The 127,359-nt window shown below is 50.4% G+C and overlaps 1 pseudogene; it reads right to left on the reverse strand.

Annotated features, from left to right (window-relative positions):
• Positions 1-2,507: 2,507 nt before the first annotated feature.
• Positions 2,508-62,737, reverse strand: LOC148165092 (serine/threonine-protein kinase MARK2-like; annotated as a pseudogene).
• Positions 62,738-127,359: the final 64,622 nt, after the last annotated feature.

A 127,359-nucleotide genomic window follows, 5' to 3' on the forward strand; every position in this document is an offset into this window, starting at 1 on the left:
GACAAGGGGAGAAACAGAAGGGGCCTGATTCTCTCTGCTAGGAAACATCCCAGAAGCACAAATCACTTCCCGTCCCATCCTGGAGAGACAGCCTGGTACCACAACCAGCCTAGCTGCAGAGGAGGCTGGGAACTCCGTAGTCTTTGGCCACTACATGCTCAGTTCAAAGTCGGGTGTCTCGTTGCCTGGAGTAGAGGACAGTGTCACTGGGAGCCCCATGACTTGTCTGCCACCTCCCTTTCAACGTTCTCTCCCACCCCTGACCACTCCCTATCCTGAGTTCATGCTTTATGAGAGATCATCCATCAGACAAACTGCATTAAGTAGTTCGTAATTCAGGAACAAGCTGAAAACCCACCAGTGGGTATCAAATTGCTGGTGGGACCCCACTGCTGTCTCTGAGGCTCCCCACCCAGAGCCCACTGTGCATATGCAGCCAGGGATATCTTGCTCAGTGAAAGACGGGTCACGTGGTTCCCTGCTCGTGGGTCACCCACTCTTTAGACCATGAAGGCCCTCCCTGAGGAACCTATTGGACTAATGAGACCAGAGGCAGCCAGCAGCCCAGCAGCCCAGGCCCTGAGCTCACAGGAGGAGAGTCTCACTGGCGGAATGTTCTGTCCTCAGAGTGGACTGCTTTCCAAGCCTTGAGCTGGGAGACATTTAAGTTTGGGGATGCAGAGCAAAATGCACCAGTGGGGGTGGTCCTGGAAATAAGGGGTGCTGGTCCAAACCGCCACCCCCAGCCTGCCTCCCCCCAACCTCTGTCCTGTATGTGCATAGCCTCCTTCCGTCTGGAAGGCCTCCTCCCATTTCCTGTGGGTGGAGTCCCTCCCGGATGGGGAAAGTGGAAAAGCCAGACTCCTGCATTCCAGGACACTCAGCTGCCAGGTTCAGTGACCCTGAAGCCACTTTGGGGGCCCAGCCCCACGCCACTTCTGACTCCGCATACAGGCTGGTTCACAGGATGTTGTTACCCTGTTATAAATTCTTGGTCATAATTAACACAGAACCAAATGTTCCCCTTAGTCCCCCGGAAAATGTTGCGTAATGTAAGAAGGTAATACACAATCTCTGCATTTCCGCCCTGCAATACTCCTGTGATAATTCTCTTGTCATTTTTCTACTGAGTTGTTCTAATTAACTCCCAAGTACTATCTCACTGCACGCATCTCAAACTGGAGCTTGCGCAGTCCCAATTCTGTGCGGGGAGGATGTAAAACAGGGTACCTGTGATACATCTTTCTGGAGCATCAAGTTTATGACATGATTTGGAAGAACTATCCCCGCTCTTCCCCAAACACAGAAGGTAAGAGGAGAGGAGAGGAGAAATGCCTCAGGAAAAACAGTCCCATCTCTGAAGCTTCACCCAGGTGCGGACGGAGGGACGCATCCACAGCGAGGGTGGCCTCTCCTCTTGTCGGCTGGAGACGTGGGATACCCTCTTGATTTGAATGCCGTGCAGAGAACTCGGCGGCACTGTGCATGCTTCCCCTGCCCCAGGACCACGTGCCCTTGCCCGAGCGTCTCTGCACACCCAGCCTGCACTTCTTGCATTGCTCCCATCGGTGGCTGTTTGGGCTCAGCCCCTGGCCGATCCCCTGTACCGCGATGCCAGGCTTCCTGTAGCTCGGCCTCTTGCCCTCCATTTAAAAGGCTGGGATCGTGGCTCAACTGCTCCACAGTCTTCCATTTGGTCCCTGTCCGGCCATGGGAGAGAAAAGTGGCTTGACTTTTATTTCTGTGATATGGATTCTTAGGTCTAAAGCAAGATGCCTTAGAATCAAGTCGAAGAACCTTCCCACTGCCCCCTGCCGGCCCTGGCTGTGGCCAGATGGAGGCGCTGGGGCCATTTCATCAGGCTTCCCGGTGACCTTGGCGTTGGTGGAGTCTCCTTCCGAGGATATTCCCTGGGTCCAGTTAGTTCCCTCCTGGGCTTCACTACTGCTGCTGGCGCTGGGGGTGGAGGAGAACCCCGGGCTCCACTGGGGGGCTGGGCTGGGGCGGTGGTCCTGGATTCTAGGCTGGGTAGGACACTGTCAGGCACTTTGCCCTTCTGCTTTGTCTCCTGGTCCCCTTCAGGCCACTGTGTTTCTTCACTGAAGAACCAGACAGGTACACAGGGCTCGCTGGCAGTATTTTTTACTGCCTCTGAGACCTGCCGAACCTCTTGGGTTGGGGAAGGACTGTGGCTGTTGGGGTCAGCAGAAGCGGAGGGCCTTACCATGAGGGTGCAGCCCTCCGCCTTACATTTCTCAGAGCTCACAGTCAGGGGAGTGGCCATCCTGTGGTCATACCTCCAGCCTGGTAAGGACTGGATCTGGTCCCACCCATGGCCCACATTTGTCGTCACCCGAGTCACCCCGGGGTCTCTGTCATCCCACAGTGGCTCCCTGTAAGGCGGGAGTTGCTCTCCCTGCCCCATATTTACTCATAGGTCCTTCGTAATGTCTTTTAACCTTCCTCTCTTGCTGGGGTCGATGGTCATCAATTTTCTCAAGCGGTTTTCACATCTGAGGGACATAAATACCAGAATGTAGCCTTCCCTGCTTAGTTATTTGTTGTTGTGGCTCCCAGAAGTCTTCCCCCACAAAAGGCTGGCATCCAGTGACCAAACAATAGAAAACCAGCCCCACGCTCCACACATCCACAGGAGGGCCATCATGTTTTCGGTGCAGGATGCATCTTGGGGCAGCAAAAGGGGGGCTACCCCAGAAAATGCTGAGTTTGTAGCCAGCGAACTCGATGCTGAGGCCAAATTTGGTGAGTTTTATATTCAGCTCACCGACAAAAAGCATATTCTCTGGCTTCAGATCTCTGGCGACAATACCTTATTGGTGTCTGTACCAACCACCGGACGACAGCCGGCACAGTTTGCCTGGAGGCCCCTTCTCGGTCACTCGGCCATGGTGCACTAAAGACTCACATGGGTCTCCCCTGCTTACATATTCTCAAACGAGGAATAAGGTTTTGTCAGTGTGGATCACCTCACGTGACTTTACAATATTTGGGAAGTTCAAGGCCTTCATATTTTGGGCTTCACAAAAAAGTCCCTGGAGGCCGGTAGCGTTCAGCTGGGTGATCTCGATGACCTTCACAGTCACCTTTGCCCCGGTCAGGATGTGCTGGGCCAACTTCATGGTGGTGAAGCTGCCCTCACTGATGGTCTTGAGGAGCTCATATGTAAGACAGGTCTCCTCCTCAGCAGAAATGGCCCCAAGGCCCTGAAGCAGGGTGACGGGGTAACTACACTGACAATACTAAATAGCAACGCTAACTATGCTTACTAACTATGATAACTAACAACACTAAGTACGCTAACTAACAATACGGACTGTACAAAATGTGCTAATACGAATAATGCCAACTATGCTCACTATGCCAATAATACTAACTATACTATGCTTACTATCTACACCAACAATATGAACTATACTAACTGTATTAATACCCCCACTAAATAAAGACAAAAAAGGGGAACCCCCCCCAAAAAGTGAGAAGTGAGAAAAGAATGAAGAAAAATTGAGAGGAAAAAAAATAAGAAAAAGGAAAATAAAGAAAATTGAGAAGAGTAGAGAAAAAAGAAAATGGAAAAAAGTGGGAAACAAGCTCTTAGGGTCAAAGTCGGTCAGGTTCACCAAAGCTTCCTGGGCTATAAAGACCACAAACCCAGGCCAAGTCAGGCACCAATCACGGCTAGAGAGAAAACCATAGTGGTTTCCTTACTTTTTGTTCCCAAGACCCCTTTATTCAAAAAAATAATTAATTAATTAATTTAAAAAGGACCCCAAAGAGATTTGTGTTGGGTTTTTCAAGATTGATATTTACTTTATTAGAAATCAAAATCTATAGGCTACTTCCATGGCCTTTTCATTTCTAGTTTGGAAAAAAAAAAACCCATAATTTTGGCTTTTAAAGACCTCATCATGTCTACACTTAAAATACTCAATTCCTTTGGCTTAAACTCTGGTCTCAAAATGATGCTACAACTTAATAGACATCACAATACTATAGGAAAATGTTCGGTTGCATAAAACGCAGTAAGGGTCATTATTAACATCTATGAGGCTCGGAGGAAGATTGCTTTCATCATATTTTCACCAATAAGGGCATGAGCAAATTTCTCATCAGAAACCTTGGACGTCAGAAGGCTTGGGTTGAAGTGTTCAAAGTGTTGAAGGGAAAAAGCTGTCAACCAAGAATCCTACATTTGGCAAAACTGTCCTTCAAAAATGGGGAAGAAATTAAGACTTTCCCAGATAAACTGAAGCAAAGAGACTTGCCCTGACTACTGGACCAGGCCTGCAGTGGAGGCAGTCCTTCAGGTTGAAATGAAAGGGCACTGGGCAATAACTCGAAGGCCTATGGAGAAATAAACTCTGGTAAAAGTAAACACACAGGCAATTACGAAAATTAGTACTGTTATGACTGGTTCGTAGCTCTACTTCTTGTTCTCTACATTAAGAGACTGATATGTATATATATAATTAAATTTAAGAGAGCATGTGAGCAGGGGGAGGGGCAGAGTGAGAGGGAGAGAGAATGACTAGCAGACTCCATGCTCAGCGCAGAGCCTGACACGGGGCTTGATCTCATAACCCTGAGATCATGACCTGAGCTGAAATCAAGAGACAGATGCTCAATGAACTGAGCCTCCCACATGCCCTGAGACTAATATATTTTAAAAAAACCTAATTATTAGTCTATGCTTTTGGACACACAATGCATAAAATGTAATTCTGTGACATCAGGGTAACTGAAAGAGGGTGGGGGGTCAGGGCTGTAGAGGAACTGAGTTTTCGTGTTATTGAGGTTAAGCTGGTATAAACTGACATGACAGTGTTGTAAATTTAGGATGGTAAATGTAATCCCATGGTAACTGCACATACACAAAAGGAAATGAGAAGGGAAGATGAAATGTTTCACTGCACAAAAAAATCAACTAAATGTAAAAGAAGACAGCCATGCAGAAAATGGGAGACAAAAAGCAAATAGAAAACCAAGAGGAAAAGGACAAATGTCCTTCCTTACCAGTAATTACTTTAAATGTAAACAGATTCAACAGATTAGCAGAATGATCCAACTATCTGCTGTCTACACCCTTGAGAGCCAAAGACACAAAAACTCGAACATGAAAGATTGGAAAAAGATAATCCACGCAAATGATCACCAAAAGAGCAAGATGGCCGTATGTTAATGAAGAGGTCCAACACAGCAAGATAAAATGATAAACATTTACACACCTAATGAGACATCATCAAAATATATGAAGAAAAAATTGACAGAACTGAAGGGAAAAACAGTTCTAAAATAATTGTTGGAGGTTTCAATACCCCACTCTGAGTAATGGACAGAACAACCAGACAGAAGATAAGTAAGGACACAGTGAACTTGAACACCACGATAACCCAACCGGATTTAACAGACACGCACAGGACTGCCCCCAGCAACAGCAAACGCCTCCTTCTCAAGTGCACACAGGACCTTCTCCGGGACAGACTCTTGCATTAATTAGGTCACAAGTTAAGTCTCAGTAGCCTTTATAAGCTAGATGTCATACAAAGTACCTTCTCCGACCACAATATGATGAAGTCAGAAATCAGTAACAGAAGGAAAAGTGGAAAATCCAAAAATTTGTGACAACTAAAAACATATTCGTAAAGAACAAATCTGTCAAAGAAGAAATCACAAGGGAATTAGAAAATACTTAGAAATGAAGGAAAATGAAACACAGCAAAACTCACAGAAAATAACAAAGCAGTGCTACGGGGACATTTATAGCTATAAACACTTACATTAAAAATCAAGATGGGGCGCCTCGGTGGCTCAGTCGGTTAAGCATCTGCCTTCGGCTCAGGTCCTGGGATTGAGCCCCGTGTCTGGCTCCATGCTCAGCAGGGAGTCTGCTTCTCCCTCTCCCTCTGCCCTCCCCTGCTTGTGCTCTCTCTCTCAAATAAGTCAATAAAATCTTTAAAAAAAATCAAGACAGAGGGGTGCCTGGGTGGCTCAGTCGGTTAAGCGCTGGACTTTTGATTTCGGCTCAGGTCATGATCTCAGGGTCTTGAGATCGAACCCTGCGTTGGGCTCTGCACTGAGCTTGGAGCCTGCTTAAGATTCTCTCTCTCCCCCTGTCCCCTCCCTCTCTAAAAATAAAATCAAGAAGACATCAACACTGTAACTATGCAACTTAAGAAACTAGAAGAAGCCAAAGCTAGTAAAAGGAAGGAAATAATAAAGATTAGAGCAGAGATAAATGAAACAGAGAATAGAAAAATGAAAGAGAAAATTAACAAACCCAGAAGTTGGTTCTTTGAAAAGATCAACAAAACTGACAACCTGCTAGCTGGACAGACTGTGGGAAAGACAGAGAAGGCTGCAGGACTGCATCACCACTGACTGTACAGACACAGAAAGGATCCGAGTGCTATCAACAAGTGTAATCTAACAACCTGGAGAACCCAGACAAAATGGACAAGTTTCCAGAAATATAGAACCTACCAAGACTAAATCATGAAAAAATAGAAAATCGGAATCGATTCGGAACTAATAAGGACGAGTCAGTAATCGAAAACCTCTTGACGAAAACTGTCCTGGCCCTGACAGCTTCACTGGTGAATTCTACCAAACACTGAAAGAATTAACACCAATCTTCTCAAACTCTTCCAAAAAATTCAGGAGAAAGAACACTACCTAACTAATTCTATCAGGCTGGTGTTATTTTGACACCCCCCCCCCAACTCTGATATCTCTGGCCCACTTCCAGACAGTCACCAGAGGATTTTTCTGAAACATCCAGCCAGGGGCACCTGGGTGGCTCAATCAGTTAAGTGTCTTGCCTTTGGCTCAGGTCATGATCCCAGGGTCCTGGGATTGAGCCCTGCATTGAGCTCCTGCATCGAGCCCTGCGTCGGGCTCCCTGCTGGGCAGGGAGTCGGCTTCTCCCTCTCCCCCTGCCTGCCACACCGCCTACTTGTGAACTCTCTCTCTCTCTGTCAAATAAATAAATAAAATCTTTAAAAAAACAGAACATCCAGCCAGGTGAGTTCTTTGCTCAGTGACTCGAATCTGGTTCCTATGAAATCTTTCTCTTTCCTGTGTAAAGATAGGACCAGTAGTGCCTCCAGAATCAGGCTGAACACATATGGATCCCTTCCAAGAGCCTCAGTCCACAAATCCAAAATTGGGCAATCATTTTTTGCACCTCTGCTTGGCCACAATATTCATTAGACTCCTGAGAAAAATGACCAATTAATGGATCCATAAATTATAATACCATTTTGCAATTAGATATGTTTTTATAAAAGGGAGATATTTGGAAATTGGGCCTTTAAGATTTTGTCTGCATCTTGTTTGTGTATTTGTAGGTGTGTCCATATACGTTGTAAATGTGAGATATTTTCTCTACCTCCAGGCGGTATTGTTAAAATTAATTTGTGAAGTGCTCTATTTAGTTGGTTTAAAGGCAAGTGCTTATAAGGATTGGGCATTCTACAACTCAAAAAGATAGAAACTAACCCTAATTGTTTTCTCAGGTTCATGTGATCTTAGAAAATATTTGCTATTAAAGCGAACTTAAGGTTGTTTGTTTCATTAAAATGGATATGCCTTTAGAATTGCCAACATTAAGTATAAAAGTTTTATTCTGCCTGTGTTTATTGAAAGTCAAGAAATTTCATATTATCTCCATTGCAAAATTCATCAGAAAAGAAAAACGAGCTGTCTAATGCCTATGAAGCTTTCTGGGCAATCGAAGAACAAATACACAGATGTAAATAATTTTATTAAATGTAATCAAGACCACTGGGAAAAATAAGGGAAACAATTATGTATGCAGGGAAGTGAGACTGGAAAGAGGGAAAACCTAGGGCAAACTCTGAATGAATGTAAAAAGGAGAGTTGTAGGTTTGTGAGAAGGGAATCTCTAGGAAGGAATTGTATGCAAGGTCAGGACGGAGATTATGGAGATTAGCGTGTAGACAGAGTTAATCAGGGAGTATTCACCTGGGGAAGCGAAGGGGAGAGCAAGAGAACAAGATGGGGCAGAAGGTGAGCGGTGATTCAACACCAACAGAAGCCGTAGGTGACTCTCTGAGGAGCTCCAAAAGTTGGACTGCCCATCAGAGGCATCATAAATAAGGTCAGAGGGGTTGGATCTTCATGAAGGTCTTTGGATGTGACCACCTGGGAAGGGGGCATGCCCTTGGCAAGGCAGCTGTCTGCAGTCAAGGCCATCCCCGATGGCGTCTGAACGTTGAGGACTGTTGGCAGCATTCCTACAGCTGGGAGACCTTTGCTCCTGCTGGAGGTGCTGGTCAGCACGTCCCACACCCATCATAAGAACTTAAATCCATGCGGTGCCCTGGATGTCCTTGTCAAAATCAGTCTATGTCAACGTGGGAGATGACACAGAGGAAAAAGGAAGGACTGCATAAATTTTTAAAAATTCATCTTGTTGCAATGCATGAGTTTTAATAGCAGAGGTACACCGGTGGAAGACTGGAATTTGGGTTTTCTCTCTGTTAATATGACAGGGCCTTCTTAGATTATTGGTCTGAATTATAAACAAAGGTTTTTCTTTATCTTTAATCTGCCTAGAAAAACAAAGTTTCTATGTCTTGTCTCCGGGAGGTCTTTGATTACTTAGGAAAGTTGAGTCTTCTCAATAATAAGAGAGCTAAGGTTTGTTAACAACCCTGTAACCCTCTGCATTTACCTTGAGAATCTCTTCTTGCCCCCTTGGCTGAGTCAAGAATCATGTTTTGTAATGATCTGTAATCCTTTTTAGGCATGTGCTTTAAAATCTTCTGATATTTGGCAAACTTCCAGAAATTCTTCTAAATGAAGTCTTTCTGACTAATTAGGCTTGTTCATTTGGTGTGTCCAATCATGTGGGAAGCATTGTCAAACAAGGAACGATAAACCTTCTTAGGCTAAATTGTACAGGTGAGTGCTATAACTGTTCTAGAAATTTTATAAAATTCCAAAGGCTTTGATCTGTCCTGGTATAATGTCATCACTTGTAATTCTAATTACTGAAGAACTGTTGTCACAGAATTTCTTTGTCAACTGCATTGTATTGACAAATACAGGTCTCTGATCCCTTTAAGATTGTAAAGCTAAACTGAGTTAAGAATTTCCAGAATGAATGAGGAAACTGCATTCAAACAGACTCTTCTTTGAAACACTGCTGGTTCTCTAATGTTTGCACTTCTGGATTTAAGTCTGCCTATGACTTACAGAAATTTGGTAAAAAAAAATTCCTTTGTAAACAGATATGAAACATTTATCTCTTTCTCTCTACTTGATACCACCAGAATTCGGAAACTCTCAGTGAGTATTTTTATATTTTCATGGCAATGATTTGCATAAGGTCAAAGAATCTGTTCTCCTTGTAATAGGACACAATTGGAAACACTGGTCATGTTCCCAAAGCTTTGGCTTTAATGTCATATTTGAGAGAGATATGCACAGACTCAGATATGACCAGACAGCTTTAAGGAACTAAGGTTGGCTTTATGGAGCCAATGAAGCCACTTGGAAAAATCGCCTGGTACCTCGCTTACAAAGTTTCTAGCAGCTTTACCAGGTGAATAAGAAAGGTCACTTCCTGGAAGGTGCAGGAACCTCAGGATATTTGGGGGGCCTTGAGAAGAGAGAAATCCACCCAAATTTACAGGTATTATAGGCAAAATCTGATAGCAAGTATTTGGCTTGGTTTCTTGGTCTCTAGAGGTGGTTAAAAGTTCAATCTGACATTCCTTATGAAAAGTTCCAGCAGGGGCACCTGGCTGGCTCAGTCAGTAGTACATGTGACTCTATATCTGAGGGTCATGAGTTAGAGCCCCATATTGGGTATAGAACTTACTGAAATAAGTAAATTTTTAAAACAGAAAGTGTTAAAAAAAAAAAGTTCCAGCAAAGCAGATTAAAAACAAAAACAAAAACCTATATGCCAATCATCGTTTCTACACCTATGTAAACAGGCCAACTTTATTAAAATTGGACTTATTTTACAAAGGAATTAGTCTTAATTTGGCTATCTTTGGTGGAAATGAGGGTGATTTTAGAGAGAGAAATTGTTTCAGTAACACACTATGTAAATGTTGGATTCTGGTTCTGATGAATTGTCTTTGAGGGTTGGTTGGTTGCCTAAACAACTGGGCTGGGTTCTGAATTCTGGTTTCCTTGAATAGCTAACTATGACTCCAAACGAAGGTTTCTAGTCTTCTTCTGCTGTCTTGACTTGAATCACTGAGAACTAAAACTGCTCTTTTTTCCTGAAACCCTACAAACTGAAGCAGGACAACTGGAGGTAAACTTCAGAGGAAAGTTGCCACAATGGCCCATGTGGAGACCATCTTTGTGCCTGTGCTTTAGGGGCCACTCGGAAAGATCCCAGAGACACATGGATCACTGAACAAGCTTATTGCAGCCATCCCGACTGGACGATCTGCCATTGGAAAATCCAGACTTCGAAATGTGCATGGATGGGGACAGTTTCACAGATCAAAGACAACGAACAGCTGGATGCAGGGGTGACTCATGAGTTATCGTCCGCTGCCAAGGATGCCAGAAACTGGACGACTGCCCAAGGGAACCATGCTGGCAGCCCATACAAAGACCCCAAAACCCTCTATAATGGCTTTAGGACCAAACATAGATTTAATTAAATATCAACCCAAATATTCCTCGGAGGACCATAGAGGATCTAAGGAATGGGGATTTGGACACCATGCTGGCACCATGCTGGTACTAGCTGGAAATATAATGAATCCTTATCCCAGAACATCTTATGGAAGAAATAATTAGCCACAGTCACCAAAGCACCCGTTATAGGAAAGACGCTACTCTTCAATGGATCTAGAAGTACATTGCGGGTTCCAATCTTCAGAGAACGGCTCAAAAACATGCCAGTTGTGCTAGAAACAATCCCAAGACTGGGCCCCCACCAGTTCTAAAAGGTATACAACTTAGAGCCACAGAACCTGGAGAAGACCGGGAGGCAGCCTTTACCAGGATGCCAAAAACAACAGGTAATTCTCAGTATTTGCTAATATTTGCAGACACCTTTACAAGCTGGGTTGAAGCTTTTCCATGCTGTTCAGGGAAGGCCTCAGAAGTGGTTTTTGTTTTTTTAGGGCGCCTGGGTGGCTCAGTTGGTTAAGCAACTGCCTTCAGCTCAGGTCATGCTGGGGTCCTGGGATCGAGTCCCACATCGGGCTCCTGGCTCAGTGGGGAGCCTGCTTCTCCCTCTGACCCTCTCCCCTCTCATGCTGTTTCTCTCTCGCTCGCTCTCTAATAAATAAATAAAATCTTAAAAAAAAAGAAGTGGTTTTTGTTTTTTTAAAAAAGATTTTATTTATTTGAGAGAGAGAGAGAGAGATCACGAGCAGGGGGGAAGGGTAGAGGGAGAAGCAGACTCCCTGCTGGGCAGGGAGCCTGATGCAGGGCTCGATCCCAGGACCCCAGGATCATGACCTGAGCCCCAGGCAGATGTTTAACCGATTGAGCCATCCAGGTGCCCGAAGGCCTCAGAAGTTGTCAAAACACCTGTAAGCAAAATCATCCCTAGGTCTGGACTGCTGCTAATAATTCAGAGCAAAAATGGAGTGAAAAATCACATGAATGGTGTCCAATGCCTTGGGCATTCAATGGAAATCACATGCTTCCTGGAGATCGCAACTGACTGGAAAAACAGAAAAAATGAAATTCGGCGAAGATATGCCAAGAAGCCAACTTAATTCGGGAAAAAGCCTTGCCATCTGCCCTGCTAAGAGTAGCCACTAGAAGTGGGCTTGGTTTAAGCCCCTGTGAAATGTTATATGGATGACTTTCCACGACTTAGAGGAGTTCCCGGCGGGGCTCACATCAGGGTACTGGATACTATCAGGTACACTCAATACATAAGTTTGCTTCCAGCAACTTAACCTTCCTCCCACATGTGCCCTTACACTGCCTGAATCCTTTGTGGCATCAAAAGGTGTCACTAAGGACCTGAAGAGTGGGTGCCCAGAGGCCCAGCTCCAACCTCATCAGACAACATCCTTCAAGGTGCTGTTGGCCCCCCTCGGAAGGCTATAGGGAAGTCAGCCCTGGATCCATCACACCCAAATTACGAGAAATGCACAGGTTCCCGACCTGGGACGAGGAAGAATATCAAAAAGGACCCCGCTCAGACCAATGAGCCTCTGATGGACCTGAAACCACTACTACTTAGGGGGAGCTGGTCCAAAGAAATCAGTCCATGAGTACAACACGCTACTTGGTCACAACAACCCTCCCCTAAAACCCTAGACAGAACCTAGGACAAGAACTATTGACCGAAGTACAAAAGTCCCGGTAATGCAGAATGTTGGCTTTCAATCTGCAACTAAAGAATAGTCCAGACAAGCGCAGAAAGCTTCCATTCCTCTACCCCAGTTTTCACCCCACTGCAGCGGGAAATAACCAGATTGATCATCGTTCCAAATACACTCAAGGATGAGGACCAATCAAAAGAAAGTGGGGACTGAAACCAGTAACCAAAGGGTTAACGGGACAAAAAAGCACAACTGCAACTTTTTACCCAGACCTTCCTCCTTTGCCCCTAAGTATCCCTGACTCTCCTCCTGGGGAGGGGGGAGGGGATTTGAGGTTTGCCCTCCCATCTCCCTGTTTGGCTGCCTCTGGAATAAACCCTCTCCTTGCTGCATACTCGAGGTCTCAGTGACAAGAGTCTTTGCTGTGCATCAGGCAGATGAACTTGGGTTCGCTTACACATATAGTAGGTACTCAGTAAAAACCACTGAATGAGTGTCGACTCTGAGGCTTGGAGAGTTCAGTGTCTGGTTCATGGTGACACAGAGGGTAAGGACAAGGAGGAGAAGGATTTAATTCCGAATCATCTGACCCCAGTGCCTCTATTCCCATCCATGGTGCTGAGAAATTTCTGCTCTCCTCCTGAGGCCACCTGCTCAGCACTTAGCGCAGCACCTCTGGACCCAGCTGCAGAAGGCCCCGGCCCCTCTCCCTGATTTGGAGCCAGCTCTCATTCCATCCCGGAGGTAACAGTTCAACCCTGTTTACCCAGCACGCAAACACCCCAGCTTTGTCTGCCACCTTTGGTAATTTTCATACCTCCTTGCGCACAAAATAAATAGCACGTTCTCATTTTGGGTTTGGGGTGGGGGGAATGGCCCAGTTAATTACAAAGGCTGCCTTGACCTGGCGCGGAGTGATGGGAGATGTTCACAGGAAAATGGATTAATTTTGACTAATTGCTTTCACTTACATGTCTTAGTTCCAATTAAGACAACATTTGTAACTGAGCCCACCCTCTCCAGAAGCAGCTCCCACACTCCCCAGACAAGCAGCCCTCAGGTTTCACTGGCTGCTCAGGGTCCTGAGAAACTTGCTGGCTGGGACCTATGGGAAATGCCAGTCAATGTTTCAGGATGCCTCCCGGTGAGGCGATCTAGGGGAACTGCCTTGTTCAGTGTTCCTGAGGATCGATCAGCTCACACTTGTGAGGCAGGCACAGCCTGGCCGTGTGTTCTGGCCGCCTGTTAGAATCACAAAGGAAGTGGTTAAAATTCAGAGTCCCAGGCCCCACCCTGGACCTACCTAGTCGGACACGAGAAGGACAGGGCCTGGAAATCTGGAAATCAGGGCGCTAGAACCGATTCGGCCTGGAAAGGCTCTGGGTGTCAAGTCTCAGGTCTGCATTTGAAAGCCGGGCTATCTACGGGAGTTGTTCCAAGTATTTCTTTGCCTCCGCTTCCCAGAGTGGGAAAAATGGGGCTCACCATAACGCTCTTGAAGGGGTGGGGTTGCACAACGCAGGTGAGGTGAGGCCCCGACCCACGGCAGTCATTAAATGGTACTTATTCCTATTAGTGGACATGGCTGGGTTCATGTCAGGGGGTTGATGAGAACCACGGAGAACAAAAGACAAGTCTTTTGTGCTGAACAAAGTCCTTGCACCTCAAACACAGAATCAGCACCCTCTCTGGGCCCTCCAAGCAGCTATTCATTCTTTCAAATTCCAAACTCTGCAAAGTTCTTCTTTTCCCACCTCCCCCCAACCAATAAATCGTTAGAAGGTTCAAAGTGGAGGGCCTCGGCAGCCTCCCTCGGAATGGAGTGGAAAACAGACACACGCACCCTGGGAATAAGGGAGCAAAGTCCTACGTTTGCAAAATGGTCAAAACTGAGTCATTTCACTTGTGGAAAATGAATACATCTGATCTTGCAAATGTTTCGCCTCAGGGAAAAGCGCGCATGCATCCGCAAACAGGCTTCTCCTGGCAAAAACCATTCCCCACTGCTCCGGGAGGCTCCACCAGCCCACCAGAAAGCCGGCGGCGCACGTCCTTGGGGTGTAAAGAAAAATCCTCGCCAAGTGGGGACCCCAGGGTTGGGGGGTCAGATAAGGAGAGTCTCTCAGGGTTCATTTCCTGAACATTTAGCAAAGATCATCAGCTCTTGGTGTCCGTCCAGACCTTAGCTAGGATCATGAAATCCAGGCACTGCCTTTCTGAGTCAAATGTAGCCCCTCTGCCCATGATTTTTGGTGAGTGTTTATTGTGGAAAGGGGGACGAAGCAAGGGGAGAGGGGGGTTCTCCACTGAGCAGGGTAGATGGTCTAATTTTTTTTCCCCTTCCAATTTATGGCCTGAAAATACTTATGAGTTCTGAATCCAATTAAGCAAACATTAACTTGTGCCTGTTCTGTGGACAAGGCATTGTGCCCGGGTTCCCAGGGAGACCAAGGTGAATTCAGTCCACTAAGCCTGCTGGTGCCTGCTCTGTGCTCTGTGCTCTGTGCTAACCAGGGGGCCTCAGCCAGGTTCCCTACTCCGCCTGAGGGGTTAAGTGCTCAAGTCACTAGGACAGAAATCAATGTGAACACGGGTATCAGAAGCGAGCACAGAAAGCCAAGGAGTGCAAGCAGGGGGAAGGGCGCTTCAGCCATGACCCCCTCAATGCTTCGGGGAGGCAGCAGCGTGAGGGTTCTGAGAAAGGCTTGGGTCTGCCGAGGGGAGGGGGCAGAGGAAACAGCACTAGTCCCACAGACAAGCTCAAGGCAGGCAGGGAATCCAAGGATGCATCTAGAACTGGTGAGTAGCACCATTGGGTGGCTGCAGAAGATGCATGGGGGACAGGAGCAGGAACCTGGGTGGCACAGATGGGAGGTGCCGGCCCCAGGGGTTCAGTGAGAGCCACAGCTGTGGTGATGGGCAATGGGGCTTCCTGGAGGTGAAGGCAGGGTGGGGCGGTCACTACCAGACTTGAGTTCTAGAACACTCTCTCTGGTGAGCCCATGGGAGAACACTCGGCAGAAGACCAGGGTCCCTTTAGGAAGAGACCTCATGCTCACTCTTCCCTGGGAAACAAAGTTTGCAGCTATCTGGGGGTAGTGAGCTGAAGCACAGAGAGTGGGTCAGATCTGAATTGTCTGGCGGTGGGGGGGCTTCCTGTCCTGTGCCCCTATGCCTACCCTGTGTTAGTGAGCAGAGAGCGGGATACACACACCACCCCCCCCCCCCAAGTGGTGACAGCTCCCTGGGAGACAAAACATGCCTGGCACAGGATAGAGATGCAGTCAAGGCCTGACAACAGCATCTTAAAATCCCAGCAGTGGCTTCTACCATGAGTCCTAAAGGTCTCTGGGTCTGTTCCCAAGAGTCTACACAGCAGAGTAGAAGTCACTACGGGGTTGGGTTCTTGAGCCTTAGAAAAAGTTAGATGCAGTTTTAGATGCATTTAGATGCAAAACTTCTCTGCTTGGACTCCCATGGCTTTCCTTCCCTGCTCGGCTCCTTATCTCCACGTGTCCTGCTGAGAACCATTTGGTTCGAGCTGCGAACATATGTTCCAATTTGCAGACAGTCCCCCGCTCCCATTCCCAGGCCGTTCGTTATTCTCACCACACAGGTCCTTGCACATGCTGTTGCCCCCACCAAAATGTCCTTCCCACCCTGCCCCCTGAGCGGACAATCACGCTCTTGCTTCAGGGCTCTGTTTCAATACCTGCCCTGCAAAATCAGGTTTGTGATAGCCCACCACACACAGCCCCGAGGGGTGGGGGCACAGGGTGTTCAGGGCCAAATGTCCACCCCACACACATCTCCCAGCACCCATTCAATTAGGAACTTGGCTGAATTTGCAGGTGAAAGCCCTCTGGTCTCAGGAGATCTTGTGAAGGGCCATGGTGAGTGGGGGGGGGGGAGCCTGAGATCCTGAAGCAGCGAGAGGCAATGGTGAGGGGGCTGAGGGGCCTCTCCTCCCTATTCCCCATGTGAATCCCCTTCCAATGTCAGTACATACCCCAGTGACGGGATGCTCACTACCCTTCGGCAACCCACCCTCTCTTCAGACAGCTCTTTATTTTTAACAACTATTCTGGATAGGTGATACATTCACGCGGTTCCAAGCTCAAGCAATAGCACAGGACACGCTTTGAGGAGGCTCACGGCCACTCTCGTCCCTGCTGGCCCTGCTCCCCGCCTCCCAAGTGACCATTCTAAGAACTGCTTGCGTCTCCTGCCATCGCTTATTTATGCAAACATTACAAGCAAGAAACCATGTTCTTTTATCTGACTTTTCTTACCCAAAATGTAATGTGAGATACATGCTCTCCTGCCCCTTGCTTTGCTCACGAAACATCAGCCCACCGAGGGCACCATCCCCTGGCTCTCACAGCTGCACAAATTCAGAGTGGCCCATGGTTCCAGAATGCCCAGCTGCCCCTCCTCCGGCATCTCCTGGCCTCGGCCATTCTCCGTCTCTCAGTGTATCTCCTCTCCCCTCTCAGGCCTGTGGTGACTTGGCCCTCACCCCACTGGTAGCCCTTGTATGACACTCTATTCAGTACCTCCCCCCACCCTAAGTGTGCCTCTGCTTCCTGCTAGGACCCTGCCCTCCCACTGCCCCCTATTCTGCCTCCCTGGCTTGGGACCATCACCCATGTCTCCTGGGTTAAGCCAAAGCCAAGTGCACAGGTACAGAATGGGGCCTCCCCATGCTGCATCCCCAGGATGCAGCCACCATCATCCATCTGCATTTCTCTCTCCCCGGGCTGCCTAGAGGACCCCACCCAAGCCTGAAACTCCCAGCTCCAGGCCCAGGATGAGCATCTTGTCTCCCCAGCCTGGTCACAGGGCTATTCAAACCAGCCAAAAATTTGAAATCCCATCTGCTCCCAATGGGCCTAGGCATCCCCGTGGCTCTTAAATGGCCTCCTTGCTTCTCCTCCCCTCTCCCACCCTCATCACCAGCCCATCGTCTCCCACCCTCATGGCCTTCTTGGTCCCCCAACTCAAGCCTTGAGAACTGCCTGCCACCAGCAGGCCAGGGCCAGGAGCGGCAGGAGTGCGGGGCTCTGACCTGGTGAGACCTCATCAGAGAGAAATCAAGGCACATGGTTCCATGGAAGCCACCCGCTCCCCGGACACAGAAGCACAAGCACAGGTTGATGACCCACATACCTGACACTCCGGGAACGTTCTCCTTCAGACCTGCAAAGAGAGAGAACACACGCTTAGAATGCAAGTACCCTCCACTATGGGGGATCCACATGAGGACGTTAGATATGGGGACCCATGAGGTCCCCAGCGACCCTGGGAGCATTTCTCCAGCCTCAGCACACTGGCCCCCGGGGCATCCCATTGCTAGGCTTCTGACCTGGAACTCCACCCTGAAAACCACCTCCTCCTAGAAGCTTTCGGCTTCCCAACCCCTTCCAGTGCACATCACCTTGACTGTAATCATCTTCGCAGGATCTGAACATCCCAGAAGTTGGGGAGCAGCCCCATGGGGGGGGTCCTGTGGCTCCAGAACTCTGTGGCCTGGGCCCCACGAGGCAGCGGTGGAAGGAATGAATGAGTGGGGACGGTGCAGCTGGCCTCCCTGCATCCTCTACTTGGTATTTCCAGCATTAAGCCCCACTACCAGCTCCATTTTCAAGTACCAAGAAATCAATTACACCACTTTACAAAGGAGACAAGCCTGAATGTCAAGGAATTGGACAATTAGATCGTATCGCACACACTTGAACTTTCACGGAGACTGTGAAATAAATGGCATCCATTGACAGCGGTGCCTTCGCACTCTGTAAACCAAAGGAAAGGGACTTGGGGATTAAAATGCTCACAGCGAAGGGCTTAAAGCCACGGCCGGGCTCCCAGGGTCTGAAGGAGCAAAGGGCTAAGAGCAAGCACATTCGGGAATCTAATCCCTGGACGTCCCAAATTGGATTTTACTGCCAGCAAGCTACAGAAATAAAAACACACTTAACCCAAAGTCTTTTTTTTTTTTTTTTTTTTGCAAATTGCCTTTTGCAGTAATTTTACAGACCAGCTGCATGGCCCCATCAACACTAAAGCCCAGGGGAATGGCTTCTCCCACTGAGGCGGCCTTGCTGATCTTAGGAGAGCATCCTGTGCCCTTTCCTAGGTCTGCTGTGTCAATGCAGATTCTACCCAGGTTGTCTTTCAAGCTAACTGAAGGCCCAGGGGCGCAGGAAAGTTTCTCCAGGATGCCATAAAGGATCTTAAACACCAGCAATTGTTGGCTGTCTGGAAGGCTCCAGCTGTCCCCAGCTCTCACCGCAGCTATGCAGTGCCTGCCAGGGCCACAGGCCACTTCCCCACTCAGCCGGTGCAGAACGAGAAATAAGACCCATGATGATGAGGAGGAGAGACACCCCTTACTCGGTCCTTACAAGGTGCCAAGCCCGGGCTGGGCCCTGACGCATGCTACTGATTTTCACAGCAAGCTGGCAGGGCCAGCATGGTCCTCACTGTGCAGAAGAGGGACTGAGGCTCCTGGAGGCTGCCCAGTTAGTTAGTTAGTTAGTTAGTTAGTTAGTTAGTGCACAGTGGCATGACCAGTCAGCATTGAGGTGCTCTTCTGCCACACCTCAACAGCTGACAAGCAAACCACACCCCTTCTGTCCAGTTAGAGGTCAGGATGGAGGTTCCTTGGGCGGGTGATGGAAGGGGGCCCTTGGGGGCTTGCAGGTGCTGCTCATGTTTGGGTCCTGATCCAGGTTCCGGTTACCCAGGTGCAAAATGGTGATTAATAAAAAATATTTATTTGGGTGCCTGGGTGGCTCAGTTGGTTAAGCGACTGCCTTCGGCTCAGGTCATGATCCTGGAGTCCCAGGATCGAGTCCCGCATCGGGCTCCCTGCCTGGTGGGGAGTCTGCCTCTCCCTCTGACCTTCTTCCCTCTCATGTTCTCTCTCTACCATTCTCTCTCTCTCTCTCTCAATAAAGAAATAAAAAATCTTTAAAAAAAAATATTTATTTGATCACTCAGGTCACCAAAATGTATTTCTCATATATATTTGGTCTTTGTCCACAGTTCCTGGCTCACAGCACCCCAAACTCTTGAAAATTTCTTTCTTTTTTCTTTTTCTTTCTTTCTTTCTCCTTTCTTTCTTTCTTTCTCTTTTTCTTTCTTTCTTTCTTTCTTTCTTTCTTTTTCTTTCTTTCTCTTTCTCTTTCTTTTTTTTCTTTCTTTCCTTCTTTCTTTTTCTTTCTTTCTTTCTTTTTAAACATGTATTTATCTACTTGAGAGAGAGAGGGAGAGAGAGAGAGAACACACATGCAGGGGAGGGGCAGAGAGAGAAGGAGAGAGAATCTTAAGCAGACTCCCCACTGAGCGTGGGGCCTGAACTGGGGCTCCATCCCAGGACCCAGAGATCATGACCTGAGCTGAAATCAGGAGTCAGACTCAACCGACTGAACCACCCAGGCACCCCCAAACCCTTGGAATTTCTGAGAAATGAGAGCAATGGGAACATCTTTTGTTATACTCTTTGGTCTCTGGTCCTCAGTCCCTGAAATCACTTCAGAGCCATATGGTGAAATGAGCGTCTTGTTATTCATAACAAGCCCCTTTCCACCATAACTAGGTTCATGTTAATGAGGTGGCTTTTGGAAAACACCTAAGGATAGGCGCTGGTTGCCCGGGGAACCAACCAAGAATAGAGGGTTGGAACTTTCAGTCCCACCCATGACCTTCAGGTAGGGAAGAAAAGGCTGGAGGATGAATCAATTACCAATGGCCAATGATTTAATCAATCAGGTCTACGTAATGAAGCCTCCATAAAAACCCAAACAGATGGGGTTCAAAGAGCTTCCAGTTGGTGAACACACAGAGATTCAGGGACAGTGGCATGCCCAGAGGACAGGGAAGCTCCACGCCCCTTCCCCATCCCTTGCCCCATGCATCTCTCTGACCTGGCTGTTCCTGAGTTATGTCCTTTTAGAAGAAGCCAGTTCTCTAGTGAGTAAACTGGTTTCCTGAGTTCTGTGAGCCACTCTAGCAAATTAATTGAACCCAAGGGGGAAGTCACGGGAACCTCTGATTTATAGCCATTCGGTCAGAAGCACAGGTAACAAGCTTGCAACGGGCATCTGTAGTGGAGGTGGGGGGGCAGCCTTGCAGGACTGAGCACAGCACCTGGGGGCTCTGAGGCTATCTCCAGGTAGACAGTGACAGAATTGGGTTGAATCAGAAGACACACAGTGGGTGTCGGAGAATGGCTTGGTGGTGTGGAAACTTGCCCCCCTCCCATATGTGTTGGAAGTGGGTACCAGAATCTTTCCCAGGAGGCCCACAGGGTGAAAACCCACCCTGCTGCACACTTATGACACAAACATTTTCAGTATATGTGCTGTTTTATTAACAAATTGGAAAAAATATAATATGAGGGAGAAGGTGGGGGATAGAGAAGATTATCAGTGAGCTGATAACTGTTGAAGTTGGATATATGGGGGGGTTGTCTGACACTGTTTCACCTACTTTTGTGCATGTCTGAAGTCTTCCACAAGTTGAAAAAACAGTTTTTGTAGGATGAGCAAGTCTGGGGCTCTAACATACAGCATGGTGACTACGGTTAATAATGCCGGATGGTGTACTAGGAATTTGCTAGGGATAGATTTCAGGTGCTTGCGCCACAAAAAACAAAGACAATTATGTGAGGAGAGGAACATGTTAGTCAGATTGCCCGTAGTAATCATTTTACTGTATATATGTACAACAAAACACGTGGTACACCTTAGATACCATTTTTATTAAAAAAAAAAAAAAAAACAAGGCCTGTGACATGAGTGGCCAGTAGCTGTACCTGGACTCTGTGACTTCTGTGATGGCAGAAATAACACCCCTGCCAGGTTCAGCCCTAACCTTTGAAAGGCCTGGCAACTTCTGCATTCTTGCTCTTAGGAAACCGACCACCATGCTGAGAGGAAGCCCAAGCTGCCACACGGGGGGGGTGGGGGGGAGAAGGGGGAAGGGGAAGGCTCCCGGCCATCAGCCCTAGCTGAGCCTCCAGCTGCCAGCCACTGTGAGCAAAGCCTCAGCTGATGTCACACACAGCACAGAGGAGCTGTCACCACAGGCCATGCCCAAAATGTGAAATCCTGAGTAAAGAAATGATGACTGTGGTTTCAAATCACTAAGTTTGTGAAAACCCAAACACTGCCCCACTTCTTGCCCAGGGAATGTTCCAGTCCCTCAAAGCCCCCTCACCCCTGCTACGGACGGAATGTTTGTGTCCCCCACATTCATACATTGAAACCCTAACTCCCTCCCCACCCAGTGTGGCTATACTTGGAGATGGGCCTGTTGGGGGGGGGAAGTTAAGTGGAGGCCCTAGGGGTGGGGACACTGGAGAGGAAGAGACACCAGAGCTCACTCGCTCTCTGCTACGTGAGGGCACGGTGACAAGGTGGCTCACTGCAAGCCAGGAAGAGAGGCCTCAGCAGAAACCAAACCTGCCAGAGACTGACCTGGGACTGCCGGCATCCAGAACTGTGAGAAAATCAACGTCTGTCATGCAAGCTATCACCCCCTCCAGCCTCAGGGCTTTGCACACACTCTTCCTCCCACTTGCAGTGCTTTAGGTAGTTAACACCCCCTGACTACTGGTCATTTTCCTTCACTGTGTCCCTCATTCGGTGGCATCTCTGGCCACCTTCTGCAAACTCGGCCGGGCCTCCCACCCTGTTCGGCCTCTCAAGCAGTCCACCCCTCCCCCACAGCAGGGGTAGTCTGCAGCTGAGATTTCTTTGAATAATGGTTTGATTATTACTGTTCCCCCTTCCCCAGCTCATCACAGGGCCTGGCACACGTAAGTGCTCCGTCGTAGAAAAGACAGTGCTACCCAGGAAAGTAAGAGCAGCCCCTGACCCACAAGTTGTGCTCCTAGGTACAAATACCAGTGAGGCACGCAACATGGCCCTGGGTGGGGGGTGCTCCCTATAGAGCCCCGAGCTGGAATGTGTCACAGCAGGGGAATGGATGAATGTGGCCCATCCACACAAAACAAGGGACACCAAGCAGTCAGGGGAACACACAAGCAGCAGGGTGAGTGGCTTACCCAGCCAAAGAGGGCACATGTCACAATCCATCGGACTGAAGCAAAACAGGCAAAACTCAGCACCTCAGCTGAAAGGTGCCCACCTGGGAGTAAACTGTGAAGCCAAGCAGGGACATGGCTGTCACAAAAGTCAGAGCATGCATCATCCCCAGAGAGGAGCTGCTGTCAGAGGAACATTAAGTGCTTTCCAGGCGGCTGGACTTGGATGGTGAATACAGGTGCCTACACTGGAGTGAATCTTTAAACTGTACACACACACAAACACATGTATGTGTATGTACACTTTGTATGTCCTCCGCATGTATAAATCACAATTTCAAAATGGAAAAGGTGAACAACTGTTCAACAAAGTGATGAATTACTTTAAAAGGAGGGAAAGAGTCCCTGCTTTGTTCCTCAAACTTCCAGGCCCATGGTCACAGGTGGGCTCCTCTGGCCGTACCCAACCTCCCCTGTGCATTTGCTGGTAGTAGATAAAATGAAAAGCAGGTATTTCCCAGTCACGTGTGTTCCAGAGGCCTGAATGTAAACCCCTTGTTCTAGATGGACCGTGGGCTTCTTCCCTGCCCAGCAATTCCAAGTGGCATCAGCACACACCCACACAGGCCACGGCTCCCCAGCTGGCAGGTGATGGAAGACCAGAATGGCTGACAGAAGTGTGTGGTGCTTCCCCTACCAGGGGATGCAACAAAGTGCAGATGAGCCCTCTGTCAGCTGGAAGACTCTCCAGATTCGTCCTCAGGGAGCCTGAAGCAAAAGCAAGCCACAGAGGAGTGAGGATGGGCTATCCCCAGGAGCAGCAGTAGAGGTTCTTGTTTTGTTTTTTGTTTTCCATTTTATCAGAGCCGTGACAGAAAAGAAAGCAAGCAGGGGCTGTGTGTGCGCACGTGTGTGTGTGTGTGTGTGTGTGTGTGTGTGTGTGCATGCGCGCGCGCGTGTGCATCTTACTCTTCATCCCCATCCCCGACCTCTCACCCTGGGGGAAGCCAGCTGCCTTGTCTTGTGTGCAGCTGTGGAGAGACCCACGTGGTGAGGACCTGAGGCGTCAGCCACCAGCCACACGAGTGAGCTTACAGGTACATCTCCTAGCCCCTTGGCTGGCACAGCCCCAGCCAACACCTTGCTGGCGACCTCAGAACCCCTGAGTCAGAACCACCCAGCTAGGCTGTGCCCAGGCTCCTGACCCACACACGCCAAGACACGAAACGGTTGCCTCTGTAAGCTGCTAAGCGTTGGGGTCATTTGTGATACAGCAATAGAAAAATTCTCCTCCCTCGCATCACCCGACTGGGTAGCCTTCACCCAGTCCCATTTGAAGCGATCTTATTTGCGTCTGCTTACTGTGTCTGTCTTCCTCAATAAGGGGAAGCTCCATGAGGACAAGGGACTTGTGAGGTGCACTGCAGAGTCTCCGGTGCTAAGATGATGTAGAGGCCCCTGGTTAAATGGCTGAGTTGCAGGGACACAGCCATGTCAGGAGCCCATCATTCTGGGATGTTGTGTGCCTAAGAAGCCAGGACGTACCAGGGAATGAGAACAGACCCTGAGTCAGACCTTCCAGGTCTCGGCCCCAGCACTGCCCCTTACTGCTGCCAAGCGACCTCAAAATGTCACTCAACCTCTATGAACTTCAGTTTCTTCATCTGTGGATTGGGGATGATAACAGCCCCCAAGAATGCTGTAAGGAGACAAGGCGCATGTGTGACACAAAGTGATTGATTGATAAAGCTGCTTTTCTCAACACCTGCCTGAAGGTGTAATTTGAGAATGTGAGCTCCCTGCCACTAGGCTGCTGGGCAGCTGTTCATGGGCAGACCCGTGGTGCAGGAGGGAAGGGCGATTCTCTAGTAGATGATGCATCCCCATGCGCCAGAGCCCAGCGGGGGGCCTGGCACCCAGCAGGCTGCGGGGGGGCGGGGAGCAAGGGGATGTTTGTTGTGTGAACCCATGATGGAGCTGACTGCAACCTCACACGCTAACGGCTGCACACAGCAGTTCCCTTTTAAACCAAGGATGGCATATTCAGAACCCCATGTTCATATTTGAACCTCATGGCATATCATCATGGTCTTAGGGCAGAAGAAGAATTAAATGATGTGGGGAGAAGGGGCAGAAAGGGGTCAGGCAGAACTCTGGGGAGGGTGATGCGCTCCGTGCATGCATGGCCATGACGTCAGTGTGGGTGAGGTAGCAGGTGGCTGGGAGCGTACTGGAGCCCTCTGGTTCCCTGCCAAAGAGGGTGAGAACCAGGAACAGGATGACTTTCCAGATTGGTATGAACAGATGCAAGGTCACATATGCAGGCTCACACCTGTTAAACCAACGCCCGGAGCCAGCATGAGGCTCTACATGTACGCATGCTCAGACCACGATGCCTTAGTTCATGTTGCCCCAGACGTACCTGGAGATAAGGATTCTGGCACCAGGAGTTGATATGGGAGGTGAAGGCCAGGGGGTAGGGAAGTGAGACAAAGAGAAGGCAGCTAATCATGGCTGTGTTTAAGCCCACCACTGCGGAAGCCCACCACTGTGGACCACCGGAAGCTGGTCCACCAGGAAGCCCCGGGATCCAGTGCAGAGCTCTCCCAGCCAAGAGGCAAGGCAGCCGGGGCACTGGCTGAAGTCCCCCAGAGACGCTAAGTCTCCACGCTTCAGCCTGCTGCACAAGTGGCCAGGCGGTCTCCGGCAGCAAGAAGAATCCCCAGGCAGCAAGAGGTCAGGCTGGTGTGTACTGAGGAGGCTAGGGCTAGGGGCTGCAGTGGCCAGTGCCCTTGGGACTAAGAGAAAGCTTCCTGCTGTCCTTATGACAACACAATGGATGACTGAGGCTTCGCGTGGCTTTCAGAAGGTCAAGGGTGTAAGTGACCATTTTTGTTGTTCTTGTTTTGATTCCATGGTGGAACTTGCAGACTGACTCATTAAACATGCATGCCGATCCCCTCCTTCCATGCCTTGCTGTACATCAGTCTGTCTCTGGAAAAACTGAAATCTACATTTCCCAGACACCCTTGCAGCTAGGGTTCTGCTGGTGGTCTCAGCTGCTCTGGGCAGATGCCTGCCCGAGGTGTGGAAGGTGGATGTAAGCGGCATGCGTGGTCGAGATGGGGTGCCTGGCTGGCAGGGAACAGAAAGGTCTAGTTCTCCCACAGCAGTAGGCTCCAGCGTCTGGGTCTGAGCATTACAGGCCATGGTGTTTCCATGGCAACAGTCTCGGGCGGGGTTAGGTGACTGTCCAGGCCGTGTTGTCCCTGGTCATGGTGCATCAAAGCTGATTCCCCTGGTAGTGTTGGAACCTCAATCTGAACACCCAGGAATAAATCCCACTCTGCTCAAACCAGGAAGAGTGGATTCTGTTGTCTGCTATTAACCACTGTGACTGGCACACATTCAGATGCTGAAATCACCTCTATTGTTTTTTCTCACTTGGAAGAAATACAGAAAAGCTTAAGAAAAACAAGTACAAAATCATCTGTAATCCCACCACCTGGAGGTAGTGGCTGTCATATTTTTGCACGTTTATCTCTAGGCTTTGTTTTCTACCTTTTTATGTAGTCAAAAAATAGTCTGTGGCATTCGAGGCCACCTTTGTTCACTGAATGTGGATTATAAATGTGTCCCAGCGGCTTTGTTCCTGAGGCCTTCAGCAACCTGGACCAAATCAGGATCCTCTCTACTTTTTTTTTTTTTAAACCTCCTTAAGGAGGTATAACTGACTTACACAAAGCTGTACGTATTTAGCGTATACAACCCGATGATGGAGGAGAGAAGTAACATCTGCAAAACCATCATGACTGTCACACCATAAACACATCCATCACCTCCTCTACCCTCTTTATTTATTTTTTTCTGATAAGAACACAACTTAAAATCTACCCTCTCGGCAAGAGTTTTACGTATATAAAATGGCATTTTTTTTTTAAGATTTTATTTATTTATTTGACAGAGAGACACAGCGAGAGACGGAACACAAGCAGGGGGAGTGGGAGACGGAGAAGCAGGCTTCCCACCGAGCAGGGAGCCCGATGCGGGGCTCGATCTCAGGACCCTGGGATCATGACCTGAGCTGAAGGCAGATGCTTAACGACTGAGCCACCCAGGCGCCCCTAAAATGGCATTACTAATGACAAGCACTGTGCCATGCAGATCTCTAGGACTGACTCATCTTGTATACCTGAAACTCTGTGCCTCCATCTCCCCCTCCCCCCAGGCCCTAGAAACCACCACTCTACTCTCTTCTTTTATGAATTTGACTATTTTAGCTTGCTCATCTAAGTGGTATTATGTAGTGTTTGTCCTTCTGCGTCTGACCTACCTCACTTTGCATAATGTCCGTCAGATTCATCCATCTTGCTGCAAATGGCAGGGCTTCCTTCTTTTTAAGGGCTGACTAATAGTCCATTGAGATTCTACACCACATTTTCTTTATCCATTCATCAGTCAATACACATTAGGTTGCTTCCCTATCTTGGCTATTGAACAATGCTTCAATGAACATGGGAGTGCAGCTATCTCTGAGATGCTGATTTCTATTCCTTTGGGTATGTACCAAGAGGTGGGATTGTTGAATCATACGGTAGCTCTAATTTTTTTTTAAAGATTTTATTTATTTATTTGTCAGAGAGGGAGAGAGAGAGAGAGAGAGCACAAGCAGGGGGAGCAGCAGAGGCAGAAGGAGAAGCAGGTTCCCCGCCGAGCAAGGAGCCCGATGCAGGACTCAATCCCAGGATCCTGGGATCACTACCTGAGCTGAAGGCAGATGCTTAACCGACTAAGCCACCCAGGCATCCCTGGGTAGCTCTAATTTTTTGTCTGGCTTTGATTCCAGGGTAATGTTGGCTTCATAAAATGAGTTCAGAAGTATTGTGCTTCTTTTTCTAGTTTTTGGAAGCATTTGAGAATTGGTATTAATTCTTTGAATGTTTGGCAGAATTCACCTGTGAAGGAAGACATCTGGTCCCATTTTCCTTTGTTTGGAGATGTCTGGTTACTGATTAAGCCTTCGTATTTATTATCAGTCTGTTCAAACTTTCTCGTTCTTCCTAATTCTGCCTCAGTAGGTTGTATGTTTCTAGGGATTAAACCATTTCTTCTAGGTTGTCCAATTTACTGGCTTATAAGTATTCCTAACAGTTTATCTTTTTTATTTCTCTGGCATCTGTTGTGATATCTTCATTTACAGTTTTATTTGAGTACTCTCTCTTCTCTTAGTTTTGCTAAGGGTTTTTTGATTTTGTTTCTCTTTTCAAAACACCAAACTCTTAGTTTCATTTTTTTTTTTTACTATTTGCTATGCTCTATTTCATTTACTTCTGCGCTGATCTTTATTACTTATTTCATTCTGCTAACTCTGGGCTCTGTTTGTTCTTTTTTTAGTACCTTGAGATATAAAGTTAGGTTGTTTATCTGAGATTTTTCTTTTTTAGTGGAGGTCTTATTAGGTACCTCTTAGTACTGCTTTTGCAAAGTTTTGGTATGCTGTATTTTCATCTTCATTTTTCTTGAAATATATTCTAATTTCCCTTTTACTGTCTTCTTTGATCCAATGGTTGTTCAAGAATATGTTGTTTAATTTACATGTATTTGTGAATTTCCTCATTCTCTTCAGTTACTGATTTCTCGTTTCATTCCACTGTGGTCAGAAAAGATACCTGGGATGATTTTCATCCTGTTAAATTTGTTAAGACTTGTTTTGTGACCATTATGTGATTTATCTTGGAGAATGTTCTGTGTGTGCTCGAGAAGAATGTGTATTCTACGTTGTTGGGTGTTCTGTATATGTCTGTCACATACATTTGGTTTATACTGTTGTTTAAATCTGTCATTGCCTTTTTGATTTTCTGTTTGAATTTTCTGTCCATTATTGAAAGTTGGGTATTGAAGTCCCCCACTATTATTGTATGCCTATCTATTTCTCCCTTTAGATCAGTCAATGTTTGCTTTATATGTTTAGGAACTCTGATGTTGGGTGTGTATATATTTATAATTGTTACATCTTCCTGTTGTACTAATCTGTTATCATTATATAATGACCTTCCCTATCTCTTATAGCAGTTCTTGACTTAAAGTCTATTTTATCTCATATAAGTATAGTCACCCCTGCTCTCTTTTGATTACCATTTGCAAGGAGTATCTTTTTCTCTAGTCCTTCACTTTCAGCCCTTACGTGTCCTTAAAGCTAAAGTGAGTCTCTTGTACACAGCATATAGTTGGAGCCTGTTGTTTTATCCATTCAATCTTTCTATGCCTTTTGATTGGTGAGTCTAATCCATTTACACTTAATTATTAATAGGTAAGGACTTACTAGTGACATTTTGTTCATCATTTTCTGTCTCTTTTGTAGTTCTTTTGTTCCTCTCTTACTCTTTTGCTGTCTTCCTTTGTGATTTGATGATTTTTTGGTATTAAATGTTTTGACTCCTTTCTCTTTCTTTTGTGTATCTTCTTTAAGTATTTCCTTTGTGGCTACCATGAGGCTTGCATAAAACATTATAGTTATAACAGTCCATTTTAAGCTGACAACAACTTAATTTCAATCACAGACAAAAACTCTACACTTTTACTCCCCCACACACATTTTATGTTACTGATGTCATAATTTGCATATTTTATATTGTGTACCCATTAACAGATCTTTGTAGTTATAGGTTTTCCTTAATACTCTTCTAATTTTTATACTTGGGTTAAAAATGATTTATGTATAATCATTGCAGTATTGCATTGTTCTTTGTCTATTTATTTACCTTTACCAGTAAGATGTATACTTTCATATACTTTTGTGTTGCTGTTTAGTGTCCTTTCATTTCAACTTGACAAATTGCCCTTAATGCTTCTTGTAAGACAGGTCTAGTGATAACAAACTCCCTCAATTTTTGTTTGTCTGGGAAAGTTTTGAGCTCTCCTTCATTTTGGACAGTTTTGCCAGGTATGGTATTCTTGATTGGCAGATTTTTTTCTTTCAGCATTTTTTTTTAAAGATTTTATTTATTTATTTGAGAGAATGAGAGAGAGAGAACATGAGAGGGGGGAGGGTCAGAGGGAGAAGCAGACTCCCTGATAACAGGGAGCCCGATGCAGGACTCGATCCCGGGACTCCAGGATCATGACCTGAGCCGAAGGCAGTCGCTTAACCAACTGAGCCACCCAGGCGCCCCTCTTTTAGCATTTTGAATATATCATTCCACTCTGCTAGCCTTCAAGGTTTCTGCTAAAAATTCTGCTGATAATCTTACTGGAGTTCTCCTGTATATGATGAGTTGCTTTTCTCTTGCTGTTTTCAAAATTTTCTCTTTGACTTTTGACAATTTTAATGTGCTTCAGTATAGACCTCAGATTCAACCTACTTTGTATCTTTTGGACTTATAAATCTGGATGTCCATTACTCTCCCTAGATTTGGGCAGTTTTCAGCTGTTCTTTCTTTCAATAAGCTTTCTGCCTCCCTTCACTTTCTCTTCTCCTTCCGGAACTCCCATTATGTTATATTGATTTTCTTGATGGTGTCCCATAAGTCCCACGGGCTTTCTTACCTCTTTCTTATTCCTCTTTCATTTTGATTCTCTGAGTAGACAACTTCAAATATCCTGTCTTCAGGTTCACTGATTCTTTATTCTGCCTGACAAGTCTGCTACTGAGGTTCTCTACTGAATTTTTCAGTTCAGCCATTATATGCTTTAGCTCCAGAATTTCTTTGGCTTTTTTTTTTTTTTTTATGGTTTCTCTTTGTTGAACTTTTCATTTTGATCATGGGTTATTTTTCTGCTTTTTCAGTTGTCAATCTGTGTTCTCTCATAGTTTAATGAGATTCTTTAAGATGATGATTTCTAAGTTATTGTAAGGCAATTTATAGGTCTCCATTTCTTTGGGGTCAGTTACTGGAGCCTTGTTTTCTTCCTTTGGTGATGTCATGTTTCCCTGATTCTTTGTGATCCTTATAGCCTGTGTTGATGTGTGCACATTTGAAGAAGTAGTCATCCCTTCCAGTCTTTATGGACTGGCTTTGAGAGGAAAGACCTTCCCAGACAGCCTCCTAGAGATTCTGGAGCTATCTCAAACCAAACCTCAAACTACGGATATGTCTACTCCACTCCCAATCCCTCCTGGGGAGGTAATCTCAGGATTGTGTGCCTTCACTCAATCACACAGAGCCATGCCAGGTGCTCAGAGTTACCTCTTCCTTTTCCCTAGGGCAGTACCCAGATATGCCAGGGCACTGGATGCAAGTTCTACTTCCTTCCCTCCCTTTCTGAAAGGTATGTCTTATGATTTTGTGCCTTCTCCCTAACCTACACAGCCTGCCAAAAGTCACCCAGCTCTTTTCCATACAGTAGGGCACCAAAATGCCAGGACAGTGCATACAAGAAGTTTCACTTCTGTCCCTCCCTGCTCAGGGAGGAATCTTGGAGTTGTGCACCTTCTCTCAATCCTGCAGAGTCAAGTTGCTGAGATCCTCCCTGACTGCTGAGATCTGCATGCCATGTGGGGGAGTATGTGGGGCACCATCTGAGGGGGATTGTGGTTTGGGGATATATGTGCTAGTTGCTATGAGCCTCTGCCCTTTTCTTGTTCTTAGCTGTTCTCAGATGATCCAACCATACCTATTTCCTCAGTGTTCTGGTGTGCCAAGATAAGCAGGGCTTTTGGACATAGGCCCGAAAGGCCAGGAAGCTGGACCCTCACTTGTTCTTTTTCCCATGGGTGAAGTCATGGGCTGGGGGAATCTCTCTTGGCTCTGAGTCTTGTTGGTCTCAAGGGAGGAGTGACACAAAGTGAAACTGCTCTTTTTACTCTTTTCAATATGTTGGTCTTTGGATTTTGTGGCCACTGGGGTGCTGGTACTTTCAACTGAACTCCAGAGCTCTCACAAAGGTATTTTTGCCTGTAGATGATGGCCAAATCAGTGTTTCTGTGGGAGAGATAAGGGCTGAGACCGCTTATTCTGCCATCTTTCTGATATCGCTTCCCTTCTCCATCTACAGTTGTAACGCTCTGCTCTAAGAACAAAACACACACTCCACCCACAGCCTACAAGGCCAGAGGAGTCTGGGCCTGCTCCCTCTCCACCTTCCGCAGCATCCAGCCTCCTCCTGGCTTACCCTACTCCAGCCACACATCTTCCATTAAATCCCTCAGGCAGCCAAGCTCCCCAGCTCCTGGGGATTCCTGTTCCTTCTGCCTGGAAGATCTTTTCCTACATATTTGTTTTGCTGGCTCCCTCTCATCTTTTGGATTTCACTTTAAATCCCAGCTCCTGGGACAGGCTTTCCCTGTTTGCCCTATTTAAATGGCCCTCCAAACCCATCTGGGATTCTCTACCACATTACCCCATTCTTCCTTTGGTGCACTTGTCAGTCTGAAATGGTCTCATTTGTCCACTTGCTTATTGTCTGTCTTCCCCAGTAGAATGTCAGCTCCAAGAGGGCAGACACTGTGTCTGTCTGGTTTACCACTACATTCCCTGCCCATTCCCTGAAAATTTCTTTTAAAGCAACATTTCAAATGTAACATAATGGTCAATGTTTAATGTGTCATACCTCACTTTGCCCTTTCATATTTGTGAATATGTAGTAGTTTCTGAGTATAAATAATACTGCAATTGACATCTTTGTGCATAATATTGTTTGTCTCTGCCTCTTGTGATTTTGTTAAGCAACACCCTCAGAAGTAGAAATACTGGCTCCCTCAAACAGCATGAATATTTTTAAGGCTCCTTCATACACATGAGCACACTGTATTCCAGAAAGTCTGAATTAAAGACCTAACATAGGTCCTACCACCCTGAATGTGAGGGCTAAGAGACAAGAGATGAGTCTTTAGACTAGCAGTGCCCATGAATCAACTGGGGATCCAATCAAAATTCAGACTCTGATGTAGGAGGTCTGGAATGGGGCTCAAGATGCTACATTTCTAACAAACTCCCAGGAGAATTCCTCCAGAGGCTCTCATTGCTATGCTCTCCTGCCTGCTTTTTCCTACAGGGTCTGGGTTCTGTACTGACCCAGCCCCTAGGCACCTGTGCCTCTGGTCTAGCCCCCAGCCACCCACATCAGCAGCCCCAGCAGGAAAGCCTGTACATGGTTTCACTCTCCTGCTTCCATTTGGTTCTCAATTCCAGGTTCCATGACACCTGGTATTATGTGTGGTTCTTAGGGGTTTTGAGTCGGTTTTCTACCAGTTGTGGGGTGAACTTATCCCTTCAGATCTCAGGATGCTCCACTGCCCTGGATGTGGCAGTAGGCACCTGTGACTATTTTTCCTGCCTGCCCTTTTTTTCCTCATCTTATGCCAACAATATCTCTGTTTTTCCTTTGAAGACCTTGCCCCCTGAGCCCTTTCTAATGTATATGATTTGGGGGGATGTTAACTCTCTGTAATACCAGAATTAAAAGGTGAGCATATAACCTATATCTGGCCAATCAGTGGATTTCATCCTTTTGTTTCAGTAACTGATTCAAGGCTGGACATGTGACCTGGGCCCAAGCAAACCCATGCCAGGACTTGTAACAGAACTTTTGTGAGTGAGAAGCTCTCTTCCCTTGGGGAGCTGTGAGGGTTACCACATGCAGCAAACTGACCACACAGGGAGACCAACATGGCAAGCAGTGCTAAGGTAACTCCTGATAACATAATTTGAGCCCCTGGGTCAAGCCAGACCTGATGCTGATGTGATTTAGACTGGAGTGGGTTACAGTGGAGCTATGACCAAAGCTATCAAAGCAACACACTAGCTTGAGCACTGATGCTTTTGCATGTCAGTGTGTTCACCATAAACTATGGTGGAAGAGGACTGCCAAAGAGAACCCCCAAGAGTGTGCATGCACACACATATCACACTCACAGTTCAGGCCAGAATAGTGTGGATTATGGTGGGGGTGGGGTGGGTAGGACTTGCAGTCAACTGAGAGGAGGTCTGCTCTAGTTGAATAGGAGGTTTTACCACATTATTGGCATCTTTATATGATATACAATTAGCTTTGAAACAAAAATAAAAATAAGAGACGCATTAGTCAGCTACAAAGTAGCTTAATGGGTGCATGAATCAAAACAGCATTTAAATATGGTACAGCAGCCTCTTTGGAGTCTTTAAAAAGCCTTGTGCCATTTATCTCTCCCCAAGGAGGAAATCCTCAGTGTTGCTGCTGTCTCTTTCTTGTGCATGAACAGGGACTTCAAACGCATCATCTCGTGGGATCTGTGGAGGACAGGCGGCGGGGTCAAGGTCACATGGGCTGTTGGGGCACAGCAGACATGTGGACAGAGGTCTTCCTACCACAACCCTGGTTTGTCTCACCACCAGAGGCAGGTTTCCCGGGGATCCACAGGGGCTGAAACCGCAGGGCCCTTAACTTGTATGACGCTCTCCTTAGATCTGACAAATAATTCTGGGTTCTTTTTCTTAAAAAGTGCCACTCAAAAATATGTAAGTTCTCCACAAGGCATGGATCAGCCCCAACCCCCAACCACACCCAAGGCTGTTTCCCTCCCTTCTCCCTCCTTTTTCAAGAACCCCAAACCCAGGGGCCGGTGGGCGTTGTCATAGACTTGAAATAGGTACTCAAAGGCTCTGCTTCCAGAATGTTTCTGCTCCTCCTTATTTGCAGTTTCCTCTCCATTACTGATGATTTAGATACTTGTTATGCAAATGACATCTATAGAGACCCATTCAGTGAAATGCTTACAGGGCTCTTTTAAGGTCTTCTTCATCTTAAAAATAAAACCAAATCCTCCTGCTTCTCCCTGGGCCAGTGCTGGGGGTCCCAGTCTGTGGAAGGGAGAAGCTTCCCAGCCTTGCCCACCGTGGCTCATAAGAGCAACCCCCATCTCTTGGCCTCAGGGAGCTCTGTCCCTTGCCTTCTAACCTGTCAAGGCTGGACAAGAGCTGGGTGCCACGCTTGCAGGCTCCACTGCTTTACCCTGACTCAGTTTCCACCCAGACATCTCCCTGTCCCTCAGGCCTTCTCAGACTTTCAAGAGCATCCCAGGCATCAGACTGAAGGGACACACCTGCTCTTCCCATCCCAGTGCAGAGGAGCCCCCAAAGCTGGCAGCACTAGACAAAAGCCCATTGGGGGGGGGCTGGCACCCTGCCCAGAACCACCTTGGGCTTCTCACCTTCCTCCCTAGAGCGTGATTCTCAGCACCCCATACCCCTAATATGAAAGGGGACCCCCGTCTCTCCTGAAGTTACATGACCTGTGTTAATGATTTTGCAGAGCTGCTTGAAAAGTAATGGTTCTAGGAATAATAACAATTATTATTATTTGATTTTATATTATTATTATTACTGTTGTTATAACAACTAACATTTACTCAGCAGATTCTACAGACCGGGCCCTTTCCAATCACTATACATGTATTGACTCATTTAATCCACATGATGTCCCAGGAGGCGGGCAGTACCTTTAATTCATTTAACTTTTCCACTCTCTGGGGCTCCTTTGTCTTAATTGCAAAAGGAACACATGATCACTGGAGGAAGCCAAACTGTCCGGAGGGGTGTAGGGCACGTCCCCAGTATACCCTGTGCCCGCAGTCTCTCCTCTCCATCCCCGCTCCACCACGGTTCCCTGGCATCACCAGGGACAGCGGTCTCAGGTACACAGTCTGTGCTTGTGCCAGCATGTGCAAGCGCATATCAGGAGGCTCTATGAGAATTATCCTCCCCGTTCTGTGGAGGAGGAAAATGCAGCTCAGAGAGGTTAAGTGACTCACCCCCAAGGTCACAAAGCAGGCACGCAGAGGAGCCGGCACCTAACTTGACCCCCAAATTTAACAGCAAAGCCTGTGACCTTCTCCACTAGCGAATATTGCCTCGGAAAGTCCTGTCAGCTCTGAACAAAAGGAGTTAATCATGATCATAACAATAGGAAATAGATGTGCGCATTGAGTAGTGATCACATACTGTTTCAGGTGGCTTATACATACTCATCTAGACCTCCCCAGAGCCTATCATTTGCACAGCCTCCTCCCCATTTCACAGATGAGGGAACTGAGGCATCATGAGGGGAAACCACTGGCCCACACAGCCATGAGGAGTGACAGAGCAGGATGCAGACTCAAGGTCTCCGACTATAAAATCAGCCCAGGAAGGAAGTTGGGGGTAGGAAAGGGCAGGGTTTGGCCCTGAGTCAGTGGGTAGGATGGCCACCGTCCCTACCTTGAACTCACATGGATGTCTGAGAGAGTCTGAAACTGGCCACCTCAGGGCCTTTGCACAGGTAAGTCCTCCCTGATTCTCACCCCTTGCTTGGATAATGCCTGTTCCCCGTCTGGCTCCCAGCTTCCTTAGTGATGAGCCCCTGGAGCCCCTGGGTAAATTCCAGTGCTTGCCACTGTCACAATGGTGCACAGCAAATGTGGGATAAACATGTGTTCAGTGAACAGTGTTCTGTGAGTTATGTGTTCTCTTAGTGGGAAGGCTGTGCCGGGCTGAGAGGATGCTACGCGTGAAGGCATGCGGGCAAGGTGTGCTGCAGGAAGACACGTGGCCCGACAGGCACGTGTCTTCCTCCTCCTCCCGAGGAGGCACGGGAAGGGCGGGGTTACGGCAGGGCAGGCCTGGATCCCGAGGAAGCACTGCAGAGGGTGGGATGTGGCAGGGCAGGAGGCCGGGCCCACAAGGGCAAACGCCAGTGGAAGGCGAGGGGGAACCAGGAAGGACCACAAGCATTGGTCGTTGGAGTTCAGAGCCAGACCTCACAATTCCAAATAATAGCAGACACTCAAGAGCAGAACCCAATATCTCTATGGACAGTGAGGCTTCCTGCCTCCCACAGCCAGCCAGTGGGGAAAGCCTGCAGTAAGAGTACTGTTGCCAGTCTGTTGGCGGCCGCCTGGGGGGACTCTGCAGGCCATGTGGGTGCGGGGCGGTGGACACACAGACCCGATTCTGGACAGGAGCTCTAGAACACCCCCCCCGCCCCTCCCTGCTGTGTGACACTGAGCAAATCCTACTCACTCTGGGCCTCAAGCTACCCATCTGCAAAATGCGGATATGAAAATCCACAGAAGGAACGAGCAAAGAGGTTTTTGGAATAAAATGGGTATAAATAAAAAATAAGCAGATCTCCTTTTCTGGGCTTGACACAAGACGGGTGGTACATGAAATGTTTCTGAATGAAGACGGAGATAAATGAGTGACTGGCCGCCCCGTTGCCTCCCCTCGCATCACGGCAAATGCTTTTATGAGTCCAGATGGCATCTACCGCCCTTATTAAAAATCTCCAAAGAGCTTCCGTCTCCCAGGGAGAGGAGAGGGCAGCTCGAGCGCTCTGAATCAGGACACCGCCAGCAGAGAAGGGCCGAGCCGACGGACGAGGCCCCAGTCCACAGATGCGCGGTGCCCGGAAGCCACTGCGGAGACAGCAGGTGCTCAGGCCAGTGTGCGTAATCACTCGGTCAGCCGCCTTGCTGCTCTAGCAGTAAGGAGCCCAAAGGTTTTCTTCTGCAAATGTTCAACCGTAAAAGGTATTTGTGGCAGAACAATCGATACGGCCCGGGTCAGGCGGAAGGCAGCGAGCTGGAACCCGAGAAACTGCCCAGTCGAAGCCGCCTGCCCTCTCTAACTGCTTCTGTTGTCTTCTCTTGGACAAGATGGTTTGCAGAAAGGGAGCATGGACTTAGAATAAGAATTACATATCCAAATAGGCTCTGTCAAACCCCGAGCAAGAGCTGTATCTTCGACAGTGCTGATTTCATCCCCCCATATCAGCCTCCAGGGGCGTCCAGGGGCTTCTCTGCGGCAAACTCCCTGCTGGGCAGTCATCAAGTAAAGCATCAGGGATGGAGCCTTGTCAGTGAGACATGCGATTCTGGAGGCTGTGTTCCCCTAAGGTATTTTTTCTCAGCCACCAAAATGAGCGCAGCCCAAAGCTAACTCTCCCACCTGTTTGAAAAATGACACTGGTTAGGTCTCAGGTGGTGGTGGGGAGGGGGGGGAGGGGGAGACACCAGAGTGTGCCCAGTGGAGACCCCCAGCCGGTGAGGAGTGCCCGGAGGCAATGCCCCTCGGTCTCGGCACCACTGCCCCAGGGCAGGGGAGCAGGTAGAGTCGGGCCCCTAAGAGAGGGAACGTCCCCACCACAGGATGCAGAAACTGTGGCTTTCCATCACGAAAATGGTTAAATCACTACAGCTATCTTGAGATGGAATGGTTGTGCCTGAAAAACAGAAATCCCTGTCCCTGGAGGTCTGCAAGAGTCTGGGTGGGTGGAGAGGGCCTGCAGAATAGATGAGGGACCTAGACTGTCTACCGGGGTCTCGTTGGCCACCAGGAGGTGTCAGGATGCAAAGATCTGATTGTTCTTCCCTGGTAGGCCACGTGCAGAAACCTCCTCCTCCCTGGCCAGAGGCGGTCAATTGAGCACGGACTATGGGTTGTAGGTAAAATAATTCCGCATCACACGCGCTCTTGCTGATGGATGCTCGCCATCTCACATGAGACATGTGCAAAGCCCAGCTCTGTGCCAGGTCCTGGGAAGGATGTCAGCAAAGCTCAGCAGAGAGCCACCTGCTCAGGGCTCAGGGTATGCAAGGCTCCTGGAGGGAGCAGAGGCGCGGTCAAGCATCCCAGGCTGAGGGATCAGGGAGGCATAGAGGTTTCTGGGAAGAGACCTGAGTGCAGCCACCTACTGGAGAGAGCACAAAACATGTCTTCACTCCTCCAGAACCCAGGGTGGGATATGCAGGCCCTAGCCCAGCTGTCTGCAGGCAGGGACACTCTCCGCATTTGCTCCTGCACAGGCCACGCTATAAAAAACTGCATCTGCGGGTAGGAAACACCCTTACTGTCCAGATGACATTTTGGGGAAAAAAAAGTTTGCCACTTTCCTCTTCCCTCCTTCCCCAGCCGAGTCCTCTGAGGACAGCAAGGGTGTCAGCCTTCAGCCTGCCAAGGTGGGTGGGGGAGGGTGGCAGCTGGCGAGTGATTGCAACCACCGCCAGGAGGTGCTGGAGCAGGGCCGGCACACAGTAGGTCTGTCTTCCATAAGCAGTTGTCGAATGAAGGAGAGAGGAGGGAATAGCAATGCCATGTGTGGGACTTAGAGTGCTGAAAAAGAACGTCTGGGCAATAGGGAGCCACGGCAGGATCTTGAGCGGAGGAGGGACAGGATAAAAATGGAGTTCCAGAAAGAGCACGTGAGCCATCTGGCAGTGGCGTGAAAAGGAGATACGACGGGGATGAAAATAACAACGATCAGAACGATGAGCACTCCCTGAGAGCAGGTGAGGGGCCCGGCATGTTCCGAGGGCTGTGTCTCAGTTACCACATTCTGTCCTCCCAGAGTAACTCTGCGGGGTGGGGACTGCCACTGTCCCCTTTGCACACAAGCACAGCGACCTACCCGGGGTCTCAGTGCAAGGATGCAGCGGCACCGGCTCCTCACAAGGCTGGTCTGCTCTATGGCCTCCTGGCCCTGTGTCTCTGGGGCATTCCTCAGCACACCGGGCCTCAGGCTCCCCGTCTGAGAACTGGGAGTGAGAGATGCTCCTCTCTCGGTGTGGTTCTCTCTGACCCCAAAGACTACGTGTGACGTGCCCACTGCGGGGCAGGCAGAGACCGCCCTTGGAGAAAGCCTCACATGCATTTTCAGGAAGGAGGGGAAAAAAAAACCCAACTTTCAAACGATTTCCTTGAAAGGCTAGTTTTAACCCAACTGGCTGGCATTTTGATTTTCTCTCCCTAAGAAGAGTCTGGAAGGAATTATCCAGTGTTGACAAAATTTGGGAACCTTCCCAGGCCTTTAGGATTCCATCTCCATTTCAGTTCTGGATCAGTCACCTTGAAACAAAATCCAATATTCTCTTTGACTGGGCACCTTGTGGGTAATTTTTAATATGCTGCAGCAGTGAGTGAGGATGAGGGGCAGACACCCCAGCTCCGTGTCCCCTCCCATTGGCATGGCCAAGCTGCCGACCCTCACCCGCCCCCAGAGACCCAACCCCGGACCGAGGGGTGCCTTGGGCCCTCCTCCTCCTCCTCCACGTGGGTCCCGACGTCAGTCCCTGTGTCTCAGGTCGTGGGGATGGGACCAGAGCAGCCTCCCCCAGCTGCCCAGGAGGGACCTCCTGCTGGTGGGGGAGGGCAAACTGCCAGAAAGGGTGGGCTTTGGGTCCTCCTTGGGCTGAAGCCAGTCCATGGGGGCACTCCTGAGGGCTCTGAGGACAATCTCAGAAGACTTGTGCTACCAGCATGCTGTCCCTGCCAGATGCCTCACCCCTGCCCAACCCCAGGAAGGTTCTGCCTCCTGTTTCAACAAGAGGGTTTCCACCTCCAATGAGAATCAATATGGGCCGAAAACCAAACATACGTGGCCAGCCCGAGCTTCCCCCCAGTGGAGACTGGCATATCCACTGGTGTTGGCACACCCACTTGGATGTGTGATGGACATCTCAGACTCACCTGGCTGAAGCTGAATCCCCCACCACCTTCCCACAGGCTTTTCCATCTCAGCCAGGGACCTGTCTGCCTTTCTACGCGCTCTGGCCAAACACCTGGGTCAGTCTGTGTACCCTCCTGGTCTCACGTACCCTCATCTCATCCACCAGCCAGTCCTGGTGGCGCCGCTCGCAGAATTGACCAGAATGTGTTTCTTCACCACCCCTCCCCCGCTGATCTGGTGGCCAGACCTACACCAGCCCTGCTTCTCATGGTTGTGGTCCCCTGCTCTGCCCTCACCCCGGAGTCTGCTCCTCACACACTGCCAGATGGACCCCACTCAGACCACGTGAGGCTACAGCCCTCATCATCTCCACACCTGACATGGCCACCCCAGGGGCAAAGCCAGGACTTCCCAGGCCTTACTGAGGGGGCCAACCTCATTTCCTGCCACCACTCTCCCCACTGCCCAGCCACCCACTTCAGCTGGCTGGCCTCCCCATCTTCTCTCACACACCAAGGCCATTCCTGCCCTTGCTCTTGCTGTCCCTCCTCCAGAACACTCTGCCCAATGACCACATGGTTCCCTCACCTCCTTCAAGTCTTCGCTCAAATGTTACCTTCTCAGAGAGGCGTTCCCTGACCTCCCCCTCCCACTACACTGACCCTTGGGTGGTCTCAGTCTGCCTGTGTGCAACGCATTCCCCCCAACCACCTGCAAGGCCACAATCCTGGCTCTGCCACTTACCAGCTGTGTGACTTTGGGCAAGGTACTTGACCTCTCTGTGCCTCCATTTCCCCATTTGTGAAATGTACCTTCACTCTGGGCCAAGGGTTTTGATCACTAGGCTCTAGTCTATCTCTTCCCCCACTCTCCTACTTGGGCAAGTCCCTTCCTCTAGATGTCATTTCCTAGAGCTGCCAAATACGGAGCTTAGCCAATAAGTGGTCTGAGCCCCTGAGGTGCTTTTAAAACATGTCCATGGGGGCGCCTGGGTGGCTCAGTTGGTTAAGCGTCTGCCTTCGGCTCAGGTCATGATCCCAGGGTCCTGGGATCGAGTCCCGCATCGGGCTCCCTGCTCGGCAGAGAGTCTGTTTCTCCCTCTCCCTCTGCCGCTTGTGCTCTCTCACTTGCTCACTCTCTCTCTCAAATGAATAAATAAAATCTTAAAAAATATATATAAAAAAATAAAACATACCCGCAAAATGTTTGGTACTCCTTTATTCAGAAGGTGGGGCTAATTCCCCCTCCACTTTCTGGGGAGGACACAGGCTGGACTTAGTGACTTGTTTCTAATGAACAGAATGTGACAGAAGTGGCGTCGGGTAGTTTCCAGTCATGACAGATGTTGCTGCCCCACCTCGCTCGCTCTGGGGAAGCCAGACGCCATGTTGTGAGGCCCCTCAGACAGCCTTTGGAGAAGCCAGAGTGGGGAGGACTGAGACCTCCTGCCAACAACCACATGGGTCTTCCCCCCCCAGGAGGACACAGCTCCAGCCAACAGCTGAACGGCAGCCCCGTGGAGACTCTCAGCTGGGCCATCCCAGACACTGTGAGCACAGTACATGCTTATTAAGCTTCTAAGCCTCTTAGTCTAGGTAATCTGCAATGCAGCACTTAGACCACAATACAACCCCTTCCCCTCGGACACCCCAGCCCCTGTGAGAGCCCCCTCCTTGCATTCCCCAGCCCCTGAGCCCTGCCATTTTGTAAGATCAGCTGGGGTAACTGGGAACCGTTAGTGGGCTCTCTGACCAGCCTGCAAAGCAGCAGGAAAGAAAAATGCTCAAAACGCTCTCAGCTCCTCATTCCAGAAGCAAGCCCCAGACAAGCACCAGGCCCCAGGATGGTGCCTGTGGGACAGGGTGCACCTCCCCGTGGAGCTGTGTGAGACCCTTGGACATCCTGAAGGACCAGGAAGCAAGGGGAGAACAAAGCCAAAGCAAAGCAGACAGCCCTGGAAACCCAAGGGCACCTGTCCTACCTGAAATAGTGAGAGCACATGGACTCATTTTTAAAATGTGTCATATCACTGAGCTATCTCAAAAGTAGGGAAACAGTTGAAACAAAACCAAATCAACTGAGGAATGGCTAAAAAATATATGTATGGTCCATCCACACAATGGAGTATTATTCAGTTGTAAAAAGGAAAGAAACATTGGCCATGCTCCAGCATGGATAAATCGGGAAAACACTGCGCTAAGTCAAAGAGGTCAGACACAAGAGGCCACATAGTGTGTGATTCCATTTACATGGAACATTCAGAACCAGCACATCTACGGACACAAAAAGTAGATTCGAGGTTGCCAGGGTCTGAGGAATGCGGGAGTGGAGAGTGAGCACTAATGGGTGGGGCGTTTCTTTTGGGGGTGACGAAAACGTTTTGGAGTTAGGTAGCAGGTGATGACTGCACAACTCTGCAGATACAAGGAAAACCACTCAACCGTACACTCTGAATGGGCAGACACTATGGTTTGTGAGTTGTATCTTGGTAAGGCTGTTAAAGCTACAGCATAGAAATGTACGGCCCCCGCCAAGGAGGGTGCTGTAGCAGGAGGGCCTGCCCAGCTGGGGTCCCAAGGTGACACACCTGCGGGGGTATGAGGCGAGCCAGCAGCCCGGAAAGCTGCTTTGCTCTCTCTATCTCCGTGCTGATCAGAGGGAAAAACAAAAATCTCCCCTGAGAATTCATAATAGCAGAGATGTGATAGGCCGAGAACTGTGCAGAGCAGGGCCAGGAATAACACCAGGGGTGCGGCCCTTCCTACCACGAACCTGAGGGCTCAGGACAGAAATGGCTTTGTCTCCTTTGAGGACATTAACCCTGAAATGCCAGAAACGAGCCCAGCAGTTATGGCTGCAGAATACACCCCTGTGGGTCCCTCACTCCCACATACTCCCACCCCGCCCTGGGAAGCTGTCGGGTTTCTCTTCTGAATCTATTCCTGCGGGCCCTGGGTGAGGTGAGAGGGACCCCTTGCTGACGGTCTTTGAGCAGGGAAGGACGACACACCTCGAGGCGCCTGCCCTGTCTGTGCCATGTGAGTCCCCTGCCGGCCCTTCTGCGGGTCGACCAGCTGTCTGTGTGCACAGTCAACCACACTGCCGATCATGCTGTTGGTCACTCTGCAGTCCACAAAACCAACCATACAACTGGCCAGGCTGTTGGCCACAGGGCCTCCCATCCAGAAAAGGCAGGGGCCTCCATGTAATGCACAGCTGCTCCCGGATGAAACCAGCCAGCTGACACCAGAGGAGACAGACACAACCCCACCACATAACAAGTGGGAGCCTGTGTCCTACTAGGGCTGGGGCTGGAGGAGAAAGCCAGCACCACTTGGATGGTGGGCGTGTCCCCTGGTGGTGCTGAAATGTCCATACTGTCACACATACCCTGCCTGGGTCATGAGGCCCTGGGAACAGACATCGGATGCCAGCGATCTCTGAGATTCTCCAGGCTACCCGAGTCCTGGTCAAGTCTCTGTCTCACGCATTCATTCATTTCTTCCTATCAACAAGTATCCGAGTGCCGACCACGTGCCAGATGCTGGCGCTAGAAAGCCACCTGGTCCCTGCTCTTGGGGAACTTACATCCTGGGCATCAAAGTCAACAGGCAGACAAATACACAACTGGTCATTTTAGATGCTGGGAAGTGCTACCAAGTGAAGCAAGGTGATGTGGTAGAGAGGATTCTGAGGATTTGGTCGAGCCCTAAAAGATGATTTTCAGAAGGTGACAGTTATGGAAAATGTGAGGTGAGTAAGTGACCCACATAGGTGCCAGGGGGATGGACCCTTGAGGTGGAGGTCTGGGTTTTCAGATGTGAAGCAGAGAAGATCCATGACCCAGAGGGAGAACAAATGGTCAGTAAACACACAAGGAGACACCCCACCTCCCCAGCCATCAGGGCCATGTCCATCCAGACATCACGCGAGATGCTGTTTGGGACTCACTAGACTGGGTAAAATAAAAAGTCTGGTCATTCCAAGTGTTGGCAGGGACTCTCATCACCATGTGTGGGTGGGTTTAAGTTCAAAAACCTCGTATCTTATGACTAATTCCACTCCCAGGAATGTGCTGTGTAAACTGGGAGGTGTGTGCGAGAACATTCAGGGTGTTGTCATTCAAAAGGGCCTTGAAACAGAAACACCTCAGTGCCTATCAGTAGGAAAACAGATAAACAAATCATGACAGTGGACTCTGCAGCAGTGAAAGTAAACTGACTATAGCTATGGGCAAGAACCTGGATATAGTCCTGTTATTTAATCAGGAACAAGGAAAGAAAGTTCTGGAAGACAACACACAGTAAAATATCTTCAAAAAAATAAAGTTAAGAAAAGCCAAGCCAGGACTTCCAGTTTCTGCTTACAATATAGAGTGTTAGAAAGAGCTCACCCTAAAAAGATAATGATGGCAAGCCAGGCGATAGATTAATTCACAACTTTTCCTCACTCATCAGAGAGCTCAGGCTGCAGGAAACCAATAAACTCAAAATCCAAGAAAAGGGAGGTACCTCCAAAAAGAGAGAGGATGTGAGTTCTGGCTTACTTAAAATGTTGCAAAACAATCGCTGAAAAACTTCCACAGTGAATCGTGTTCACCAAAACTTAGAGCCAAGGAGCTCAGAGAGCAACAAGCAGGTAAATACAAAAGAAAAACAAAAACTTTGGCACATCATATTCAAACTTCTGGAAGATAAAGAAAGACAAAGAAAAAGTACTGAAGCCCATCAGAGTGAAAAAGACAACACTATAGTAACTATGAGGACCAAAGAAAAGAGTCACGGTAGATTTCTCATCAGAAAATCATGCAATCCAGAGGATAACATAGAATCTATAATCAGATAATAAATATTTTAGGCTTTGCTGGTCGCATATAGTTCCTATCACAGGTTTTTGTTTGTGTTTTCTTTTTCTTTTTTTTTTTTTAACTTTAACACTGGGCCACGGGCTGGATTTTGCCAGTAGGCTGTAGTGTGCTAACTCCTGCTCTGGACAGACTGATCAAGGAAAAAAAGGAGAAAACACATAACTTACAGTAAGGAGTACTAGGGACAACCCTATGCTAGTTGGATATCCTGGTGAATTCCTTAAAAGACACAAACTGTCCAACTTCACCCAAGAAGAAACAGATAGCATGAATAGTCCTATATCCTAATCTTAGTGAATTCCATCAAACATGTATGGGAGAAATGACACCAATTCTACACAAAATCTTCTAGGATATTAAGGGAGGAATCACTTCCCACCCCATTTTATGAGGCTAACATTTGCCCTGATAACCAAACCAAACAAAGGCACTGCCACAAGGAAAACTACAGACCAGTATCCCTCATGAACACAAGACACAAAAATCCTTAACAAAATCTAGTGAATAAAATTCAGCAAGAAGACTGCTTCAACATTTGAAAATTAATCATGATGTTTACAAACTAAAGGAAAAAATATGATTATATCTATAGATGCAGAAGAAAGCCTGGATAAAATTCAACATAGACTTGTGACAAAACCCCTCTACCAGCTAACAATAAAAGGAAAATTCCTGAGGCGGAGCAAGATGGCGGAGGAGTAGGAGACATAGATTTCGTCTGGTCTCAGGAATTCAGCTGAATAGGGATCAAACCATTCTGAACACCTACGAACTCAACAGGAGATCGAACAGGAGAGTAGCAACAACTCTCTGAACAGAGAAGCGACCACTTACTGGAAGGTAGGGCGTGCGGAGAAGTGAATCCGAGGCGATATTCGGGAGGATAGACGGCGGGGGAGGGGCCTCCGCCGGCCCCTTCTGGCAAGTGATAGAGCCGCGGAGCACAAAATCGGACCTTTTAGAAGTTGGCTCGGCGGAGGGACGTCGCTGCAGTGGCTAAGCGGGGGGTGGAATCCTCCCGGGACAGTGTGGTCTCAGGACCCTTGGGGTCACAGAGAGACCCGGGGTGCCTGAGTGCGCCAGAGCTCCCAGGTATCAGAGCGGGGAAGCCGGCTGCAGAGACGGAGCAGAGTCGCGGGCTCTCAGCTCGGGGTTGCCATAAACTGTGATCTGCGGCCCAGTCGGGGCATGGCTCCCCCAGCAGGGACCCAACAAGCAGCAGATCCGGGGAGACTCCCCTTCCTTCCCGGGGAGGAGCGGTGCGGGAACGCACCGCAGGGATCTGCTGGGTTTGGAGACTCCGCGCGGGGTCGGGTGCCAGAGATAGAAACGCTCGGTCACAGGCCGGGTGAGCACGGAGTGCGGCCGGAGACCGGGGACACGGGAGTGACTGCTTTTCTCTGGGGGCACACTGAGGAGCGGGGCCCCGAGTTCTCAGCTCCTCCGAGTGGAGATTGGGAGGCCACCATTTCTGCCCTGGTCCTCCAAGGCTGTACCGAGAGCTTGCAGGGAACAAAAGCTCCTGAGAGCAAACCGGAGCAGCTTCCTTAGCCCGGACCGACAAGGGCGGGGCAATTCCGCCTCCGGCAAAGACATTTGGAAACCACAGCAACAGGCCCCTCCCCCAGAAGATCAGCACAAACAGCCAGCAAGCCAAGACCAAGTTGATCGATCAAAGAGAATAGGAGAACTCCAGCGCTAGGGGAATACTGCACATAGATTCATGGCTTTTTTTTTTTTTTTACCATGATTCATTATTTCATCAAAGTTAATTTTTGTTGACTGTTTTTTTTATTTTTCTTTTTCCCTTTTTCAACCAACATCTTATAAATCCCTTTTTTAAAAAAAAAAAAACATTTTTTATTTTTCATTTTTAGAGTCATATTTTATCCCTTCATAGTAGTTACCCTTATTTTTGGCATATATATATATAAGTTGTTCTCTCTTTAAAATTTTGAGGTACAGTTTCTTCTAACAGATCAAAATATACCCTAAATCACTAGTGTATGGCTTTGTTCTAGTCTCCTGCCTGATCACATTCTCTCCCTTTTTCCTTTTTTTTTTTCTTAAATCTTCTTTCTTTTTTCAAACAACTTATCTTACCAAGTCCTTTTATAAAATCTTTTATAATTTTCATCTTTACAGTCATCTTCCATCCCTTCATTGTATCAACCCTTATTTGGTACATATATGTCTTTCTTCCTTTAAAATTTTAGGAGGCACTTTTTTCTAACAGACCAAAACACGCCCAAAATCTAGTGTGTGGCACTGATCTATGCACTAGCCTGATCATATTTGATCATATTCTGCCTTTTTTGTATTGTTTTGTTTTTGTTTTTATCTTTTTTTTTCTTTTTCTCTTTCTTTTTTCTTTCTTTCCCTTTCTTTTCCCCTGGTTTCAGGTCTTTTCTGATTTGTATACAGTATATTTGCTGGGGACGTTGTAAACCTGTTAGCATTTTGTTCTCTCATTCATCTATTCTCCTCTGGACAAAATGACAAGACGAAAGGAATCACCTCAGCAAAAAGAACAAGAGGTAGTACCGTCAGCCAGGGACCTACTCAATACGGACATTAGTACGATGTCGGACCTAGAGTTCAGAATTATGACTTTAAAGATACTAGCTGGGCTTGAAAAAAGCGTGGAAGTTATTAGAGAAACCCTTTCTGGAGAAATAAAAGAACTAAAATCTAACCAAATCGAAATCAAAAAGGCTATTGATGAGGTGCAATCAAAAATGGGGGCACTAAATGCTAGGATAAATGAGGCAGAAGAGAGAATCAGCGATATAGAAGACCAAATGATGGAAAATAAAGAGGCTGAGAAAAAGAGAGAGAAACAACTACAGGATCACGAGGGCAGAATTCGAGAGATAAGTGATACGATAAGACGAAACAACATTAGAATAATTGGGATCCCAGAAGAAGAAGAGAGAGAGAGAGGGGCAGAAGGTATATTGGAGCAAATTATAGCAGAGAACTTCCCTAATGTGAGGAAGGAAACAGGCATTAAAATCCAGGAGGCACAGAGAACCCCTCTCAAAATCAATAATAATAGGTCAACACCCCGACATCTAATAGTAAAACTTACGAGTCTCAGAGACAAAGAGAAAATCCTGAAAGCAGCTCGGGAGAAGAGATATGTAACCTACAATGGTAGAAACATTAGATTGGCAACAGACCTATCCACAGAGACCTGGCAGGCCAGAAAGGACTGGCAAGATATCTTCAGAGCACTAAACGAGAAAAATATGCAGCCAAGAATACTATATCCAGCTAGGCTATCATTGAAAATAGAAGGAGAGATAAAAAGCTTCCAGAACAAACAAAAACTAAAGGAATTTGCAAACACGAAACCAGCCCTCCAAGAAATATTGAGAGGGGTCCTCTAAGCAAAGAGAGAGACTAAAAGCAGCAAAGAGCAGAAACGAACACAGACAACAGACAGTTAACAGTCACCTTACAGGTAATACAATGGCACTAAATTCATACCTTTCAATAGTTACCCTGAATGTAAATGGGCTAAATGCCCCAATCAAAAGACACAGGCTATCAGATTGGATTAAAAAACAAGACCCATCAATATGCTGTCTGCAAGAGACTCATTTTAGACCCAAAGACACCCCCAGATTGAAAGTGAGGGGGTGGAAAACCATTTACCATGCTAATGGACACCAAAAGAAAGCTGGGGTGGCAATCCTTATATCAGACAAACTAGATTTTAAAACAAAGACTGTAATAAGAGATGAGGAAGGACACCATATCCTACTTAAAGGGTCTATCCAACAAGAAGATCTAACAATTGTAAATATCTATGCCCCGAACATGGGAGCAGCCAATTATATAAGGCAATTAATAAGAAAAGCAAAGAAACACATTGACAACAATACAATAATAGTGGGGGACTTTAACACCCCCCTGACTGAAATGGACAGATCATCTAAGCAAAAGATCAACAAGGAAATAAAGACTTTAAATGACACACTGGACCAAATGGACTTCACAGACATATTCAGAACATTCCATCCCAAAGCAACGGAATACACATTCTTCTCTAGTGCCCATGGAACATTCTCCAGAATTGATCATATCCTAGGTCACAAATCAGGTCTCAATCGGTACCAAAAGATTGGGATCATTCCCTGCATATTTTCAGACCACAATGCTTTGGAACTAGAACTCAACCACAAGAGGAAAGTCGGAAAGAACTCAAATACATGGAGGCTAAAGAGCATCCTACTAAAGAATGAATGGGTCAACCAAGAAATTAAAGAAGAATTAAAAAAATTCATGGAAACCAATGAAAATGAAAACACAACTGTTCAAAATCTTTGGGATACAGCAAAGGCAGTCCTGAGAGGAAAGTATATAGCAATACAAGCCTTTCTCAAGAAACAAGAAAGGTCTCAAATACACAACCTAACCCTACACCTAAAGGAGCTGGAGAAAGAACAGCAAATAAAGCCTAAACCCAGCAGGAGAAGAGAAATAATAAAGATCAGAGCAGAAATCAATGAACTAGAAACCAAAAGAACAGTAGAACAGATCAACGAAACTAGGAGCTGGTTCTTTGAAAGAATTAACAAGATTGATAAACCCCTGGCCAGACTGATCAAAAAGAAAGGAGAAATGACCCAAATCAACAAAATCATGAATGAAAGAGGAGAGGTCACAACCAACACCAAAGAAATACAAACAATTATAAGAACATATTATGAGCAACTCTATGCCAGCAAATTAGATAACCTGGAAGAAATGGGTGCATTCCTAGAGATGTATCAACCAGGAAGAAATAGAAAACCTGAACAGACCTATAACCACTAAGGAAATTGAAACAGTCATCAAAAATCTCCCAAGAAACAAAAGCCCAGGGCCAGATGGCTTCCCAGGGGAATTCTATCAGACATTTCAAGAAGAATTAATACCTATTCTCCTGAAACTGTTCCAAAAAATAGAAATGGAAGGGAAACTTCCAAACTCATTTTATGAGGCCAGCATTACCTTGATCCCAAAACCAGACAAAGACCCCATCAAAAAAGAGAATTACAGACCAATATCCTTGATGAACATGGATGCAAAAATTCTCACCAAAATACTAGCCAATAGGATCCAACAATACATTAAAAGGATTATTCATCAGGACCAAGTGGGATTTTTCCTGGGCTGCAAGGCTGGTTCAACATCCGCAAATCAATCAACGTGATACAATACAATAACAAAAGAAAGAGCAAGAATCATATGATCCTCTCAATAGATGCAGAAAAAGCATTTGACAAAGTACAACATCCTTTCTTGATCAAAACTCTTCAGAATATAGGGATAGAGGGTACATACCTCAATATCATAAAAGCCATCTATGAAAAACCTACAGCGAATATCATTCTCAATGGGGAAAGGCTGAGAGCTTTTCCCCTAAGGTCAGGAACGCGGCAGGGATGTCCACTCTCACCACTGCTATTCAACATAGTATTAGAAGTCCTAGCCACAGCAATCAGACAACAAAAAGAAATCAAAGGCATCCAAATCGGCAAAGAGGAAGTCAAACTCTCACTCTTTGCAGATGATATGATACTGTATGTGGAAAACCCAAAAGACTCCACCCCAAAACTGCTAGAACTCATACAGGAATTCAGTAAAGTAGCAGGATATAAAATCAATGCACAGAAATCAGTGGCATTCCTATACACCAACAACAAGACAGAAGAGAGACAAATCAAGGAGTCGATCCCATTTACAATTGCACCCAAAACCATTAGATACCTAGGAATAAATCTAACCAAAGAGGCAAAGGATCTGTACTCAGAAAACTATAAAATACTCAGGAAAGAAATTGAAGAAGACACAAAGAAATGGAAAAACGTTCCATGCTCATGGATTGGGAGAATCAACATTGTGAAGATGTCAATGCTACCTAGAGCAATCTACACATTCAATACAATCCCCATCAAAATACCATCCACTTTTTTCAAAGAAATGGAACAAATAATCCTAAAATTTGTATGGAACCAGAAGAGACCCAGAATAGCCAGAGGAATACTGAAAAAGAAAAGCAAAGCTGGCGGCATCACAATTCCAGACTTCCAGCTCTATTACAAAGCTGTCATCATCAAGACAGTATGGTACTGGCACAAAAACAGACACATAGATCAATGGAACAGAATCGAGAGCCCAGAAATGGACCCTCAACTCTATGGTCAACTTATCTTTGACAAAGCAGGAAAGAATGTCCAATGGCAAAAAGACAGTCTCTTCAACAAATGGTGTTGGGAAAATTGGACAGCCACATGCAGAAGAATGAAACTGGACCATTTCCTTACACCACACACAAAAATAGACTCCAAATGGTTGAAAGACCTAAACGTGAGCCAGGAGTCCATCAAAATCCTAAAGGAGAAGACAGGGAGCAACCTTTTCGACCTTAGCTGCAGCAACTTCTTCCTAGAAACATTGCCAAAGGCACGGGAAGCCAGGGCAAAAATGAACTATTGGGATTTCATCAAGATAAAAAGCTTTTGCACAGCAAAAGAAACAGTCCACAAAACCAAAAGACAATCGACAGAATGGGAGAAAATATTTGCAAATGACATATCAGATAAAGGGCTAGTATCCCAAATCTATAAAGAACTTATCAAACTCAACACCCAAAGAACAAATAATCCAATCAAGAAGTGGGCAGAAGACATGAACAGACATTTCTCCAAAGAAGACATCCAAATGGCCAACAGGCACATGAAAAAGTGCTCAACATCGCTCGGCATCAGGGAAATCCAAATCAAAACCTCAATGAGATACCACCTCACACCCGTCAGAATGGCTAAAATTAACAAGTCAGGGAACGACAGATGTTGGCGGGAATGTGGAGAAAGGGGAACCCTCCTACACTGTTGGTGGGAATGCAAGCTGGTGCAACCCCTCTGGAAAACAGTATGGAGGTTCCTCAAACAGTTGAAATTAGAGCTACCGTTCGATCCAGCAATTGCACTACTGGGTATTTATCCCAAAGATACAAATGTAGGGACCTGAAGGGGTACGTGCACCCCAATGTTTATAGCAGCAATGTCCACCATAGCCAAACTGTGGAAAGAGCCAAGATGCCCATCGACAGATGAATGGATAAAGAAGAGGTGGTATATATACACAATGGAATATTATGCAGCCATCAAAAGGAATGAGATCTTGCCATTTGCAACGACGTGGATGGAACTGGAGGGTGTTATGCTGAGTGAAATAAGTCAATCAGAGAAAGACATGTATCACATGACCTCACTGATATGAGGAATTCTTAATCTCAGGAAAGAAACTGAGGGTTACTGGAGTGGTTGGGGGTGGGAGGGATGGGGTGGCTGGGTGATAGACATTGGGGAGGGTATGTGCTATGGTGAGCGCTGTGAATTGTGCAAGACTGTTGAATCACAGTTCTGTACTTCTGAAACAAATAACGCAACATATTTTAAGAAAAAAAAAAAGAAGAAGATAGCAGGAGAGGAAGAATGAAGGGGAGTAAGTCGGAGGGGGAGACGAACCATGAGAGACGATGGACTCTGAAAAACAAACTGAGGGTTCTAGAGGGGAGGAGGGTGGGGGGATGGGTTAGCCTGGTGATGGGTATTAAAGAGGGCACGTTCTGCGTGGAGCACTGGGTGTTATGAACAATGAATCATGGAACACTGCACCAAAAACTAATGATGTAATATATGGTGATTAACATAACAATAAAAAAATTTAAAAAAAAAAAAAGGAAAATTCCTCAGCCTGACAAAGGGCATCTGCAAAAACCTACAGCTCATATCCTCACATTCCCACTCTCCCACCCTTGTCTGAGCCAGCACTTCCTCCGTCCTGGACCTTGCAAGAGAACGTACCTTCTAGCATGTTCTGCCCTGGCGGTTTAAAGGGCTGGCACCCTCTCATTCTTTAGGTCTTGACTTAGAGAAGCCTTTCTGACCCTTGCCTTCCCTTGTCACACCCTGCCATACCCTGCTTTACCTAATGCTCTTGTTTCTTTGTGTACTTGAATGTCAGCTCCAGGAGGACAAGAGCCCCTGGGCTTCCTCACCAGCACTGTGCCACCTCAGTAAATATTTGATTATGAATGTGCAACATATGATCACAGCTGCAACTGCAGCTTGATTTCTTCCACAACCAGGGAGATCATTACATATGGGAGACAGCCCATTTCATGGGTAGACACATCCAAAAATAAAGGCTGAAATGTTATGTAGCTGGGAGGACTCTCAAATGGGGAAAGTGAGGCTCAGAGAGGAAAGGGAGTTATCTAAGGTCACAGGAGAGCAGAGATGACCTTAGCGCCAAATGTGGCTTCCACCACATCCTAATTGCTGGAAAGCACTCTGACCTGTCAGGAGACCCATCCTCTGAGCACCAGGCATGTTTAGGTCACTGGCTTAGATGCCAACTGCCTGGCCCACTTTTCTGGGCATATTTCTCTTTGTTCCTTTCCAGGACAGACCTGCTGCAGGGCACCTGCCCCAAGGTAAGTCTAGTCCCATCAGGAACATCTTCAGAGGAAATAATGAGCATTGGGCTTTGACATCATAACTCACTCTGGCTTGTAAACTTCTTCAGCCCCGTTCGACACATTCAGCAGGATTGAAAAGAGGTATTCAGCAAATCTTGTTAGCACTAATGCGAGAGGGTTTATTGCTTTGTTCTCCTCATCCCAAGTGGCACAGAGGGGAATAAGCATTTCTTCTCTAGAAGGTTCCCCCAGCTGCATCAACCAGGCATGTGGCCATGAGGGGCTGCCGGCAACCAGGCCCCAAGCACCAAGCAGTGAGCACGGGAGCCCATCTCAGCCTGGAAGGCAGGGCCCCAGCTAAACTCTTTCTGGAGAGGAAGTTCACACCGCAATACAACTTCCAGTCATTAGGGTCTCTTTCGAGAATATGAGTATTCTTCCATAAGAATATCACAATTTTGGGGCGCCTGGGTGGCTCAGTTGGTTGGGCGACTGCCTTCGGCTCAGGTCATGATCCCAGAGTCCTGGGATCGAGTCCCACATCGGGCTCCTGGCTCGGCGGGGAGCCTGCTTCTCCCTCTGACCCTCTCCCCTCTCATGCTGTTTCTCTCTCTCTCTCTCAAATAAATAAATAAAATCTTTAAAAAAAAATAACATCACAATTTTGTCCTTACATGTAACTTTAAAAAGGAGCTGTTTTCTTAAAATGTGAATCGTTGTTATCAAAGGATCAAGTTCCCTCGCCCTCCCTTCCCCGCTCTCGGAGCAAAGGAAACTCACTTTCATGGAGGACTCACGTTGCCCTTGTCCCCTCGTCCCCTGGACAGGAGCTTGCATACATGTACTCTCACCTGCTCCTGCCAGTGACCCTGATGGGTAGGGCTGGGAGAAACTGAGGCTCAGAGTGAGCTTAAACACTGTCCCCAGGCCCCAGCATGAGGCAGTGTCATGGTCCAACTTTGACCTGAGTCTGCTGGACACAAAGCGTTCATGGAATTCAAACCACCGAAGTCAGCCCCGTGGCCCAGCTTTAACACATCCTTGCCTTCTTAGAGCCGAGCACAGCATGTGGGGTATAGCAATTCTCATACTGAGAAGCTACCAGCGTGGTACAAGTGAGCCCAGACAGGAAGAGACAGACACACAGACAGAGGTACTAATGAATTTGTCTGAGACCTGGATTAAGCCACACCTGAAGCCAGACCTTGTCCTGGAATTCTCAGTTCCAAGAACTGATATGTTAATCTACTCTCCTCCCCACCTTTTAAAAAGTCTGTTGAGGTTGGTCTTTTTGTCCCTTGCAACAGAGTTCTCGCAGCCGCCTGTGTAGATCTAGCCCATGTGTCTTCTTTCTGGACTCTGGTTCCAGTTGAGAACATATAATCCACTTTCCCTTCACCCTCCTATATCCTGTTCTTTCTCCCCGAACCTTCTTTCTATCTTCCCACCTTTGCCCCCCAGGGATTCCTCTCCTTGTTTCTAATGTTAATGTTGGCTGTTCCTGGAGCAGGGCCTTGAATGCACCAAGCACATTCCTTGCCCAGGGCCTTTGCACCTGCTCTTCCCTTTGCCAGATGTTATGTGTCCTGCTCCCTTTCTTCACATCAGATTTGATCAAATATCATCTCACCAAGAAATCCACTCCTGGCCACTGGGTCCTAGAGACCCTCTCAATGCCCATAACTCCTATGCCCTCCCCAACTTGTTTTCCTTCCTTATGCTAGCACTACCTGAAATGACATCCTGTTTCCTTGTAGGTTATCTGCCACCCACTGAAATGGCAGTGCCCTGATGGGGAGGCCAGGCCTGTGTCATCCCCATTGGGCCCAGCACTGTGCCTGCCTCTAGATGGAAAGCCTATAAATATCCTAAAACTTGAGTTTAGAAGAGATCTTTTCTTAGACCATGAATTGTGATCAAGGAAGGAACAGTGAGAGAATTTGTATAAATACGATCATTACCAGAAATGAAAAGTCTGACAAAAATGGTGTTTACAACTGCTTAAAATACCCCACACCTGGAAAGAAGTCATTTGGGAGTGGGAAAAGCTGGGAAATTGGGCTCTTTTGCATTTTAAAGACTTGCCTACTTTTCTTACTTTAAAAAAAGAATCGATAGCTGGGGTTGGAGACTCTCTGGCACTCTGAGAAGACCCACTTGTCAGCCCAGCTGGAATGTCTCAGGCACTTCCACGTGTGGAATAAGTGTCTGGAGAATGGACTGCCAATTCTCTCATGATCCAGGGATGTGGCAAAGCTGGCTCCAAAAGTCACAGTGGTTGATCCCAGCAAGGAGGCGCTGGCCCCAGCACTCTGCACACGGTTAAGTGGTGTTTCCCCATCTACGGCGCAGTGGTTTGGGCACCCAGGAAGGACTTAAACTCTTTGACAGACCCAAGTTCCAGTGGAAATTTAGGTTTTAACTGGAATCCAGTCTTCCCCAGGATCTGCACCCAAACCTCAAAGGAGACATCTAACAGCTGGGAATAGAATCCAAATCCCCTGAAGGCATCAGATCAGGGGTAAACACATTCAGATGCTATAAAAATCTCCTATATCAAGATGCCTTGGACTTGCTGCCCCTTTAGTCTAAGTATAGCGCTTAGAAGAGTTTGGTTGGCAAATGGAGTATGTGGACAAGTTCCTTCCTCCTTCCTTCCTTCCTTCCATCCATCCATCCATCCTCCTACCAACTATCCATATATCCACCTATATACATCTACCCATGCACTCATTTATCCATAACTTCCATCCATCTACCCATCTGTCCACCATCATTTACACACTCATCCATCCATCCACTGATCCACCCACCCTTCCATCCATTGCACAAATCCACACTGGGCATCTGTTATGGGTGAGGCCCTATACTGAGCAGAGAGGCATCAAGCCCCTCATGGAGTGTACAATCTACTCAAGTAGACAGACTTGTAGACAGATCACTCCTGCAGCATGAGTGGTGTCATGAGACAGACAGATGCAGAGGGAACAGCAGGGCCACTGAGGGGGGTGAGGCCCATATCACCAGCATCTAGCCCAGCAGAAGCCCTCAGTAAATGCCTGATGAACGGATTTGTCTTACTGGTCTTGAATGTGTTCTGAATATGATTTCAGTATGAAACACGAAATATAAATTTTTAAATTATGAATATATTTTATTTGTTATCTCGTTCATTGTCCATCCACCACCCTACCCCCTCCCACCACCAGAATGTAGCTTCCAGGAGAGCAGTAACTGCTCCTGTCTATGTTTATTGTTAAACTGCAGGACTCAGAGTGATGCTGGCAAATAGTAGGTACTCAGTAAACACTTATATTTAAATAAGAATCTTTTCTGGTTCCCGACCCTAACTCTGTGTCCTATTTTCAGCCATGCTCTTTGCCTTGGAGTATGTCAACCGCTCCTGGTCTGCAGATCTGCCTCTCAGAGCATCTGTAGGATCTGGAACTGGAATCCCTGTGGTTCTCCCTCTTTTCCTGCCTGGCCACGGGTATCTGCCAGCTCAGCTAATCAGAGCCCTGCCCTCCTAGTCACTCTGACTTGTTCAAAGAGAAGGTACTGTTTGAAGAAATGTTCATTTTCTAGCTCTTTCCATCCTTACAACAAAAACACTGTAAGGTAGGTGTTCTGTTATTATCCTCATTTCACAAAAGGAAACTGAGGCCTAGAAAGGTTAAGTGACTTGCCCGACGTCACACAGCTCTAAAGTAGCATAGCCAGGACCTGAATCCTGCTGTTTGGCTCCAGAGTTCAAACACTAAACTACCGTGTCTTTTGAGCAAAGGCCAAAGCCACGTCAGTCCGCAGACTTGGGCTCCATCTGCTGACAGGTGTCCCTTTCCTCACTGAAGCCTGAAGCTATCAGACTGGCAAAGAAAGAGGCTCCAGAGGAAGAAGCCAACCAGAGGCAAACAGAAGTGAGAGAGGAAAAGCGCCCCTGGATCCATCAGTGCCTGAAGGTGGTTTGCAATTTTAATTTTTATAGGCCCCAAATTCCTCTACTGGAATTTTAGTGGTCCTTAAGTCCGTGTGAGTTGGGTTTCTGTTTGGACTAACAAGCTAGATCGCTTCCACATGCTTCAAGCTGGGGACCCAAATTTGTGACCATCCTCTTGTGAGGAGTTTGGACTTTGCACATTGGCTTCCTCCTTGTCTCTCACCTGCATCCCCAGCTCCCTCCACCTCTTAGCGCAGCCTGTCCAGGACTAAGCCCACCCTGCAGCAGTCCCACCCCATCCCCGGGTAGGCCGAGGAGGCCCAGAATTACTAAGTGGGGATCCCTAGAGTCTGCCAGCTCCCCACACTGCAACCTTCCTGCCTGTGCCCCATGATACGGACCCCCTCTGTGCTAATGAACTTCTGCCTCGGTCTCCCCTACGGCTCTCCAGCATGGGTTTGGGGACACGTGTAGATACTGCCCTGGAGTGGACCCCATCCCCCACCCCCCAGATGCTGCCTAGAGTCCTCCTCTAAGCCAGTGGGCCCACACCCGCCTCCCTCCCCAGACACCCCGGTCTGGAACCTTCTGAAGGTCTTGCTCCTCCCTTCCCCACGAGTCCTTCCACCTAGGTTTCAGTTCTAAGGCCACCTCCCCAGAAGACCGGCACCCAGACACCCTCTGCCGGATCCTGGCTGACTTTCCTCATGGTGCCTGCCCTGTTGGAAACGACGTTCTTAATTTGTGCACCAGTGATCGTTTCACTCTCTCCAGCTGGAACGCCGGCCCCGGAGGACAGGAACTTACGCGCCCTGTTCACTGCCTTAGCCCAGCATCGGTAAGGTACACAGTTGGCACTCAGTAAGTATCTGCTGAGTGAAGGAGTGGCCTGCTCTGAGTCTGCTGCAGAAGAAGGAGAGGCCGCCCTGATTGGTGAGCATACCCCCAGGGCAGATGCACGTGGCCCAGGGGCCAGGCGCACGGGTTCTGACCCTTAGCCCCTTCCTGGGCCACCCAGGGCTCCCCGAGAGCCACATGAACAGCAACAACCACCAGAAAGGCCCAGGTCCCCCAGAGCAAATCCCTGGCACCCGGCACCGAAAGCACCCCAGACACCCAGCACAGAGCCACGCATACTGGGCCCTTCGACAGCCCTAACGGAGGGACCACTATTGTTCCCACTTAGAGATGGGAGGTGGCATGGCTCACCAGGTTCACACAGCCAGGATGCTGTGCAGCCTGGGGGATGCCCTGGACTGGGAAAGGGTGGCGAAATAGCCCACAGAGGCTAGGTCGAGTGTCTCCTTCGGGCACCCTTAGTGGGATTTGACAGTTCTTCCTGTTGGAAGCATCCAAGCGACCCCAAGTCATCACACCACGAGCTGGTGTTTGGCTCCAGAGTTCAAACACGAAATTACTATGTCGTGTGGAGCATCAGAGAAGCCTGAGCCAAAACAGCTGAATGGTAAACCTGGAAAAGCCAGCTCTCTGGATGGCAATACCCACCATCCCAGGAGGTCGGGATACGAGGCAGTGGGGTTTCAAGCGGTGGGCTGACTCACGGCCTTGCCTGCGGCCCCCACCCAGGCCCCAAATGCCAGAGCCCAGGACACGAGCCAGGCTGTAGCTGCCGCACTCCCTCAGCAAACAGCCCACCCGAGGACCTGGTCTTGTTCCTCTAAGTCAATTCCCGGGCTCCTCACCCTGCTGCGAGCTCCCAACCCTTTTCATTGCAGTTCCCTTCCGCCCCCGACTGCCCCCCGAGAGCCAGTTCTGAAACTGCCCAGGAGGCGCAGAGCCCCACCTACCCTGACCACCTGAGCCGGCACCTGGGAACAGGTGCACACCTTGAACTCAGGCAGTTTCCCAGATTCCCCATCTCAGACCTCCAGTACCTAGGGTACATCTTCAGTCCCTGGACAGCCTGACTAGAACCAAGACACCTCCTGGGCTGGGCCCTGAGGGAACGTTTCTGGGCCCTTCTTCACTGTGCCCCAGGGCCAAGCAGAGAATGTGGTCCAAGGAGCATCGCCAGCAAACTGATACCCCTTCTCCCAGCACCCTGACATGACATCCCTGCTCTGGCTCACCCTGTTGCTATCTCCTCGGCCTCCTCGTATATTAGCTCAGACATTCAGTCTCCCTAACACTGGACCCCAAACCTTTCTAGAGCCAGGCATGTTCTGGGACCACTCTCCTCACATTCCCAAGGTTCTTCACGTCATCTGATTTGTTTTGCTTTGTGCGAGCCCCAGGGCACACCCACAGCTGTGTTTCCAGATGCTGTCTCTATCTGGACTTTTGAGCACATGTTCATTTACTGGTCCCTAGGGCAAGCTGTATCCTCCAGAAGGTCGTGGTCCCCAGGGCAAGCTGTATACTCCAGAACAGCAGTCCTAGTGGTAAAAATCCAGAAACACTAGCATATCAGTGGATAGAGAGCAGCTTCCTCAAGCCCCTCAGGCGCCCCTCCCCTGGGGGCCCCAGGACCTCCCCATGATTCAGGATTAATCCCTGGAGCAGAGCCACAGCTGGGCCTTTGTGAATGGCCCGTGCTCTAGAACCCTTGTGAAATATCTTCAAAGCGCACCTGTATCCCGGGGTGCTCCCTGAGTTGCATTTATTCTGTAAACATTCTTTGAGCACCTGCCCTCTGGTAGGCCTGGGGTGAGAGGACCCTCTGATGTAGGCTCTGAAGCCTGATGGAAGACAGTGTTGAGGACACACATGCATAGAGGGGCTGGTGTCCTGGATGCACGGCCAAGGAGGCACCCTCGGGGAGGCAGAGTCTGGGGGCTGGGGATCTCAGGGCAAGCCTGGACACCCATCACAATGCTGCACAACCGTCCCAGACACCTGACTCTCAGAGAGGCCCCTCTTCATGGCTGTACGGTTCTAGATGAGGCTGACTTGGTGACAGTCCATCCCACTCACAAACCCCAGGGCACACAGGCTCCAGAAGCCGCTTCGTCCCAAGGGCCAGAGACAAGAGCACAGCACTATCTTTCTTATTTCCAAGACAGTGCAAACATTCTTTAGCTCTTTTATTACATTTCTCCTTTTTTCTATTAAATCTCTGGGAATCTTGGACGCTGGGGACTAGAAGGTCCCTGAGGTCATTTGGCCTGATCCTCCCCGGATGCTTCAACATCCTTTTTGACTCACGGACTTTACAAAGTCAGTAAGTATTTTTGAGAACAAAAACTAACAGTGTGCTTCTGGGTGATAACCTTTAAGCTGCTGATCACTTTCACTCTTCCATGCAGGGGTAGGGACCGCCCCCCCCCCCGCCTCCCCCCGCCCCGCCCACACAGGGCCATTCACCCTGAAATGCAAGCTCCTGGCTTCCTGGCTGTCCCTGCCTGTGCTGGCTACGTGACCCTGTGTTCCAGCTTGGGGGGCTGCTCCAGCCTCACCTCCTGTGACAGCCCCATGAGCAGAGGCACGTCAGCAAAGTGCAGCCCCCTGGCTGGGCAGGCATGGCAGGGACAAACTCCCCACCCTCCTGCCCCCAAAGCCCCTTCCAAAGGGGTGGGAGCTGCAGAATTTTCCATGCCTCTGAAGGATGCCAGGAATCATTTCGTTTGCCTCTGGAGACAGCCCGCGTGCAGTTCATTACCTCAATGCCGGCTGTCAGGGTCCTCTTTCGATTGCAAATGCACACACACATTTCCATCCTTGCCCAAATGCTGTTGAATCCTCCCATTGCTCATCCCTATTAATTGCATTTACCATAAAGAGAAGAGCAGCATCAGGAAGAAGTGGTATGTGGTGCTGGCAATGCCTGCAAACAGGCCTGTTTGCTTCATAACAAGCAACTTTGAGGACTATTGATGGCTTAAGGACGTCCCCATAATGGGCTAGACAGGGTCTAACTTTCATTCCAAGGATTAAAACAAAACAAAGCAAAACAAAACCATGCACAGGCAGGAGACCAATTGTCTGTAATAACCATCCATTTCTAACTGGCATGAAAGAGGCCCTTCAGGCAAACACAAGTCCTATAAACAAACTGCCAGCCGCCCCAAAGCCCAAGACCGTAATAATGATAATTATTATTACCGTTCTTATTATAATGGTAACTTGCATTTTAATAGTACTTTGTACTATAAACAAAATATGGGCTGGCTGCAGCCGAGAAACCCAGAAGCAGCTCACTCTTGGGGAGACAAGTGAACCCCCAATTTGAAAACTGTGCAACAGATCTAAATATAGAGCAGAAAAGTTAAATCTTAACTCAGCCCAGGAGATCAGAGAGGGCTGCCTGAAAGAGGCAGCCTCTCTGTTGAGCCTGGACAGGAGAAGCAGACATTTTCCAGGGAGAAGAGCCAGAAGGGTTCCTGGGAGTGGGGAACAGAATGAGCAAAGGCTTGAAGGTGGTAACAGCACGTTGCATTTGGGGAACTTGGAGCTACTCAGTGTGGCTGGAGCTCAGAGTTCCAGGGGGTTCCGTCTGGTGAGGTGGGCCCAGAGCAGGCACTCAAGGGTCTTACAGGCTGTGTGGAAGAGTTTGGATTTTACCACAAGGCAATGGGAAGTCACAGAAAGATTTAACTTATTATGCTCTGCTCTGTGTATGTGTGTGTTTCACCTAAGGAGGACTTGTGTTTGCATTCAGTCTCAAAGATACTGGGACGTGATCCCTTCCATGGCTTCTCTTACTCCTCCCGCAATTTCAGCTTCTGGAACTGCTGCATCAGATCACTCAGCCTGGCCCCCAAATCCCTAACCTGGCTTTTCATAGATTTATTCTTAATTCTTCAAGAAACGTTCTTAGATAAAGAGATACCCGGAGCTGTGTTTTGGGTGAATTCCTCAGGACTCATTTCAAAGCTACTATTTTCTCTTTGATGATCTCCTGTGTTTGACCGTCTGTGGAGGCTTACAGCTCTCATTCCCATGATGAGTTTTTAATTTTTAGGAGGACTAGCTGGTCCTTTTTCATATCTATCCCTGTCTCTTTTGCTTTCTGTTTGGATTTCACAAGTGTTTGTTGTTTTCCTGGATGTTATTCCTCCTTTTTCTCTTAGAGAATCCTGCTATGGGTTGACTCCTCCAGAAAGACACACTGAAGTCCTTGCCCCCAGAACCTCAACTGTGACCTTATTTGGAAACAGGGTAGTTGCCGATGTAATTGGTTAAGACAGGGTCATCTGGGTGGGCCCCCAGCCCCATGTGACCAGTGCCTTTAAGGGGGGAGATCTGGACAGAGACATGCACAGACACAGGAGGACGGCCGTGTGAAGACCCAGGCCGAGGCGGGAGCTGGTTCTCCCTCGGAGCCCTGAGAACGACCGACCCTGCTCACCTACTGGTTTTGGACTCCCAGCCTCCAGAAGTGTGAGAGAACAAACTTTGGTGGCTGGCAGCCCCGCCTCACCCCGTCTGGGACATGTGGCTATGACAGCCGCAGGAAACGAACACAGACCCCAAACATCCCTCACTTCACAGACATTTCAAGGACCTTTCGTGTGGCTTTGCAGTGGCCTTGTGCGGTGTTAGTTTTGGAATTCTGGGGTGCAGACGCAGCTCCCCACCCTGCTCAGCCTTCCCTGGCCAGCAGAGTGTGCTGTCCCAAAGCAGCACCCTCCCCGTCCCACGAAGCCTGAGACAGGGCTAGAACCAGGTCTCACACTGGCGCCCAGGACCCCTGCTCCACAGTGACATCGACGGACTGCACCTGTGGCCAGTAGGCGGCTTGGCCCATCCCGGCCCTGCAGCTGCAGCCCTGCCTTCAGCCTCTGGCAGGCGGACAGACGCCCCTGTCCCTGCAGTGTGGTAAGAGCACCTATTTTCAACTCCTCCTATGAGCCAGCGGGGCCCGTCCTGCCCAGGGCTCCCACAGTGGGTCTGGTGCCTGTCTCCCACTTGTCCTGGGCCAGCTCTGGTCCCGGCCACGTGCTAGCTGCCTCTGTGGCATCTGAATCCAGAGTTCAGCAGACCCATCGCTGCAGGCCCACTGATGACCTTGAGTTTCTGAACCACGTCTGGTCCGTGGCAGCGTCTGTCTTTGCTTGCAGAGCAGTTCTGCCCTTTCCATTTCTGGATATGCATTTAGGAGCGGGGGACAAGGTGCTGAAACCCGCCAGTGAGCCCATACAAGGAGTGGGAAGACCAGGGTGCGGTTTTCGGAAGACTGCTCGGGTCACAGAGTGGAGGTGGCAGGGAAGGACAGCAGGGGCCAAGGCCACACGCCTCAGGACAGGGTTGTGGAAGCATCTGAGAGATCTGGAAGAAGAACTGGCAGCCCTCCGTGATTCTGTGGGGAGGGAGAGGGCAGCAAGGAGAAGGCAGGTCAGGAGGGCTGACCCAGGCGGGTGGATTTATGGTAAGAGAGAGAGAAAAGAAGGCACGCAGGTTTGGGCAGCCTGGGGAGAGAATGCCAAGCTGAGGTGTCTAGAGCACCCTCAACAAGCTAAGAGGCAACACTTATGCCTGAGCTTGAACCCCGTCTCTTCAGCAAGGCTTTCCCTGACCTCCCGTGCTAGACACTGCCCAACAGGCCAGGCCCTGTCCACCTGCTCCACACCCAGGGCCTGACCATGTGACTGCACCCATGACCAACTGGTTTCCAGGCTGTATTAGCTCCAGCTGCCATTACAAGTACCACAGACCAGAGGCTTAAACAACAGACATGGATTGTCTCACGGTTCTGGAGGCTGGCCATCCGAGGTCAAGGCGTCAGCCCGGCTGGTTTCCTCTGAGGCCTCTCTCCTTGGCTTACAGATGGCTGTCTTCTCCCTGAGTCCTCACACGGTCATTCCTCTGTGCTGTTCGAGTTTTCATCTCTACTTTTCATAAGGCTACTAGTCAGACTGGATTAGGGCCCACCGATATGACCCCATTTTAACTGAGCTCCCTCAGCTTGGAAGCAGCAATGGCTCCCGCCACTGCCAGGCCCCAGGTGTCCCTTGTCAGCTCTACCAACACCACCACACCTCTGTAACCTATCCCTTCACTAACCTCTCTTCGCTTTCCCCTTGACTGTGTGGGCTCTTCCTTGCCCTGACCCTGAGTGATAACTGCCCACCCACTTTCCATCCCTTGGCTCTAGGCTAATTTCTATAGGAATCTTATCATCCCCTGAAGCCTATCACAGACCTGCAGTCCCAAAGGAGCGGGGCCCTCCTAGAAACGCAAGGGCACACCCCTGTGGTGGACTGTATTTCCCAGAGATTGAGGGGTCCATGCTCCCACCTTCCCAGCTGCCCTGACCAGTGGAAATCAGGACACCGAATGACTTTCAAGTTCAGACATTCACAGGTGATAAAAGTGAACTGCGACCTATACCTCACGCCTTATACAAGAATGACCTCTAAATGGGCCATGGGCTTAAGTGAAAACTGAATTTACAAAACTTTTGGCTTTTATGGACCTGGACCTAGAACCTCAGCCAGAACTTGGCAAAGCGTTCTTAGACTTGACACCAAAAGCATGCCCCCTGAGAGGGAGAGTCAGTGAGCTGGACCTCAGAAACATTTCATGTTTTTACCTCACACAAGATGCTCTGAAGAGGGTGAAAACCAAGTACTGACTGGGAGGGATACCTGCGAATCACACATCCGACAAGCACCGGCATCTAGAACATTCACAACAGGACAAAAATCAAACAATTCAACCAGGAGACGGGCATGAATGGACACTGCACCTCAGAAGCTATACAGATGGCAAACGAGCACATGGATGCAGGCACCATCGCCAGCCCTTGGAGGAACGCAGATTACCACCTCGGTGGGAAATCTGCACACATCTGGGGTAACGATGGCAATGAACAGCATCTCCACACGGAACGCTGGAAAGAGTGTGCTGGTGAGACGGTGTGGCCACTCTGGAAAAGACGGTGGCAGTTCCTTTCAAAACTAAACATGCAACTACCATATGAAGAAGCAACAAAAACCTATGTTCACACAAAAACCTCTACACAGATGTTCATAGAAGCAGTCTTTGTGACAGCCCCAAACCAGAAACAACCCAGCGGCCCTTCCGTGGCTGATGGTTAAACCATGGTCCATCCATACTGCAGAACGTTACACGGCAGTAAAAAGGAATAATCTATTGAGACACACGACCACTTGGATGGATCCTAAAGTCATTATCCAGAGTGAAGAAAGTCAATCCCAAAAGGTTACATTCTGTATGAGGCCATTTATATACCATTCTCGAAATGATAACATTATAAAGATGGAGCATGGATGAGCAGTTGCCCGGGGTGAGGGAGGCAGGAAGGAGAGAAGAGTGATTATAATAAGGGCACCAGGAGGGACCCTGTGGGGATGGAACTGTTCTGTATCTTGACTGTGGTGGTGGTTGTGATTGAAGGGCCCATCTCTCTCCTTCTGTCTCTCTGTTCCCCTCTGTCTATCTTGAGATGCTTGCCCTTTGGACCCAGCTACCACGCTGGAAGGAAGCTCACACCACATGGTGTGGGTGTCCCAGCCAACAGCCTCAGCTGGACCCCGAGATGACCAGCATCGTCAGCGAGACCCAAGAGTGACAAAGCCTCCAGATGACCCCAGCCTCAGGACCAAGTCACCCTGAGCTGTTGAGTCCTCCAGCTGGTGCCCCAGCTGTTGTGGAGCTGAAGCCATCCTGACCCACAGGGTCCGTGAAAGAGAATACAGGAATATCATCATTTTAAGGCACAAAGGCTTGGGAGCTTTGTTCCCCAGGCCAAGTTGGCGCCTCAGAATGAGGCCTGCTATCCTTGAGGCCTTACACACTCTGCTCACCTGCACCATCCAGCCCTCGCTTTGCTCCACCTCTGAGTGGACAGCTGTGGGGAAGGCTGTGTGAGCGGCCTAGCAGGTCTCCTTGCTTCCCTCCTAACCGGATGACGGTGCATTCCCAATCCCCTCACACACCACAGTGGAAAAGGTAAGCCTTAGGTGAACACTCCTCTTCTTTGTGTGTGCATCAGTGCCCTGGCTGAGACTCCCTCTGGGAGGGAAGGAGGATACCACCTTGCCCACGCCCTTCACCCTCCCCACCCCACCCTGCAGCCTGTGGTCAGCTCTAGGCTGCACCTTGCGACGGGGCAGGGGGCTGGACAACCCACCTTAGAAGAGCCAGAAGAGAGCAGCTGTGGGGGGAGTCCTAGGCAGGGGAGCAGGTGGTCTGTGGGCCCATGGGGCAGAGCCGATAGCCACAACCGGGGTCTGGATGGGGGTGACACAGGGCTGCGGGCCCAGCCCAGAACCAGGCAGAGACACGCAGGGGTCACCGAGGGGATCCTGAGGCCCACCCAGACCTGGAGCTGGAGGGCCCCCGGGGCCTGGGCATCTGTGGCTCCCAGGCTAGGATGGCAACAACTTCAAAGGCAGCCTCCTCTTGGTGCTATAGAGATTTGTTGGCCTTTCAGGGGGACCCTGCAGAAATCCTAATGGGTTTTCTCAGAGAAAGATCCAGGGGATGCAAATGAACCCATGTCTTCCTTCATTAGAATGGGAAATGCTCGCTCATTGCACACAAATGGGATTTTAAAAAATCAACTTTGTCAACCCACGCGGAGCGCCTACAGCAGCATGAAGGAGCCATGTTCCCAAAGGGCAGCCTCCTGTCAGGGCGGGATGGGTGGTAAGGGGCACTGGTGGGCTGGATTATGCCTGCCCTGCCTGGGGCTGGGGGAAGGAGATTTCTGTGCGAATCCTCCCCTGATTTCCTGTCTGGCAGACAGGAAGCACCGTGCCTGGCCCTGTCTCCTCCTGCAGGGAGGGTGCCGGCTTCCACACAGGCCCTCCCAGCCCAGCAGTTAGGGCCAGGCCCTCCCCTCATACCGCCTTCAGGGCGAAGCTACAGACATGACTTAGGAACCTGCTTCCACCTTGGCCACAGGGTCCCTGGGGCCTCCAGTGTCACTGGCTGGAGAATGAGCAGGGCCCCCATGACAAAGCCCCCCTAAGTCAGTGGCATTGACAAGTACCCAGACTCAGGCCCTGAGGTCATCATGACTGCATGAGGTAGTCACCAGGTGGGGCCCCATCTTAAAGATAAGGAGACTGAGGTTCAGAGAGGTGACTCCTGATCTGGTGGGGATCTGTATGCCCCTTTTCCAGGTGGGCACACTGCAGTCCAAAGACAGCATGAAGAAGGTCAACGGTCACACGGTCTCATGGGGCAGCAGGGGGAACTGATGTTTGCTGAAAGTATTTGGTGATCTGATGTCATATCAAGGCCATGAAGGTCCAGCTTCTAAGCTTAGGCGAGGCCCCTGGTGGCCCACCACCTTGCCCCAGCGTGCTGGGGCAGCCCCACTCTTGCCGTTCACATGCCCAAGAGGGGCATCGGGGAAGTGCAGATGGCCCTGCCAGCCAGCTGCATGTATCACCCCTCACTGCAGGCCCGTTCTTCAAGCTTTAGCCCAAGGCTGGCTGTGAGGTTGGTAGGAGTGAGCCCTGGTCAGCAGAAAGGGGGACCCTGGGCTTGGAGGGCCCGAGCGACCTGCCCAAGATCATGGGACAGGGAGCAGAGCACGGTGGCTGCAGCCTGGTGTCCGGGGGCAGAGACGTCCCAGTCTCCCCGGCCTTTCTGTGGGGAGGGGTCTGCCCTGCACCCTGGGAAGGGCTCCTCCTCTGCAAGCACATGCAGTCTGAAATGACAAAGGGGTGACTGCGGCCTGGAGGCAAATGGTGCAGAGAAGAGCCGAGCCCATCCAGGACTGCCGAGGGTCAAGTGGCCTGTCTGTTTTCTCCGATTCTAACAATTTGCACTCATTCCCCCCACAGAGGACCTCTGTAATTTACTCTTGCTGTCTGCAAGCTTATCCACACATTAAAAGTTAATTTACTCTCTGCTCCTTCTGCCTGTTATGGCCCGTGTGGGGGCTTTTTTCCCCCCAAAAGCATAAGCCCTGCATCCTTGTGAAATTAAACATTTAAACAGCAATTCCAAGGTTCAAGCTGACTGATTACCATCTTCCTGGGGGCTCCATGCGGCTCACGACCAGGGCTGAACAATATGTGTGTGGCCTTGGTGGACACCCAGACTGAGAACCTGCCAACCAAGGCACGTGTGCCACAGGAAGGCGCTCAGAACAGAGTCGGAAGCAAATTCGGCACCCGCTGGAATGTTCTGTCGCCCCGGGGAGTCTTGTTCTTGATGAGCTGGGCAGCACGGGAAAACACCTATGTTCTGGTGGTGACTGTGGCTCCGTGACCTTTAGAGCCGAGACCCTGACAGAGCTACCTGGCTCTCCATTCTGGCTCTGAGGCCGGCTGGCTGTGTCCATTTGTTCCCGTGTGACCCTGGGCAAATCACGTCAATTGTCCAAGCTTGTGCTCCTTGGCCACAAAATGGGGTGAAGACTAACTACCCCCAAAGCATTCTGACGTGGGGTATGTGAACGCTTCAGCCCCACACCTGGCCGAGAGTTAATACCCATAGAGTGGGGGTTATTAGTCTACTGAAGAAAAGCAGAACCCCGAATTTTCTGCTACTGGGAAAGAAAAAGCATGCAGAGGAAAAAATGTACTAGGAAGGAATACACCAAAGTGATAATAGCCGTGCTCCAGGAAGGCGGATGGGCCCATTTATTTTAGCCTTTATTTTCCAAACTTTCTGTAATGTTTTCTATTTATTCAATAATAAAAACACATTGACATTACAATAGTGCGTCTGATCATTTGTGCATCAATAGCCATGTGTTGTCTGCTGGTGGTGGCGGGGAGAGACCTGGTGGGGGCAGGTGACAAGACAGAATGGGATCAGCCTTGGGTCACAGGGAGCTGTGGGGGGGGGGGAGGATGCCCCGGGCCCAGGGAAAGGGGGGGAGTGGGGTGGGGAGGGAGAAAGCCAGCTGGACAAAATGACATCTGACCCCTTCTTAGAGGAGAGGAAGCCACTTGATGTGGTCCTTGCAGAGGTTCACTGATGGACATGAGGGCTCACATACGCTTCCTTTGTCAAAGCCTGTAGGGGCCACCTGGAGTCCCACATGCTGCCCTTAGGGACCAGCTGATCCAGAATGACACACCTCCCCCAGACCTCTTTGCCCTCAGCGGGCTGCCCTCAGCCTCTCTACCCTCAGCTGGGCTGACCATGAACTAGGAAGGGTGTCCTTCCCCCTGCCCAGAGTCAAAGCCCTCCCAGAAGAACCCCTTCCCTACAAGGAGTTGGCATCGAGGGCAGAAGCAACCCTACAGAATTCTTTCTCTCCCAGCTTTATTGAGGCATAACTGACAGGACAATGTGATAAATTGATACATGTACACACTGTGAAATATTTGCCACACTCAGGTTAATTAACACATCCATCACCTCACATAATTACCTTTTTGTTTGTTTGTGGTGGGAACACTTAAGATCTACTCTCTTAGCAACTTTCAGGGAATACAATATGGTCTTCTTTACTGCAGTCACCATGCTGTACCTTAGATCCTCTGAACGTACTCGTAACAGGAAGTGTGTGCCCTTTGACCAACGCCACACATTTCCGCTCCCCCCCCTGACCCACGGCCCCTGGCAACCACCATCCTCCCCTCGGCTTCTAGGTCTGATGCTTGTTTCAGATCCCACAGATAAGCGATAGCATCTTTCTCTGTCTGGCTTATTACCCTGAGCATAATGCCCTCCACATTCATCCACGCTGTCGCAAATGGAAGGATTTCCTCTTTTTTTATGGCTGAATAATGTTCACAATAGCCAAGATAGGGAAATAACCTACAACCTAAGTGTCCTTTGACGGATGAATGGATAAAGAAAATAAGGAATATGCACACAGTGGACTATTATTCAGTCCTATAGAATTCTTGGGGAACACACCTAGTTGTTTTGACTCTGAAAAAACTAGAAATGTATAGAAAGCAGACTGGAAGGGCATTTGCTCCAGCTCACTGGAGCCCTGTAAAATTTATTTTCTTCTTTCTGCTTTCTCGGACCCTCTAAATCTGAAATGATGATCAGGCATGACTTTTGTAATCACCAACAATAACTTGTTAAAAAGGACCTTTATCAGAATTCAAAGCCTGGCCTTTTTCAGATGAGGAGGTTGAGCTGGTGAACTAAGAGCCCAAGGTCACAGAGCTGAGGCCTGGCAGGGAAAGGAGGAAACCCACGTGAGTCTGACTCCGCCTGACAGATGACTTTGGGGCAGAGATGGGAGTAAGAAGGTCCCTGGCTTCCTCTCTCAGGACTGGGGATGCTTTATGTTAGGGAGCTGGTAGAGCAAGGAGACAGATCACCACACTGGCCCCCAGCCGAACCAACACCTTACAACCCTCACACCCCATCCCGCACTGGGATTTTTTTCATCTGCTCTTTTTACTTACTGCCTTGCTGTGTGATTCTGGGTGAATCAATAGACCTCTCTGTGCTTCCTTGTCCTCATTTCTAAATCAGAGGTGATGATTTCTTGGGGCAATCAAATGAGATCCTGAGTGACAGAGTTAACTGCAAAAGGCTGTAACACGGGCCAAGAAACAAAAGTATGTGCAAGATGGGGAAATCAGGCAAGACCACATTCCAGGTTTCCTGAGTCCTATCTGAGTGCACTACTGCATTCAACTCACCTTTGGGCGGAGCCACCTAGGATGATCTCATATCACAACAAACCTGTATGATGAGTTAGACTATTCTAAATATTCTGCAGTAGACAGAACTGGTGGTGGGCAAAGAAACAGAAATCAGCTTGCCCAAGACACACAGCAAGGAAGGAAGGTGACTGGAAGTAACACACAGGGCCCCCCGACTTCCTCCTGCACCCACCAATTCCCCCTGTGCTCTTGTGGGCCATCCTCATCTGTTGTTTCAAAGCCAGGCAGGAGGTCAGGAGAGGGGACACACGGAAGGGCTGATTTAAGAGGACTCTGTGTGCAAAGGGCAGACCTCGCCGTCACAAGAGGCATCCTGGACAGAGCACCACACTTTTTCCCCAGGGATGGTTTAATATCAAAGCTTTCTCGGTAGGGGAGAGAGCATATTCATCTCCAGCACTGCAGCCAGATGGGGTGGGTTCTACCACCCACACCAAAGCATGCCCACTAATTGAGCCTCAACACCATGCGTCTGCTTGCTAAATCAGTTCACCTGTCGTCATAAACGCTGTGGCTCTTTGGATAGCTTTGTTACATCAAAATTCCCCTAAGGGGACAAATGGGGAAAGAAGGGAAATTCTTTTTTTTTTTTTTAAAGATTTTATTTATTTGAGAGACAGAAAGAGAGAGAGCACAAGCAGAGGGAAGGGCAGAGGGAGAGAGAAGCAGACTCCCCACTGAGCCTAACGACGTGGGGCTCGATCCCAGGACCGTGGGATCATGACCTGAGCCAAAGGCAGACGCTTAACCGACTGACCCACCCAGGTGCCCCAAGAAGGGAAATTCTTACAGAGCACTTTAAAAGAAGTATTATATTATTTTCCATCCCATAGAGACACTCCAGCTAACTGGTAGCCAAGTGCCACCAACAGGAGTCTTCAAAGAACATCTGCTTTGTGTACAAAATAACATCCTTACTGTGTACAAAAGTCTGTGCTGGAACCTCACACCCATTAGGATGGCTACCACCAAACCAAACCAAACAAAACCAAACCCAGAAAATACCAAGTGTTGGCGATGACGTGGAGAAATTGGAAGCCATGTGCACTGCTGGTGGGAATGCAAAATGCTGCAGCTACTACGAAAAACAGTATGGTGGTTCCTCAAAGAATTAAAAATAGAATTACCATGTGATCCAGCAACCCCACTTCTGCGTATTGACCGAAAAGAATCGAAAGCAGGACTTGAAGAGATATTTGCACACCTGTGTGTAAAGCAGCATTTCTCATAATAGCCAAGAGGCAGAAACAACCCAAGTGTCCATCGACATTTTTTTTCCTAGTGATGAAGGGACACATAAAATGTGGAATACCCATACAAGGGGATATTCTTCAGCCCTTAAAGAAGAAGGAAATTCTGACACAGGCTACAACATGGACAAGCCCTAAGGACACTGTGCTCAGTGAAAGAAGCCAGTCACAGAAAGACAACTACTGTACGATCCCACTTGCCTGAGGTCCCCAGAGCAGTCACATTCCTAGAGACAGAAAGTAGAGGAGTGGCTGCTGGGAAGTCAGTGTTTGGTGGGGACAGCGCTTCAGTTGGGGAAGATGAGAAGCATTCTGCAGATGGATGGTGGGGCTGGCTGCACAACAGTGTGCACGTACTTAACGCTGCTGAACCGGACACTTAAACGTGGTTAAAACAGTAAATTTTATTTTATGTGTATTTTGCCAGAAAAGTCTGTGCTGGATACTTCCTATGTGGGATATAAAAGGAGTCCTACTAATGGGAATGACCACTTGTAGGCGTGTTTGTGGTGCCAGTAGGTACTCCTACTCTGGCCATTTTACAGATGACTTCTCTGCTCAGCCCTGCCGTGGAGCTGGGAGTCCACCCCCGCGAGGCTCATTTCCACAGACAGAATCAGCCAGCCTCCCCCGTGCTCCTGGGTAAGCTCTTTCAGCCAATGTGGGGAGAGGGCCAGCAGGAGCAGAGGAAGGAGAGGCTGGGTGGGGTATATGTCCCCTGCTCCCTCCCTATGCACACAGGCCCTGCTGGGCGGCCCTCTCTTGGAGCTACGGTGCTCACTGGATTCCATTAGCACCACACAGACGCGCACACACCACTTGCACATGCGCACACACATACACACATACATGCATGCACATGGCTGGCCCCCCACTGCTGCTCATCTCCGGGTGCTGCATCAGCCCTGCTGGCTTCCTTGACGTCATCCATACCTCTGTAAACTGTCCCTTCATTAAACTTCCCCGTGAGGGCACCTCAGTTTCCCCAGCAGCCCCGTACGCCTGTCTCTCTGCCAACAAGCATAAGACAAATTTCTAGTCGGGGTGCCCACAGATCGCAGGCTCCTGATCCTATCCCTGCGATGCCCACACTCCAGGCCTGCCATAGGAGTGAGGTGGGAACAGAGTGTGTGGACACAGGAAGCACGCACGAGTAGAAGGATCAGCTGTCCCCAGAACGAACGGACCTCACCTCAGCTGCGGCAACGGAAATGTATTTGCCATGCAAATTAGTAAGATGCACAGACACAATCTGGCAGGCTTAAAACCAAGTCTGGGGCCCCATTTGCTGGCAAATGGTAAGTGGGTAACAAAGGAGTCTGAGTGAACGGACAGCAGACCCTGCCCATTAGCAGGGGAACACTGACCTGTCACATGGCCCAGGTCCAAAGACAAAGCCTTCCTTCTTCTGTCCATCCTTCCTCTCAAGTTTACTCACCACGTGCCGGTGCCCATGCCAGCTCACAGGGACCAGGGACGTGACCGTGAGCAGACAGGGACTCGGGGCGGGAGGGGGGGTGTCCGGGGGACTTGGGCCTCCCCCAGCTCCAGTGCTCGGCTTTCCTGCCCTAGCCCCTGGACCTGTGTCCAGGTCACACTGATGGTGGAACTGGGCCAAGAGTGTTCCAGCTCCACCTCCCCCTGCCCATCTGTGAAACCCTTTCCAGGGTGGCCACTGTCCCGTCTTCCAAAGTGAGGAGCTGGCATTTTCCATCATAATAGGCCGCAGCGGTAAGGGCCTGCTGGTCAGGGAAGATTACAACGCCTAAGAAAGCTGGTGCGGAGCGGCAGAGTGTGGCTGCCACTCCAGCAGCTCCCCCCGCCTCTGGGCCGGACGGTGATAAGGACAGCCCTCAGCCTGCCGCTAGGGCCGCAGAGCCGCTGCAGGGCACGCAGGGCCACCGAGTCAGCGAGGAATCGGGACGTCCAGTGAGCAGCCGTGCCCACTGGAGCTTGGAGCTGGGAAAGCCCGACGACAGACAGACGCTGGGCTGTGGCTGCAGTGAGCTGTGCCATCTGCCGAGCCCTTGCACAACTCTTGTCACGCTCCTGCCTCCCACCATCCCATGACGCAGGCACTGTTCTTATCCGGGGTTCGCAGATGAGGAGCCTGAGTCTCCAGGCGGTGAGGTAACTCACCCAGGCGGCTCCAAGCCAGTGAGGGGAGGCTGACATCGAGCCTCGGTTTTCTGATCTCCAAAATGGGGCCCATGAGGCTCGGCTTTGAGGAGCTTTGGAGGCCCGGGTGGCATAAATAGGTGTGAAAACCTCTTAGCGCTGTGCCTGGCATGTCGCGGGAGCTCAGCTCGGCAGGGGCGGCTGGCTCCCTGTCCCTCTCCCTGCTCTTTTGTGCCACACTATCTCTCGCGTCCAGCCGAGTCCCAAGCCCTGCTCTTCCCGGCACCTGGGAGGAACCAGGCCAACCTGTGTTTCCCAGGGCCGTCCCGAACAATAAGACCTAGCAGAAAGGCAACGTATCGTCTATCCATCTCAAAACTGGACCCCCTGAAACACAAAGGACCGACCACTCTGTGCCACAAGTCCACCGCAGGTAGGATACGCCAGACTCATTCAGCCACTCCGCCCATCCCAGAACCCCTGGACTGGAATATAAACACTCACTCGCACCACGTCCCAAGACCATGAAACAGTCCACACAGCTTAAATGGGCCCAACATTCGTATAGGAGATGCCTCCTAGCTACCCTGTCTGTCCATGCACTCGTCCACCTGTCTGTCCAACCATCCATCGGTTCAACAACCCACGTGCCAAGCACCGTTCTACAGCAACACGGACCAGCAGTGAGCAAGACAGAGAGGAACCCCCACCTTGTGGGGCAGGGTGAGGTGGGGGCATTGCACATAGCAGGTACAAGAGGAGGACCCTCGCATGCTCACACCACCCCCTCCCCTCCCCCACCTCCTGATTTTCCTGAATTCCACTATTATTTTTACATCATCCAGTTTTCAGACTCACATTCTGTTCATAACTGGATTTCATCATTACCCTGTACTGAAATGGATTAAATGGTCACCACCCACCCTTCATCACAGCTTCTCCGTTCCTGGATTCTTCATTCTGATTCATCTGCGAACCGAATGCATTTCCCGTGTTCATCTTTGAGACAGTCTGCCTGTTGCTTTTACACATAAACAACAGCAAGGCTGCGTGTAAATTATTCTTAGGGGAACACACCCTCCCCCCACGCCCCCAAACTCAGAAACCTTGTGGACCTTTCTCCATTATCCCGAGATTTCTGCCCTTGTAGGTGATGCATGTTTTCTGCCTAGACACCCGGAGAAGTCCTTCTCTTGTCTGAACTTGGATATGTCTGATCAGATGTTTCCAGAACACAGAGGGCTTGTCGGACCTTCGCTTCTATAGTGCAGCTGATTGTTAGCTGCTGCCCCCACCAGGAGCTAAACTGTGCTTCGGAGCATCATGGGCATTTCTTCCACACCGGCTGGCTCTCTGCTAATTGCTTTTATCTCTTCCCCTCGTTCTTTCCCAGCTGCATTCACTCTGGTTATCTTAAGTCTTCCGCTTCTGACATTTTCTCCATTTCAGCAGTCTATCTTCTATTCCTCGCTGCTCCTAATTTATTTATTTGTCCTTAATAACCCTGCTTTGATCTTCAGTTTTTTCCTTAGGTCCTTCAATCTCCCTTTTCATCTCACCCTGATTTTTTTTTTAATCTTCTATTTTTTTGAGCTCCTAAACTGCGGTTCTTATTAAGTTGCTTTATAGCATGCAGCAATTATGAGAAAATTTCATTTACGGTCCTTTTTTCAAGATGAGATTCTTTTTATCTAACCTCACATTACAAAAATTTTTAGAGAGCATGATTGGAAAATAGCTTTAGGTTGAACCATATGAAATTGCTAATATGTGGCCATTTTCGACCTATAAAAATAGTAATTTCATGGTTCAACCTAATACCACGAACACCCAGTTAAATACTTATCTATGCACTTTTTATTTTTGCTAAAAAATAAGTTACCAGGCTCATGATACTTCACTCCTAAAGATATTAGCAGGACTCTCCTAAGAAGAACCGTGCCCACGAATCTGTGTTGGGTTATTTATCTCTTCCATCCTTCCATTCCATCTTTCTCGCTTTATTTTATTCTCGAATGTGTTCGCACGGCGTCTGTCATCTCACATATGCCTGCGCAGCTCAGTGCAGATGTTGGATTTGCTCCGATGTGCTGGGCGCGGACCCTCACTCTCTCTCCACGGGTCTGCTATTCTCTCCCAGGCACAGCGGAAGGGCCGAGAATCGGGGGTCCTGCCCCCTCTTCCCATGCCTGGAAGGCTGGCACAGAGCTCAGGGAGACTGTGTGTTGTCCTCATTAGGACACCGAAGCTTTGCTTTGTCTGCAACAGGGGGTAAGAACCAAATCCCCAAGTCATCCTCTAGCCCAGTGCAGCAACCTTGAGTCATCCTGGCGCTGCCTGCAGAGGGCTGGAAGAGCCAGCGAAGGGCATTCCGGAACTTTCTGCCCTTTGCATGAGTAATTCCTTCTGCCGGGACTCCTTCTTTCCTTCTCACCCTCCTCCTTGCCTGCCTCACCTTTTCTATCCTTCAGGGCTCAGCTAAGATGTCACCTCCTCCAGGAAGCCCTCTATGTCTCCCACAAAAAACTGGGTTAGGGGATCTGCCTCTATATACCCATTGTCCTAAGGGTTTCCTCTGTCACCACCCTTATCACCTGAGATGTCACTGATGAATTATGCATCTGTCTTCTGTTAGGCTGCGGGTGTCTGAATGGCAGGAACTGGGTCTTTTTCACCACACCCCACCCATGCCTGGTATACTGCCTGACACACACTTCAAAATATGGTTCAAAGTAAATGAAAAAGCAGGTGGTGTCCAAAGAAACCTAGGTCGCCAATAAATAATTATGCAAAGATACACATTGAATTTTAGTAAAATTAAGGAATTCTGTTCACCCTAACACCATAAACAGAAAGAAAGACAAACCACAGAGTGGGTAAAGACATTCACCATACATGTATCTCACAAAGGGCTTGCATCCATAATACATATATTTTAGAACCTCCTACAGCTCAATAACAAAAAGATAACCCAATTTTAAAAAATGAGCAAAAGACTGGGTCATGTATTTCATAAGGAGGAAGTTCTAATGGCTACGACAGCTGTGACAGGGTGCTCGAATCAAACCACAGCGACATCCCACCACACACCCATCAGAGCGGCTAAGAGCCAAGAGGCCGACAACCCCAAATGTTGCTGAGACCATGAAACAACAGGAACCCTCGTTCTTTGCTGGTGGGAATGCAGAGAGATAGCTGGAAAATGGTTTCTATGAAAGCCCTTGGCAATTCCGCCCCCAGCGCATACCCAGCAGATACGCGCACGTGCGGCCACCAAAAGTCATGGAATACAGACAGGGGCGGTGAAAGTGGACCAGCTGCAATTATACACAAAAATGTTGTGCCTCTCACATAAAGTTGAGGGCAAGAAGCCAGACAAAGGACTATATACTGTATAACTCCATGTCTGTAAAGTACAGAACCACAGAAAACTAATCTATGCTGATGCAAGTCAAAACAGTGGATGGGGTGGGGAGCCAATGGCCGGGAGGGGACCCCAGGGAGCATTCTGGGGCAGTGGAGAGGTTGTCAGTCTTCACCTCCGTGGTACGCGCAAAAATCCAACAAGTGCGCAGCTAAGATGTGTGCCCTTTACTCTGCAAATATGCCTTAATAAAACATTTTAAAATCATAGATATAATTTTTAAAAATACTTTTGCATGCATTAGATAATAATGCAAAACCAAGGTGAGGGTTAGACACAAGATTGAGGACGGTGTTCACCTGGGGAGGGGGAAGGCTGGGTGAGGAGGAGCACGTGGGGAGGTAAAACTCTCAATATTCCTGCCCTTTGCCGTGCACACCTCACCTCTCCCAGGAAGCCCTCCCTGACTACCATCAACCGTCCCTGCCACCCCAGTCATTTTGTTCACGTCACCCCTGCATGCTCTGCTTTGCCTTACTTACTTGTTGACTCCATTTATCCACAGCATAAGTACCCAGAGAGAACAGATTTTTCTCACGGCTATATTCCCAGTCTGGCACACGGTAGATGCTCAATAAATACATCTTGAATGAAGAATAAATCACCGTATAATATTAAGGACATCTTTCTCTGACTTATTAAACAGTTTGCCAAATAATGCAGCTTTAAAATTCAGGGTTTTAAAAGTATCTAGTAGTTTGGAACCTAGTGAGGTCTGGGTGGGTAGGTGGTCAGACAGAGATATGAGCAAAATAGAGAGTGGGTATTAACTAAGTTTGGAACAGCCACTCAAGGCTAATGGAACAGGTCAGGCTGGAGAATAACTTGGGGGAAGAAATTCTTCCAGGTTTAGAGGCAGTTTCCCAGCTTCCCACCGCTGCAGGCAAAAATACCAACTGCAGAGGCTGCACGGGGCCCTTCAGGGTCTGGCCACCAGCATCTTCTCCCCGCCAAGTCCCTAGAACTCTTCTCAGACTCTAACCTCATTGTTTACTCTCCCCGGCTGTCCCCTCTGCTCATTCCTTGTTCACCTGGTGAAATCCTATTCACCTGTAACAACCCAGGCTCGGGAACTCACTCAGGGGTGCCTCCTTTCATCTCCCCCAGCCCAAGCCCCTCAAACACACCTGCGCCTAAGTCCCCGCACGCATGCTTTCTTGCATGGGTTCATTTGCACATCTACCTTCCAGGTCAGCTCATGCCTGACCCACAGCCTGGGCTAGATACATAGTTTCGAGCGAGGGAACAAATGAACAGTTTCCGAGGGGAAATGGGTGGCTGAGTTTCCCCACTGTCAAACAGTGTGCTGATTCTAGGCGAGCCTCCCCCTTCCCCTGTTTTTATCTGCCTCTCTCTCCAGGCTGCCCACACAAACCCCAAACTGGTTTTCCAATTGCTCCATGTCCACCTCTTGGGGGAGGAGTGGCAGGACTTGCCCTCTGAGCCCTGACCGCCCTGCCCGAGTGCCCGGGGGGCCGTCCCAGGAGGCAAAGGCCACATCTAAGTCAAGGCAGGGCAGCTGGACCAGGCCCACAGCAGGGCCACACCTGACCAGAAGGCGGCCGGGGGACAAGAATCATAACCAGACCAACCCTCTACCGAAACAGCATGTGAATCACCCATGAACAGCAGCTTCCACGGACGGAGTGTATGACCCTGAGCATCACCTACTCTCCCGCTGCCGGTGTCTCCAGGGTCACTTGTCCTCAGCAGCCATGGCCGCTGTGTCTGGCTGAACCCAGATGAAACACTGGCGTTTGCTCAGGGGCCGGAGCACGTGCTGTCAGACGGCGGAGCCACACTCAGCAGGAGGCAAGCTTGCCTACGAGACATCCGGAACCTAGGGACCCTGCTTCCTGACTGCGCAGGCATGCGCCAGACGTGACGGCAAGCGGCGTCCACTACTGTTCTCTGCCTTCCCTCCCCTTCTCCAGTGTGGTTAAAGGAGCACAGACTAAACATGCCTGTGCTGTGATCCCCCGTGATGCATTCCTTTCTGGGTCCAGCGAAGCAGCCGGCCGCGATTTGCTGAGGCCCATGGCATCATTCCCCAGGCCTCCATGGCGGGGCCAGCCTTCCTGAGCCAGTGGGGCTGAGCCCTCTAGGCCAGTTCAGTTTGGGCGTCCCGGGGGGCAGCAGCTCTGGCAGCCTGGGCCCACCCTGATGCCCTCCTCTGCCCACCCTGGGCCCTGCCTGCAACTGCCCCCACCTCCCCAGCTCCTCGGAGGACCACACGAAGTGTCTCCAGGGGGCCTGTGCTGGGGGGCGGGTTCTCATTCCAGCAGCCTCGTGGCAAAGCCTTAAGTCCACAGCAACTCCTCCTAACAGCCCAGGGATGGTGGGCCTGTGCTGGACGCTGCTGTGTTTTCCCCATTGGGAATTTTCTTTGCTGCTTTCCAGATACTCTGTACTGGAGCCACTTGCTCCCCACACTCCCTAGGGCCATGGCTCCCATCCTCTTGCCATCTCGGGGCAAAGGAATGGAGCAGAGACGTCATCCAGACTTCACCTGATATCCTACAGCGGAAGCTCACTGAGCAATATCCTGCGATGGCTTGCGACTTTGAGCAGGTCGCTTCACCCCTCTGAGCCTTAGATCCTTAGCCAGGGTGGGAGGCAGCACAGCCTGGCCAATGAGTATCCCGCTCAGCTGGGTTTCCAATCCTGGCTCCATCAAATGATAGGGATGTGATGTGGGTGGAGTGGCTTTACCTTCCCAGCCCTTTTTCTATGAGTAAAATGGGGGTCTTACTAACATCTCCCAGCTGGGGGATCCAATGAAGCAGCACATGTGTCAAGTGCCTGGCACATAGTAGGTTCTCAATTAAGGGAAGGTGCTCTTGTCCCCAGGTGACATGCAAGGACCTCAGTTCTGTCCATCGAGTCTCTCACATGCTCATGGTGGGAGGTGTTGCATGGAGCTGGTGGGGTCTGCACCTCCCTGTGCTGCTTGGGAAGAGGGGAACCCCAACCCCCAAGCCTCCCACCCCAACCGTGCAGAGGCTTCAAGCTGCCAGGCCACCTGCTCCTGCTCAGCCCTAGGGAGCAGGAGCTAATCAGTGCCAAGGTAGATTAACCCCGGGAGCCCCAGCAACTACTCAGATGATTCCAATTTACGAGATGAAGCCTGGCCCCTGAGAACTGCAGGCTGACCATGTCATAGTGTCCAGAGCCCGCTAACAGCCTCAGGCACCTCTGCTCTGACTTTGCCTAACAAGGAGAAGGCTGGGTGGCAGATCTCCAAGAGGCAGAGTGGACGTTCAGGGATCCTCAGGAATCAAGTGGGTGTGTTCTGCATATTTTCCATCCCAGTGGAGACCTTTCTGGGAGGAGAAGGTGCAGGAGACTGGCCCCAAGGCCCTTGAAAAATATGCCGCCTACGTGGAGGGCTTGGTCTGCTCTGGACTGATATGGCAATTGCCTGGTTAATGAGGCAGGTCCGGGAGGTCTGGCGGGAGGGGAGCAGGCCGTGAATCTACAATCACGGCGGAACAGACAGCAGATACATCCCACCTGGTAAGATTGACTCAATAAACATTGCCACTCTGTTCCCAGGGCCCAGGGGGTTGGCCTGAGGCTGCAGACTGGGGACAAAAAGACAAGAGTCCCCTAGAATGTAGGCGCTTTGGGCGCTCTGCTCCCTGTGGTAGCACTGTGCCTGGTACATAGTAGTTATGCAGTACAGGTTTGGTGAATGACTGAGTGATCTCCACCCTCAGGAGCTCACAGTCTTAGGAAAAGACAGAAGAGCAGGAGAGCAGTGTACCTCCATTTGATCACCGCATGCTGGAAAAACACAGCCTGGAGAAGTGAGGATCCAGCCCTTGCTTTCATGTCTGTGGTGACGGGGGCTTAACTACCTACTGGATAGCACTGACCAAGGAAAGTCTCCCCAGCAGTGAGCTCTTCATCTTTTTGTTCCTGAACCCATTATTTTCAATAATGTTCCATAAACTTACTGTGTACCATGGAACACAGTAAGTGGAAAGTAAGTGTCCCATAAAACTTACTGAATTAGGAAGGGAGGGAGGAGATATCCCTGCTGGTGGTCCCTACTCTCCTCTCTGGTTCCCCGCAGACCCACCTGTTCCCTGTCCCATGTCATCTCACAAAGACCCCAACTCCGGGTCAGGCGTCCATCCTCTGATTCCCTTTCAGGAATAGGGTCTTCAGTCACCTCCCCTGACAAGTCCCTCCCCACAGTAGGAGCCCCCGGGGGCGGTGGATGAGTCACTCTCCTTGGCTCTCCAAGGGCCCCCCAAGAAGGACTAATCTCCTTAGCACATCCCTGAGGGCCATGCGGGGGTCCCAGTGCTCTCCCACCACTACAGCCCTGCTCAGTAGCCACTCTCAACTCAAATGGAGCTGCCCCACCTCTAGGCCTTTGCCCTTGAACTTCGCTCCTCCTGGAATGCCTTCCGCACGGCCACATCCTCTCCCCTCCGGCTGCCTGTTCCCGTATCTCTCCATCTGGCCTGAGCACCTACCACACCCCACATGACCCTGGGCTGCTGGGAGTGCCTGAGAGCAACTGGCAGGGCTGCATGCCCAACCCCTCTGAGAGGCCCTGAGGAATGGTTTTGAGCACGGGCTTTGGAATCAGGCAGTCCAGAACCTGAATGCCACCTGAGACACGTCTGTGTTGTGTGGACCTCAGGGGCAGGTTCTTGAGCCTCTCTGAGCCGCAGTTTTCTCATCTGTACAGTGGGGCTAATTGAACCCTCTTGCCAAGATTGTTGTAAAGATTAAATGAGATAATAGAACAGCCCTGCACACAAGAGGTTCTGATAAATAGTGGCTGTGAATACTAACAGGAAAAATAACCGTATTATTCCACATGCCTCTAACGAATTTTAACAAATACAAGTGAATCACACAGTTTGGGAGAGACCTCGGGGCAGCAGCTCAGGCAAACCAGTTTCTGGGGTGAAAAGGCCAGCAAGCCAGCGGTGTTCTAGACAGATCCGAACTAGATGGATTCTGGCCCCCACGTGCGGAACACAGAGGCAATGAGGAGCCCTGTTCATCAGCCCATTGGAGTCAGGGCCCGGGATTTACACAAACAGCCCTGGCCCCTGCAGCTCCGCCCTGGTCTGCATAGTCAGCCCGTAGTCACGGCCCTCCTGGCCAGGCAGGCCCTCTGGGGGTGGGGGAAGCTGGCCTCCAGCTTCTACTTCCCAGAATGCTGGGAAGATGGTCAGGCTAAGCCCAAAGGCTTTAAGACACTGTGTCCCCCTCCCATGCGGATCCATTCCCAAGCCCTGGGAAAACCAAGCCTTCTCAAGCTGTGAAACTCAGAAGCCATCTCCACATCCCCCTCCCTGCACCCACCACTCAGGGCACTGCCAGGACTTCAGGTGGCCCCCACACAGACAAACTTTTGATGTATTAATTTTCACATTTCAGAAAAATACACAGCAGGCCCGTTGTACCCATGAGCTCCCAGTAACACCTGAGCCCAGCACAGTCAACTAAAGGGCACTTGTATAAGAATCTGCATAGCCAGTGATGCTCCTATGACCGGGCCGCCGTCCTCCATGGTCCTACTGCCCCTTCCCCGAGCCCCTCCCACCCAGGTCTTGCCTCCATGTCCCTGGAGTACCCACCCCCTTCTCCGCCTGCACCCAAGCCTGGGCACCTGCTCCTCCTGGGGGCCGGCCGGCACTGTCAGAGACCTTCCGACTCAACACTCAAGGATCACCTCCTCTGTCAGGGATGAACCGGGAATTCTTCCTCTCTCTTCCTGGCCTCCTTCTGCTGGAACGGGTGGTAGAATTCCAACTCGGAGCTCGCCACCAGCCTGTCCCTGTCTCCCACTCTCTCTGCACCTAGATGGGTAGGCCTGTCCCTCGCCCACACCTGAATCTTCCGCACACAGGTCTGGCATGGAGTGGGGGTCAGTAAATGTTTGTAGGCAGACAGGAGGGAAGAGAAAGGAAATGCCCTCCCAAAACTGATGAACCAAAAAGCAAGACGAATGCCAAAGCGGTCCCATTGATAGCCCCCAGTCCTAACTAGAAATCAGAGGAAGGTCTCCACCAGACTACACACACACTTGCCCCACTGCAGGGCTAGACTGCAAATCCAATGCCTTCCCGAATGACTGGCAAAATGCAACTCGCCAAAGGTGTTTCACAGGTGACATCTGACAGGCGCCCTCCCACAAGCACTAGGCAGCCTAGAGGTCACCAGCTTTCTGCCCCCAGGAGGGCAGCTGTGTGTGCTCACCTGAGACACAGCCCTGCTGAACTAACGTCACTTGTGCTGTTCCTGGGGCCCAAGCATCCGGGTCTTCCTGTCTGCCATGCAAATGGTTCACTGAGTGTCCATACAGGCCTCTCCTCCAGCTTCTATATCGACAGGCTGAGGCAAGGAGGGGGCCTCATCTGGCCTGCCCAAGATGCCAGGGAAAACACAGCCATCTCCATAGCAGCAACTCCTGGACCAGTGGCCAGGCCTGGGGCATTTCCATGTGTCCTCACGATGGCTCCACTGCACAAGATTGCCCCTGCACGGGGCACCAGGTGAAAGGAAGGGCCTGGCCGGCTGAGAGGTGGTAGACTTCCTCCATGGAGTTCTTAGCAACCTCACAGTTATGTACAAGGAAACCGATGCTCCAGGACTTTAGAAAGCCAGGCTGTGGGCTGCAGGGCATATGAGGTCAGAGGCCCATCCACATCTGTGTCCCCAGGTCTCCACGGCCAGCTTCAGCAAACCCAGCAGGTTTTTACTGCCCCGAATACATCATTAATCCCATTGATCTAGTGGTTAGCAAATCAATCAAAGGGGTCAAGGCCACAGGAATCCCCCTATTTTATTTGGCCCCCTCCATAGCTGCCTCTACCAACCCACAGCACAGAAGGCATTTCAAGAAAACCACAGAATGCCAAGTCCCACGGGGCGGTAAAGATTGAGAAGCTGTATCTCAATAAAGGTGTTTTAAAAAGTCAACCGTCCAGCCCCCAACAAGGTCAGGAATATCTCCTACGGCATTCCTGAGAGATGGCCATGAGATGCTTCTTGAATACCTCTAGGGAAGAGCAGCTCACCCTTGTTCTTTTTTGAAAAAAAGCTTTATTGAAGTAAAATTCACATACCATACAATTCACCCATTTAAAATGTACACGTCAGTGGCATTCAGTATATTCAGAGTTGTGCCACCACTGCCAAAGTTTTAGAATACTTTTATCATCTCAAAAAGAAACCCTCTAGGGGTGCCTGGGTGGCTCAGTTGGTTAAGTATCTGCCTTCGGCTCGGGTCATGGTCCCAGGGTCTTGGGGTTGAGCCCCATGTTGGGCTCCCTGCTCAGAGAGAGGCTACTTCTCCCTTTCCCTCTACTTCTCCTCCCAGCTTGTGCTCTCTCTCTCTCTCTCAAATAAATAAAATCTTTTTTTTTTTTTTAAAGAAAGAAACCTTCTATCCCTCCCCTTTCTCATACCCCAGCCCCTGGTAAACACCAGTCTACCTGTCTCTACAGATTTATGTCTTCTGAATTCCATATAAATGGGATCATAGGTAGACTTTTGTGTCTGGCTTTCACTTGGTATCATGTTTTCTAGGTCCATCCATGTAGTGGCATGTGCTAGCACTCCATTCCTTTCCAAGGCTGAATAATATTCCATGGTATGATAGGCCACATTTTTTTCTATCCATTCATCTGTCACTCATCATGGACACCTGAGTTGTTTCCATGTGTTGACTATTGTGAATAACATTGGTGTGAACATTTGTGTACAAGTTTTCATGTGGACATAGGTTTTCATTTCTCTTGGGTCTATACCTAGGAGTGAAATTACTGGGTCATATGGTAACTGTGTTCAACTGCTTGAGGAACTGCCAGGCTGTGTTCCAGAGTGGGGGCACCATTTTATACATTCCCACCAGCAGTGTCAGAGGGTTCTGATTTCTCCACATCCTCACCAACACTTGTTACTGCCTGTCTTTTTGATTAGAGCCCTTCAATTGGGTGTGAGGTGGTATCTCATTGTGGTTTTGATCTGCATTTCCCTGATGCTAAAGGATGTCAGACATCTTCTCTGGTGCTTATTGGCTATTTATGTATCCTATTTGGAGAAATGTCTATTCAAGTCTTTAGCCCATTTTATTTTATTTTTTTTTAATTTTTTTATTGTTATGTTAATCACCATATATTACATAATTTGTTTTGGTGTAGTGTTCCATGATTCATTGTTTGTTCATAACACCCAGTGCTCCATGCAGAATGTGCCCTCCTCAATACCAATCACCAGGCTAACCCCATCCCCCCACCCTCCTCCCCTCCAGAAACCTCAGTTTGTTTTTCAGAGTCCATCATCTCTTCTGGTTCGTCTCCCCCTCTGACTTACTCCCCTTCATTCTTCCTCTCCTGCTATCTTCTTCTTTTTCTTTTTTCTTAAAATATGTTGCGTTATTTGTTTCAGAAGTACAGATCTGTGATTCAACAGTCTTACACAATTCACAGCGCTCACCGTAGCACATATCTTCCCCAATGTCTATCACCCAGCCACCCCATCCCTCCCACCCCCGACCACTCCAGCAACCCTCAGTTTGTTCCTGAGATTAAGAATTCCTCATATCAGTGAGGTCATATGATACATGTCTTTCTCTGATTGACTTATTTCACTCAGCATAACACCCTCCAGTTCCATCCACGTCGTTGCAAATGGCAAGATCTCATTCCTTTTGATGGCTGCATAATATTCCATTGTGTTTATATACATCTTCTTTATCCATTCATCTGTCGATGGACATCTTGGCTCTTTCCACAGTTTGGCTATTGTGGACATTGCTGCTATAAACATTGGGGTGCACGTACCCCTTCGGGTCCCTACATTTGTATCTTTGGGGTAAATACCCAGTAGTGCAATTGCTGGATCGAATGGTAGCTCTAATTTCAACTGTTTGAGGAACCTCCATGCTGTTTTCCAGAGGGGTTTCTTTAGCCCATTTTAAAAATGGGTTGTCTTTTTGTTGCTTTGCTCACTTTTTAGTTAGGTTACTTTATATTACTGAATTATAAGAGCTCTTTATATAGGCACAAGTCTCTTATGAGATATGTGATTTCTGAATATTTTCTTCCATTCTGTGTGTTATGTTCTTGATAGTGTTCGTCAAAACACCGAAGCTTTTTATATTGATGGAGTTCAATTAAATTTATCTATGTTTTCCTTAGTTGCTCATGCTTTTGATATCATATATAAGACTCTTTTGCCAAATCCAAGGTCACACAGATCTATCCCATGTGTTTTTTTGTTAAGAGTTTTACCACTTCTAGCTCTCACATTTCGGTCTCGGATCGTTTTGAGGAAGTCTTTGTTTATGATGTGAGGTAGGGTTCCAACTTTATTCTTTGGCATGTGGATAACCAGTTGTCCCACGACCATCTGTTGGAAAGACTGTCCTTTCTCCCACTGAATGATCTCAGCACCCTGTGGGAAATAGTTGACCACAGATCTATGCATTTGTTTCTGGACTCTCAATTCCATTCCATTGACCTATGTGTCTATCCTTATGCCAGTACCATATAGTCTAAATTACAATTGCTTTGTGTTTTTTTTTTAATAAATATTTTATTTTTTTGACAGAGAGAGAGTGAGAGTAAGAGAGCACAAGCAGGGGGAGCAGCAGAGGGAGAGGGAGAAGCAGGCTCCCCACTGAGCAGGGAGCCCGATGCGGGGCTTGATCCCAGGACCTGGGACCATGACCTGAGCCAAAGGCAGATGCCTAACCACCTGAGCCACCCAGGCGCCGCTGTAGTAAGTTTTGAAATTGGGAAGTGGGGGTCCTCTTCCTGTGCCTCTTTTTCAGGATTGTTGTGACTATCCCGGGTCCCTTGCAATTCCACGTGAATTATAGGGTCTGCTTGTTACCCTCACTCTTGATCAACATGAACGTGCAGGATAGATTTTACCCAGGGCTCCTTTAAAACTTCATGTCCTTCACTTTGAGTCAACTTTTCAGCCATAAAAGATCATATTAAACTTGATCAAATCCAATCAATTGGCACACTGAGTAATTACCAGACTGCAAATTAATGTGACTGATGCCCTGCAAACCTGCCTGGCATGACCAGGTCCCCTGTGTGGGACTGGACACTGCTGTAAGAGATGGCTGGATGGAAAACAAGCAGATGCCCAGGCTGTCTCAGGAATGGCCATCACCCCCCTCCCAACCCCCAGGCACCCAAATCAGGGACCAGCACCATCACAGACTTCTGCACTCCCAAGTCTTGTCGATGCTACCTCCCCAAAAGCTCATATAAGACCCTCCCTCCATCCAGAGCCCAGACCCCACCAGCCCTCCCCAGGGCTTCCTCCTGCTGCAATGTACTCCCCTCCCTCCATGTCTACCAAGCTCAGTCTACACTGTCCCTCCCCACAGCCGCTGTGGGGACAATACAGGTCCCTGACCCAGGCTGTTTGACCCCTCCCGCCTTTGCTGTTTTGGTTCCTCTGCTCCAGTGTCCCTTTCCCTACCACCAAACAGCCCCAAATCCCTGATCGGACAGACACCTCTCTCAGAGATCATTTTTCTTTCATTCTGGATTTCCTCCCCACTGTATTACATGCTTGAAAGTCTTTCTGTACACATTCAACAAATATTTGTGGAGTGCCTGAGTCAGGCAGAGGAAGTACTGGGGACACAGTGGTGAAAAGTGTTGCCACCTTCATGGTAACTACATTCTAGCGGGGAAGACAGCTAACAAGTAGAGACATGAACCCAAGGAGTGCAACCACCAGGACACAGAGCAGCCATGAATGTACCTTGAGTAGGAAATGGCAAACACCTTCCCCAGCATTACGAGCTTCCACTGCCCTGTGGGAGCATGGAGTTCCTGTGGCTCTACATTCCTCACCAACACTTGGCATTATCAGTCAGTATCCTTCATTGTGTATTTCTTTGATTACAGACGAGGTCAAGTACCTTTTTGTTTATTATGCACTTGCATATCTCATTTTGCAAAGCGCCACTCTCCCCTGGCCCCAGGTAACTTGGACTGAGTTCTGCTCTGTGCCCGAGTCATCGACACAAACCCTCCTCGGAGGATCCATCATGCATATCCTACCTGGCTCTCTACTGCCCACACCACATGTGCCATGGGCTCTTCTTCAGCTCTGTGCACCCTGTTTGCTGCAGCAAACGTCGGTGGTGACTTTTGGCCGTGACAGCCCATTGCCGAGTTTGGGGAACTTCTCTCCTTGCCAGCCTTCCCTTCTCTAAGGCACAAATGAGAAACTCGCCCTCAGAGCCCCTACCGCAGTTCAAGTGCAGCATGGGGCCTCGCTCTGCCAGTCGGGCACCCCTGTGTAGGAACTGGGCCAGAAGCCTTCAAGGTGAGGAATCCATCCCGGCAAGAGGACAGACCACGGCAGGGGAGACAACTGGCGCTCGGCATGTGGTAGCACAGCTGGAGCCCAGCGGGGCAGGGGCCCCAGTGAGCAGACTGCAGTCTTGCTTGGGTGCTGTTCCTGACCATGCAGCTAGTTTCTCTGGGCCTCCTGGCTGGCACAGAGCACCCAACAATATCCTTCAATAACTGACTTCCCTGCTTAAACTTGCAAGAACAGATTCTGTCCTTTGTAACTGAGCTCTGAAACTAAAGTGGGGTTCGAATAAACACTGGTTGAACGAGTGGGTGAGTAGCTGAATGAACGGATGGGTATCTCACTACACCGTGAGCCCCAGTGCCTGGCACAGAGTAGCCCTAGGACACGCTCGAGGGCTGGCAGAATGAATGCGAGAGTGTCTACGGGACGTTCGGAGCAGCTGATGCCGGGGATGCTACTCAAGGGCTGGGAGGAGGCAAGGAGCAGATGGCAGAGGCTCAGCTCCTCATTCGCCGTCTGGCAATGGAAGAGAAGGTGACTCCTGACTCGCCCGTCACTTTCACTTGCACCTACACGGCGGGCAGCACCACCTTTGTTCCCGAGACACAGTTCTCAGGAAAGGCTCCCACGGTCCATGAGACAGCAACGTGGAGAGAGATGAAAGAAAACCCCTCAACCTGGGGAATGAAAGAGATTCCAACATCAACCAGGGCCACGGTGCAGAAGCGCCGGCTCACAGACGTGCCCGGAGGCCCGAGTGCGCCACGCACTGCTGCTTGGTGAAGTCAACAAGGACACCAATTAAGTTAGCGAGAACCATCAGCTCACCACCACAAAAGCCACGCTCCAGACACGCACACAGTGACAACGATCCCACCGGGCGACTCGAGGTAATTGTGCTCATCCTCAGGCTCCCTCGGAAGAGTGAAGGGCAGCAAACAGCAAGAGTTTTATTTTAAAATGATTTTGAGCCCAGATGGTTTCCAAGTCATAAGGAGCAGGCGGAGCATTTTGCACGTGTGAAGGCATTAATAAATGCCTCTTTGAGGCTGGGGGCGGGGAGAGGCAAAGCTACATAGGTAATAAAAAGCTGAGATACTATGAAACATTCTCAGCAGCATCAATATGGGGCTGCGTGGACGGCTCAGGAAAGACATAGACACAGCCCCTATCTTACCCCCAGTATGGCTGGGCCAACGGTTTGGCATGGTCAGTTCACTTCAATTGTCTCCACAAATGCATGAGACTCGGAGCTCAGAGGGGGTCCTGGACGGCCAATGTCACACAGCTGGGCTGAGTGTAGGCCCGTTTCCATGTGGGCTTCACCACGTTTCTCAACCTCAGCTGTGATTTCTGGCCCAGGGCCCTCAAGGCAGAACCCACTTGTGAGCTCACAGAACAGGCCTCATCAAGGCTCCAGAATAAACTGGTCCCCCAAACCAAGGTGCTGTTTTCTTACCGATTCCTAAATGTCCCCGAGGCTGGGTCCAGGGGAGAGTGAGTCCAAGTGGTGGAGTCACGGCCCTGGAGTTGGGCCAATTTCGAGAGATCTGTCCAATATCTACTGGAAATACATTTCAGTGGGCATTCCTTCGGACATCCTAGGAATCTATCCAAAGCACATAATCATTGCACAAAGATGCAAAAAAATATTGGCAGTGACCAGCTGCTCACCAGCAGAAGATGAAATAGACAATGATATCATACACGTGACATGGGGAATGGTGTGGCCCCTAAAATGCTGCTATGGTACGACCTCTCCCTAACGGGAGTCCTACACACCACACCAGTCCCTGTGAGCTCCATGAGAACCACAAGGTCAAATATGCTCTGCGGATGTCCCCCATCGGGAACAGAAGGCCCTCAAAAGGAGTCACTGGAGCAAGTTTTATGAGGGGCTCAGGTTAGGGGAGCCAACCGGAGATGCTGAAGTTCCCAGGGCTGGCACAAGTGGGGAGCTGCTAAACCCCTAGTCCTAAGAGACGGGCGGGGGGGGGCATTTACAGAGCCTGAAAGGTTGGCAGGGGGAGACCCTCTCAATGGGGGCTGTGGCTGTGGACAGAGGGACACAGCCATGGCCTAACCCCTGACCCAGCAGAATGAGTACTCCAGCCTCTTCCCATTCTGCCCCCATGTCCCCACCACCCTGTGGGCACGAGCCAGTGACAGGGCGTCCTTCCAGGGCCCAGAGCATGGTGGAGGGGAGCGAGCAGAGTGGGTCCAGGTGGATGGATGTATCTCTTCCTCTCAGAGACTCAAAACATGTGTTCATTAGCATGTCCCACATACACATTTAGCTTCATTTCCTCCAGCCTCTTCCCAAAGCATCTGACCTTTTCTTCTGGGGCCTTTGGGTCACCTCGACCTAGAACAGGTGGTGGCAGACGAAGCACATCATTGTCGGCAAAGTGACAGACTACAAAACTTCACTGACGCCGGTATGAGCTCACTCAGTGTGGTGACAAAGTATTCGCCCAGGAGAAATCTGGCTCAGGAGGAAGAGCTCCCACATAATGGACAAGGAATCTTCATTTTGTTCTTAGTGACTCAGGTTCATTGGTGGGTTGGTTGGCTTTGTGTCACAGTTCAGTGATTTTTAGTAACTTTACTGAGCGGTGCAACCACCTGCAAAAATTGGTTTTAAAGCACTTTCTTGCTCCAGTAAGACTCCTCATACCTAATTACACACAGCCCATCCAATTCTCAGCAGCAGCCCCTGGAAACCACTAATCTACTGCTGTCTCTACAGATCTGCCTATTCTGGCCTTGCTGAGGATGGAGTCCTGAGGTACAGTGGTCTTGTGTGAGGGGCTGCTCTCACTGAGTATAACATTTTCAAAATTCATCCATGACATAGGATGTATGAGTAAGTAGTCCATTCCTTTTTCAAGGCTGAGTAGTGTTCCATGGTATAGACGTACCACATTCCATCTATACATTTACACCACTTTCCAGAGCATTTCCCCCAGAAGCCACCTAGAGGAACCCCAAGGCCCAGAAAGAGGCAGGAGAGGGGAGAGCAGGGGACCTCCACACCTGTCCAAGCAGTGTTGGACATTCAAAACACCTGTTTCCAAGTTCACCAGCAAGAGGAAGCTGACAGTCAGCAGACTCAAGAATGGATCATTCAACATACAGTCATGGCACCCACTTTGTCCAGGTTCAGGAATCCCTCCCTGGAGTTGCTCACAGTGATGTCAGCCCTCCTGGGCCCCCCAGGGACTTCCCCAAACAGGACAACTGCCTGGTGACCTCAAGATGGCATGGCCATGTGGCCTTTGAGGAAATGCCCCCCCCCAACCCAGCCCCATCCTGGTGGGAAGGAACATTAAGCAGACACACCAAACATAATGCTGCCTCATTAATATTCATTACCGCCTCACCAACTGCCCTGCCTGCCCCGCAGGCCCTGGGGGAACCAGTGGAGGACTTGAAAAATGGGCTCATTAAGATGTTAAATAATTCAACAGCAAGCAGACACTGCCAAATGCTCGGCAGGCTTTCTGCTTGTGCAGCGGCACCAATGCTTACCCACAGACCGACCACCGCTGCCGGACCCTCCCAGCCTGGGGGACTGTCCACGCCCGTCATGGGGCAGCAAGAGAGGGCTGGCACCCTTAACAAGGAGGGAGATGGACTTTCTTTGTCCAAAGATTAGCATTCGTTTCAGCAAGGCCCCTGGAGCTGCTCATGGCTTATTTCAATAAAGCTGAAGTCGCCCAAAACAGCTGGGAAACTTGACTTGGGGATGCAAATGTGTTTGTGGATGAGAGAACCAGGCCAGCTGGGGCCTGGGGCAAACTGGCCCTTCCAAAGGGACAGCGCTGCTCAGCTCCCATGCCACGTCCTTCAATCTCAAACCTGGAAACCATCACAGAGGAGAAAGGTGCTTCTCACCAGCATGTGGGTGACCAAAGAGGAGGATGCCCTTATACTGACCCACTGAAGCAAATGACTAATAATCAAGCCTAGTTTCTGGCCTAGAGCAAGGCACAAGCCTTAAAGCAAAAGCAGACTTACTCCTTTGGTTTACAGTATTACCTCAGGAGTTCCCTGAAAAGCAGCAGTGCCTGAAAATGTTCCTCGGCTCGTGTCAACCCTTGCAGAGAACCGCCTCCTCCCCAGGTGTGGAGGGCAATGTCCATCTGGATGCCCACGTCCTGGGACGTACAGCTCCATCAGCCTCATTAACAGTCTGGCCAAACCACTCCTCACATCTCCCTTCATCTAGATCCGCATGGATGGGGTTTTGCTGCCAAACTCCTGTTAATAGCTACCAGCTATGGGAATGCTCCACAGGCATTTACTTCACTTATTTCTCAAAACAACATCGTGGGCAGCCTCCTCTGCTCTTCAGGAGGGAAGGGAAGGAGCAGACAGAGGCAGTGATGAGTCCAAGGGAAGCAGGGAGGCCAGTGACTAGGGAAGCCAGCACAAGCCCAGAGTGTCTGGCTCTGAGATCATGCTCATAACCATGGCCTCAGGGTCGGCCACTGGAATGACCCTGTGTGGTCAACACCACAGGAAGTCCCCAGAGGAAGAGACCAACTAAGATGATGAGACATGGGCCGGGTGCTTCTGCCTGAGCACTGCCCCACGCCCTTTGGGCAGAGGCAAGGCCTTCCCAACCTGGTCAAGGTGGGGGGGTCACCTCGTGCCTGCCTAGAAGTGGCCTCTGGGGGTAAACACGGGGTCCCATGCTTGCCTGCTCTCTGGCCCACTGCCTCTCTGCAAGCCCACCTGGCTCAACCAGAAGGATGACACTGTTCCTGCGGCTAGGGGAGGAGCCAGAGAAAGGACAAAAAAAGGCGAGAGACTCAGGACACAGACCCCTCCCTCACACCTCACAGCACCTCTGGGAGGCACGTGGGGAAGCTTCTGGGCAAGCCCGAGTGGAGGGTCCACCCTCATAATAAGCAATAGAGCTGCCATTCCCACCTGCCAGCCCACACTGGCCACCCGGCACCCCATGCCCCTAATTCGCTCACAAAACTCGGGCTCCCGGAGCCTCTGGGGACAGAGGCCAGAGCGGGTCGGTGGCCCCCCTGAGCCCTGCACGGTACTGCCATGGCTGCAGCCAGGGAGGCATATGGCTCGGGGACTGAATCAGAGGGGCCAGGCCTCCTCCGCACCAGCATCTGCCACAGGACGAGGACGTTTCACCTTCAGTTAGCGATCTGGAAAATGAAACTCGGCACCCACGGTGACCAGATTAATTTTAAAGGACCCCAGGTACACGCAGCTGCCTGGCCTCGCAATTCAGTGTGCCCCAGAGACGACTGAGTTTCCTCAGCCAGGCCCAGATCCTACCCAGGGACAGGAACCCCAGAAGCAGAGGAGTGCGAGGGAGAGGGAGCAGCCTGCCCAGCCCTACACCCCTGCAACCCCAGAGGGGTTTCTTCCGTTTTGGTGTGGTTAAAAGATACCCAACATGAAATTTGACATTTTATGCACACAGTTCAGTGGTATTAAGTAAGGACACTCATGTTGTGCAACCATCCCTACCGTCCATCCAGGGAACTTTCTCATCTTCCCAAACTGAAACTCTCCCCATTAAACACAAACTCCCTGTTCCGGTTCCTCAGCCTCTGGCACCCACCATCCTGCTTTCTCTTTCTTTGGATGTGACTCCTCTCGGGACCTCCTCACCCTTTGTGATTACTTATTTCACTGAGCACCATGTCCTCAAGGTCCATCCACACTGTAGCCTGTGTCAGAATTCCCTTCCTTTTGAATCCTGAATAACATTCCATTGTGCGGACAGACCACATTTTGCCGATCCTTTCATCCATTGATGGACACTTGGGTTGCTTCCACTTTTTGCCTGTCGTGAATAATGCTGCTACAAACATGGGGTGCACGTATCTGTTCGGATCCCTGCTTTCGATTATTTGGGGGTACAAACCCAGAGGTGGGATTGCTGGATCATACGGTGATTCCACGTTCAACTTTTTGAGGAATCACCATGTCGCTTTCCCCAGCAACTGCGCCAAACTGCACCCCACCGGCAGTGCACAAGGGTTTCCATTTCTCCACAGCCTCGCCAACCAGAGAAGAGTTTCTCAAAGCTAACTCCAGGGGATGGTATGAGCTGTGACAAGCCATGGAAAAGCATTCCAAGACCAACCAGGTTTGGGAACTGGTGAGCATGTGTCTTTCCCGCAGGGCTCCTCAGAACTGTTAATATGCCAGTGAACTCAGGGACCAGACAAGGGATGAGATAAGCAGAGCTGCTCCAAACTCTGCTTTCTTCAGAGCTGTCAGGTATGGCCGGTCTCCAGGCTACAGGACCACACCGGAGAAAGTCCAGAAACACAGTATCAGCATTCAGGAACAGCTGTAGCCATTTTCCAGGGTCCTGACATCCAATGTGGGATCTTGTATTTGACCAAAGTATCAAATGCAATGGATTGGTAATAATAAAACAAGGGATCTTTTTTCAGAGAGACAGGTTGAGAACTGTCATTCTAGAAGATGCTGTTACAGAGACTGGGGCACGGGTAGGGGAAGGTGTAACCCCCCCCCCCCCCGGGCCCCTTGGCTTTCTCCCTGCGTGTGCTGTGGTCCACTCTTCTATCTGGCTCTCCATACTTTGCAAATAATTCCCCAGAATGTTATCTCTTAATAGAAAAATGAATGCTTCATGGCATAACTGGCCTCTTCTGGGTTAGAGACATGGGCTGCAGGAGGAAATCATAGAAGGACAGAAGCTCAGGCTGAGGAGCGACCCTAAAGGCTCAAGTGCTTCCGGGAAGATGAAAACTCTCCAGCCTCATAGCCAAGTGGTGCCCAGCCTTTGCTTTCCTGACTGCCCGGAAGGGAAGATAACCACCTCCTGGGGCAGCCTCCTCCAGCGCCCATGAGCGAAAAGCCTTCCCTTCACACTAAGCCGGACCTTGCCCATGCAGGGGGACTGCTGGTGGCTCAATCCCTTGGGGCTGGCAGGCCTTCTGCCTCAGAGAGAAGCTAGGGAGGGACCAGAGAGATGGGCCAGCCTGAGTCCAGTGTCACCACGGAAGGATGTGCAAACCGGCCTCCCGCTGTGTCCACCCCTGCCCTGCCTACCAGTCCTGTCAGATATGAGAATCCAAGCTTCTGCCTACCAGAGATATGCTGGGACACCAGGGAGACCATGGCTCTCTGCAAAAGGAAGTCAAAACAAAGGCATTAGAGGGAAGAGGAAAAGCTTATTAATTTTTGGGCCCCATTCCAGATTTGACACCTGGCCCATTTCAGCATTTTCTGAACTGACAGACTCAGGGAGAAGGAAGGAAGGAAGGGGGACATCTTGTGCCCTAGAAATTTACTGCCCAGAGCCACCTACTAAGGCGTGCTGATTTAGAATCACAGGACATTAATTAGCTTCGGACGAGAATGGGAGGTCAGCAAAATGCAGGGATTCAGAGCCAGGCTCTGGGGCGGGATGGTTGGGGCTGAGTCCTCACTTGGCCATATAGCCACTGAGCAACCTTGAGTGAGTTACTTAACCTCCCTGAACCTCCAGTTCTTTGTCTGAGAAATGGAGACAATAAGGATGCTGAACCCTGAGGCCGTGGGGAAGCTTAAGCGGAGAAAGACGACGCAATCCAGGACTGGCCTGGAGAGAGAGCAGGATAGGGGGGCCATTGGAACTAGCATGCCCAGCTCCCCACCCTGGCTGGGAGTTGCCTCAACAACCCAGTCCAGGCAGAGGGAGGGAGAAAACGGAGGCCTGCCCCAAGCCCCTCAAGGTGTAGCCCGAAGAAGGATGCTCACCACTCTAGTTAGGAGGATCCAAGGGGATCAGCAGAAAGGCCTATAAGGGGAATTATTTCTGTGCTGGGGGGGTCAATGCCAGAACCACAGGTCTTCACCTGCGCTAGGCCCTGGGCTCAGCCACGGCGAGGACTGCCTGCTGTCTAGGGTGCAGTGGGGAAAAGGCGGCTGGCCACAACGTGCCTCAGGACTACCATGCCTCAAGACGCTTTTCATGTAGACTCCCAACGTGCTTATAAAGCACCGTTTACTTACTCTCCGATACTGAATTAGGTAAATATTATAGCAGATTTCTGCAACGCCTACCAAAGTGTTTGGAGATCAACTCAACGTTTGGAATCACACAATTATCTTAGGCCACCATCCACCAAGAAGGGCGTGGGACAGGAACGCGGCCTGCCAGCAGGATAGATTCATGTGTTCCTCCTCGGGGGCAGCCCCACGGGAGCCAACACCTCTATGAATAATTCCATCAGCAAAGTGTCCAGGCTCCCCACAAGGGATGCAGCCAGCACAAGAGCCACTGTGCTCAGCAAAGCCCAAGCATGGGAGCCCATCAGGTGTTTTAGAGTCTCAGCCTGTCCAGATGCAATTTACTAAGCAGGAGACCCTGGACCATAAGCAATGCTGCCCAGTGACAGGAGGCAGAGTCTGCCTTTGTCTGTTCTCAGGGCAACAGCTAGAAAGTTAACCAAAGGTCAAATTGTCATGTACGAGAAAGGGTTTTGCAACCCACTGTTCACACCTATGACCTCTGGTTAACACCTTTCCATAGAAGTTAATGCGTTTTATGACCACCAGGATTTCTATTACCCCAAAGGGATATTAATGTCCCTTTTATCCCTGAACCAAATAGACTTTGCTTATGGCCAATTAGTTTTATAGCCCTCACAATACCTTTTGATCGTGGGGGATCTACTGTAACTTTACATCAGGTAACACTAAGTGTTTGTGTTTAACACACTAAGCAGTATTTCACCAGAAACATTCTCCTCTAAACGAATGACATGAAGAGTCATCACCGGATATGATTTTATTAGATTTCATTATGATTTGGGCCCATTTTTCTCTCTTGGAAACATATGGACAGTGTTAACATGAAGGTTCATCATAAACAGGATTGAATATGCATATCCTCACTTGGCAGGTGGTAAGTGCTAGAAACACTTCTAGTCACACATTCAACAAATATTTATTAGGCCCCTAACGTGTTAGACACAGGCTGGGAGACAGAAAGAAAATAAAACAAGGCCCTTGCCATGAAGACACTCAAATTAAATGGAGACACATAAATAGGTGGGTTCTAAGGAACCTGACCAAGGTATGTCCACAGGGCAATGAAAGCAAGGAAGAGAGAGAAATTAACTGCCTGGCAGAGAGAGAAGCAATTTAGCTTGGGTTTTGAAGAATGAATAGGAGTTTTCTATAAGAAAGGGCATTCTAATAAGATGCAACAGCATGGCAAAAGAATGGAGGTAGGAAACAGAATCAAAAGCAAGAAAAGGTTTGATGATCTAGTGCAGAGGGTGCAGAAGAATCAAGAAGGCTATTTGATTCATTAATTCACCAGTTTTCAATTAGACAGACAATACAGCTTAGGAACTAAAAACATAGATTCTAAAACCAGTCTGCCTGGGTCTGAATCCACATCTGCCATTTAGCACCTGTGTGACCCTAAGTTAGTTCATCTCCCTGTGCCTCAATTTACTCATCTGCAAAATGATAATAACCGTACCTACCTCAGATTATTATTCATTCCATCAGTAAATAATTACTGAGCACCTACTATTGTCAGGAATTGTCCAGGCTTGGGACCCGTCAGGGAACAAAACAAAGATTCTTGCCCTCTTTGTAGCTCACATTCTAGTGGGAAATGGTAGCGAGAGCAAAAGGAAGAGCAGGAAGACATGGGATCAGAGGGGTGACAGGGACAGACTGTGTAGGGCCCCTGTCCACTTGCCCTGGGTAAGGCAGGAGTCACGGCAGCATGCTGAGCAGAGAGGAATGAGGGCTGACTTGGGTTTTATCAGGCCCCGTGTGGCTGAGAGCAGAGCAGGGAGACCATTTATAAGGCCGCGATGCAGTTGAGAGCTGGCGGTGGTGTGGCCTAGGTGGGGGTCATGCAGGGGCAGGGAGGGTCGGATTCTGGGTGGATTCTGGAAGGTGAGCCAGCAGGATTCACTGATGGATGAGATGAGTGTGTGAGGGACAGAGAGCAGTCGAGGACACTCAGAGGATGAAATAAGTTAATATGTGAACAGTACACAGGGCAGGGCAGGGGTGTGGCAAGCCCCCAGGATGCAGCAGGAAAATATTTATGGGGTGTCTGCTTTGTGCCAGGTGCTCTGCTATACGAAGGCCTGAAGAGTTGGGACAACTCCCATCCAGGGGCAAAGGAAAGGTTTCTGAGCAGGCTGTGATATGGGCCCAGCTCAAGGCACAGACCTGCAGGGGTGAGACCAGGCCAGGCTGTCCAGATCAACGGCCATGGGGACTCTCAAAGGTAGCATCTTATAGGAAAAAGTCCATACACTGGGCCCAGGAGGGGTCACAGGCCCAGCTGGAAGGTGCAAGGGCACATGCGTTGGGCAGGGATCCCCGCATGGCTGCGGTGGCAGCTGGGGACAGTCCCCCACATGCCGAGGCCCATGGTCCAACACCCCCAGCCGGGCTGCCCTCCCTCTGTTAGCTGCTCCTCACCCTGGAGCCCAGCCCCAGCCCAACCCCAGAAGCCTGGCCTCAGTTTCCCAAAGGGGTAAAGGCCAGGAGAAGACGTTCTGACCCTTACCCTCACGACTCCCACTGTGTGCCCACAGCAGGGCTCCCCTCATTCTACGAATGTGGCTGGTGCTCACCTCCAAACTGGCCACGGTGAGTCGGCGGCTGTAGCCAGAGCTGTGATTACTCATCCATGGGCCCCACGCAGTCTGGTTCTAAGAAATGAACTGAAAAGTCCGTCTTTTTTGCTCCCTGCCCTCCTGAGGGTCCCAGACCCCATCACCTGGCAACAAGCTGCTGTTTTAATGCCATTTGCCAAGAAGTTCAGAGTTGCTTTTCCTTTACAAGGCTTGCAGGATCACATCAGTTTAAGAACTTACCAGAAGCTGCAAGTTCATCAAAGATCCCTGTTCAACAGACAGGAAACACAGGAACAGAGAGGACAGATTCCACAAAGGGCAGGGTGGGCTGGAACCTGAGCTGGCTCCTCCACAGCCAAGCCCACCGCTCCCTCCCCGTGGCCAGCCTCTCACGCCTTGAGCCCTTCCATTCGGAAGGCTCTGAGAGAATGCACCTGTCCCAGCCCCAAGCCCAGCTGTGTGACCGTGGGCAACTCACTGCCCGGTTCAGAGCCTCCCTTTCTCATCCCTACGCTGCAGACAATAAAGACCTTCTACCGTGCAGGTGTGGGTAGAGTGAAAGACAATGTGTGTAAAATGCTTGGTAAAGGGTTGACAGTGACGATTACAGCAATTATTTTTATGGATTTTATATTGAAATCTATCTTGGAACTTGGAAAAGCCAAAATCTTCCTTTAACTTGCAAAGATCTTAACATCTTTTAAAAAATTGAAATCCTGTTTTAAAACATTACCAAAACCCTTTGTATGGCCTACAGGTGCCGAGTAATCTGTTCCTGCTCACTTCCCCCTTCCTAGCTCCTCCCTCTTACCGCTGCCCTGCGTGCTCCAGCCTCACCGACCTATTAAATTCTCCAAACAAGAAGACTTATGCTCACCTCAGGGCCTCCGCACATGCTGTTCCTCTGCCCGGAACACTGTTCCCTCCACTGGATACATGGCAAGTTCCTTCCCTGTTTTTCCTCAGGCTTCAGTGTAAATGCTACTCCCTCGGCACAGCCTTCCATGCTGAAAATTCCATCCATCCCATCTCACCCAATTTTCTTCTTTTGGCACTCAGGACAATTTCTGCTTCATCTGAGAACTCTAAGAGTATCGGTCTGTCTTTTTACCAGTAGAGCCCAGCCTGGGTGCCTGACACAAGGTAGGCATACATTACAGAACACAGCGTAAATAGATAAATGTGTGATATAAGTTGGCACCATGCGTGTACGCACACACTTACACACGCGTGCATGTGCATGCTCAGTCAACACAGGACGGCATAGAGTGGGGTCAGGTTCTAGAGTGCCTAGGTTCAAATCCCTCTTTTGCCCTAAACAGCCCTTAGATAAGTTTCTTGCCAATTTTAAGGCTAGAATATTGTTACGGTTGGCCGAGATCTCAGCATCACACTATTATACCACGACTGTATGCTGTTTGACGGATACATGGTATGTACTGCTGCTACATAAATGCTGGCTGTCGTCAGTATGATGTGGATCACAGACACAGACTGTTCAGCTGTAAAATGTTTACTGAGCGTCCTCGGGCCAGGGACTGCCATCATGGGGACATGGAGGCAGCAGCCCCCATCCCAGCCCCTAAAGGTGCTCATGACCTCCTGTGTGACAATTTGAACAGCAGCGCAAGAAATGAATGAGCAGTCGAGGCGGCTCGGCCGGGCTGTCCCAGGCTGCAGGGGACTGACTGTCACGTGAGTGATTACAGACCAGTGCAGGGGACACGGGGAGGTGGCCAAGGGGTCGCAGGGGACTCTCGGAAGAGGAGAGGTGGCAGGGCACTCACATTCATGGGCCCATCTACTCAGTCTCCCCTCAAACTTGTATCACTCCTGATACCAAGCGCAGGGGGTCCAGTGGCCACAGGAGGCAGTGGCGAGCGGACCGCTACCGGAGCAGCACGGGGGGTCCCCGTCCAGGGTGTGGGGTCAAATCCTCCGCCATGGGGCACATGCGTTCGGCAGGACACCAGGTACGGAGACGCTGCATCCCCGCCATCTCTACTGGAGCAGACAGGCAGTGAGGTCCTGAGGGCGGGCTCGCGGGTGAGCCGGTGGCTCTCAGCATACTCTCCTGTCTGTGGAGGCAACGAGCCTGCGCTCTCTCCCGGCCATTCCATCATCAGACCTGCCACCTGCCTGAGCCCCTGCCCAGAGGCTTCCCCACCTTGCCTCGTCCCTCACTGCCCTCCCGCCTGGCTCAGGAACATGGGGCTGCCTCCCACCAGAGGGTCTGAGGCCGTGGGGAGGAGGTGTGGACTGGGAGGGAGGTGCAGAGCAGGGTGGGCCAGCTGGACCCGCTCCACAGCGAGGATGGGGAGCAGCAGGTGGGGGTGGGGTGGCCAGTAGAAAGCACCTAGTGTTGCTGTCCTTACACCTGAGCTTTTCCACCCAGCTAGCTGGGCACCTGGCCCATTTTCTTGGCCCTCTGGGCCTCAGCTAACCCCTCTATCATGCGACAGCGGTGGGACTGAGGGGCTTGTGCATGGGTCTCAGCCCAATCAGACCAGCCCATCTGGTGTAGCAAACATTTTATGCCCCTCCTTTAATATCCTGAAATGAAAATCACAGCTGACATAGCATGCCCACCAAATAACTTTTAAAAAACCAATACAGTGCCCTAACCATACTATAAAGTAGAAATCAAAGGAAAAGGATTTATGACAAAAATAATACAGGTTTTAAGATGTCAGCACAATTTGTCGGGGCCTAACATGACCCCACTGTGGGATAAGGCAAGGAAGTGACGTCCACCCCTACTCCTGGCGCTACAGAGGCGGTCGGCAACAGGCAGGTGTCAGATGGAGCCTCCGACACCACTCAGGGCATTGCCAAGGTGATGTGATTTTTCTGAAATCATGAACAGCTCTCAGTCAAGATCAAAACAAAAGAAAGTGCAACTTCTCACCATTTAGAGACTAGCTTTGCTCCTGGGAAAGTCAGCACTGAGGTGGAAATCAGGGTCCAGGCTCAGGGGATAAAGGGCAGAGTTTCCCTTCATGAAGGTCTGATGGGATGTTCAAAAGTCATGAGGCATACAGGAGAATTCTCCACTCTGGGGCCCGCCCCACACACTGCTATATGTCCAGCGTGTCCACCCCCTGAATGCCAATCACCCCCAGCCCCTGGACAGGCAATCACCCCAACCAGCACCTCCATGATGGGGACACACGGGGACAAGTCTCGCCGCTGTACCAGGAGTCAGGTAATGGAGTTCATGGCCACCCCAAGGCTGCTGCCCTCCCCCAGCACCCTAGGAACAGGAAGGGGTTGGTGAGGGGTGAAGTTAGAGGCAGGCCTGTTGCAAAAATGCACAAATTATCACTGTTCTCCCAATCTCTGCACACTGCCCCATTGAGCAACCTGTTCCCACGATCCCTCCTGGGGAACCCTGGCACCTGCCCTGCCCGCAAGCCCCCTCCTGCCGTTTGCCAGGACGATCTACACCCAGCATCGCCACCGTCAGCCTCAGCCAGGAGACGAGCCAGACCCTGAGAGACGGGGCTTGCAGAATGGTGTGTACAGGGTACTCAGTTTCTCCTCTGCTCACTCCCAGTCACAGCCCTGATCTCAAACCCAGGACTGAGACAGCCAGAGTCCCTGCAGCTGTGAGGGGGACCTTGTTCATGGGCATCCAAGCCGCCCTGCTTGGCCCCAGCTCTCAGAGCTGGATTTCTGGATCTACTTACATTAAGGTTGCCCTGCCAGGGTCCTGGGGTGGGGGAGATCGAAGGCCAGAACCCCTGGGGCTAGGCTCAGTGGCACCAATGTTTAACAAGAACAGGGTTCCTGAAGGGGGAGGGGAGGAGGCTCTCAAACATCAGTGCCCAGTGCAGTGGTTCCTAAAATAATTAAAGAATTACTGTATGAGCGACCCAGCCACCCTACTTCTGGGTATTTATTTATCTGAATCGAAAGCAGGGACTTGAAGAGATATTTGTACATCCACATTCACAGCACCATTGTTCACAAGAGCCAAGAGGTGGGAGCAACCTACGTGTCCATCCACAGACGGATGGATAAACAAAGTGTGGTCTATACATACGATGGAACAGTATTCAGCCTTAAAAAGGAAGGACATTCCAAGGTGTGCTCCAACGTGGATGAACTTGCGGACACTGCACTAAGTGAAAGAAACCAGTCCCAATGGTTCAGTGTATGGTTCCACTCACATGAGGTCCCTAGAGTCGTCAGACTCACAGAGACAGAAAGTAGGACGGTGGCTACCAGGGGCTGGGGGAGGGGACTGGGGAGTTCGTGTTTAATGGGGACAGAATCTGTTTGGGAAGATGAAAAAGTTCTGGGGACGGATGGTGGGGACGGCTGTACAACAGTGCAATGTGCTTAGTGCCCCTGAACTGGACACTTAAAAATGGTTCAGATGGCCCAGCCTCTCCCCTATTCCAGCTCCACATAGTACCAGCTCCCCCAAAAACTTCCTTCCTTTCCTTCTATTTTCCTGACTTTTCTCTCAGCATTAAAATCCTCACAGATGCGCCCAGAGAAGCCTGCTGTCTTATTTTCTGGTTCTTGTTTTAAAGAACCCTTGTCCTCTCCCTAAGAAACCAAGCCAAGAGGCATGCAACTCCCCAGGGAGGGAGGGGCGTGGGCTCTGGGGCATACCTCTGGGGTTCAAATCCCAGCTCCACTGCTTACAAGCTGTGTGGCCTTGGGCAACGCACTTGACCTCTGTGCCTCCCCTGTCGAAGGGGAGTCATTCTAGTACCTAGCAACCCACACAGGGCGGCCGGGAGGGTTATACGAGGTAAAGCGTGCCGAGCGTTCTGAACAGAGCCTGGCTCCAGGCGAGGGCTATTTACGCGTCTGCTGTTACTATGACTGACAACGTGAAACAGGCGCTCTCTGAACGTTACTTCCGGGATCTTTAAAAAAGTACAGCTTCCGCTAGCTCTGGAATACTAGGTTTGTCTTAATTTGATCCTTCAAAACTTTGGCACGGATTGTCTGTGTGCCCGTGTGTGGTGTGTGTCCCTGAGTCCCTGCGTCCCTGCGTCTGTCTACACGTGCACATGTTTGCATGTGATCTTCCTACAAACAAGATGGCAGGTCTCTCCCCAGGGAAGATGTCTCTGTGACAAGATAGTTACCAGCACCCCTGCCTGCCCTTTTGTATGGAGCCCACCTTCCCTCCAGCTCCTGCCCTCGACGCCCCGGATGCGGTGCTCCTCCACGGCACACACTCAACATGGCAGGCACCATCAGACTCTGCGCCTTTGCTTGTGCTGTTCCTTAACGAGGACCCTTTTCTCAGTCCCCCTGGAAGATCCTGGTTTGCTCTCCCAGAACCACCACCTCCAGAGCGCCCGTGGGCCTCCCCAGTCCTGCTCTGCCCACACCGTCCCGGCTCTGGGGCACTTCTTACACATCCCTCCTCTGAGAATCCTTCCCACAGGCCCTCCTCAGAGGACAGGTGCGCCCCCTGCCCTCCACACCACCCTACAGTGCTGTGGGGCTCCCGGAGAGACCCTGCACCCAGGGTGGGGTGTGGGGGACCCAGCCGGGGACTGGCAGAGTCGTCCCTGTCTTCCTGCCTCCCTTGGGCAGTCACAACTTCACTCCTGCACCACGTCCCCCCTCCACACGGGCACCTGGGGTGCAGCTCCACAAGAAGGGACCCAAGACCACAGCTGAAGCCACATGTGGGTGCACCTCTCCAAGAGGAAGCCCACAGACCTTCTCTTCCCTTCAGGAGCCCCTCCCCATCCTCCCTTCTGGGCAGCACACTGAATTTCCTCTAAATTGACTTCCCCCTCGTCATATTGTCCTAGTGCTGGTGACACTAATACATTCTTGCAGCTAGACTGGAGGGGTTACTGTGGCACCCCCAAACCATCCCTTCCAGGGGCTGCTCCGGCTCAGATAAAAAAAAAAGAGAGAGAGAGAGAAAACAACTCCCGGTTGGTGCCTCAGCGATGGCGAGGGGACAGAGAAATTGCCCAGTGGGCGCCCAGGACCCAAACCACACACGGTAAAACCCGCTTCTCCTTCCTTCCCCTCCCCTGCACCTCACAACTCTTGTTGTGCTTGATTAAAGACAGAAAATATTAGTGTTCCTTAATTCTTTTCCGGCATTTACAACTAATGAGAAATGTATCCTATTACTCCACTCCTTGCAGTTTCTCACCCCATGAAAGCTAATAAATCTCTCTCTCTCGCCTTCCCCGACCACTGCACACGGTGTTTATTTTGAAATGTGATTTGAGTTTGCTGGCAGTCAGCTAAGAGATGTGGATTATTGCTGAGGCACTGGGAAAAGATGTGGGTAGAAGGGGCTCCGTGTGTGGATTGGGGGCTCTGAGACCACAGGCCTGGGGCCAGGCTCTGGGGATCCGACGAGCTATACGGGCTGTATGTGTGTGCATTTGATTTTCTTTGAGAGTAAGATCCATCAGGTTCCTCTGGGGGATCTGAGAGCCAGAGAAGGATTCAGAGGGATGCCCCCATTAGAAGTAGTAGGGCTGGGCTGCCCCTCTCCCTCAAGAAGAGGGGGTATGGTGGGTGGCTTGGTTGGCACTACCCACCCCCCAGACCCGGCTTTCTAGGGAGGTCCCAGGGCCCAGCTCCCACATCCTGCTGCGGCCTGAGAGTGATACACCTGTCCCCAGTTGGTGTCACAGTTATGTGATCTGCTTCACTTCAGGGTGAGGGTCCTGCGAAGACCTTAAGGCACTTGCCTCCAGGGCCTCAGAGGTGGAGAGAGACCAAATCTATCCAAAACACCCCTATTCACAGTAGGGTCTGTACACCCCACACCATCCCCCGACAACAAAACCCCCAGATCACACAGCCCCGGAGGATTCTCTCTGGGTACATGCCCCCTGCTCCTGCATCTCCAGAGTCAACCAGGATTCCAAGCTGGTCACAGGGTTGCTGGTGGTAGGGTGAATGGGGCTGGTTGCTGAACCAGATGGAGGTGTGAAAATATGAAAGGAGAAGGGGACTCCGTCCAGAAGCGTCCTTCTGAGGAGGGAGGCTGTGCTGTCCGCCGCCACTGAGGCCAGCCCCTCACCTAAGGCTTAGAGAGCCTGCTGGTCCCTGCCCATGGACATTCATCCAGGACCCCAGGTGGCCTGCGCAGCTGAGGACCGAGCTCCTTGTCATGCATGAGTGACAAATGTCTGAGCAGGTTATTCTTATGTCTGTGAAATGTCTTCAGTCCCTGCTGCTACGTGCTTAATGCAGAGTGCTAGTTATTTGCAGGTATGGGGCAGTAACCTCGAGGGGTGGGGGCAGGGAGGGGCGTGTGCACGTCCTGGGACAACCCTGGTGAGTCCGCTCTTTCTGTCCTGTTCTCACACTGCCTCTCCCTTCTCTCTGATGCGACTGGCGCATCTGAGACAGCAGGCTGGGGACGCAAGGAGCAGGGAGGGGCTCCACAGGCAGAAAGGCCTGGGTCTAGGCCTGGCCATGCTGCTGTCATCGGCCTGACCCCCTGAATTCAGGACCGACCCCCTGGACTCAGACTGACCCCCTGAACTCAAACTGACCTCCTAAACTCAGACTGACCCCCTGACCTCAGACTGAACCCCTGAATTCAGGACCAACCCCCTGGACTTAGGCTGACCTCCTGAACTCAGGACGGATTCCCTATCCTCAGGCTGACATCCTGAACTCAGGACCAACCCCCTGGACTCAGACTTACCTGCTGAACTCAGAACTGACTCCCTGAACTCAGGACTGACCTCGTGAACTCAGGAAACTCCTAGAAGCTTCTGCCTGTCAATCTTACCTTTTAGAAACTAAGGAACTACTGGAACAGAAAAAGAAACATTTGAGGAAGCCTCCTGTGCAGATGAATCAGAAAGTGCAAGAAAGTGCCTCCCTCTCATTATGTTAAAATCCCCCTCTGAATATTCATCCCAAGCCCTAATGAAAGGAGCCTTTCTCTTGTCTGGGGAGTCCTGGCTTAGGAAATCATCCCATGATCTCCTTATTTGTACAAATAAAATGACCATGCAAGGCTACTCCATCTGGTGCGGTCTCTGTCTGCAGGGACCCACTTTGGTCCCATAACACTGCCTTCTAGATGCGGGGGGGGGGGCGCCTCAGCAAAAGATACAATTTCTTTATGCCTTTGCTTCCTGCAAAACAAGGTGAATGGGTCTCCCCGTCAAGGACCTGGTGAGGGTGGACGTGACCCTGCACAGAGAGCCCCGCACCGGGCTGGGCACCGCCAACATTCACTCACTGCTGTTCAATGGCTGCTGCTGCAGAGTTCAAGGGTGAGAGATCTCACTGCAAGCTCGCAGGCAGAGAGCAGGGACACAAGCCCTTCAGAGGGGCCAGGGCAGTTCAGCAGGTCAGTGTCTAGATCTGCAGCAGGGTGCCACGAAGGCTGATGTCTCGGCCCCTCCAGTCCCCAGGGCTGCGTCCTTCATAGTCTGGCCATGCTGGACCGGAAACCCCTCTGACGACCCCCATCATCCAGCTTTCCAAATGAAACTGGCTGCTCCCTCTGCTCAGCTGACATTTCCAGGGGCTGGGTGGGCCCTCTGCCAGCAGGGGATGAGGAACTACGGTTCCAGATGGTCCTGAGGCTACCCCAAACTTGCTCTCCCTCCTCACATCACCCAGGCAGTCTGGAGAGATTTCAGAAAAGAAGAAAGCTAGTGCCCCATATTAATTAATTCACTCCACCCTCACATCAGCCCTATGCAGTGGGTCCCACCCTTACCCCCATTTGTCAGATGAGAAAACCAAGGTCACAGCATGGGTGCTGCCAGGATCGGTACCCAGGCTGACTGGCTCCAGACCCAGGTTCTAAATAACCACAGCACACTTCCTCTGGAGAAGAGCCTGGTGGAGAAAGTGGATGAGAGGGGCAGGGAAGCCAGGCCTCCCAAGGCCCAGGCAAACACACTTCAAGCCTCCACTCCTCTGTGCTATGGACATGCGGCCCTGCTTGCACACACTGCAGTGACAGGAGGCTCACTACCGCACAATAGGCCCTTGCCCCATCATCAGGCACCTTCAATTTGCAGAACCTTTTCCCATTGAGGTGATAGCACCCTGCCAACCCACCTTTTCAAGGGGAGAACACATCTTTTCCCTGTGCCGTGACCACCCTGCGGAGATGCAGACCTATGGAGGTATCAGCTCCATGCTGGGCCTGGGCTGGGAGTAGAGAGAGATACAGTGGAAGGGGTAGAGTTGCTGCCATCAGCTCCCTGGGTTGGCTCTCTGTATCTGGGGCCTCTGGCCTCTGTTGGAGGCAGCCCATGCTGCCCCCAATCCTTGAATATCCTGGTGAGAGAGTCTGTGTTGTAGACACGACAAAATGCTCCCTGGCCAGGTTTTGAAGGTTGATTTGCTTGTCTGAGGCTGGATGGCCCTGGGTTGGCCACAGGCTGCCCTATGCCTTGCTAACAATTCTTGATGCTCCTGCCCAAGGAGGAACTTCCTGATGGTGGAGGGATGTCCCACTGTGCTGCCCTAGAAGCTGGGTCCAGGGGTAGGGCGGCCTCAGGGGAGGCCCTAGCCCTGTCCCAGAGCATGTCTGCTGTCCTCTGATTTATACATCCTGGTTTCATACATTTGGAGAGAGTGTTTTCTACTGATACACATTTTAAAATATAAAAGGTCTGGAAACCGCTTCCATGGAAGACCCACCTGTGTGGGAAGGATAGCACTGAGTCAAGGGTCATCCAGAACAGAGTCCCTGGGCTGACGATGACTGCCCCATGGAGGATGGTGTCAGCACCCCTCACCCTCATGGGGCTCCGGCCCTGGCCCCCCATCTGCATACAACCGAGTACTGCTGGCCTTCCTTCCAGCGTCAGGACCATGGACCAAATGCAAAACGTTCCCCATTCTGAATTTTTCTTCCAACAATCTTTGTTTACCCCTTCGGCCCTCTGCCGCCAATCATCTGCAAGTGAGTGCCCCCAGATGACAAAATCATGGACCGAGGAACACGAACATTAGGGGGCGCTCTGGAACAGCCGCAGGGCCTGGCCCACCCTAGACACAGTGTTGGACTGCACACACATCACAGTAGTTTTCTGTGGCAAAACGGCTCCAAGGCTGTGGGCCAGAACATGATGGAAGCACAGAGGATTTCATATTAGCAGAGCTACATTTGGGCCACAGCTTTGCCCTTGGAGATGTGTGTGCTTGGGAAAGTAGCTTCGCTTTGGGTCTGTTCCCTCATCTATAACGTGGGGTTGGTACCTGCCCAGAAAGCGCTCTGTGGAAATCTGATCAAAGACAGCACCTCCTCTGGTTTTTGGGCAGATGTTTCTAACCCCAGCTCAGCCTTTAAGAGGAGATCGGGAGCTCCACACAGGCTCCCAACAGCGGAGGCAGCCCTGTCATCGCTTGGCCCCAGGCCCCAGACGCTTCCTTAGTACCCCCCCCCCCGCCCCGAGACCTGCCATTAGGAGTGCTGAGCTGTGGCCCTGGACACCCTGGGCACCACTGAGCTGAGTGTCCACACGCAGACTGGACAATGGTGGCTTGCAATTCGGTGAGCCTACATCAACCCATTATACCCTGAGTGGCCACACCAGCCAGACTCTTCTGCACCGACACCTGCTCATCTGGAAAACCAGGTACTGACCTGCCTCAGGAGTTAAGGGGACAGGCACTGCCCACAACCTGCTCTCCTCTCCTGGGCCTTTTAAGACACAAGTAGGAGCCTATCGTGCCTCCATGCAACCACGATGCATACACAAGCCTCTCTCTCTCTCTCTCTCTCTCTCTCTCTCTCTCACACACACACACACACACACACACACACACACACTAAGCTGCAAGAGCCTCTGAGATCTTCAACAGATCAGAGGCAGCTGTGGAATAGCACTTTTAAAAATGAAAGCTGTACAAAGTTTCCATTTGGGAAGATGAAAAAGTTCTAGAGACGGATGGTGGAGATGGTTGCACAACAGTGTGAATGCCACTGAACTGTGTGCTTTAAAAATGGTCAACTTCATGTTATGTATATTTTACCACAATAATATATGTAATAATGTGTGTGCACACATATACATAAATGTATTTTTTTTTTAAAGAACTATCCACATGGGGCAAAGAGATAGGCCCTGTGTGACAGCAGGGACAGTGCCACATTCACCTTGGCAGCCCCAGGCCCAGGTGGGGCTGGGCACTTGGGCACCCAAGAAATATCTCTAGAAGAAAAGAAGTGTGAGGAGGTGCTGGGTTGGAGGTGGGTTCCAGTTCTTCGTGACCTGGGTCATTTACTCGGCCTTTATGGAGCCCCAGACTGTAAGATGCGGGAGACAGGCTAGTCCCGGCAAAGATGATCACAGGATACTTGCTGACCTTTTACAGAATGCATCTTGGCTGTTGTACTGCATATGATCCACACTACACCAACAGGCAAGATGGGCGCACAGGGATGCCCCTCTGGCTCAGGGATGTCACAGAGCCAACAGGGCAAGCGTATGCCTTGGCTGCACGATGTAGGCCTTCACCATACCCAGCCATCCCAGGGCATGTTCCTGTGTCAATGCACCTGCACGGTATTTTCAGGGGGGCGGGGGCTCACCGGCTGCACTCTCCACTCACCCTCAGTGAGCTTCACGACCAAACTCTCTTGGTGACAACCCTTCACCCCACTCCTGATGGGCACTCCTGCTTCTTCAATAAGCAGCTCATTTTAAAATGTAGTATTTTGCCTTTGTTGAGCTGTTCATGGGCTTTACTCACCAAGACTGGACTGAAGTTTCATCTTAGGTGGATGCCAGGTTTTAACACCCATGCCTGAGGCAGAAATCATCCACAGGCAAAGAACCCTTGAAAGTTCCTCAAATGACCTGCTGGGGGGTGGGCGGGGTGGGCTTGTGTCTGGGCAGGTGTCAGGGCCTGATGGGAAATTTGAATCCCAGCAGCGATGCGGATGGTGAAAGAATCTGAAAGTGCCCCACCCGCCTGCGTGGTTGACTCCTTCTGGGTAAGTCAGGTCTCAAAACCGTCCTGCCCAGAAGCTCGGAGCTAGTCCCAAGGCCGTGAGGAGCTCAAGAGAAACCACAGGGAAGGGCCCCCAGCGTAGGCCTGGGCACAGAAAGGTGCTCAAAATGTTTCCTGACTTGCATCTTCACCTCGAGGGGCCAGGCCCTCCGCCACACTTCCTCGGTGGCTGCCTCTTCCTGCCTGCCCAGTGGCACGCCCTCGCTGGCCCCGCTGCCCAGCAGAACTCACAGCTCCTGGGGCAGGGGACTCATGACCACCGTGGCACGCCAGCTTTGAGGAAGAAAGGGATTCAGCTGCCTCTGAGGAAGCGCCGCATGCCCACCCAAGGCTGCCAGCCAGCCAACAACCGGACGGAGGGCCATCTAGACATCTGGAGCCCGCTGGGGCCCCCTCAGCCACAGACCGCCTGCCCCTGTCCAAGGCCAGATAAGAGCCTCTTTGAGAGGGAGCTTCTGACAGACTGTTCTGGAGCAATACCTTCCTCCTGTGGGTGGTTCTCAGCTCCAGATGGCTGGAAGGAGGGGTGGCTGGCCTGGCGCCCACCCTTGTCTCTCTGCCACTCACAGAAGCACCCGCAGCCAGTGGGAGCTGAAGTCAAGCAGATGTGCTCAGCAGGGAGATGGCTGGGGACCGACAGCTGGGCAGCCCCACTTCCCGAGCACTGGCCCCTGAGCACCCAAGACAAGTTCTAAGGACAGATCTGACCATCACCAGGGATGCGCCTCCTGCAGAGCCATTGTCTTCACGGCCTGGGATTAACCAATGTGGGTGGTCCCCTCACACCCACCACCCGCCGCCCCCCCGCCCCTCCCCGTCTCCCTCCTAGAATTGTCTGGATTTGCATCTGTTCTCTGGGCATTCTATTTCCGGGGAGGCAGATCGGCAGAGTGGGAAGTAGCCAAGGGCACTGGATTCCCCTTCTGCTGCCTCTCCAGCCTCGCTGTCCCTCTGAGCCAGAGTTTCCTTGTCTGCCCACCCACGATGCCTCACAGGCCACACGTGGAGATGAGGAGAATTCAGTGACCTGTTATGTCCTTCCATTTGCTCCACACACATCTGTGCTGCGTCTGCTCTGTGCCAGGCACTGTTCCAGGTGCTGGAGATACAGTGGTGGGCCAGGCAGAGGGTGGTCCCACTTCGTGACCAGAGGTGGAGACTGGCCCCCGGCCTGCCTGACTCTACAACAGGCGGTTGCTTTCTAAAAAAGCAGCTGATTAAAAAAAAAAAAAAAAAAAAAAGCCGCTGATAATTAAATACAACGCTGTCTATTTCTTTAACACTCAGAAATAGCTCTTCTGCAAAAGTGCAGAAAAAGGTGAAACTGCAACAGTTAGACACAATGTCCCAGGGATCGTCAGGACGTGTAACTCGCCTGATCATTTGCACATCAGGCCCTGGGCTTGGCATGCAGTGGTGCTAAATAAATGTCTGCCGAGTAGATGAATGGCGAGGTCCACTGTGTCAGAATAACGTAACCCCAAAGACTAGACAGCTAGCCTACTGACCTCAGCAAATGTGTGACCCAGGCCGCTACTGGCAATTGTGAGCAGCCAGCCCAGACACTTGACACCATCTGTGTTTCCAGTCTCAGACATGCGATCAACCAGAGACAAAGGACTGTCTCGGGGTGAGCAAGGCACTTTGAGGAAGACTTCCATATCGTCTGGCCTCCCCACCATCACCCCCACTAGACTGAAGCAGGCTGGCAACTCCAAATAACACAGCGCAGTGACAGGCACCACGGGGCTGGCCATCTGCTCTGCTCTGGGGGCGGGGAGGGAGGGTCAGCGATGCTCTGCCAGCTGGAAATCCCAGCTTCACACACTACCGAAGTACCCTAAGAACCTCAATGGGGACATACTCCAGAGTCCAGAGTCCTGGGGAGCGCGGCGTATCAGCTATCTGTTGCTACGATGATGCTCCCGACAAACTGCTCCAAAACTTAGTGGCTTAAAACAGCCACCATTTGTCATCTTTCACGAGTCTACGGGTTGGCATGTCTTGGGCTGGGCTTGGCTCGTCTTGTCATGGGTCTGCGGTCAGCCAGTGGCTCAGTGGAGGATGGCCAGCCTGGGATGGCTGAGGTTCGATGACTCAGAGTCAAACTCACGGAGAAAGCAATCAGGATGGTGGGTGCCAGGGACTGGGGAGCGCAAACGCGGAGTTACTGTTTAACAGATAGGGAGCTTTAGTTTTGCAAGATGAGAAGGTTCTGGAGACGGAGGGTGGTGATGGCTGCACAATGTGAGCAAACCTAGTGCCACTGGACTATATACTTAAAAATGGTTAAGATGGTAGGGGCGCCTGGGTGGCTCAGTCGGTTAAGCGTCTGCCTTCGGCTCAGGTCATGACCCCAGGGTCCTGGGATAGAGCCCCATGTCGGGTTCCCTGCTCAGTGGGGAGTCTGCTTCTCCCTTTCCCTCTGCTCCCCCGCTCCTGCTCTATCTCAAATAAACAAATAAATAAGATCTTCAATTAAAAAAAATTGTTAAGATGGTAAACTTTATGTTATGTGCATTTTGTCACAGTTAAAAAGAACAAAACAAAGACCAAACAGAAATAGTAGTGCAAAGGAAGTACAGATCGGCAAAGATCGTGATGGAGGTTTTCAGAAGCCCCTTATTACAGAGCCTTTCATCGACTTTAAAGTCCTCAGCCTGGGCATCCTGCCATGTGGGAGTCAGGCCCTGGGGGCCATCAGTGCACTGATTCAGAGACGCCCACTCCCGGCGTGGTCAGCCCAGGTGCGGCCACAGGCCACACTCCCTAGGCAAATTCCATGTGTGCCCAGCTCTCTGCACCTCCAGTCAAGTCCAGAGGTGTTGCTAGTTGGCATGAGGTACTTTCAGGAACAGGGTCTCACAGATAGAGCCAGCAGCTTGCTCATCAGCATGGCTGCAGTAAGAATGGGTCCTCGCTGGCCCTCGAATGCCCTGTGATGGCATTCCCACCAGAATCCTGAGACGCCCTCCCCTCCCCCATATGAAAGAATATGAACAGCCAGCAAGAAGCCAGTGTCCTTGAGGCGGGTACCCAGCTGGGTCCCCACACAGACCTGGCTCTGACAGTGGGTGAACGCGGAGGATTCTCACGGTTCTGCTGACCCAGGCGGGGGCTTGACTGGCAAATCCTACCCCTGGAACACTGACCTGCTTGCCTTGGGTAAGCCTTTCTGGAAACTGGGTTCCAAACACCCAAAAGGATTTCCTTGAGCTTCCAGAGTGGGCCATATTGCTCTTGGTGCCTGCTTGGGGTCAGAATCTGGTCAAACATTCCCTCCCTTCAGAACCTGCTAGTGAAGTCTGCAGGGGGAGGCTGTTAATTCATCCACAGCCACCTTGATCTCCAAAACTGACTAAAAATTCCCTAACTGGCTTTGTCCAGGGCCCCCACCCCTCCCAGATGCCCCCAGATGCTCTGGGACTCCCTTCCATTCCCTCGGATAACATGATCTCCTGGCCGCTTGTCCCTGTCACTTTCTCCCCTGGCCCCAGCTCCTCCTCTGGACCTCCCACACCTAGTCCTCACCTCTGTCCAGGGTTAGCCCAAGGCACACGCCTGGGCCCTGGGATGAAGGTCTAGGCTCCTGTGGCCTCACCACCCTTGGGGGCCCCCAGAAGCCGCGGGTCACTCTCCGGCTGGCCACCCCTGCTTCGCCTGATGCAGGGCTCACCCCATCTCTGCCCTCACTGTGTCAAGCGAGCACTGGGCCCACTTCTTTTCTTTAACCAAAAGCTGGGCCAGATATTTCTCTCCAGTAATTTTCACTACATGAGCTCTCACCCAGCAGTTAGGGGTGTCAAAACCACTTACAGTCTTCATTCCATCACATTAGCAGGCTTCTCAGTGTCAAGTGCAAATTTGATAATGAGCTTCCGTGGTCTCCATTTGGATCTCCCAGGAGAGGCTTTAGGGCCAGGAGGGGGCAGGTTCTGGGGCCTTCCTCTGGGCTGGCTCAGCCACCTCCAGAGCCACACAAGGCTTAGTCCCAGCCTTGCCACCGAGACGTGGCCAACATGACAGCCTGGCCGATGCCCTGGGAAAGGCCCCTGCAGGGGCTGGCCTCCGGACCCCAGGTGCTCTCACTGACCCTGTGCTCTTAACGGTCCTTCCCAGCGTCCCAGCTGATGTCAAGGCCCAGCTCATGACAGTGTGGGTTCCGATGTCCTAATGCCCCAGGTCGGGAATCAGTCCCCCGTGGGGTCACCAGGGTTGGGTGGATCCCCCTCTCCCATCTGCCTTTCAGAAGTTCAGGAAGGGAATGTTTTGGACTGAGAAACTGGTGCTCTTTCCAAATCCCCCACCACGTCTCCATGGCCACTGGAAAGTCAGAGTCTGCACCTAGTGCGGGAGCAAACCGGGCTTCTCCTGCTGAAGTTCTTAACGACGGCTCTCACCATATCACTGAGTGCTGGACAAAGTTCTCAAGGGCCTTCTGGCTCACCTCCCCTGCCTCCCACTCTCCACTCCCACCTGTGCCCAGACCCTAGGCAATCAGGCTCCCGCGTTCATCCCACCCCCAAACCCGCTCCTGACTCCCCCGTGGAATAACCTCCTCCCTCTCTGCTGGGCTCCTCTCCACCCTTCAAGACCCATGCTTACTGTCCCCTTCTCCAGGAAGCCTTTCCTGACGTCTCAAACCACACACTGTGTCCTGCTTTCTCAGATGCTTTTTGACTCTCTGGTAATGATGATGGCCAACATTTACTGAGTGATCAGTACATACCAGGCATTGTTCTGAGTACCTTACTCATAGGGCTTTAATCTTCTCCATGACTCTACGGATACTTTTAGAATCTCTATATGATATACGTGAAACTGAAGCAAAGAGAGGTTAAATAACTTGCCTGAGGTCACACAGCTGGTCAGTACGGAGCTGGGCTGGACCCGGGTGCTCAGGCCCCAGCATCCGTACCTCTGACCCCTCTCTTCCCCGAGTAAGGGCTCCACCCCTGCCCTACACTGTGGGCAGCTATCTCACTCGTCACTGAAATCACCTGATGGGTCCCAACACCACCTCCTGAAGGGTAGGACTTCAACACCTGGTCGTAAGGAAGGAAGGGCATGTCCCTGGGGGAATTTCCTTACGGCTTCATCACAATTTCATTTAACAGAGTTTATTTCTATTCCTCTGTCATTGCTGTCAGCTTACTCTTGCTTATTTCAGTTGACTACAGGAGCCAGTGTGGAACAGTGAAGAAAGGTCAGCCGGCTCTGGGTTCGAGTCTCCACTCTTGCTGTGTGGCCCCCAGGCAGCTTACTCCATCTGTCTGGGCCTCGCTTTCCTCTTCTGAATACCGGGGTGGAAGAGCCGAGGTCCCAGGGGAGGCGAGGCCGGGATGAGGTGGTGCGCAGGTGCAGACCCCGACGCAGAGGCAGCAGCCACCCCGCCACTGCCTTCGTTCTCTCGGGTCAGGACAGAGACTCCTGGTCAGGACAGGTTTCCAGTGCAGCTTTGGCCCCAAAAAGCCTTACGACAGCTCACCTCTCTGGGGCCATCTCTCAATCTGTCCAGGGAAGTCCCTTCGGCCTCCTGCATGCGGGAGATTCGGAGATTTTGTTTTGATGTGTAGCATCCTGGTTACTAGTTACAGCAGCTCCACATTGCCCCAGACAACGTACAGATAGGCATTTCCTTCTCGGCCTTTCTAGGGCTTCTCACCAGTTTTCAGGGGACGGAGCCAACAGCAAAAGGTCTGCAGATTCCAGGAAGACAAGCCAGGTCCTCGGGTTTGGAGCAACCATGGAGGGGATGCCCCCCTTGCCAGCCACCATCATGGCCTCTTGGGTCTCCTGCCCTCCACCCTCATGCCCCTCGGTCTCTTCCCCACGCAGCATCCAGGGTAGTCTAGATCCAGATCAGGTCTCACGCTTCCATGGCTCCCTTTCCCTGGGGTAGAAGCCAGAGAGCCCTACAAAGCCCCATGTGGACTCTCCTTCCCTTGACCTGTGTCCTCACCTCCACTTCCCTCCCCTTACCTACTCTCAGCCAACCAGCCTCCTCACCATTCCTCCAACATTCCTCCAGCCTCAGGGCCTTTGCACTGGCTGTGCCCTCTGCCTGGCTCTCGCTCTTCCCAGAGATGCACACAGCTCACGCCTCACTTCTTCTGGCCTTTGCTGCTCACTCTACCCAAAATTCCAACAACATCCCATCCACCCCCAGCTGTCCTTGCCCATGCTTTCTTTTTCTCCTAATCACATTTCCTCTCGAACACACTAAATATTGTCCATATTCATCTCAATTATCTGTTTCTCTCCATTGAAACGTGAGCCCATGAGGGCAGGGCTTTTCTTATTTTGTACACTGCTATAACTACTCAACAACTGAATAATGCCTGGCACATGTAATGCTTGATAAATATTTCCTGAATGAACAAATGAACAATGTTTGCTGGAAAAAACCTAAGCATTCAGGAATATTTTAAATGTTGCTGTGATTCGCGGCCAGCAAAATGCAGAGGAGAACCTCGAGTAGCTGTCACAGACATCACTCAGAGGACTGAAATCACAGTGTTTACACACCAGCATCTGAAAGAGTGAAATACAGCAGCTCAGAGCTGGAGCGTGGTTAAGGAAGACAAAAGGTCCTGATAAGGGCCGCAAATGACTCCTGAGTCAAGAGGCAAGGAGGCCCCACCAAGGAAGTTGGAGCAACAACTCCTGTACCTCATGCCAGAATTAGAGGCCAGGCAGGAGATCCAACAAAGGCACCCCTTCACTGCTGAGTGGTGAGACCACAAAGCCCAAAAATGGGGATTTCTGACCTCCGGTAGCTTGAAGCTTATTAAGTACAGCAACAGTAGCAAACCCAGTGCTCACTACAGACCAGATGCTATTTTAAGTGCTTTGTAAATATTAATTCACTTAATTAATTCACTTCCCAGCGTCCCGCCTGATGTCCCAAGCCTGTGGGGTAGGGACCGTGATTATCCCCCATTTTACAGATGTGGATGCTGAGGCACAGAGAGATTTTTGTATCTTGCCAAAAGGCACAGGAGTGAACATCATAAGACCATAAGTAGCAGAGCCAGGATTTGAACCCAGGATGTCAGACTCCACAGAGAGTGCAAAGCTGCTCAGAGAAGGGGCAAGACACCCACAAGGCCGCTGATTGCTCCCCGGAAGTAATCAACTCACTCCTGAACAGCATAAGATGCACATCTACCCAGCTGAGCTCGGCTGGTGGCGGCTGGGCGCAGTGACACTCAGGAGGCTGTTGGAAGTGCCTGCATCAAGGTCGAATGAAGCCTCAGCGATACTTTATTATGAACGCATTTCAATGCTGCTGTAGAGAAAACTAAATTCAACTCCATTTTCATAAAAGTTCTATCCATCAAAATATTAGATAAGGAACAGTCAGCCTTTGGTTTCTAAATGCAAAATGGAAGCACACACAGGGTGATAAATGTAATGATACTCTTAAGCAACTCTATTTTTGAAGTAGCAATAGCCTCATCTTCTGGGTAGCATACTGTGTGTGGGGGCGGGGGGGAAGCACAGACTCTCTGAACAATGCCTCACCACCAGAGCGAGAGGGGAGGGCACCGATGGCCAGGATGGCCAACACCATGGCTTCCCAAGCATGGGAATGATCGTGTCCCATGGCTCTGGTCCCCAGAGCCCCCCCTGGAAATGGAAAACCATCCCGACACACAGAGTAACATGCACTGGACTGAGGCCCCCCGATGCATCCCATCGCCAGGTGACCCGAGGGTCCGAGCTCTGGCTAACACAGGACGGTGGCCCACCTCTCGGCTTCTCGTCTGAGGAGAGGGGCTTCGTGTGACAGCGATCACCCGTGTGTGTTTACCTACTGGTCCAGCTCGTGGGTCCTGTATCTTTCCTGGCCGTTGGCCCATCTGCCCATGTTAGAGTACACAACGGCCAGGTGTATGCACACCTGCTCTGTGGTGGGCTGGTGGACCCTGGCCGCAGGCGCTAGTGGCTGAGTCTGGAGGCACGAGCGGACACGGACTCCCTGGCAGTGCCCTGCGGGCGCGCTGAGCCCCTACCCCACCACCTCAGCTGCCTCTCCTCCCGGCTCCGTGACACCTGGAGTGATGCTGAGCAGAGGCGGTCCAAGTCGCTCTGAATAAAGGTGTCAGCGAGACATCACTGCAGAGAATGAGGACAGTAGGTGGGATTCAGCAGCCGCAAACCCCCGGCTGGAGACTGGGAGGGAGGACAAGCTCAAGCCCCACACACTGACAGGCTGCAGAGTGTGAGCCAAGCACAAACTCTGGCAGTAAATCCTTTGAACGACACACGTCCGCCGGCGGCTCCCGTGTACCTTCCTCCCTCCTCCCCACGGCTCAGGGAGAGGTTCTACTAGAGCGCACTGACCCTGCTCGTGACGGGCAGCAGAGCCCGCACCCTGGGATGCTCTCCGTGACCCCACACGCCCCACACTGGAGACAAGGAACCCCAGGCCCAGGGCTGCTCTGCTTTCTCGGGCTGCAGGTTAACCACCTGTGCACCCGCGGCCCCAGGGCAGGCCTGTGAGAAGTCCACACAGCCTTCCCTAGGTCACCCAACATCCTGACAAAGCTCCGCATGGCACGAGTCACATCCACAGAGCCCTCGCCCTGGCTCGCTCTCGACTATCCAGAACCAGCAGTGAAACTGTCCCAGATGGCGGGCTTGCTCTCAGAGACGTCTAGAAGGGCCATTCCAAACCTCCACTCCGGGCAGCTCTAGAGGCTGCCTTCATTTTTGTTTAAAGACTAGTCTTCTGGTCACAAGGAAAAAAACCAAAAGCCAGTCATTTTCTTTCCAAACCAGTTGAGTTTACCCCACAGCAGGCAGGCGGAGATGCCTGGCCCAAGGGAGGGAGAGGTCACCGCATTGGTGCCACAGCCTGGGTCCTGAGGATGGTCTGTGGTGGGCGACAGAAGCCTGTCCCTGCCCATCAAGGGACAAGGGGTATGTAGCTGTGGAGAGGGGCTGGGTTGCCCTGGTCCAGGGCCTGCGCCAGTATTTGAAAGGAAAAATGTGTGCCTGAATGTGAGTGCCCCCAGCATGTCACAGGCTCGGCCTGTGGCTGCCTCAAGGCCAAAGCTTCAACCAACACAGGACAAAGTCCTCACAGGGCTCGAGGAGCCAAACAGTAAGAAAGGGTTCTTCTTGGTGATTGAAAAAACTCCGCTATGTGTTCACGATTGATTTGCTCCCCAAAATGGGGTACCTGCTTTCCAACTAGCTTCAAACGCATAAGCCAGTGGTTCCCAGTTAAAGGCAACTTCCAACCCAATGCAGGGGGCACTGGCCACTGTCTGCAGACATTCTTTTCTCACTATTTATATATTTTTAATAAAAAGGATATGCATGAAAGTGTACAACGTGTTGATCCAGCATACAGATGCATAGTGAAATGATGACTATAGTCAAGCGGATTAACATGCCTCCCCCACCCCCACAGCTGCCATTTGTGGGTGAAGCCCATGAAATCCCCCCTCGATGTATTTCCAGCGTCCAGTGTGTGTGGTGTCACTAAGGATAGTCAACATCCCTCTACCTTAGATCTCTAGGCCTGTTCATCCCACAACGCTGCACCTTTGTACCATCTGGAGACATTTCTTACTGTCAAGACTGAGGAGGGGGCACCACTGGCGCCCACGGGGTCAAGGCCAGGGATGTCGCCCCACATCCTACAATGCACCAGATGGATCCCACAACAGCGAACTATGTGGTGCAGAACATTCAAGGAGCCCAAGCTGAGAACCTCTGTCCTAAACAGGTGGACCCTGAGCTGAAGCTGCCTCAGAAAAAAATAAGAGTAGACCTTTACGATACCATACATAATGTGTGTTTCATGGGGACAGAGCTTCTGTCTGGGAAGATGGAAAAGTTCTGGACATGGATGGCGGTGTCACAGTTGCAACAGTGTGAATGTACCTAATGCTATCGTTAAGGTGGTCCATTTTTAAAAAAAGATTTATTTATTTGAGAGAGAGAGCAGGGTTGCGGGGGGAAGGGACAGAGGGAGAGAGAATCTTAAGCAGGCTCCACGCTGAGCGCGAAGCCCAATGCAGGACTCAATCTCACGACCCCGAGATCATGACCTGAGCCGAAACCAAGAGTCAGACGCTTAACCAACTGAGCCACTCAGGTGCCCCAAGATGGTACATTTTATGTTATGCATACTTCGCCACAATAAAAAAAGCCTACAATTTATGTTATTTACTTATATAATTATATATTACATGTTATGACATAATTATAATAATGCAATAATGTCTATGCTCACCATAGAACCCATGACTTCCGTCTCACCCTCATCCCCTCCGGAGGGCTGAGCAACCTGAAGCCGAGGGCATGCAGTGACTTGTCCACTGTCCACAGTGGGAACACCTGGGCAGGGCTCTGGACGCGGGCATTTGCCTGTTGCTCAGGCAAAGGCCTGTATTCCCGGGGCTCTGTTCTCAACTGAACTGACCTCTCCAAGCCCAGTGCAGCCTTCAGGATAGTTGGTTCAGCCAACAGCCATTGGGCACTGGCTCTGGGCCAGGCCCTGGGGAGGCAGAAGGAAGGAGACATACAGACACCCCTCCCTCAGGGAGCCAGGCCAAGGTGAGGGGACAGAACACGAACCAGAAACAGAACCCACAGGGACACACTGTAAGGCACGCCAGATGGTAAGTGCCATGAAGAGAAGCAAAGCGCACCGAGGTGGCAGACGACCCTGGGGCGAGAGCACCTACTGAGAGGGCGTCCTGGTACAGAGCTGCAGGAGGCCCTGCAGGAGGCCAGGGAGCCCCACCCCGCCCCCAAAGCAGCCCTTCCCTCCTTCTCTGCTCCTCAGCCTGAGAGCAGGCACTCTGCACGGATCCCAGCCAACCTGCTGTGTGTTCACAAGCAAGTTCCTTAACCTCTCTGCGCGCAGCTTTCTGTTTATATAAAATGGAGAATAAAACCTACCGCTCACTGTTGTGAGGATTAAATGGGAGGTGTGTAACTACTTATCACCTTGCTGGTACACACAGGGTTCATGGAATGCAGTGCCGAGTCATCCAATAATGACGAGAATGACAGTGTCATCCTCTCGAAGGGGTACAACCCCACCCCAATCCCCCACGGCTGGGGACTCAGGACTAACGTCCCCAAAAGTGTGATTTCTTATATTTGTACATAAGCTGTCCATGAGGAGTTTCCCCCTGGAGTGCCTAAGACTGACAGACGGACATTACCTTCTGGCAAGGCCGGGTATTTCCAAGGACACCCGCACCTGTTTCTCAGACCGTACTAAGCACCTACACTGCAGTCTCATGTGCAGGGGGTACTTGGTCCCACTCTGCTTTACATAGCTTCCTAGCTGATCATGCACATTAGCCTTGCCTCCACGAAAGACCAAACACAGGCCAGCACTTGCTGATTTTCCCTCCAATTCCCCAGCCCAATGGGACCCAAGAAAATTCAGAGACCTGGGCACATTTTCCTTGTTTGTGCCTGCCTGAGACCCTCACGTTCTGCTCTCCATGCCATCCACACGGTCTGAGAAGGCTGGGGAGACTGGAAGGGGCCTTGGGGGTGAGGTGGGGAATACACTAGGGTCTGTGAAGTTCTCAGAACCCGAACAACCCCTTAAAGGGGTCAAACTCTCGAACCTTAGGAGTGCAAAACGGTACAGCCACTTTGGAAGGCAGCTTGGCAGTTTCTTACAAAACTAACATTACTCTCACCATATGATCCAGCAATCGGGCTCCTTGGTATTTACCCCAAGAAGTTGAAAACTTACGTCTAAACAAAAACCTGCACGTGGATGTTTATGGCAGCTTTATTCATAGTTGCCAAAACTTGGAAGCAACCAAGATGTCCTTCAGTGGGGGAATGGATACATAAACTGTGGCACATCCAGACAACGGAATATTACTCAGCACTAAAAAGAAATGGGCTACTGGGCCATGAGAAGGACCTAGGGAAACCTTAAATGCATATTACTAAGTGAAAGAAGCTGGTCTGAAAAGTCCCAACTGTATGATCCTCTGGAAGGACTAAGAAAATGAGTGGTTGCCAGGGCTAAAGGGAGGCAAGGATGAAGGGGTGGAGCGCAGGGGATGTTTAGGGCAGTCAAACCCCCTGTATGATACTGTTACGGTGGACCCATGTCATCATACATGTCCGGCCCCACAGAATGTATAACACTAAGAGTGAACACTCATGCCATCTATGGACTTCCGGTACTGATTATGGGGCCACACTGACTCATCCACTAGAAGGCCTGTGCCGCGCCAATGTCAGATGTTCATGCTGGGGGGACCGCAGGGGGCCGGGAGGCACGAGTCCAACACCCTGTATGGACAGCTCCATTTTCCTGTAAACCTAAAATGTTCTCAATAAATAAAGTCCTTTTTTGCTTTTTCTTAAATCTAGAACCCAGAGAAGATGACAGAGGCAGGGGCCTCCAGCCAGTGAGCAGCATGACCAGTAGGGAAAGTGAAGGTTCTCACACACCCCTCCCCTACGCCCTGGATTGCCCCGCCCCTCCATGCACACAGTTGCCACACCAACTATCCACTCAATCACTCAAGCCAGAAACCTAGGGAGCCTTCCGTGATTCCAAACATCACGCCTCCCCCCTCACACCCAGCCCATCTGTGGGTCTCGTGGTCTTTGCCTCATAACGGCCCTCAAATCTGGGCTTCTGACCACCCCTCCCCCACCTCCTTAGCCCGACCAAGCCCCATCATCTCTCCACCACTGCAGTCCCCACCCTGTGTCCCTGTGGTCTGTTTCCTACCCTGACCAGGGAGGTCTTCTAAAATGATACCTTGGACTTTATCCTCCCACAACAACCAGAGCAAAACCCCAACTGCCCCGGGCCCTGCCAGCCTCTCCCCTGCACCTGCACTACCCTCCACCATGCAGGCACTGGCATGTGATATTTTCCACTAGGACAGGCCCTGGCACACAGCGGGTGCTCAATAAATACTGTTGGATATACCAAGGAATAAACGACCCTGCAATGTGCTGATAGACGTTATCATCTGCATTCTGTAAATGGGGAATCAGGAGAGTACCGCCAGATCCCTGGGTTTGGAGGCATGCTCATGAATGGAGTGTTTAAGCCACAGCGGTTTACTAAGAGTTTATGAACTTGATGACCGCAGAAGACCCATTACACTGCTCTGCTGCCATTCAAAACTCACCGCTTTGGAATCATCTCTTCCTGTCCAACCCCCACCCCCACCCCACCTCTGCTGTGCCCCTCCTGTGGGGAAGCCTCCCTGCCTCACTTTCACCTGCTGTCATCCTCTGATTACTGATAGATGCCGAAGGGGCCAGCAGACACCACTGTCCAGCTGAGACCACCCAAGAGACTGGTCAACGGGACCCGGCTGCGGTGGTGCTCAGCGGGAGAAGTTTCTGCATATATGATTATTAATGACTTTATTTATATACCAATATTTAGTACTGCTTGCAATTAAGCAGATCTGCTTTCAAAATATGACTAATCAGAACAGTCGTGCTGGCAGGGAGACTTCTGCGAGGAACGCAGAGCGTTCTAGCAAAAGTTGCCCCCACCAGTGCCAAAACCAGGTGCCGGGTCTCAGGAAGGAAGCAGGAGGAAGTGGGAGGGAAGCGGGGGAGGAGGGCAGAGGGAAGGCAAGGTGCAGTCCTCAACCCAGGAGCCTTCATTTGTATGATGCTAGTTAACTACGTTCTCTGGCCTGACATTTTCTGCTACTTGGAAGCCAACCAGAAAGGTATGGGCTGCCTAATTCCCTGGGCTGACATTTTGCAGGGAGCCAGAGGAGGGGAACCTGTTTAATGATGCGGAAACCCAGAGGGTATGTACAACTTGGCATTAATCACCCATGGGCCCCTGTCCCCACAACACCCTCGCTGACTTACACCCAGTAAGGGGCACGACTTTCTGGTTTTTCCCTGAGGGACCATTTTTGGTCAAAACAGGTACCTCTGGGTTACCTCAGTGGCTCAGTTGGTTGAGCGTCGTCTGCCTTCGGCTCAGGTTGTGATCCCAGAGTCCTGGGATTGAGCCCTGCTCGGTGGGGAGCCTGCTTCTCCCTCTGCCCCTCCCCCTGCTTATGCTTTCTTTCTCTCTCTCAAATAAAAATAAATAAAAATCTTTAAAAAAACAAAAACAGGTACATCTGGCAAAGGGGGGCAAACGCTCAAGTTCTAAAGATTGCCTCAGTCTTGGTGTCCCAAACAGACTGAGAACTAGTGTCCCTCAGGGGCGCCTGCATCTAACTTTGCCCACCTGACTCACAGCTGCCTCTTACCTGACGTCCAGCTCAGGTCCCTATTCTGTGCTAGACCTTGACCCTGACCCCAAGGTCCTCCAGGTGGGTAACATGGGCAGAGAAACAGACAGCCATCCTTCCCGGTGACCCTGGGGACAAGGCCTGATTGGGAGGCCTCCTAGAGGAGGAGGCTCAAAGCTGAGGGGAAGTGGGGTCTCTGGGCTGAGCAAGCACATGGCAGCATGAAGCCACGTGGTGGGTGCTAAGAGCCTCCAGAGTGGCAGGCCCTGGTCCCCAGGGGCTGGCTGCCAAGAGCAGTGGGGCATCCATAGACCCACACACACACCTCTCACCCCTCACTTCCATTGTTCTCTGCTCAAGGTCACCCACTAGAGGCCCTCCCCAACCAGGCCGCCTAAAACTGCACCCCATCACCCTCCACCTCCTTTCCCTGTTTAGTTTTTCCGTCTAGTGCCCCCCTCTGTGGGACACTCAAATCTACACTGACCTGCTTCTCTCTTTGTGCCTGTCCCTCCCACTAGAATGTAAGTTCCCCAGGACAGGGGACCCAGGCAACAGAGCAGAGCCGGGTACCCAGTTGGCACCCCCCCCCCAAACATGGGCTGAGTGAATAGTGAGGAATAGAGTGGGAAAGCCATCTGCAGCCCACAGGGGTGTGACTGCAAAACCCCTGGCAGGGCCGGAGGAAGGTGGTGGCCTTGGCGGTGGGAACCATGCTATCTGGGTCCTGGGCTGGTCACCCTGCAGCCAGAGCTCCTCCCGTGCAAGGGAGGGGACCCTGCTCAGTGTCCAAGCAAAGCTGGAAATCTCAGGCTTCATGTGAGATCTCCTGATCTGTAAACGTTGGCAACTAATTCAGGTTTTAAAAATATATCTCTGTCATCTGGGCGTAGTCCGAGGAGCCTGATTTGCCCACTCAGAGGAAGAGAACATGGGAGGGGTTTTCTGAGCAGAAGGGATGCCCTCTGTTTTGCACATGGAAAGAGCAGCCTGACCAGGTAGAGTGGACGCTGTGGTGGCCACCAAGATCCCCCTTTGGCACAGGGCCCGGATCCCACACCTGAGCCCCTTTCTGCAAGCCGCCTTGGACCAAGGTTATGACTCCCTTCCCCAGGGACAACCACATCCACTGTCTGGTCCATGCAGAGCAGCAGAGGACCCGTCACGGCCCAACATCGCCCCAGCACTCCCTGCTCTCTGTAACCTCCTTCACTGTGGCGACATGTGACTGTGCTTCTGTCCCCTGGGCTGCTGGGGTGGAGCTGGGGCAGGGGGCAGAGACCCGGGACATGCGGCCCCAGGAAGGCTGACAGAGCCAAAGCCTTATGCCAAAGGTCCAAGGTGAATCTCCCCAGGGCAACACACCCGTGAATTCATGGCTGGCAGCTCTGTCTCCTTGGTAATCCACGGTGTTCCACACTCCAAGCCTCTAAGTGTGACCCCGGTCATTCCAGGGGCCCAGCCAGGAGCCAGTGTAAAAGAGCCCCATGTTGGGGCTTTATGGGTCTGTAAAATACCCGCCCTGTTTTTTCTTAGGCACATTTCATAAACCAGTGCATTTTATACCTGGGGGAATCAGCAGCTCCTATGACTACATGAAGCCGTTTTTGCACGTGCTGCTGTAAACTCGGGTGACAGGATAAGGATCTTTGCCTGTGGCCATAAAACCAGGTCTGGAACAGGCCAGCCCCTCAGTGTGTGGATGTCAGGGGCAATGAGCACCCACACCTGCCCCCATCCGTTCGGGTAGCCTGGGTCAGTCACAGACATGGGCGGTGACACCAGTCATAGCAGTAATAAGAACAGTCGGCATGTGCTGACCACATCCTACATGCCAGGGTCCCTGTGCTCACACTTGGCATGCCTTCGCCCTCGACGATCTTCTGAAGC

The sequence above is a fragment of the Eumetopias jubatus genome, unplaced genomic scaffold (genome assembly GCF_037043125.1).
Source record: "Eumetopias jubatus isolate StellerSeaLion01/CBP00866 unplaced genomic scaffold, mEumJub1_p1.0 scaffold_1, whole genome shotgun sequence".
NCBI lineage: Eukaryota > Metazoa > Chordata > Mammalia > Carnivora > Otariidae > Eumetopias > Eumetopias jubatus.